The sequence below is a fragment of the Haemaphysalis longicornis genome, unplaced genomic scaffold (genome assembly GCF_048455015.1).
Source record: "Haemaphysalis longicornis isolate Haplotype H1 unplaced genomic scaffold, Haemaphysalis longicornis Haplotype H1 scaffold_4, whole genome shotgun sequence".
Taxonomy (NCBI): Eukaryota; Metazoa; Arthropoda; class Arachnida; order Ixodida; family Ixodidae; genus Haemaphysalis; species Haemaphysalis longicornis.
Window position 1 is genome coordinate 185799816 of NW_027526361.1, and position 122993 is coordinate 185922808.

A 122993-nucleotide genomic window follows, 5' to 3' on the forward strand; every position below is an offset into this window, starting at 1 on the left:
GCGGCGATGGAGAGTGTGGCCAGGCGCGTAAAGCCCTTGGACCCGGGCGTGGTTGTTGGGGACTTTAACGTGGACGTGCGAAAGGGCGGCGAGTGGTTGATGGAATACATGCTCGCCAACCACTCCATGACGTGCCTACCGCTAGAGGCTCCCACCACCATCAACGGCAGCTACATCGACCTGGCCTTTGCGAGGAACTGTCTGATACGCGCGGTCTTGCAACAACTCTTGACCGTACATTTCAGTGACCACAAGGCGGTCATAATGACCGTCAACTACAACGACAACACCAACAAGTGCTGAATAAAGAATACTGTTGTTTCACTTTACTTGCGTGTGTGTGTGATCTCCTCGAACATACACTTTAATTCACCAAGATTTCCAGAGAACGACTAACGGGGTGTGTGAATCCCCACTTGATCACGTGGGGGTGTTAAATGCAACTAACGGGCGAATGCCAACACAGTTCAACATAACTCCCCCTCATAGCATCACCCGTGCATTCGCACTTCCCCATGCTCCCCTTCGGGGAAATGCGGGTGAATTTTTTGTTCCTGCTACAGACTATCATTCATTATTCATGCGTAACGTGCCAGTTCACTGTTCTGCATGGTACTGATATTACAAGGAGGTAATTATTGCCGTTACTTGTCAGGCAATTTATTCCATGTTCACTCGTGCCTGCTTCAGCAAAAAACCACAACAGAAAAACAAATTTCGGCAGAATTGATGCAACCACGCGAAACTGCACGGTGGTTATCGAAAGAGTTTTAAGGATGTCGTTGCAAAAAAGCAGCCTTGATACATATATGTGTTAAAAGTGTGTAAATAAAGCAGTGTTACTCGCGCTTCGTCCTGCGTCGTTATCTTTCTGGTCTCTGTTTCAGCCGCTCGAAGTTTAATAAGCGCTTTCCACTCCAGCTCATGCAACCGTTTCCCCTGAGTCAGTTTACCATCGTGCGGATGTCAGGAGAGCGAACAAAAGCGTGAAAAAAAGGCTGTTATTCAGATACCCCAAAGGCCCCGACGGGCATTAAATTGGGGTGAATGGAGAATGGGGGAAACCATGCGTTGTAGAATTTCAATTCAAGAACAAACACAGCCGAGAAAGGGCACGCAGCAAGAAATGACAGAAAAAACACGACATAACTGGGGTCGGCGCACCATACTAACTCGATCACGGGAGCCTCTGTTGCTGCAAAGAAGAACCTTTGCAACAATCTATGTGTACTTGATTATCTTGCTAGGCTCCATGCTGACAGCTCCCTTCCACCCCGCACCACAGGTAACATACGTCTGCGCCCCATCGGATCAGCACGAAATGTCCCGCATCGTGATTACCGTGGGGAAGCCGATGGACGTTTATGAAAGGTCTTGTTACACCGCTTACATGCTGGCCACCCATAAGTGACCCCCGTTGCCCCGTGCGTCAGCGGACGCCACTCATAACTCGTGGGAGACCTCTGGTTACCTGTGCATCAGCAAATCCAACGTCAACAGACCTTGAAAATGTCTCGTGGCGCTTGAAGACGCCACTGTGGTTGGTGCGGTTTTCAACCGACCCCTAAATCCAAAGTAACTGTGTCATCAGCGTGGCTATACGGTACAGTGACTGCTGTCCGTTAAGTCGAGCGGTAGCATCACCCTCATGCCAATAAAAATACAAAACTAACGCAGTCTTTCTTTATATTTATTGAGAATAATCCAGTAAGGGCTGAAATAAAAGCTCTTAAGATTGGAGTGAAAAAACTAGGACCTGTTTTATGGCATGTTATGGATACTTTTTATTGCTTTTATTGGTCAACACCAGTGCGCCTTAGCTCTAGTCTAGAGCGTCGTTTCAGTTCATTAAAGGCGAATATATAAAGAACACAAGGCATGAAAATTTGTGTTATGAGAATGGATTGCTTGCTTTGGCGAGACGATTGTTAAATTTTCTAATTTTAGCTTCACTCTGCACCAATTGGTAATGCATGTATAACACGCCACTTTCAGTGCACTTTCGCCGAAGACACTCAGGCTCCCAGACTGACGCTTTGGCGGCGCGCCTCAAAACGACGAAATGAAGTGTCCTTGGCCTTGATGGCCAAGCTGACCATCACTGGACGATAGCTGGCGTGGATATTTCACTAAAACGAAATTGGATATCTGCAATCTACTTAAAATTTCCTGTTTTCACCACATGTAAAATTAATGAAAACGCCTAATTGCATTAATAAAGCATACGCACACATGTTATAGACGACAATAATGCACCTTACGTCGAGGTGAGTGCTTGGCAAGACCGAACGACCACAAACTTGACTGCACGGCGGGTACGTCGCAGCCAAATCAGCGAGTCCACCCACCAGTCGCGCATTCTCTCGTGCGGTCACATTGCTGGCGCGTATACCATCTTTGTCAAAATGGCCTAGAATGTTATTAAACACCCGCAGACAACTTGGACCTGTATTCTGCAAACTAGTTCGTCACAGCTGCCGTGGCCGAAAATTGACTAGCGGGATAAATCGTATGAGTATTTGTTGTAATCATAATAATCATCATCATGTGCCTATCTACGCCCACTGCAGGGCAAAGGCCTCTCCCATAGATCTCGAATTACCCCAGTCCCGTGCTAACTGCGACCAATTCATCCCAACAATCTTATCGATCTCATCTGCACATCTAATTTTCTGCCGCCCCTTGCCGCACTTGCATTCTCTAGGGATCCATTCTGTTACCCTTAATGACCAACGGTTATCTTGCCTGCGCATTACATGCCCTGCCCACGTTTATTTTTTCTAAATTTCTAATAATATGTCCTTAGCACGCGTTTCCTCCCTGACCCACTCCGCCTTCGTCTTTTCCCTTAATGTTACACCTACCATCTTCCCTTCCATTGCGCGCTGAGTATTCTTTAACTTGAACCATTTTAGTGAGTCTCCGAGTTTCTGCCCAGTAGGTGAGTACCAATAAGATGCAGCTGTCGTACACTTTCTTTATCAGGGACAATGGTAGGCTGCCATTCATTATCTGAGGATGCATGCCGAATGCACTCCAGCCAATTTCTAATCCTTTTAATTATCTCTGCCTCAAGGTTGGGATCCGGGGTCACAACTTGGCCTAAGTAGATATATTTGTTTGCCACTTGCACTGCCTCGTCACCTATCCCAAAATGCTGTGGTCTACCGATGTTATTCAGCACTGCTTAAGTTTTCTGCATGTTAATTTTCAGGCCCATGGTTCTACTCTGCTTTTTTAGTGCGGAAAGCATGCTTTGCTATTCTTCCCCTGAACTACTTATCAAGGCAACGTCATCATCAAATTTGAGGTTACGGACGTATTCTCCATTAGCACTTACGTCCACCTGTTCCCAATCCAATGCTCTGAATACCTCCTGTAAATATGCTGTGAATAGCCATGGAGATATCTAGCTGTGGACCCATTGTAGATATCCTCTACTATCCTTACGTAATGCTGGTCTACACCCTGATTTCGAAATGCCTGAACGACTGCTGAGGCTTCGACCGAGTCAAATGCTTTCTCATAATCTCTGAAGGCTATGTGTAGGGGTTGAGTACACTCTGCGCACTTCTCTATCAACTGATTGATCGTGTGAATATGGTCCATTGTTGAATACCCTTAACAAAACCCTGCTTGTTCATTAAGTTGACTAAAATTTAGGGCGCAAAAATTCTGTTGGCGATTACCTCCGTAAATACTTTGTAGACTACTGACAGTAAGCTTATCGGCCTGTAATTTTTCAAGCCCTTCATGTCACCTTTCGTGTGGATTAGGATGATGTCCGCGTTATTCCAAGATTCCGGCACACTCGCTGTTATTAGGCATTGCGTATACAGGCTTACTAGTTTTTCTAGTACAATTTGCCCAAAGCCTTCCTTACTTCTTCGGTCGTTACTGGTGGGATGTCTATCTCCTCTGTACTATTTCCTCTCTCGGTATAATCCTGCATGTCGCGGCTACTGTACAGATCTCTATAGACCTCCTCGACGACTATAAGTATTTTATCCCTATTTACAATGACATTGCCGTGTTTGTCTTTAAGTGCATACATCCGACTTTTTCCCCACACCTAGACACCTCTTCACTGCTTTCAGGCTACCTCCGTTTTTTACAGCATGCTCAATCCTCTCCATATTATACTTCCGTATGTGAGCTGTCTAATGCTTATTTATTAACATCGAAACTAGTTCTATTCTGTCAGCCGGAGTGGAGATTGTCATGCTTTGCCGTTTCCTAATGAACTTTTTCGTCTCCTGGGAAAGTTTACCAGTATGCTGTCTAGCCATCGTAGAACCGACGTCTATTCCACACTCCGTGATAATGCGTGTAACATTGCCGCTTGCTTCCTGTGTCGTAAACTCTGCTTCCTCAGTTGGAGCTGAATATCGGTTCTGCAGCACGATGCTTATTTCTTCAACTTTCCACTTACTGTTAGCTCATTGATAGGCTCTTTCGTAGTAGCTTGTTATGGTCCCTCCTCAAATCTAGCCTAATGCGAGATCTTACCACATGGTGGTCACTACACGTCACCCTTCCGAGTATTTCCACATCCCGCACGACGCCAGAGCTGTCGCATACTATGAAGTCTATTTTATTTCTATGCTCTCCATTCGGGCTCCTCCACGTCCACTTCCAGCTCTCCCGATTGCAGAAGTAGGTATTCATGATGCGCGGATCATTCCGTTCTACGAACTGGACTAATGCCTCCACTGCGTTATTTCTACAGCCCAGAACATAGTTCTCAAATGCCTTGTCGCCAGCCGGCTTCTGCCCAATACCATAATTACTTGCTGAAATACAAGCTGCTAACGTGAACAAATTGCCGTTCACGCAGACGGTTCCTGTCTTACCTGCTGCGTTTCGCAGCCTGCAGTGAGACGAGACATCCGACTGGTTTCGCGCACATTTTTGGCTTTGTGTTGCGCTAGCCCCCTCTCATGTTCGTTGCATAACAAGCCAACCAATGATATCAGCAGTGTTTTCGTTCGAGTTTCCTCGCTTCAACTAACCACCCACCTACACACTCGTTAAGAGTTGCCTAGCAATCGTGCGTTCATCACGACTTCCCACCCAGGTATGCCAAATAATATAGTATCCACACGAAAGCTACCTGTCAGTGGCTTTAGTAACGTGACTTGTCCTCGCTTATTTCGAACCCCTAGTGCTGGATAGACAGCCTGTTATGTCGCTCCTTTTCTGGGAAGGCACAACCTTTGCACCTTAGAGCCCCATAATGCGCTGCATTTTCGCCCGTGTTAAATATCTCTCACGTGGTTTATACTCACCTATGGTCTACCAGGAATAGTTGCACATACATATTTGTAAGTTTTGCAACACACCTTGCCACTTGCAATCATTTTTCATGCGGCGGAATGTTGGCCGCAATATTTCACATGGCTGCGTACTCACCGCACGCCCCAGAGCTGGCCGTAAGAACAAGGAAGAAAGCGAGGACCAGCATTGCACCTCCAGTGAGAATGGCCCAGATATGAAAACCCACAGGAAGTTTCTGCAGCTCGAGTTTTATGTCCCTACCGCCCGGGTCCATCGTTCCTTGAGATGAATAGCCTACGGGACAGAGACGGCTTGCGACCACATGCGGGCTTAGCCAGCTGGCGGGCTTTGCATCGTGCCCAGCCCATCGTGGGCTTCCATTCGTCTCCATACCGCATTTGTACAAGTGCGGGTGTCCTGCTTAATCTAATCGGCATATAAATCAATTTAAATTGAAGAGGCAAAACAGCAGTCTTGACTTCGACACACGCCAAAAAAGGAAAAGATGGAATAACGACTCTCTACCAGATGTAATTCTTTAAGAAATACAAAGAAATAAATACTGCAATTTTTGAAGAAACCCACGCACATACAATCTGCCTATCCCTCGCGTTCTCTATCCAGACGCACACAAATTGAAAGGCTCGGCCCATGTACTCACAAATATTCAGGTCAAACGTATGTTCTTCAATGAACTACTTTTAGAGTTTAATGCTCTCTGTCCCACTTATCCAGTGAACCTAGCTTTCCAAGTTTGGGAAGCTTTTATCCTACCAGCGAAAGCTTTCACTCTAGAACCTTGTACTCAAACTTCACGCCACACGCAAGTAAACCCAACTTCACCTAACGAACGTAGTACATACATGCAGCATCACTCTCTACTGGCTTACAGCATGACTACACGCTGATACATAGGTTAGGCAAATGCAAAGAGCCCTCTTCGAGCGAGCGAGTTTATTCCTATTGGCTGCAGAGACATGAGCAAACTCCCCACTTAAAGACGCCGGCTTAATTGCGCCTCAGTTCGTCAATCTTCTCCGCAATCCAGGGCGCGTAGGCTGAGACCCTGGTGTAGTAACCTGGGTGGACATCACATTCGAAGCCGAAGGACACGATTCCAACCAGCGTAAAGGCGCCGTCCTCCTTGTGCACAGCGGGGCAACCCGAATCTCCCTGGGCAGAAATAGAAAAGATGCTTTCACTCATGTCTGGTGACAGTGTGACAGCCACGAAGGTCGGTGACTCACTTCAATGTCCCCATTAAACCATCATCCGTTAGCAAAGGTCCCCAGCGTGTGATGAAACTACGTGGTACTGGGGTTTCAGGTGCATATATAGTTCTGTGACTCCACTATAAAAGATGGAACAGGGAAAACTCCAATCGCCCGTCTAAAAGGCACGCGTAAAATAGTAAGTTTGACAATTGAAAACGGCAGCAACAAACTTTCTCAACGCTTCCCGTGTGCTAAACTTCGCTAAGTATGAATACCAAAAGTGATCGTTTATGAAGATATTTTGCATCCATGTCTAGAAGTTTACACTGAGTGTCTTCTAAAATGAACGATGTGGGTATCGGCCTTAGGTAGGCCCCTGAAGACCCTAATTATGGCTACTAATTTCTACCGACGCCGACGGATAACCGCCGTGGAGGGCCACCTCCGCGATAGGTAAAATGCAGAGATGCGGGATCTTGTATTTTAAATTCTATATTGTAGCGTAAGCTACACTGGCCGAGGTTGAGCAGTTTCGCGTCTGCAGTGAAGGGCCGTTCTGCGCAAGCGCGAGGGGCATTGGATTGGATTGAATTGGCTTTTATTGGCTTGGCTTGGATTGGCTTGGATTAGATTGGATTGGATTAAAGTGGGTTGTGTTGGATTGTGTTGCGTCATAGCCGCGGCAGACGCACTGGCGCCGGCGCGTGCCCACGTGGGCGCCTCAATTGCGCAGTAGCCAAGTCTGACGCTGCACCGGAGCCGCTTGATAGCCGTTTGAGCATGCGCGAGGAGCAGTGACTGGACAGAACTGGACTGGGCTGGATTAAACTGGATTGGACTGGATTGCTGAACCTTAGCTCACGCTACGTATATCTTGGCATAGCAGAGCTAAGCCACTACTATATATATATTTTTTTGAAAATCTGCTGTGACCTATACCCATGTCGAGATTATCCAGGAACAGGGGGATTTCAGGGGTAATCTCACGCTTCACAAAATTCGCAAAGCTGTGAATTTAAATCGTAAAATGTGTAACATACTACGTGCCGCGTGACACCTCAACCTAATGGCGCGTGAGGGTAACAGTAGCGCACCAGCCACCAAACATCTCCTATCTAGTCAAGCTGTGGCGGGTGTCTGTTTGTTTACGGACGTAATTCCTGCCATAAAACAAAAAAACGAAAGCGCAGAAAGAGATGCAAGGACGTTGTAGAAGAAAGGAAGCCGGTCAAAATTTGCCGGTCGAAGCCAAGAAATATACGCGCATACGATTTAGCGGTAAGAGTTGTATCGTCAGGCCTTCGCGATCGAACTACGTAAGAAGACTGAAGCGCCTCGATAAATTAAGAAATAGCAGCAAAGGAGAGAAATACGATGTAGCCACATATAAGTCAGATATCGCCAGGGGGAAACATGCTTTTGCCTCCTATGCACATAGGGAAAAATAATTGCCCCCGAGCGATTCTTTACCAATATCTCCGTTATTCGAATAAGAGGTGCGACGCAAAATTCAGCACCCTTCCATTCTGCAAAGAAGGGTGACTAGCGAAGCTGGGTGCAGTATTGTGAGTGCACGAAACAAAACACGCTTGCTTGCAATTTTCGGCTAAGCATACTTCCCAGCCAATTAGCTGAATGTCGCTCCAAAAGCCCTTGAAGCTGAAAAAAAATTCGCTTACGTCGACCTTCCAAGCCTAAAAGTTCCTCGTCATCCGGGAGTTATTCGCAGCTAGTCAACGAGGTGTAACTTGAGGCGGCAACGGAGTCGGCCGTACGTTCTGCGCAGCGGCTTTTAGTTGCTTTTAACATAGTTCGCGCTTCTGTGCACGCCGATGCTCGTTCAATTCTCGCTGTTATTTCTCCAAGCGAAGGACGCGCGCCTGCCTCATAATGAGTTTAGAGTGTCTCTTCTGAAAACAGCGCCAGTTCTGTGAAATAGGCATCGGCGGGGGCGAGGGGCGCAAAGCTTGTGAAAGAGGCGTCAGCGGTGGCTACGAGGAGCGGAGAAGCGGTGCCGAGAAAACCGGCTTCACCGGAGTGGTAATTGAGGAAGGTAGAGTGGGGGAGGAGGGGAGGGTTGGTAGCCAAATTCAGCTTCGCTATAAAGAATTTGGTGGCTGAATCATTGCTAAGATGGTGATTGCATATATAATGAAGCTGTTTAGGCTTTAAGCTTTATGGGGTGCCCACATTAACGAAAAAATCCCTCCACCTCCCCGAAGAGGATCGTGTGTGGAAATGCGAATGCACGGAGAGAGGGTACGCGGAGAGGAGAGAGAGCCCGCCGAGCTCCGCGATGCGAGTGCCCTCACACGCCCGAGCACGCTCCTCCTCTCCACTCACTCTCCGCTACTCCGCCCGAGCTCCGCGATGCGAGCGCCCTCACACGCCCGAGCGCGCTCCTCCTCTCCCCTTGCCCTCCGCTACTCCCGCCCGAGCTACCACCTGCTCCGGTTGCTAGGCGCGCCACAGCTGTTGCTAGGGGCGAGGAGGAGCGCGGAGAGATAACACCTGCGGGCGCACGCCGACGGAGCACGACAATCCCCGACTAAGAAATGCATTCACATTTAAAAATTCACGCATCTCCGTGAAGTGAATCATGACGAGTGTGCGAAGCACCGGGGATCGTTCTTACCGTTAATCACCCGTGAGACTGCTTACTGGAGCTAGAACGATTTCCAATACAATACAATACAATTCAATTTAACCCAACCCAACCCAATCCAATGCTCCTCGCGCATTCTAAGCACGGCTCTACAGGAGCACTCTCTCTCTCCCTTTCTCTCTCCCTAACTTTTTGTGAACCTTTCATTCTGTTCTTGTTAACCTTTGTGAACCTTTTGTTCACAGATGTTTCGATTCACACGGTGCTGTGCGTCTGTCTCTCTCCCTCTCTCTCCCCCCCTCTCTCTGTCTAACCTTTTGTGAACCTATTATTTTGTTCTTGCTAACCTTTTGTGAACCTTTTGTTCGCAGATGTTTCGATTTATACGGTGCTGTGCCTTGAGCTCTGACGCCGGACGCCGGACGGACAAGCGTCGGCCATAAGGTGCTTCGCCCCTAAAAAGAAACAACTGACCATGGGCCCAGCCCAAAAAAGTGCACGGAATCACTCCGTCTCGCCGGCCAGCAGTGTCGAGTGATTGGCGGCGGAAGTGTCATTACAGATCGCATGTCCCCCGCACGTCCACCACGAACCCGCCCCTCAATCTGCAGCCGCGCAGCGCCATCAAACGCTCTCCGGGGCTCTAATGCCGCGCCCAGCGCTGTCACAGAACTTTTTCCAGCATATCCCGCGCCTCGCCGTCTCTTCCTAACCGGATTTCTGCGCCACGGCTTATTCAAGTAGTGGTAATTTCCAAAGTCGTGCACGCCCCTTGGAAAGCAGTTGGCAAGTGCATATGGAGCTACAGGTAAACAGCTTCGCTAAAAAAGTACGCAAAACAATGCTTCCACACCAGATGTGCGTGAACGAGCTTGTTCCAAACGACCAGAAAATGACCTAGGCCTCAGATGTTTTCGCCTTATGTGACGCAATGAAAACCTGAAGCATATTGCTGGTGAAGTATGAGGCCATAACAGCGAGGGTTAGAAATCCGACAATCAGAACACACGTCGGAATGCTTTTAAAGACGATAGTCTTTTGTGGGCTACTTGAGCAAGGAAATTTTGGTCTGTCTGTCTGTCGGTCTGTCTGTCTGTCTATCTATCTGTCTGTCTGTCTGTCTGTCTGTCTCTCTGTCTGTCACTCGATGCAGCCAGCCGACCAAGTGAAACGAAATCTGCGCAATAGTCTTTATACTCACCGCCAAATCTGAACATCTATGTCCGGTTTATATGTTCATACTTGCCAAAATTGTTGAACAAGAACCAGACATTAAGCAAATATCAGGCAGAAAATCAATGCATGAGTAACATTTGCAGTGTTCCTTTATTTAAAAAATACGAGTGCTTGCTTTTTGCGATAGCAAATAAAATACTACATCAACTGCAGAAAACTGTCGTCTGCTGTTGCCCGCGTTATCTGGCGGAATTCAAAAAATTTTCTTTCTGCTTCATGTCATTCGAATTGCTTAAGGGTGCTCATTAATGGGTAATTCGGGTTTTATTCATAACTAAGTGTCATGAAGTGCCCCGAGCGCGGGGAAAAATTTACACCATCTTCCCGTAGGGGAACTTTGAGTAGTATGCGAAGCAGCCATAGGGTCAACTGAAGTTCCCATTAGTTTTCAGTTCGTCGTTTCCGTTGACGTTCAGCTTCGCGTGCCTTCGTTGTATCAGTAGCTTTTTTACCTAGTTTGAATGAGTGAAGGACATAAGGCGCGTTCGTAGCACATGCTCCCGTCTGGGTTTGTAGCGCAGTGGCAAGAGCGCCACGTACCTCCCGTTGCGGGCAGAAAGTCGTGGGATCGAAACCGGGGGCCGCCTAACTATTTCTTTTTGTAGTGGACTGCGCTGACGTCAACCGAAACGCTGACGGGGCTGAAAAGACGCGCATGCGCAGTAGAGTGTGGACGGCGGACAACGACAACGAGGGAGAGAGGGACACAGCCCCGAGCATGAGATGCTTCGCATCTAAAAATCAAATGGAAACCGCAACGAAAGGTTCTATTAATAGGTTCCGTGTTCCTCATGGAACACTCGTGGAGTAAGGCAACGTGGTTCTGTAAACGTTGTAGTCGGGTGCCTCGATTCACGCTCTTCTCCGCCGTACGGCAGCGCTGTCATCGAGGCACCCGAATTGGAGCAGTGGAACGGGGTAAATTTAAATTAACTTGAGCAAACCTCTAGCGTGTTATCTTGGAAGGAAGGAACGAAACTGGAGAGAAACAGCATGAGAGGTGAGCGGCAAAGAGAAGGGATGCATTTACTTGCCAGGGCTCCAGGCGGCTATCGTCTTGCGTCGACATTTGCAACAAAAGGATCAGGTACGCGCCCAGTTTTTTAGGCATCAATTGAAAGAAACAATGCCTTAAAAATGGTATCGATGAGAGGCGAGATAAAAGCAAACTAAAACGGAACATGTAGCTCGAGCTGTTGCAAGAAGAGACTAGGGGCCGTATGCCTCGTTTGCTCCCTCCTCTCGGATGAGAGGATGATTACGCAATGCTTAAGCAGGGGGAAACCTTTTTGGAGGACATCTTCCACTGGAGGCTCGAGTAGAGGAAGGATTCAGAATAATAGGGTAAACGCCCCAGTTTACCGTGCGCGGGAAGTGCGAAAGTGGGGACATTTAATTGAATCGAACAAAACTCCGTTGTATTCATCCTCAACGACGACCTGTCATCGCCTTCTTTTCCCCCTTGTCTTTCTTTACTACGCTTCCGTTCAAGATACACAACCAGTACCAACCCGCCCAGATGACGTTCCTTTTATGGCTTAAGGCACCACACTTAGTTTTTGTTGAGCTGTGGAAAATTTCTTGTACCATGACTACGCAATTTTAACACGAAAGTGTTTTATGCCGGGCTGCACAAACCTCGCCGACGTCATATCCGTCGCGGAAATGACATCACCAATAAATGTTCCATTTGCGCTGCGGCGCTGGGATTCGAGCCCCCGATCAGTCTGGCCGCAGCGGGAGGTGTGAAACGCTCTGCCAACTGACCAATGAAGTCATGCCCGGATAGCTGTACGAACGCGCCTTATGTTCTTCCTTTTAAAACTTCTATTCAGCTGGAGCTGCCGTCTAGGAGAGGAGAAGCGAAGTAGTGCGTCATGACGCGAATGAGCGCCGATAGTTGGAGCCTCGATAGGGCAGCGTATAGCAGCGGAAGCTGCTGTGTTTATCCGTCCGCCCCCAATGTGGAACGTCGCCGCCGCATTCCACAGGTTGAGCTCGTCGCAACGCTAGCGTCTGTCGTTCACGCCACGGAGCAGAACCAATGTGGTCGCACCGTTGCCTAAGCGACCTGCCAGGAGGACGTCGCTCGCCATGCCCACTCACAAGACTGCTGCCGACCCGTCTATCATGCTGCTTCCGCTGTAGCGGACCGTGACTTCACCAAAGGATTCGCTGACAACCCGTTAGGTTTCGTTCGTGCGGTTTGCGAGTGCCTGGGGTTTCAATCGGGTTTACGGAATGCTCCGGCGCGCGTAATCCAGTGTCGACTGTTGATGCGTCTAACGGTGCCATACAAACTAAATATAAATATCGATGTGCAAGTTCATATCGATGCGCAATAAACATTTAAATGCTCCTGTGATGGCACATTTCACTTTCGTGCTTTACCGATTCCTACGAAAGAGGGAGCAATCATATTTTTTTTACCACAATGTGCACGCGAAATTCTACCATGGCCTTACAGCAATGCTTTTGATGCAGTCGCAGGTCAACTCCTTGGTAATTGAGAACTCTTAGTCTGCCGTTGCGATAGGAAAAACTACCTTTTGCTGATATTTAAAGCAAAAATTTTTGCACATGTGGGAAAACCGCGCTTAGGCGTCTCGAGGAACCCAAGAAAGGAGACGCAAACCCAGGCACCAATGTCAGTGAGTGTCTTGTTACACCAAGTTAACAAAACATGTATACTCCCTAATGCGAAACTTCTGCGAACTGCACTCTGCGCCGCACGAACACTGCTCGGTCACGGCCACGGCGTCCATGTGCAGCAGCTCAGGAAGCGATCGCGTGATCAGCGAACGCACGCGCGCTCGTGTGCTGTTTTCTCGCAGCGCGTCGCCACCGCCAGCGACCGTGTTGTTGCGAATCGTGTGTGATGGTCCGCGCATACAGGGTGTTGCGACGATAATTGGAACACTTTAAAAAAAAAACATTTCCTGAGCGAACCGCCCCTCTGTTCGCGCTCAAACTTCACACGAAGGTCGCATTTTGTGGTCTATTTTGTTTGACACCCGGGAACAACGACGGTACTTGCCTGTTTATCCTGTAAATAAATAAAAACGATTTTCGCCTATGCGAAAATGCGCGCTGATTTTGACGTGCGAGCCCGAAAACCGGGTTTTCTGATCGTCAGCTAGCTCATTCCTAGGTGCATTTTCTGATCGTCTGCTGCACCATTCGGCTCATTCCTACCGTGAATCCTAACGGTGCATTTCGCTCTGCATACCCCAAGTGTTTCCGTCGTACCAACATCAACTTGCGCTGGCTCGCACGTCCAAATCAGCCGCCATTTTCCCATACGCGAAAATCGTTTTTATTTATTTTCAGAATACACAGGTAAGTACCATCGTTGTTCCCAGTATCAAACACATTAGACCACAAAATGCGACCTTCGTGGCAAGTTTGAGCGCGAACAGAGCGGCGGTTCGCTCAGGAAATTTTTTTAAGTGTTCCAATTATCGTCGCAACACCCTCTATGTCACGTGGTTCGGATGCGCCACGCACGGAGTAGAGCGTCTGCCGAATGTGTGAGAGGGGGCAGTGAGAGAGATGGCGAAACTCCGACGAGCGTTTCGTGCGGGCTCAGCATACTGCCCTCCCTCGCACACTTTCGCCGTTCTCTTTGTGCCTTCGCTCGCTCGGTGACGAAGCCATCGCCGTGGCCATCGTCTTCGCCGCCGCCAAACCCCAGTAGCGGATGCGGAAGTGTGCGCACTAAAAGCACAAAATCCCTGCCCGCGCTGCGGGGGTCGGCTTCGCTGTCCTCTATGTTGCGTGCCTCATCCGAACAAGACGACATTAGCGCGAAGGGTTCAAACGATTTACAGCGCGCAGTGCATTTGTTTTAGGGCGCAGCCCTTTGTCGCCCGTCTCTGGGCCGAGCCGCGTCACCGTCGTCGTTACCGAGTGAACGATGGCACGACCGACGAGTGAAAGAAAAAGCGAACGATGGAAGAAAGCAAAGGAGGAGAGTGTCGCGAAATTGGGAGGTTTGCGATGGCGGCGCGAGCCAGCGCTCTCCGAAAGTGTGGGGTGGAAGAGAGGAGGGGCAGTATGGTGTGCCCGCACGAGGCACTCGACGGCACGACACTCGGGGAAAACGTGCAGGGGGGCTTGCACGTGACGACAACGCCGCCTGTATAAACATCGCCTAATCGCGCGCTTTTCAATGGGAAGGGTAGGGACGCTTATTTCAGGCACTCATCCGCTATGTGGCACGCTCCGGCGGACATCTCGCCTTACGTCACTGCTCGCGCGTCACGAACACTGCACCCACTTCTACGACGTGTGTCTGTCAGCTTGCCTGTTGGGTTTCAAGAGCCGTTTCGCTCACATTTTAGCCGCGACGGGGCGATAGCTCTGGGGCGCACTGGGGATATCATTCAACGGGTCACTCGCTGCATACTTGCTGCCTTTTCTCAAAACTAACTGACGGAGGAGGAACTGAAATAGTGTAAGAATATAATAATTGTCGGGTAGACAAATAGCGAAAGGAAAAACAATATTTTCTGATGGTGCAGCCATTTTACTGGTGCTCTCTGGATTTAGGGAATAAAAAATTGCGTGCACATTTTTTGTTCAGGCGCTTATTTCTACCATTACTTTCCAAAAATATCACGAACTTGTAAAGTTCAGAAGATTATAGAAAACAAAAGAATAGGCAGCTGAGGGGCCCGCCACGCTGTCCGGGTGCTTCTACAGTGCAGTTCTCAATTTTAAAAGTACGTACCGATGCGGAGTGCGAACAGCGGGGACAAAACAAGACCGAAATGCGGAGGCGACAAAGGGGGATGCCCCACTCAGAAAATTTCGGGGCCCGTTATCCAAGTAAATAAGCGCGCAAAGCCGGCATCAGCCAGCGCGGCAGCCCACGTCATTTTGCTCCGAGGCAAAGGTGGTTTTACCAGCGACAGACCAAGACAGACGGGCACGGTGAAAAAGAACAATTGGAGCGCCGCCTGGGGAACGCTAACCAAACTGTCAACTATTTTGCATAGTTTCCGAGAAGCGGCGCTGGCCGGCGGACATGAAAGCACGCAGGAATGCTACGGAGCCGGGAAAGGTAGGAGAGAGTAACAGGAGAGTGGCTGTTTGGTCATTTGTCGCTCACGCGTTAGGCAATGTTTATACACGCGGCGCTGGTGGCGATGATGGGTGACGATGATGGGAGGACCGAAGGGAGCAACCTTCGGTCCTCCCCTTCCTAATAAACGAAGTTATCATCATCATCATCCTGAGACGCAGTTCGCGCCGCCGACGCAGAGGCTCATCATCGCTTCCGTCGAGAGACAACACGAATGAGTGCTGCCTCAGCGCACTGCAGCTGCGCCCAAATATCGCATTAGGGGGTATCGTAATCGCCAATCAATTTTTTTTTTCATTTTATGTTTGCCCCGCGTTTATTTGCGCTGTCCTTAAAAAATCCCGAATACCAGCCACTCCCGATCCAGTAATTCAGGTGCGCGCTACAAATATTTTTCTAGGAAGACTCTAGGAATATGCCTAGCTAGCACCTGCCTTAATAAAAAACGGATTGCTAGCACAAATGGAAGGTATGTACTAACTGTACCTTTAATGTATACCAATGTCTCTTACCTTAAATATCCTTTAAATAGTTCAGCAGCGCAGTGCTTTTGGGCGAGTTGGTACATATCGACGAGTCGACGCGCAGCACAGGATGAGGGACAAAAACACAGAAGACACACAGTGTACTAACTTCAAACTTTAATGAGAGAAATTCAACCACCACATATCTACCACACTTGTCAGCCAACGTGCCTAATTTTACGCAGCCACGATGTAGTTAATCATCGCAACACAAACAAAACCGCGTATAAATTAAACATTGTCACAAATCGATAAAAGTTTCAGAATACAAACACACCGATAAAAACCTCCACAGACAAAAAGTTCCGGAGGCACGCGAGAACAAGCAGGAGCGCATGCGCGAAAGACAGACACTCCGGACGAACAACTCGCAGGTTTGACCTTAAAAAAAATTCCCCGCATTTCCCCGAGGGGAAGAATGTGAAAGTGCGAATGCACGAGTTGAATTTGCGCGGTTCGGTAATGTTCGCGAAAGAGAGATCACACACACACACACAACTACAAAGAAAGAAAGATGCATTTATTCACAGACACCTATTTGTGTTGTCGTTGTACTTGATTGCTAGAGCGGATCTCAGCTTTGAAATTTCGTGTCAGTACTCCTTTAAGCGGGTGCATTAGCCCTTCTCACGCCCGATTCCTGGCCAATCCCCCACGTGGGTATGTGCCATGTCAGCGGCCAGGCAGCGCGCGCCCATCTCCCCCCGTTGCCAAGGAAGACGAGGAGCGCGCGCACCCGCAGCTGTTGCTATGCGGACGGCGGCGGACGCTTCAGGCTCGCTTAAGAAGTGCATTCGCACTTAAAAATTATCTCTTGTGCCACGAGGGCTACCGTCGGTTTCGAAACGCAAAGATCACCCAAAGCAGCAATGGCTTTCGCTTCCAAAATCTGGCGTATCAGCGGATGTCGGTGCTTCGCCAAAACAACCCATTTCTCAAAGAGGGAAGGAGAGCAGCCACACGTTTTGCAGTGTAAAGCAAGAAATCCCCCATTCTGATTACGAACATTGTAGCTACGCTCCTTTAGGCGTTCGTTCAGGAATGTGCCTGATTGCACTGCCCCACGTAAAACTTGCCGAAACGTAGCGGAATTTGATAAACAGCACGCTCTGGGCACTCAACAAATTTGTTTCTGTGCTTTGTCTTGCATGAGGGCTTCTCAGAGCTATTGGGCTTTGTCAATCGGCTGAGCTTTCCTAGCTTCGCGGGGGAAGAAAAAAACTACTTTTCTAATGGAGCGAGAAGCCATTCTTTTGAGTCTATGGGACAAGTGAGGCAGGTTTGCGATCACCGCCACCTTGCTTTTTTTCCGTCGGCAGTTCCGCATAAGCAGGCTCTTTCATGCATGACTTCCTGAGAATGCACTCAGCCACCGATACCATGACATGAGTTGGGTAGTCTGCTTCTGCCAAGCGGACCGTCTGCTTTGAAAAGCTTGGGTCCATTTCGTGCTCGCACGACTTCTCCAGGGCATTGGTAAAGCCCTCGTTCATGATACCTGTTTTAACGAGTTTCGAATGTGCAGAGTGTTAGGGAAGCAACGGCTTATTTGCCCTAGGTTCGCAGCTCCAGCAAATGCGATTTATTAATTATTTATTATTTTTAATTTATTTATTATTTTTAATTTTTATTGATACTGCTAGCCTGAACTCTGGAGGTTGTTGCGGGATTTGAGGATACATGAATAATAAGCGTACTCTTTTTGAATATTTCACAAAAGCAGAAACAAGGGTCAAGGTGAAAACAACAAAATCAGCCAAATAGACTACACTCATAAACACGTGGCAATTCAACGGATAGCAGTGATTATGCATTACATATAGAAACACTCGAAAGTTTCAGCAATACGGAGTTCAGAACACATATCAAGAAGAATTATTTAGCAAAAAGTTAGACTATTTAGATGCAAAATTATCAAGGGATGAACTAGTAACAATTTCATTAGGAAGAGAATTCCATTCTCTTACTACACATGAAAAATAAGAGTATTTAAAGGTTTCATTGTGGAACCTGTACTCTATAAGATGTTTGCCGTGTTTTGCTCTTCTATACCTGGAAACAGATGGAGTAATGAATTTCATACAAGGTATTTTTAGGCCACCATGGATTAGTTGAAACAAAAAATTTTAGGCGTAAAATTTTGGCGCGTTGACCTATTGTAGGTAGTTCAGCTCGTCTGAGTAATTCCGTGAGGGAGTCGTAGCGTTTGTATTTATTGTTTGTATTTATCGGCGTGCGAACAAAACAAATGCCGAAGAAACGGATTCCATTCCGGACAGGTAGCTCAAACGTAATTTCCAGAGGTGCTAGTTTTCTCTTCACCATAGCCAGAATTTCATCAACATCTGGTAAGAGCTCAGAAGCCGGGGACTCTAGGAGAAACAAGTAATCATCCACGTACCGAAATACCTTCCTCATCTTTGTGCAAGCGAGGGAGTTTGCTATGCTGGTATCCAGGTTAGCTAGGAAACAAATAACTGAGTACGGGTGCTATGCACGAGTCGATGCAGATCCCGTTTCTTTGTAAGTACAGCCTGCCTTCCCATTCAATGAAGGAGGACCTAAGGTAAAAACGCAGTAGTTCCAAAAAGCCTTCACACGAGTAACAGGCATCATTCTGGAAGGACACAGCACCAAAACTGTCAATAGCGTCTATACTGTCAAACGAGAGGTTGTCCGGTGCGATATGTAAAGCTCCGAGATTTTTTGACGTCAGGGGGGTCGCTGCACCCCCAGAACTTGTACCACAATGAGAGATCACTGGCGTCCAGAAGATCGGGATTCACCTCCAGAGATGTCCACTCACAGGTTCCAAGGTTTATATCTGAAATGAGTGCATGAAGTTATAGAGACTGTACTCTGTAATATACCACTTCAAATGAACGCATGCCCATTGAAAGAAAGAGTTTACAGGTATAGAAAAAAATGACCGCGTATCTGCTTCGCTTTGCTGCTAATGTCGTCGAAAGGAGGTAGTCCTCTACCGCCCGGGCACGTAACCGCCTCCCAGCCCCACGCTGCTCCCCCTATTTTGCTCCAGCGATGACAAATTCAGTGGAGGTTAGTCCATTATACATCCATTTTCCCCTGTTCGCCCATTTCACAAAAAATCTGTGAGCATAGCGCGTCTGTTTGTTTTAAGGTCTTTTTTGGGTTACTCAAACTCGAAAATTTGGGTGTGTATGCATACCTGTTTGTCTGTGTGTCTGCCTTCCGGCCAAAATTTAACAGTGTACTTGACTTGAACGAGAGGTTTATATAGGAAAAACTTCTGAATACCTTTAAATTTGAAAACACAAGTCATACTCGTCAAAAATGGTCAGCAAAAAAGAAAACATTAGTCGTATCTGGGGCTAAACATCAAAAGATAAGTAGTATTTGCAGCGTTATTTTAAATTAAAATACATGGTTGCTTGGTGTTGCGCTGCATATTGAAAAAACAAATTAGCAGTGGCTTAGCTCGGCTATGCCAGGACATACGTAGCGTGAGCTAGGTTCAGCTGGTTATTCTTAAGTTTCCGGGTTGTCTAGGATTAGCTGATTATCATGCTTACTGCTGCTGAAACGATTTCCAATCTAATCCAATTTAATCTAATCCAATCCAATCCAGTCGCGGCGGCGGCCACTCCGGTTCGCCAGGTGTGCGCCGTGAGACGTCACTGCTCCTCGCGCATGCGCAGCACGGCTCTCCAGGAGCCACGCGAAACTGCTCAACCTCGGCCAGTGTAGCTCACGCTACTAAAGCGTGAAAGCAATATTTTGACCAAAAATACAAAAAGCGCTTGCGCCCGCGGATTGTACCTCATGGCGGCACTCCAAGAAGTTCCCCCGTAACGAATGGTTACAGTAGACGGTGCGCGGCCAGTGGAGCGCGCAAACACTGAATCGACTGGAGCAAACACCCACCGTGTTTTTTGTGGAATGAGCGATACGGGAGAGGAAAAGCTTGTGAGCTAGTCGAGGGAGAGAACAGAGGCATTTACCCATCTTTTTGGCTGCAGGAGAATCTTCTTTCGACGACATTTGCAGCGAAGTAAGCAGACACGGTCGATTTCTCCCTTGTTTACCTTCGGCTTGGAGCAGCATGAGCTGTAATCTTTTTTAGCACTTGCGTTTATCTTGCTCCTCTTAGGCACTTTTAATGGTTAGTTTTCAATTGCCAAACCAATTAACTTCTACTCTAAGTACAAGAACACGAGTGCACCCGCTTAGGCACCTACATTGTACCTCGAATATGCCTGAGGTTTAGTTGTCGCTCAATAATGGTCACTTGTATGAGTCATTCCAACAGTTTTATGGATTGGAACGGTCTGTCCATATGTGCTTTATGTCCAAGCATTCCTTCAGTATTTTTGCTGTTATTTTGTGTGTTTAGGTAACCGAAGAAAAGCTGTCTTCATAAATTCCTCTCAACTTCAGAATCCCATAATATTACAGGCTGTCCGGCTCTTTGCGCCCATTTACAATATAAGCGACCAGGTACTTGAGTTCTGAATATTTAGTGGTTTTAACTATGCCCGAGTCAGCCTATGACAGCTCCGATGCCTAACTTCAAAGGCTCGTTTTTTTTTTTTTAAGTGGATATCGCATAACACTGAAATTTTTTCTTCCTAGATGTTACATGACAGTTACCATTACCGGTTTGCCTCTACTGGAAATGTTTGTGATGGGTAATTCCGCCCCCAACAACAAACCGCTCAACCGTTGTTACTGTGTGACGCTTCCGATTGTGTATCTCGGTGTGGCGGTTATCCGGGCGCGCCACGGCTGCCATACTGCAACCATACCTGGGCACCTCTGTTGCCTGCGCGGAACAGACAAAAGAAACAAAGTGCATCTGTGTTGCGTGTGAGTTGCGATGCTAACGTTCTGCGCCCAAAACTACGGCGGTGTGATTTGTGAAGAGCTGTTCGATAACGAACCGCGGAATGATCTTTTCTCGTCGATGAGTACTGATCATTCATTCACCATTCACCGCATCGCTTCGTATAGAGCTCGCTTAAAGGAGGAGGCTGCTACACGTAATGGCGCCGACAGGCAACGTTCTGCTTTCGTAATCAGAAGCGGATAAGCAGCTACTAGCACAGATGCGCATGCAGTTGCACCCACCCGATGCCAGCCACCCCACCCAGCTAATCCACTGCACCTGAGGGACGAAATCCCTCAAACAGCTTCGACGGTGGTTACAGGCGCGCAAGAGGCGCGGCGAGCACCGGTTCCTAACAGGCCCGTGGAGGGGACCATGAGCCAACAGAGCATAGAGGTCATCTTCAAATAAACCCGGTGAGTGAGGAAACCGTCCAGCCTACGGCCCCCACGCCAGGCACCCGCCAAGACCAAGCCAGCCGACGCCCATATCATTCTGCGTAGGAGTTCATGACAACGGCAGCAAAGGAAGCGTTGCGAATCGGTGGACTTCCTCAAAGGGATTTTAGCCTGTGGCGCAAGAAATGGGCTTGCGCCAATCGGCGACGTTCTATTTTTTGTAATGAGCTGCCCATCCTATGTTCGTCAGCTAGCTTATCAGACCTTCATTCGCCCGCAACTTGAATTCGCCGCATCCATCTGGTCCCCATACCAAAATTACCTAATCAACATGCTTGAAGCGATTCAAAATAGGGCAGTCCGATTAATCTCGCGAAATTGCGACTACCATAGCAGGATAACGGAAATTAAGCTCTGCCTTTCTCTTCAACTGTTGAGTACTCGGCGGGATATTTCCCTTCTATGCCTCTTCCATAAGTATGCTGACAGTAATGAACCATTCCCATTTCAACTCGATACACCTTCCGTTACATCTCGTAGGCTGCATAATAACTTAGGTTTCAAGCGATTATATGGGTCAACCGACGCCTTTAACTCATCCGCTCTTCCTCACGTCATCCGCTTGTGGAATGATCACTCGAATGACATCGCATATCAATCAGACCCCAAAAAATTCAGACAATTTCTCCACTCTTTCTTTCAGTCATAGAAACTTCGACTGGTTCTTTTTTACAAGTATTTGTGCCACCTCCTGTATCGCTCCAGTGTAATTATATCCATTCGTTTTTACTCCGTTTTCTCCCGCTTACAGATTAAGGCCTTGTGTCCGTTCGGTAAAACGGCACGCGCTCTTTGTTTTCTTTCTTTTTTCTTACCGCTTCACACTTTGTGACCGCCTGCATTTTTGTACTTTATAATGTCCTTATACACACAAGTAAGACTCTGTTATCGCGCTTTTTTATCCTGTGTTTTCAAAACAAGAACAATTTGCTTTCTGCGCTCTGCTATAGAATATTTTTTGGCTACGTGTGTACAAGGTGTTATTTACTAAGTTGTATAGCGCATATTTGTATTCCTTCCCACCAGCAAAGTTCGCATGTGCAACTTCAAATGACTTTTTTTGTACATTCTCTTCTTTTTCTCTTTAGTGACATATAACGTGTTATTTGTTGTTCCGTTCATTCAAAGTTCATTCAAAGTTTGATGTTCTCTTACAGTTCTGTCGGGACACTCACCCTTTGTTACCCCCCTTACACAATGCCCTGCAACAAGGGCCTGTAAGGTATTTTTAAATAAGTAAATAAATAAGGAAGCACATAAGAAGAACGCGCTCTCCCAAGTAAATTATTATTTGTTCGCAAGCTGGCTGGTCTGGTTGCTCGGCCCGCTGCACTCCTCCGGTCGTCGCTCTTCGCCCTTACCCGAAAGAACTAGAAAGCTTACGGCCAAGCCCCTACATCTCACGGTGTATCGCGGATCCCGAGTTGGCGCAATCGCAGTTACGATATACATAGGAAACTCTTCCGCTAGTTTGTGGGACAGGGGCGCTACTGGGCCCGTGACATGATGCAATACTGGGAATTGTGCATGCATACTTGGCATGGCTGGCGAACAAGCTAAAAGCGACCTGTCGCTGCAAAAAGCAGATAATTGTGATCACAACAATTTAAAGTTGTCTCATCTTACGCAAAGTGTACGCAGTACAGGGCTTTTGACGTTGCTACAACTTTATCAACGAAAACAAAAAATGTAGCCTTTGTTATTAATTTTATAGTCTTCAACTACGCTTTAGCGTCTTAGGCCTCCAGCGTCGTAAATGTAGGCACCATAAAGTTTTATATAAATGCAAATAATTTCATGCGAAGGCATGCGTAGCCTGCATCTGCGACAGGAAAACCAAAAATATTATTTTTATGACAGCCCAAAGGCGCTAACAGCAGAACACAGCAGTCCAATTGTCCCATAAAAGTGCAGGACTAATGGCGATGCATTGCTTTACTTCAGCAAGCGCGCTGCTCACATTCATGTTCAACGACCACTGTCGCTTGCTCGAGCGTGGCATAAGTGAAACAGGCATAAAAAACAATACTTGACAGCTGTGAGCACTGATTAAGAGCTGCAACATAATGCCGGACGCAATTTATTTATGACATAACAAAAACGAACACAAGTAGTAACGCATGAGAGACTGCAATTTACCAAGAAATTAACGTGCTCTTACGCAAGGACCTTTAGATACAACTCAAACATTTTTCTCGCAACACTGCCAAATACACTTCCACGCAATTGAAGAGCATTTTTCAAAAGGTCTTTAGCAGCCGCACAGATTTCTGATGAAAAACGTGTTTTAGAGAATGTCGGCAGTGTGAAGTTTAAGACGTAAGGAAACGAAGCTGCACAGGAATGTTCCGCCGTTGGCTCCTCAACATAAGAGTGATCTGATAGCAAGTGCGTGTTCGATGCTCAATCGCTGGGTTGAAAATACAGTTGGATGCGAGTATGCGTCTAGAGACGAGGATGCGACTGCACATGCTCGAAGAAATCTTCTTGGAGAGCACGCAGGACGTAGTCTAAGAATTACTGCGAACATTCTGGATACCCACCCAGTCCAAATTTTTTTTATTTAAAATTGGGCCTGTTGTCACTGAAAATAAGCGCTCCATTCCACTGCTACCATGTTATCAGGGAGTTGGTCGCCCATTCTGAACACCATACAGTTCCGAACAGCCAATGGTGCGGGGTAACATCAATGGCGATCTGAAACTGCTCTCTAAAGCGAAACTGCAGGCTAAATAGTCTTCACATCTGCGCCAATTTCGAAAACATACATTCTTGGGCATTCATATGCCTTCAGGCCCGTCCGCCAAAATAGGCATTTATAAGCACTACAAAAACACTATAAAAGCCCTCTTTAACCACTCATTCATGCACATATATCAAATTGCTGCGATAGGAGCGCAAGGAAGAAAATGGCATTTGTCTAAAATCCTATTTCTAGTGATTACAATGCCTTGTCATTGTGCTTCCAGCTTTTACATCGAAGCTGTATATGACTAGGATGCAGCAGATCGTATCCGCGGACGGACACCACAGAGAAGATCTGCTGGATCGTCTCCCTTGACATAGACCAAGAACGTAGACCAACGGAGAGCAATTTCATGGCGCAGAACAATATGGCGCTGGTTGTGCGCACAATCAGCCAGGCGTGGGCCAACGACGATTCACTGGCGAGGCAAAATGAAACGCATGATGGGCTTACTCGTCTAACCACCTGAACTATTATGCCACTCTGCTTGACCAACGGAGGAAGCTAAGGCGAGAGAATTAGCGTGCGACGGCAAGCTGCAGCCGTGACAGCAGGGCAAGTTCCGTGCAGAAACGAGTTTAACAAGCTGCGGTTTCGCACTGTGCAGTGTTTCATTTCCCTGAAACTGGTAATTATATACAGAAGTAGCCTGGATCAATCAGGCGCTCACAAGCAAAAGCTAATCCATCCCATGCTGCAGAAAGACGCCCGAGGCAACGCCCTTAACCCGGGATAAAAGGACAAGCCGCCAGAAGCGAACTCGATCCGCTGAAAATTTTCGGGACGAATAGTCTTTTCTCTCTCTTCGCAGCGCGATAATTTCCTGTACGTTATCATCTTTGCTAAGAGAAGACAGATACGTGGTATTACGGCTTTTAAGAAATAGAGTAAATAGGTGTGACAATTTCCATCCCTAATATTTTAACAGCGACTACCACTGCTTTGCCATATTAACGGACAACTATACAGCAGGAAACTCCAGCAAATCATGGGCATGCAGACGACCCCGGACTTGCATGCGTTATAAGTAGCGGGAGCAAACAATATCAGCCACAAACCATAGTAGTCACATATATATGCCAGTTGCACGGCCAAGACAGATCCCTCTTCGGCCTCAAATTCCTCTCCCTGCGAACAAAACACACAGAATATTAGTTCGCTTTGCACAAGTATAATAAAAGACCATGGTTAAAAACTTCTGGCCACGTATCAATGGTTTATTAAAAGCGTAAAAAAGAGACGTTTCAAGACGGTTTGTCAAAAGCTTAAAAAAGAGACGTGAACAATGCTTCGTACGGAAGCCGAAACGCATTTTTTACGCTTTTAATAAACCATTGGTCGGTGACCAGAAGTTTTTAACTATGAGCCTTTTACCCGACTAGACGAGATTTCGTCAAACCCTCGATTTTACAATAAACGACGTCTTGGCTCTATTAAAAATAATTATAATAAGTAAAATTACAACACCAGAAAGCGGCCTTGAGATTCAGCAGAGCATCTGTACTCTCTTGCAGATAAAACTCCATTCACCGACAGTCACTCAAATGCCGGCAGCTGCAAAACGTACAGCTGGTATACTAAAGTTCTACGCGAGGTGATCTGTCGGTATTTATTGAAAGATTTACGAAGAATCTGTTTTTCTATAGCCGCTGTATGCATGCATGCCCCTCCTGCGTTCCAAGGTAGGGTACCCAAGGTACCCAAGGTAGGGTATCCAAGGTAGAGTACCCAAGGTAGGGTATCCAAGGTAGGGTACACACAAATCGTGGCAGAGTGGGTTTCATAGTACCCTTCGTCCCATACCGCCCTCTCAAACTCCGCAGTAGCGATAGGTGCTCGCCCACGCCAGTGGGCCGCTGATGAAGAGAGCACAGGAACGTATCCAAACGACCTAACAGACAAGCAGCAAAAATCGCCATCATCGTTTCATTTCCCTTGAAGCAGCGGCAGCAACGAGCAGCCGCTCACCGCATTGAAGACAGGTAAAAACGACAGCATCTCCACTCCGTGGATGTTGGCGAGGGTGCGGAGTACGGGGACTCAAAATGACATCCAAGTTGCGCCCCGAGTGACATTCGATTTGCGCCCCGACCGTCATTCGAATTGATCCGTGAGTTGCACCTTTATTATTCCCTAACTGAAACTGCAACTCACGGCTCAAATCAAATTTCCCTGGATTTTCGCTTTCGCTTGATGGTGGTGTGCGTACGGATGGACGCGGGCGGACATTGGGAGGTCCTAAGGTACTCCGCACCGTTACAGGCGATGGAGTAAGCTGTCTGACTCCCGGGTACCAACTCACAGTCGTAGCCGAATGAGTAAGACGCGTGACACTAACTCTGTCTGGTCTACCAGACACAGGCTCGAATCCTGCCGGTGCTTGTGTGATTTTTTTGCGATTGTAGATGCTGTGCGCACGGACGCGGACGGACATCGTGCGGTCCTAGGGTACTCCGCACCTAAAAACATTTCTCAATCGATTAGACGGATCGCAAAACTAAGCGCCTGAAGCGGCAACGTCACAAAGATCGTCGAGCACGGGATGCGGAAGCAAGCCGTCTTAGTTGCTCAACTGTACATTAATCCTTTGGTATTTCCTCCCATCTCTGCCTCAGAGAGGCAGAGATAATTAGAAGGATCAGAATGGGGCAGGGTGCATATGGCAGACATTCTCAGATAATGAATAGCAGCCTACCATTGTCGCTCAAGAAGAAAGTGTATGACAGCTCCATCTTACCGGTACTCACCAACGGGGCAGAATCTTGGAGGCTCACTAAGAGGGTTCAACTTAAATTGAGAACGACCCAGCGGGCAATGGAGCGGAAAATGATAGGTGTAACATTAAGGGACAAGAAGAGAGCGGAGTGGGTCAGGGAGCAAACGGGTGTTAAAGACATATTAGTAGAAATTAAGAAGAAGAAATGGACGTGGGCAGGGCATGTAATGCGAAGGCAAGATAACCGCTGGTCATTAAGAGTAACAGAGTGGATCCCTAGAGAAGGCAAGCGTTGCAGGGGGCGGCAGAAAGTTAGATGGGCAGATGAGATCAAGAAGTTTGCGGGGATAAATTGGTCACAGTTGGCACAGGAACGAGGCAATTGGAGAATAATGGGAGAGGCCTTTGCCCTGCAGTGGGCGTAGATAGGCTGGTGATGATGATGATGATGATTATTTCCCCCCATAAAAGTGCCTAGGTGTTCTTAGACTGTTTTCGTGAATTTCCGCACTCTGATATAGTATAGTATATATATATATAGTATAAAAAACAGCATCGCTGGGTAAATCACCACCCTAATAATAGTCCTACAATTCCATTTCAACCGCGAAGCTGTTGTACAAGCCGTAAATTCGCCGTTGAAGGAAAAACTACCAAGAAAATGCGGAGCGCTCGTAAACACGTGCCTCGCGGTAACCACCGAGTCGCCGCAGTGGTTTTAGCAAAGAAAAAGACACCGGGCCTACTCCACTAACGTGATAACTGGTGATGGACGAAGCATGCAGTGTATAAGTATATTCTTGGCGCCTTGGCGTTTTTGCCAACGGAGATGAAACCATTGGGGGTAGAGGTATGCAGCTTTCCTGTAAAAGTATCTTGTCTTTGAAGCACGAAGCTGTCTAGCGCGAGGCGCAAACAAGTGTCCCAGTGCTTTTTTAAGTAAACGTTACGAAGTGCTCCATCGCGAGACGTAAACGGGTGTCCCGTTGTTTTTTTTTTTTTAGCGAAAGTTAGACAGCGCTACCTCGGGCAGTCTTCGCGTGGTAACCAGTTTTGACCTTGAGAGCTAGAGGTCAAACCACATCCAATTCCGCAAGCGCCCGTCGCGGAGCAGCGGCCCAATGGCGCAAAGATAGGCGGCAGGGGAGGGATAGGCTTAATCTTGGATGAAACCAACGCGAACTTAAACAAAGACGAAGGAAGTGGAACACAAGTACAGCCGCGGGTTTAAAAATAAAGTTTAATATCAAAAAAGTAAATATGAACAATTAACACAAACAAATAAGAAACACTGCGCATGAATGAAACAACTCTACAAAAGCCACGGTGATAAGGCAACTAGATACACGCTGGCGACACTCAAGGCCCACGCAGATATGCAACCTCTTTGGGACTGGAGACATGCGCTTGCTTCTCTGTGGGATTGTAGACACACGCTTGCTTGGCTGACACACTTGTCTCCTTTTTCTGCTATTTGAAACGCTTCCATAATTTCGCGGGACGTTTGTTCACGGTGCAGAAATAAAATAGTAGTGGCAGGGAAATTGCGTTTACATCCGCTGCACTTAGTACAATGGGATGATGGGGGGCCCTTTAATGACAAATCATGCTCTCTCATTCGCACGTTGATACAACTTGTGTTCCACTTCCTTTGTCTTTTTTTAAGTTCGCGCTGGTTTCATCCAAGCACACGTCGTTCCAACTAGCCCAGCTTGCCACCCTTCCGACGAGAGATAGGCGAGGAGGGAACGGAGACGTGCGTGGAACCCATGTCGCCACCTGGCGGAGGAAGGCGAGGAGGCTGCCGCCGCAGCGATAAGCGCGCGCCACAAAGGAAGGCCAGGAGACCACGTGCGGCGCAGAGCCGTGTGCGATGGAGGAAGACGAACATCCAGCTGCGGTCGCTCGTACAACGGCGAGGCTTAAAAAACGCCATGAGGTGAAAAAAGATGATGAATAAGCAGTGTATTCATTGCAAACATGTCTGCATATCATTGTGAAACCACACCTCGACAATGGGCCTAGCCAGGGCAGTGCAGCTTTCGCTATTTTATATCCTTGCTCTGTGTGCCCGTGTTACTCCCGATTTACGGCCGACGGACAAGCAGGCTCGACCTCCGACCTAAAACAGCTCCGCTGTTGAAGCATTGCCTGTCAAAAGTTTCTTGCAAGTAATTGCATGCATTAGCACTGGTTTTCTTCACTGTAATTGTCAGTGGCACCGACGCGTGACGGGTAAGTTTATGATAGAAAACTAGCTGACCCCCTTGATTACAAATTAATTGTCTGGAAAGACTCAGAACCGCGGATGGCAATACTGGCCAAACAAAAGAAACATTGGAGGATACCTTATTCGATGTCGCAATGTCAGAAAACGAAAGGTCCGCTATGTCAGCTAGTTTTTACCGCAATTCGGAGGTACCTTGGTATCGTACTATCTTTTAATTGGGTTTTCTGCTGCATACACGGGTAAAATTCTAACCAGAAGGGCTTTTGTACAACTTTGCCAATTTTCATGATTATTCCCAAACAGGATACTTTCACTGGTTTTTACCGGAAGGTGCAGTTCGTAATCACTTGGCCCTCGATTTGGAGGGTCCGTCGGAGTGCTGTGCTTGGTTGGAGGTTGTAACGTCGGGAGGTAGGGGGGGAGGGGGAAGGGGGGGGGGTTTGACTAGCGTGTGCAGAAGTCGAAGCACTGACAGCTTGATACGTGTTAGTCAGCGACTGTTCCAAATAGGGCGGACTCGAAGAGGAATCGCCCGTCGTGGACTGCAGTACCGCGTGAGCTATTTCAGGGGATGGGGACTGGGCGGCTGGTTGGCTGATGTTTGAGAGGTGGGGCTGTTCCACGTTGAGGGTAAGTTCACTGGAACTGGAGCTGGCTGGAGTTCAACTTTATTTTTGTTAAAGTTGAAGTAGTCGGCGTAGGTGCATGTTGTTATCTTGGTCGTTGGCAAGTCGACGAGCCGCTTTCGGTCAAACATTTGGTGGATAGCTAACATTAAGGGCACCGCTAAGAACGCATACATCAACCATGGCTTTGCTCATACCTACATGCTTCTAGGGCATGTGTATAGCGCTACCAATTGTTGGTTCCCAGCTCATTGAACACCTGTTAGATTTATTTTGGTTAGCAGGTATACAAGGTCCAGAAATACTTTGCGTAGAGGAAAAGTTCAATGGGGGCCAGGTGCCCAAGTGTCGGCGTGAAGGAAGCAGGCCAACGGAGGCATAGTCTTTCAAGCAAGAATTTTCCTTCACCGGAGCAGCACGAGCACTGAGCCTGCGAGTGCGCCAAGATGAGGCTCTGTTGCCGAGTTTCGTGATAAAGAGCTGTCGGAGGTGAGCTTTAAAGATTTCCTTTTTCTCAAAACATATATGAATCCTGTGAGCAGCCAAGACGCAGTTTGAAACGAAATCATGAAAGCGCGCTCGAGGAAGTACATAAGCCAGGAGTGGTGACAATAATTCCGAACAAGGATTTTGAACTGGTGGGCCTTGAGATCGAGCTTCAAAATGAAGGATGCATTGACGTTGCGCCTACGGGAATTAGTGGATCTTGGCAGAACCAAACTAAATATTCCCAACTTGATTTCAGGGTGTTCTTCTGAGACGCCATCGAAAAGTCGCCAATCACAGGGGTTGTTGCTGTAGATAAACGAGATTTAGTAAATTTCCCATATCGCGGACGAGGGTGCTCGACTGTGAAACCAACACTGGTGTGCCTGTCACACTTGGAACAAAGTGCTGGAAGACATAATTGGTGTGTGAGTTTACCAGAACTGTTGTACCGTGGCATTTGAGTACTTCCAGGGAATTCATTTCAATGCGGTTGTCACGGAGGCTACTCTGGCCATAATTGCAAGAAAGAACTGATGGGACTGCTTCCTGCAGTTATGCTCACCATAAATTCCCGTAAGACACCTATCATTTTTCGGATAAGTTAGAACTTGAAGTGCGCCTTAATTCTTCTACACACTATTTTTAGGCCGAGTGGTAACTTTCTATTCGTTACTTCAGAGTGCTTCCTTATTGGCATTCGAAGCCCACAGCTTAGCTTTCTGAATTAATTTGCTGAACGCTGTCATCTCAAACTTCAAGAAACGGACTTCTTTAGCTTACGACGGCATAACCTATGAGGCGATTCCCCACCTCTCTCATCATTCCCCCTTGCCCCTTCTGGAGTATTATAACATAACATGTCTACGAAGTACTGCGCCTGCAGAATGGAAAACATCCTAAATTACAGCACTCCTAAAACCTGGAAAACAACCAACACGATACGACTGTTTTCGTCCCATAGACGTCCTTAGCTGCATCGGCAAAATTATGGAAAAACTGTTCTTTAAAAGAATGACCTGTTACATCGGAAAGCAAGAACTTTATAACCTGAAATGAATGGCTTTCTAGAAAACCGATATGCCACCGATAGCGTCCTTGCTCTTGTGACGTCACTAGAAGGAGAATTACACAGCGACACATACCAACTGTGGTCTTTTTAAACATAAGGGCGGCATTTGATTCGGTCTTTCACACGGACATTCTTGAGTCCCTTGCTGCTGTTGGTCTTGGTGGGAGGTTGTATACATGGATTTCGAACTACCTATACCAACGAGAACTTTTTATTATCACGCCAGAAGGCCCTACTTCGTGTCACAGTATAGAGAAAGGAGTACCTCAAGGAGCGGTTTTGAGTCCTCTGCTGTTCAATATTAATCTAATTAACCTAAAGCGTACCCTTCCCTGGCGTGAAAGTAACAATTTACGCCGATGACATTTGCATTTCGAGAGCAGCAAGGTAACGTCATGGCACCCAACAGAGACTAAAGTCCAGAAAGCATTGAAAATATATATGACTATACCATGCGCCCAAGAGTACCCGTCCCTCACCTGAAAAGAAAGTGTAGCCATGGCAATCACCCGCAAGCGGATGACTCAATAACCTTTAATCCTTGGGGGTCGCTGCCTGCATATGTGCGCACCCAAAGATACCTTGGCATAATTGTGGATCGGAACCTCTCGTGGTCCCTTGAGGCCCAGAGACTACGTACTCGAGTTTACGCGGTGGCGCACGTTATTGGGTACCTTACCGGCAGTCGATGGGGCAGTGACTGTCGATCGGTGGTGACGCTCTGCAAGGCTTATGTCAACGGCTTGCTACGTTACAGCCTACGAGTTTAAAGAAATGATTGTCTGGGCACCTTTCTTGACCTGCTTAAGGGCACTTCGTGCGTTGGTACAGTTGCGGATGCTCCAGCCGATCTTGCTTCTTCGCAGCGTGCCTTCTTAGTCCTATTCATCTCCTCTTCAGGCACGTTAAATTTCTCGACTGACGCGTACCTGTATGCAGGTAATTGACCTGCTTTTCGTTGCTTCTTTCTTCGACCCCTGTAGTTGATATTTCATGGCAGCTCGCCACACAGGGATAATATAGCTCATGTGTTTCATGCAAGGCCCTCCAAGGCTTCAATGTGTCCTCGGGAAATGCTACGGCGAATTAAAATGAATTAAACCCTTTTACATGATCTCTAAAGGATAAGTACAGAGGTTTATTGCAGTCCGTCAATTTCAATATTAACTGGTCGATTCTACAAATGGGATTGAATGTCAAGTAAGATTTCCTTAAGTCATCATTATTCTCTCGGTGTCAAGAATCTCAACGGAACTTGTCGGTTTAAAAAGTCATTTTTAAGGCCTGCAGCACTATCCGCATCGTGGATATTAATTGCGTCTTAATTTGTCTGGGCTAGTAAAGCTCGAAAGTGCTGAAGCATTCTTGCAAAATCTTTACGCCATTTTGGAGTGCGATGCCACTTTCATTGTAAAGCAGGGGAAAACGAATGCATCCCCCGCAGCTTTCCCTCCATTAATCTCCTTCAACACATTTTTCATCTCGTCTTTAATTACCATTCGAACGGCCTACCAGATTTTTCTTGTGGCCGTTGTGCTATAGCCTCGCGATGCTAGCATGCAAATCCGCGAAGGAAATTTACGCCAACTTAGTTGTTACGGCTGAGCTGCCCCCCATTTCTAACATTTCGTAAGAATGCTATGCCGCGGCCCGAATATCGATACTGTGGGATTTATTTTATTTCAAAAATACGGCCCATAAGTGATAGCATGATAATTCAAACTTCAATAATGATAACACCTGGATAATTCGAACTTCACACTGAATTAGCTGTACAAGAGAATTATCGAGCTTTAGTTGTGCTTGCTCTTTTACTCTTGATGAATTTATATTCTTGCGTTTGTAAATCAAGTTGTTCGAGACAGCTTGCCAATTTTCTCTTAAGATGTTCTCCCTTTTCCAGCTAGTACGCAGCTGTAATTTGGTGCACAGGCTTGTATTAAATTCAACTCGTTCTTCATATGTAGCTTCGTCACAACAACCCCTTCTTTGTTGCGAGCGCCTCACCAACATCTCTTACTGGTGTATCAAGCGTTCTACAGAAAGCGCCGCCCATGTTCTGTATTTATTTCGGTTACAGAATAGGCCGCAATACATTTAATCCCTCAAACGTTCTCTTGACGGTACCAGGCTTTCATACCTAACGTAATGCCAGAGCGCTCACGTAGTGACACAACTCGGTAACGTCCTACTGCATTGTTGAAGCTGCAGTGGCGGAGACAGAGCAAGTACTGCTGTGTCGATGTACCGACTACCGCCAAGGCGGGTAACGATCAGTTTTGCCGTCGCTTACGTGTAATTTGCGGCGGAATTCAACACCAGTCGGGCTATTCGGAGTGTTGGCCAGTTTGAGCTATTTTATGTCCGGAATTACGCTTATCACCCGCAGGTATGAACCAAAAAATTTGAACCCCATTGGGCAGTAGTCCAAACAACTACAATGACCATCGGCCTTCCGTGCCCCCGTAGGGGCCTCCCACCAAAGTATTTACAAGGTCAGCACATCTTAGCATCGACGATTGCGGGAGCGGCATTCCCCAGTCCATACAAGAGAGACCTATTCGTACCAGTTCATTCCAAAGCGTTAGTACCACAGCAGCTCCGCTGTCCACCAGGACGATGTCTCTGTTGCACGTGTGTGGGTTGAAATCATATACCCTCCAGATGACGCCGAGGACGTCTGCAAGAGAAAAAACGCCAAAACAAGTCTGTATAAGAGAACGAATACAAGTCGCAAACATTTCAGCTGTTTTTTAGAGCCGTCAGCGTTTTCATTACCCAAAGCGAAGTTCACTCACAAAGTCACCTGGGCAGCATTGAAAGCCATTGGAAAAAAAAAGACAATTACAAGGAAACAGCTATCAGCTTTTCCAAATGCACATGCACAAGAGTGATGTCACAATTTTCGAGGTACTTTGCAAGCGCACCTTGGCAGTGGCGCCAAGGACTTGTACTGTTACAGCTTGGCAGACATAACTGTACAGGTTCGTGCGGGTGAATTGGCCCTTTCAAACGGCTTTTCTGTTAAATAACGCATAAACTCTAGCCGATACGCCTTTCTCATAGGTCCATTTGCCCTCTCTAAACAAAAATATTGCCGAAAATATAATAGCTACCAGCATAGAAAAAGCGCGTGATTTTAGTGGCACAGTTATTTTACCTAAAAGCTCCTCAATCATTTCATTTATTTCATTCATTTCCACCTTAAGGGCCCTAGCCGCATTACATATTGGGGGGCGTGCAGAAACGTATGACACAGCGTAATGAAAAAAAAAAGATTAGAAGGCAACAAAGACGAAAAAAACAAGAACAAATTACAAAGGTACAGAAATTGGCGGTGAGCGCGAACACGGGAAGCGCTGTGGAGCGCGCCTCCGTGACGTCGGCTAAGGATTCTCGCATTTGTCGTCTGCTTCACTCACGCTCGCTCTCCCTGCTGTTTCTTTGCGCTCGGTCAACGTATGATGCTTTTCCGCACCAGAATTGGCGTGTGGGTAACTTTTTATCATAACAATAGGCTTAAAATCGCATACGCTAGCTCATGGTGTCAGTTAAAGTATAGTTTTGAATACCGCCACGGAAGAAACATCGCCGGCGTCACCCCAATCCTTGCGAAGCCTTTCCTGTGCGGAGCGCGAAGAGTCGGAGCTGGGCGTTAACTTCTCAATTAAGCAATCTTTCGAACAAAGGGAACAGGCAGCTGCTAATAACCGACAACAGCGAAAATGGAAGACCAAAACAACTTCTACGCCTTCAGGGCTGTTGGCTTTGGCAGAAGGCATCACGATTCCCGGTAATCATATGTAAGGTAAAACAGTTTTTGCAACCTTGCCGAATGCTCGAACGTGTTGTGTCACATCACTTTAAGTTGTCAAGGCATGAAAGTTTGCCGACATGCACTATGGGCTGCAAAAACGGTAAGTTGAGTTACAATTAACGCACTGTGTCTATAGGCGCGTGCGGATTTTGTACTAGGCATCTAACCAGTATGGAGGTTTGTTGAGCAAAACGAGCCACGTCTACGTTAAATATACCGTAACACTATGTTTGTTCAGACCTGGAGAGATATTTCGGTACATTTTCCGCAGTCATATCTTCCCGATATTGGGATATGCGTTATAGGAAAACTGCACTTAAGACGAGGAGGAGTAGGCGAAGGAGGAAAAAACGTTATTTAACAATTAAATCGAGCTGGTTAGTGGGCCAGGTCCTCTGTAAAGTAATTCTAAGAGTAAAAGTAATTCTCTTCAATTCATAGAACGTCATTCCGAGTAGAATAGGGTTTGTTCTTTGTGCCTAGAAAGGTTGGAAAGCAATAAAGAGCTACTTGGAATTATTCTTCGGTTTCGATTCTTGTAATATATGCAGGTATACTATTTATTGCATTATTTAGCGAGTATACCATGCCTTCAACACCGTAATCATGTCATCATTGTTTGGGTTGAGAGTCTGTTAGTTATGATAACGATACGATTACGATAGAAATTCGGAGCACCAAAGCCGCCTTCGACTACTGTGGACAACGTTATTTAGGGCGGGGTCGCTGTGGCGTAGCACAAACCTTCTCATTGTATTTGCATGTGAATAAACAAAGCACGCTGCGGATATGCACCTTCTGGCCCGCAGCCGTAATGAAAGCCAATTTGTGAGCAAGGGAATGTCATACAACATGAAGGAAATATCCACACGATTTTTGTGAGCCTCCCAAACATCCCAAAAACCTCCTAATAGGATGTTTGTGACGGCGCAGGAAAATGAATGCAAAAAAACATTAATCTGATACAATACAACAACAACAACCAAAGAAATAGGAGAAAGCCGCATTATTTCCTGCTGTACGATGCGCATGTAGGGGCCGCTGCTTGGAACGTAGCATTAGACTGTTGAGTCTTCATAAGAGCATCTAAAAATACTGCAGGGAAACCTACGCATTTTGAATACTTATCGAGAAGCTCTGATAGCTCATCCTCGCGAATAAGCTAGAAAGGACGAGTTACACACGATCTTCTGAGAGATGCTCTGAGGAAAGTTGTTCTCTACCTCCTCGTGTGTTGCAGACTTGTGGGGATACAGCTTCAATTTATTCAGATGCGTCAGAAGCTGGCAAAATAACTGAATCACTATAAATACGCTTTTTAACGCACTACAGCAACAAATCGGGTGATTTGTAGAACAGGCACTGCTGCCCCTCACAAGCGGAGTGTAGCAGACGACAGCGGTGCGAGTCCCTAAGCCGACTTCAGAGCCGTGGGGGCGCCACTCAAACATCTCAGTAATAGCAGCCAATACAAAATTACAGTACAAAAAAAATACAGTTCAAAAGTGCAAGAAGATACAGCATAAAAAGAAAGAAAACACATGAGGCACATTTGATACGCACGTATTATGCAACATGGCTGAGCAATTTTTCGCGGAATAATTTGCAGTCTGTGCATGTGGCTATTGTATCGGGATTATTGCTTGAGGGAAGAATGAGTTGCGCATTGATGAAGTACGGCTAATTAGTGGTGCAATGGCGTTGCTGTGGCTCATGCGGGACGAGGTTCGGTGCGGTGATTTTAAGAGAGGGCGTCTGGATTTCGGGTAATCATAAAAGGCATGAAGAAGGCAGAGGCGTCATGTGATCCGGCGTGACTCAATTTACTGCAGGTTCAAGTATTGCTGTAGTGCAGTGACGCTGGTGTTAGTGGAGTACTGTGAGCATATAAAGCGGGCGGCACGATTCTGTATAGCTTATAACTTGTGGGTGAGGTATGCCTGTGAGGGATGCCAAATTGATTATGCAAATGCCAGTTTTGGTCGTACGAACGTTAGGCAAGCTAGTTTTTTTATGTCCGGAGATGCAAGTTTTGGATTCCGGCGTAGTTAGCTGAGCGTGCGCGCCGAGTCTGAGCAGCTGGTGCACTTCCAAGGGAAGGATGTATTACAATAATTGAAAATTTTGAAATTATCATCATACATGTAGTAACACAGTGTGGGCGTGAGGGTTGTACGAACATTTTTGCCTACCGTGGAGGTCAGCATTGATTGTCCCGCCTTCGGCCTGATTACTTCAGCTTCTTTTCGCACCGCAAATACCCTTTCTGGTACTGCTACCAACGCGCTCGGTAATTCAAACTCAAAATGTGAATAGCAAAGATACAAAAACAGCGCAGTGTGCCCGCAATTTTAAAAGCCGCCAACGAACCAAGACACACAAAATGAGGTGCGTGAATGGTTCCGCAACTCGGAATATTCAGTCTGCGTCAAAAGCGGTTTTTGGCAGCGGTGATTGGACTATTGTTTTCAACAGACTAACAGCGGCCAACCAAAAAACGTTGCAGAATGTTCAATCTGTACCCAATCCTTTTTTCCCTCTACTTTTTTGTATTGAAGCCTTGGCGTTTCAAACACTTTTTTTTTTACTATTGTTGAAAACAATGCAAGCTTTAAACAAGTTCTGGTAAAGCACGCTGTGCTTTTTTCTACTGTTGTTCGTCAAACTGGGATGAGGAAAATGTACACTCTTTTCCACCCCCGTGGCCCACGGGCCTTCTTGGGAAGCTGTGTCTGCTCTGCCTGGCAGATATCGCTACCACTGGTGAAAGGCTGCAACAACAGCATAGCTGGGGATCGACCTAGATTCTGCCCAAACTGACAGCGGATCCCAGAAGAGACGGAGCTGAAAGAGCAAGCCTCTGCAAGTTCCTCATACGGCTAGCGGCCACTCAGGACTGTCACCCTCGGAATTAACGGCAGCCAAGACGTCGTCGTCGCAGACCGAGTCAAGCCCGTTTCCGTCGCCTCCCTACGACGCGCCCAAGGCTACCCCGTCTCAACGACCACACCCCGGAGTTTCCAAGCTCAACTGACTAAAAACATCACGTGTGCAATGCAACGGCCGCCGGCGCGCCACGGGTCCGCCGCACGGAAGACGACGACAAATGCGGGAGCTCCTCACGTGGCGCGAGCCCACGTGCAAGACTGGACGACGCCGGGCGGTCCTCACGAGCGTACCCCCACGTGCGCTGGGTTTGCTTTTTTTTTAAGAGCGAATGCACTTTATAAGCGACCCCAAACCATCCACCGCCGGCGTCGGCGGCGGCGGCGGCGTCGGCGTCCGCAGTGCTCCTCTATAAAGAAACAGCATCCGGCGCCAGGTTTCGATCCGCGGACTTTGCGGCCGCAGCGCGACGCTCTACCGACCAAGCCACGGACGCGACGTGATATCAGCGTTAGTGACGCGCCTTATATCTTTAACGCATTCAAACTACGTCGTCAGCGGCGTGCGTTGGCGACTCAGCGGCGTTATAGCGGCTTGATAACTGCGTGGTGTACACGTGATACTACAAACCCGATGGAAGAGATGGAAGAGAAGGCGGCGAGGCGGTGGGCTGCGGGGGCCGAGCGCAAGCGCCGCAAGCGGGCCGACAACCGTGCATTCGCACTTTCACATTCTCCCCCTCGGGGAAATGCGGGGGAATTTTTTGCTAAAGCCATTGCGCGAACGTCGTGCCGGGCACTTTGTGAAGGGGTAGTTTTTTTCTTGGTATTCTTTTATGGAACTTGACCCTGGCAACGTTTAACGCACGCACTTTGTGTAGCGAGGGAAGCTTAGCTGTACAACTAGGGGAGCTCTTGGACATCAAGTGGGATATTACAGGGTTAAGCGAAGTTATGACAGGAGAAGGCTTCATACGGCTCACAAGCGGGCATATTCTGTGCTACAGAAAACCACAAGAGAAGAAAGAACACGGTGCTGGATTTTTAACGCAGAGAGAAATAGCAGGAAACGTGGAGGAGTTTTTGATCATTAGCGAAAAAGTCGCGGCTGTCATGATCAAGCTAAACACGCGATACAGGTTAAAGATAATACAGGCCTACGCGCCAACAACCAGCTGTGATGATGAAGCTCTAGACAGCATCTACGAGGATGTCGAAGCAGCAATGAAGAAGGCAACAACAGGGTTCACGATTGGGATGGGAGACTTTACCGCAAAGGTCGGTAAGAAGCAAATGGGAGAAAGGTTAGTGGGAAACTTCGGAATCGACAATCGCAACAGTTGAGGAGATATACTGGTGGGATTTGCAGAAAGAATAACTTGAAATTGATGAACGCACTGTTTTGCAAAGGAAAGAGTAGGAAATGGACATGGAAAAGTCCCGATGTTACAACAGAAATCGAAATTGACGTGAGAGAGAGAGAATCAACTTTTATTGAGCCCAATGAGGTATTGGCTAGTGCACGCAGCCACCGGATGGAGTGGAACCCTCTTCTCGGGTCCCATATGCGTCTAGCAGCTCCTGGCCCCTGGCTGCCAGCGCGAGCTGGATCGTCAGGTCGGGGCTAGACAACAAGGTCTCCCATCGCTCTCGGGGATCGGGTGTGGGAATAGGGGTGGGGGGCGGGCGGATCTCAAGGGACTCACACTCGGCTAGGACGTGTGCCAGAGTGCCTTGTCTCTCCTTGCAGAACGGGCAAGTACTCTCGTACCTGTGCGGGTACATCTTGTTTAGAAGTGTGGGATGCGCTAGCGACCCCGCCTGATTCTTCGTATTACGGTCTGCTGTTTTCGGCTCAATTGCGGGTGAGGCCTGGGAAATCTGCATCTACGCTCTCTGTACATTTCAGTAATTTCTCTATAGCTCGTGATGGGGCGCAGCTGCGCCGGCTCGTCCTCGGCCCGGACGGATAACGCTCGGGCGTGGTGGTCGGCGAGTTCGTTTCCTTCCACCTTCGAGTGAGCCGGCACCCAAACAAGCTTAAGGCTCGCCTCGGGGGCCTTCGCTTGGACAATATTGCATGTGCCGCTGGGGACACCTTCCCTTTTCGGAAGCTGGCGTCCTTCTTGGAGTCCGTTACTATAGTGCCGGCCGTCGGATGTGTTAGCGCGAGGGCCACGGCAACTTCCTCTGCATCGATCGATTGGGTCGTGCGGACCGATCCGCAGGTCACCAGGGTGTCTATGATGGTGACCGCCGCCGTAGCCTTGGTTCCGTACTTGGTTCCGTGTAAAGGACGTCGGGGTCCTCTTCGAGCTGGCGGGACAGCACCCTGGCCCTTGCGGATCGCCTCCCTTCGTTTTTCCCGGGCTGCATGTTCCTGGGAAGGGGCTTGGTCTTTACGACGTCCCTCCACTCGGTAGGTAATGTCTCGTCATTTTAAGTGAAAACCGAGCTATATACTTTGCCAGACGTACAGGTGTTAAGTAAGATTCGGAACAGCGATCATAGGATGGTTAGGCGGAAGCTAGGGCTGAATCTTAAAAGAGGAGTAAACTCGTGAAAACTACGAAACCCAGCGTGGGGTCAGTCAGAGCCAGATCGCAGGAGTTAAAAATAACCCTTCAAAACAAATTCGCGCTTCTAGACGAGCACAAAGAGGTCAGTGTAGACAGGCTAAATCAGAACTTAACATCGGCAATCAGTGGATCAGCAGCAGCTGCGGGAGAAGCAATATGTAGAGAACAAACTGTAAAACTAGCTAACAAAACGAAGGAACTAATTGCCAAGCGTAAGAACCTGGAAGTGTCAAGTACGGCAAATCCGACTGAACTAGCCGAGCTGCCGCAAGAGGTTAGCAGATCTAAAACAAACTACATTCGTGCATATAACATGACAGTGATCGGGGAAACGCTGCGAACAGGGGGACGCTTCAGGGTAACCAAGAGAAAGCTAGCCACGGGCAAAGACAGGATGTACGCACTCAGAGACGAGGAGGGTTACATTACTTACAACTTGGACTTGATAATAAAGGTACCAGAACGTTTATACACCAGGCTGTATGCCAGCGAGCGACGTTATACCACGGGAAACTGCTGAGAGCACAAACGTAACTTGCGATGTCCCTCTAGTAACTAAAATAGATCTTTTGAAGGAGGGAGGAGATATTGTTCTAGAAGAACCCGCTGTACTATTTTCGGAATTCTTGAAGACTCAAAAAGTTCCCATAGCCTGGAAAAACACCAACATTATTTTCATTCATAAAAAGGGAGATCCCATGGACCTTAAGAATTACAGACCCATCAGCCTACTCTCTGTTGTGTACAAACTTTTTACCAAAGTTATAGTTAGCCGCATAGGTGACAGTCTGAATTTCCAACAACGCAGAGAGAAGGCTGGGTTTAGGAAAGGGTACTCAACCATTGATCACATTCATGTTGTCAATGAAATGGAAGAAAATCCGCAGAATACACTAAACCCCTTTGCATGGCATTTATAGACTATGAGAAAGCGTTTGATCCCGTACTCACCGCAGCCGTTGTAGAAGCATTAAAAGACCAGGGGATAGAAGAGATCTGCATAGGACTTCTAGAAGACATATATAAAGAACGCGCAGACACGATAACTGCCCGCATGCAAAGCGATAAATTCCCGATCCGGAAGCAAGTAAGACAAGGAGATACAGTCTCGCCAAAACTATTCGCGTTTAAACTATTCAAAACAGCATGCCTGGAGGGGGTGTTTAGAACGTTTGACCGGGAAAACATAGGATTAAGGATAAACTGGGAGTACTTCAGCCATTTGAGATTTGCGAAAGACATAGTATTGCTGAGTGAGTCTGCAGAACACCAGCAAACAATGTTTGAGGATCTACAATCAGAAAGCATGGTCGTGGGGCTAAAAATATGAATAAATCTAAAGAAATGAGGAATGCGCATGGGAAAATCATCGTCTTCACTTTAGGAAACGCAATGCTAGAAGAATTATAAGCACACAACTACCTCGGACAGACGGTTAGTGCTGACCCCAACCACGAAAGAGAAATCCGGCGCAGAATAGGTAAAGGTTGGGGAGCACTCGTCAAGCACTCCCAAATATTGAAAAGTAAGCTACCTCTGGCACTCAAAAGAAAAATCTACAACCAGTGCATACTGCCGGTGATGACGTATGGAGCTGAAACTTGGTGCCTAACTAAACAACTAGAAAGCAATCTTAGGTCGGCTCAACGTGCCATGGAAGGAATAATGTTAGGTGTAACACTCAGGAACAGGAAGCGAGTTACCGGGATCAGAGAGCAAACTAGCGTAGAAGATATCATAGTTGAATTAAAGAAAAATAAATGGACTTGGGCTGGCCATGTAGTGAGGCGAACAGACAACCAGTGGGCAGTTACGGTAACATAATGAATACCAACATATACATTTAGAAAGGGAAGGTCAATACCACGATGGAGGGATGATGCGGGTTTAAGTACCCCACGAAAGACTATCGTCTTTAAAACATGCTTTGCGCTGGAGCTCTTGAACCGTGGTCCCAGTTTGCGCCGGCAAAAAGAACATTTTGTGATTGACCGCAGGTCAAGCGCTCCAGTGATAGTTTTCTTCGCTAAAGAACCCCTAACCTCTGCTAAGCGTCACCGTAAAAGAGCGCCGCAACAATATTGTCGGGACAACTGTAAATGGCAGTAAAGAAGGCACACGTTCCCGAGAATACAATACCTTGGCAATCACGAGCACAATTTCAGGCAGGTGGCAATAATAAAATGCTTCTGAATCCGTGGTTAGGTACCGAAGAAAAATTAGGCTATAGTATACGGCACCTTAGCTGTGATGTAGGCTCACAATTTCTGCACTGTTATATAAAAAGAAAATTATACATTCGTAAAATAACTCATACATACCAACGAGATCTCTCCTCCTCGGAAGACTGGCAATACCCACGAAATTGTAGCTTCTCCGTACCCTCCTGATCGGCGTGAAGTTCGTATCCTCGGTTATCCTCAAACTGAATTGGCTGGCTGCAGGGAAATGCATCTCTTCCCTATCTACAAAAACATCTAGTCCGGACATTTCATATTCCTGCAAAAAGTTTTAGAAGGAATAATATCAATGTGGCACTGGACAGCGATACTCATACCAAAAGAAAGCATCAAACGCCTCATACATTCTTGCATGACCTTTAAGACTGCTTCAAATTAGTCGCAAAGGGAAATTCTGCACTTTTGTAGGCCATAATTAGGTTATCGTGACCGCAATTTCTGCAATATGTAGGAAACTCCTCCCTGCAAACAGGAAGGGTTGTTTCTCCTTCGGATCAAACCATGTCAAGGAATGGGAGCTCTATTATTACTGAACATTATAAACAAACTGTTACATAGAAACGTCTGCACTTTGTTCTTTTTAATATTCCGTGGTCACCTGTCGGTGCATGTAGCAGCGTATATTCGTTTCCTAGTCAGTACAGCCAGCCGTCACCTGAGCTTCCTAATGGGGTTATGTCACAGCATAAACGTACCTAAAGCATACAAAACCACCGGAACTGAAATAAATAACAGCCAAAACGGACCCGCAATGGTTAAAAACCACGGTGTTGAAAAATATTCAACAGATGTAGCCGAAACTGACCTAAAAGGGGGAAACCCGCAAAAACGTACAAGAAGCAGTAGCTGCAACCGGCCAAAAGGCAAAGTCAATCCCCGAAATACCCTTTATAATGCATAAAGATGTCATAAATAAATTATATGCGTCATAACAAATGTTAGCATTCCAATATGGCAAACCGTTGAAAATGAAAAAAAAAAGCGGTAACGGGATTTGAACCCTGGTTAGGATGTTTGCTTCGCAGGAGCGGAACTACTACACTACGTGAGCAAGCGATTCTGAGCGATTGAGGGCTACATGCACGTGGACATAGGTTCAAACATGCCCCTAGATGGCGCCATGCGTCACTTGGCTGTGCTGACTAGGAAACGCGTGTACACCATGTTAGCAAGTTTGCTATTGGGGTATGGTAAAAAATTGATGTTTTGATAGGGCTAACACCAACAAAATATACTCATGATACCTAAATATTGACCACTCTTACCAAATATGGTGATAACTGTACCGATGGTGACGATGATGGTGATAATTTTTTTTTCCAAGGTGACTCAAAGTCATGTCATGGTTTGGGAACACGGGTAAGCCTGCCGACACAACCAGCAGTTGAAGTTTTCCGCCCTTCCGTGGCGTTGGGATGACAGCCGTGAATGGTCGCTAAAAACCAGTTCTGCTTTTTCGTTCAGTTCTGAACACGTGCTCCTACGCCGGCGTCGAACCGGGAACTCGTGGCGTACGCCTATTGGTGGAGGTAAAAAACAGTAAAAACCATCTACCCACCACCGTGCGATCTGCCACCTCACGTGACTCAACTAGTGTACCTTGCCCAAGCTGCCATTGGAACATGGCCATCGCTTAGGATGGCCAACGCACATGCCTAGGTAACCGGCTTTCGGAACTGATCAACGCGTGAAAGAAAACAAACAAATCCTTAGTTCAGGCAGCCTGGAACACGTGCGCGCAATTTCCTCCCTTTCTCTCTTGACTGCGAGGCGCCAGACTTAAAAAAATTGTGGGTGATTCCTCTGTCGTAGGAATCAGTGAAACACAAAAGTGAAATGTTCGGCGAAATCTGCAGCTGAGAATGATTTACTTGTCGGCGGATGTCTTGTGGTTGTGCTTGGCGAGCGACGTCCTGCTGGCGGGTCACTTCGGCAAAGGTGTACTGGTGTTTTCCGTAGCGGATATGACGTCAGTGAAATCTTGGTGTATCCCAGGATAAAACCCTTTCGTGTTATAATATAAAAGCCGAAAACGAACAACCCTAAGTATAACGTGCTCTTTGGTTCAAACCGTTGCTTCCCCTCAAGAAGACAATATGTGCAGAGGTGCACCCGTTACAGGCCGGTTGCTTCATTGTACCGGAGTTACTTCCGTGACGCATATGACGTCACTCAAATGCTTGTGTACCCCGGAATAAAACACTTTCGTGTTACAAAGAAAAAATGAACTCTTTTCACGCGGTGCAGGATCAAGCGCATTTGTAAGGGATGATTACATCTACCGTGACGGAAGTGGAACTCTGCAATAACGACTGGATTACTCTGAAGAAGGGCGCTGCGAGCTAGACAACCAAAAATTTTAATCTGGTTGTTCTGATGAGGCAAGTGCTCAAGCAGAAGGTATATTTAGGAAAATGCTTCCGGCTCTTTCGAACTGAAACTGCCTGAGGAAGTGATTAGAGTGCACGCAAATTACGAGTTCTCGTAAACAATGGGTGCATACGACAATCAAATTTGCTTCCTTCAAAACTAAATAATTAAAATTTTCACAAAATCACGCGGCATTAACAATTCCGTTGCTGATGTTTTTACAGGCAATGCGCACAGTACAAATAAATTGCTGGAATTCCCTGTCCAACGGGCAGCCTTTTTTTTATTTGCAAGGTGATAACAGCCAAACATTTCAGCCATTTCACCATTGGGAGGCGGGACACCAGCAGAGCTTACAACTGCAGAGAAAACACTTTGGAGAAAACACACAAAATAAATACGTTTCCTTCCGTGGTTATTAAGGCCCGGCCACTGTAACAAAGATACGGCACTTCCTCACGCTAGTTAACATTACCTCCTGCAAAACCAAAAGCTGTAAGCAATGCCCTATTGTCAGGAGTCAAGGTGCGAAGACGGCGGAGACGACGACAAAGAAGGGATAAGAAGCGAGAAATTTCTGGAAGCTGGTGGAGGAAAAGGAGAGGAAAAAAGGAGAAGGAAGACGACGAGCGGGTGGACGAGGAGATCGTGGTTCGAGGCGACCGAAGGAGGCGGGACCCGAGGTCTGGGAACCCGCAAGGCACCAGCGGCACTGCCCCGTTGGCCTCCTGAAGCATTTGACGCGGGTGCTCCTGGGCAACGGCGGCTCCGCCCCGCTGGCTTCAGCACCGGCGTGCACGGGCACACACGCACCAGTGGCTTCGTCCCACTGGCCCCGTCACCATCTTCACGGCGCTGCGCTCAGGGAACCACCCCAGCGACAACGGACACCCGACTGCTTCAAGGTTCCAGGACGACGCAACAACAAAAAGTGCGGTAGGGAGATGGCCTTGAAGAACATGTAGATAGAGCGCGAGGACTCTGTTGTAGTTATGAACTGAAAGCTATTTAGGGTTTTTTCTGTATGAGGGGTATTTCCATCACTTTTATTGTCCTTTTGGTTTTACGTTCACAATACCTTTGCAAACCTTAAAGTATCGTCTCAGCTTGATCCATTTGTGTCCGGAGCCCATTCTTCTACCGAGGTGACGCGTGACACCTATCAAGAGTCTGGAAAACGACATATTCTTCGTCAAGTGCCACCTCGAGCATCAAAGTGTCAGCACATGCCTCGATGGAAGATTTGAGCCACGGACATCGAAAATTCCTCGGGAACTTCATTCTGCTAATTTACTTGACTTTGGAGGCAAAGGCTGATAGTTATCAAAGATTTCTTCTTTCTTTGCTCCCTTCCTGTATCTTCCCAGTACATCTTTTCGCATACCCGCTGACGCCAAAATGTGCCAATGCACGACATGATGTCCTAACCCAAAATAAACGCATTCTCCAAGCGCCACGTTACTGGTACATCGTGTCTGCGTCTCTATGACATCTTTCGTTTCTCCGTGTTTTGGAGCGAGGAACGTCGACACGTCCCCGCTTCAAGCGACAGCTTCTCTAGAATCAGAACTTCCTGGGGCTGGCGCGCACTTGTTTTTTCTCACGTGCCGTTCCGTTCACTTTTCACGCTGCAAGCAATAGGTCACCTCTCCTTGTGTCACTGGGAACGCGGAGCTGATTCAGACTCTGAGCTACGCGACGCACTGGCGCGGGGCACGCGAGCTCTCATTGAGTTCAAGTCAACAGAGCAGAGGAGATGGGACTCCATTTGAGGTCTAGTTCCGGGAAACACAGGAGCCCACGTCCACCCAGAAATGGCTTTACTCAAGAGGTCCATTTTCTTCCTTTCCTTTATCCCGTTCACTTCAAACTTTGTGCAATGGCACAGTAGCACTGCAGTCAATTTCTCTAGCATAAATTTCCCAAACGCTGTGTGGCTTCTTTGGCAATACTGCTCGACTGGCGCACACTTACTTGACAAGGCACGCTGGCCCTTTCCTCGCGTGTTACCCGAAAGATTTTTATGTTTAAGTGAAACATCTTGCTCAAGAATGCCACGCTGACGCATTACAAAGGATCCACCAAAGAATCTTGTACAATTTTCTTTGTTCTCTTGGTTCTGCTCCAGTCAATTAGTCTCCCACGCGGACGACAGAGAAAATACCGATCAACAACATGATATCATCTTCGCCATAAAACATGGACAAATGCAGCAGCGTTGTGCATGTGAACTGCGCACCATCTCTGCTAACCAACCGAATTGGGGCGCCGTGGATTCCCTAGAAATATGTTCTAAAGGATCGAGCTCACAAACTAGGAATTAGTACAGGGGCTCGTTTTTTTTTTTTTTTTTCAAGCTGGTCGGAGTATATGAGAAAAGGTTTCAGTTTAGATGGAAAGCTTTTCATCTAAAACACGAACTGATATTCGTCCGGCGGCCTCTATTATCGTGTCTGCTGAAATGTATAACAACTTTCACGAAGTTCTGATGTTTTTCATAACGCCTCCTTGTACTTTGGTCTGAAATGCTTCGAATAACATGAGCTTAGCAAACATAAACTCGACAAACGTGAAAAATCCTTTTAGACGGCAAAAAGCCGATATAGGCACTAATCTCGAAATTGGCATTTATAGGCACAGTGATGAACGATTCAAATAGTCCTCTCTTTTGGGCTTGGTATGGACGCAAGGAAGAAAATAGGCATTTGCCTCAAGTTCGTGTCTCTACTAATAATCTATATGGCGCCATCAGTTCTTCACCTAATTGCAGCGTATTTATCAATTTCGACAAAACCTTAGACACCGTTTGCCAGTAGTTACTGCGCTTTAAGTTAAAATCGCTCATTGTAGATTTAAACATTGTCAGGCGTTTGGAGTGTTTTCATCAACCATAATTAGTAAGTAGACCCTAGCGATTTTAATTCTACGCAATACACTGTTCCTTCTGCCGTCCAACACGCTTCTCTGTAAGGGCCGCTATTATTTTAGCGCCTATGTAGGACCTACCAAACACAATATGATATACTATCACGGTTTTCACAGGCGACTGTGCTTTATGTAGAAATATTTTTATTCTTTCCGATAATGCTTGTACAATATTGCCGAAGTAAAACTCACTTGCTGCGACACATATGGCTACTGCAGCTTAATACAAGTAAATGCAAAGTAGCGCAATGAACTTGGCAGACACGTATTAATACGGCGTGCATGCTCAACCACGTCCCCTACCCAAAACTCGAAATACCTCAGCGTCTATATATCGGACAAACTGTTTTGGCAAACGCATTCAGAAAATAAACGATGAAAATCGCATGCTTAGTTCTTACAGCAAAATTTTGCTTTTTCTTCAACAAGCATTAAAGTCACTTTGTGCGAAACGTTAGTTCGGCATAATGCAATGTTCGGACTACCGAGGCAAAAGCCATATCGTGATCTGTGGACGTAAAAAGAAACATCGTGTCAAGCAGTTTGGTTGGCTGAGACGTGAGATGACGTCATTATTTAAAGTTATTGCTACAGTTGCGGCAACAGTCTGAACCCGGCCTAAGCTTGACCATCTGCCGTCAATTTGTGACCGCCACGTCAATTTGCTATTTACTTTGCACTGGTCCGGAATTTCTCCGCACGCTTCATATCTATTTTCGCACTGATTGCGCCCCTTCTATGAAATCTCACCTGATCTAAGTGGATCTATGTGTGTGCCGGAAGGTATCACGTAGGTGTTTTTTCCAAGAAATACAACACGCCAATCAGAAGCTTAGGGAGGCGCTGTTTCTACGACCCACTTATCTTCCGACGCGAAAGGCCTATCAATTCTAGGTTGCATTGTGTGTTATTTTTGTGCTTGTCGGATTTTTCTTCTTTTCTTTCTCTCTTCGTTCCTTTTTTTCTCTTTTTTCTTTCTTGACTGCGAATTTTTATATCAATCCCGTGCGTTGTGTTATCTGTTGGCAAAGTGTGTTATGAACGTTGCAATTTGTTTTTGAGGTACTGTGTACATAGCTCACTTCGACAATTTTCGCAATGTAACCAGTTTCGTGCTGCATTGCCTGCGTCGCCCTTTTTGAGTGAATAAATATATGAAAAAGTCCACAGGGCCACGACAGTCTCCTTTCGGTGCACCTTGTTAACTATAGGTATGCGCCAGTGAATCACCATCATTGTGTGGACTGTGAGATCAAATCTCTCGGCCCCGTTTTGTGCAGCTATGGCTCCGGTCTCGCTTTCGTCGTTCTTTCGTTACGTTTTTGATGCCGATAAGCCCGGAAGAATAAACGCGTACTACGAAGGAGACCACCGACGTCTACTCTGGATTGAAGTTCGCAGAATCCCTTGATCTTGACCGCTCTTGACCGCCGTTGACTGCCTACCCTAACCCTCAGCCGGAGGTCGCCATGGCTGGCCCTGACCGCTCACCTACGACGGACCGGAACCTTCCACGGGACGCAGACACGCAACGTCACGCCCTTGGTACGACGCTTGGGGTGAACTGCACGTCTCCAGAGTACCAAGCTGGTGACAACCTGGGCGCTCTGCACTCGTTGCGTAAGGTTCTTTGCGCTGCCATTACGAGGCTGCTAAAGACAGCGACCGAGCTCCGGTAAGCTTCATCGCTGTCTGCGTTGGACTTGGTGGAGGCAATCAACGAGCTCAAATGGAAAGACGCCGAACTTAACAAGCTGAACGATGTAATAGGTGGGTTCCTCTAAGGATACGAGTTTGAACAGGATTTTTACGACGTCATGCAATATCAGGAAAGGATATGCGGGGCCCTCAGTCGGTTGCGATCGACCTTGGACGACCTGCGAGCACCCGGCATTAAATTTACCGGCAAGGGCACATCACCCCGTTCAGATGACCCTTGCCACGTCGACTCGCGCACGTTCACCTCGCGAGTAGTACTCCCGAAATTGATCGCGACGTTTCACAGCCACATGATCCTTCCTGACATCGTCTACTTGAGGAGCAAAACAAACCCTTCGGAGACCTCCTTGCTTTCAGCCCTACGAGAAGACAAAAGGACAATCGAGAGCCATTTGTCCGCTAACGTCTCCAATTTTTCCGTAAAGAAACAACCCGTCGTTGCAGCCCAGGCTTCATAATCCAAGGCCGAACGAACGGACTCGTTAGTGGGAGCCTGCTGCGAGGTAGCTTCGAGCGTCCCAACGGAAAACGGACGTGAAAAACATGAGAAAGACGGCTCAGCGGCTGCCGTCTAAGCAGGCGACGAAAACCCCAGCGATGTCAAGTACGTTAAAGGAAAGATAGCGCCGCCACCGTGCGAGTTTGAATCTGTCGGCCCCGTTTTGTGCAGCCATGGCTCCGGTCTCGCTTTCGTCGTTCTTCCGTTACACAATCGGCCCGGGAAATGCAAAGCCCACTCCCATGTGGTCTGCCGGCCGCAGATGGTATCTTATTTTTGGCGTAATCACGGACACATTACAATAAAACCCCGCAAAGGACGAGGACGTAGCTGAAGAGACAAACACCAGCTTGTTTTCTTTTCTCGTGCCTGGCGAATATTTTTCTTTTGTTGCTATGACCAACCTACTTGCCTAAGCTGCCTTCATAAATCACGTGGTACATTCTGCCAGGTAGTTCCATATTTCATTTAATTCCATTTAGTGAAGATTTAAGGGCCCGGAGGCATTACATCAGGCGGGGAAAAATGTATGACTAACTCTTCATCACGGAGAAAAGAATACAAGTGAAAAAAAGTATGGTCGAAAAAAATATTTCGCCTGTAGAAACAAAGCAAACAGCACAATGATCAAAATCATAAACTCTAGAAAGCAAGCAAGCAATGTTTATAACGAAATTACAATTTATCGATCACAGGATTCAAACAGCAAGTGTCTATTAACAAAACATTTTAGCTAAGTTTTTCTGGCGGAAAGTTGTGCGGCCGGTGCCCGAAGCAATACTGCTGGGTGGACTGGGTTTCACATCGGTATTGCATTAGGAAAAAAAATTAGCAGTGGCTTAGCTCGGCTATGCCAGGATATACATAGCGTGAGGTAAGGTTCAGTTGGTTATTCTTAGGTTTTCTGGTTGTCTAGGATTAGCTGATTATCAAGCTTACTGCTGCTAAAACGATTTCCGATCCAATCCAATCCAATCCAGTTTAGTCCAGTCCAGTCCAGTCACTGCTCCTCGCGAATGCGTAGCACGGCTCTCCAGGAGCCACGCGAAACGGCTATCAAGTGGCTCCGACGCAGCGTCTGACTTGGCTACTGCGCAACGGAGGCGCACAGCTGGGCACGCGCCGGCGCCAGTGCGTCTGCCGCGGCTATGACGTCACTCCTCTGGAATGCATAGACCGGCGAATGTGCAGACCCAATTCTCTACACGCCTCTCTACACGCCAATACAATACAATCCAACTTAATCCATTCCAAATCCAATCCAAGCCAAGCCCATACAATCCAACGCTCCTCGCGCTTGCGCTGCAGGGCCCTTCAAGTTCCGCGCGAAACTGCTCAACCTCGCCCAGTGTAGCTTACGCTACAAAAAAGACATATTTCATCGAACACATGCGGAACTGAATGTTTGCGATGGGATTGTTGTGGTCAAAGCATGACATTCTAGGCCGTGGTTGTAGTCGAGGCTGTCTCGCTAGCGGGTGATAGTATGAAGAGTGGAACATGCAGAGACTCGGCATGATACAACGTGATTGGAGACTGGAAATGTCGAGTAGAAGTAGCAAGAGTATTAGTAACTTCATTTTGCCCAATAGGTGTGGTGGTTGTAGCACTGAGTTATTCACTACGTCATCTAGACAGCGGGGCTCCCGATGCATTGGGAGCTCGGCGTCTTCGGCCAATTGGCCGAGCGCTTCTTGCACGAGGGGAGCTGGGCTAGAGATTGCAGCCTCCCACTCTGCGATCGACAAAGGATGGGATGAGTTCTTCTGCGTGATGCCGGTATAACTGGGCATGACCAAACGATGTGGTGAAGTGAGGCTCGTTCTACAGGACAGAAAGGGCAAGCGGCCTTATATTCCCCGGGATATATGATGGACTTGAGATGTGGAGTGGGAAGTGATGTTTGAAGCTGCCTGAGAATTTTAGCGATGGGTGCGGCGGCGGAGATATCGCTGAAATTATGGAGACCGTCCTCATACCCAAAAAGTTTCGGGCTATCTTCAGGGGTCCGTGAGGCTTTCGGCGAACCATATCTCGAGAAGCCTCGTTGGCTCTCTCATTTCCCTTTAGGTCAGAGCGTACCGATGACCAGATGACGCGGAAGGTCTGGCTATGGGGTTTAGGCCCTTGCAGCAGGGTGCGAATGTTCTAGGTGATACCCTGCTGTTTAAAAAAATTTATTAGGCCGATTTGGAATCGGTTATGATCTTTAGATGTGGTGACCGGCCGTGGGCTATGGCTAGACCAACTGCCATTCCCTTTGCCTTTGTGCTGGACGTGGTGTTTCCTTTAGTTCAGGTATCCTAGTTTTACGCGCGTACTTTGGCATTATGAAGGTTGCAAGACGATTCTGCATAAATTATCATTTACAGGTGAGATATGACTGCCACGGGTGCCGGATAGATGAGGCTTGCGCCAGTTCAGTACGAACTGGAGCAAGCTGATATGCAATTTTCTGATATGCAATTGCTGATATGCAATTTTATGATATGCAATTGCTGATATGCAATTTTCTAATAGCACGCGAAGCGGATATAAGTACAAATATCCAGATTTCGCCCAGAAACCTTACACGTTCAACTCAAATCACTTCAGTTGTAAGAAAATCAACACGATTTTTCTAAATTTGAGGAGTTATTGCACGTAGAACTGCTTAAAATGCTTCGAATGGTAAGGAGAGAACGTTTGATGAAGGCGAGGTTGTGTGCCATTACCAGCTGTACAAGTGTCTGGCCTTCATGCATAGGGCAAGACCCTTGTATACTACACAGTTTTTTGTACTTTTGTCGTTCTGCGACTTTGGACTAAGTCGATGTAGAAAGAAGTACAACTCGATTGTGAAGTTTCAGCTCACTACTTATGTCCCCAACGTTTTGTAGCGAATATGCGTCAACACATTTCTGACTGAAATAGTTGAAGTAGAAATCGCTGTCATAGAAAAGTGACTTGTGCACTGCTTGCAATCAACCCCTCACTGAAGAGCCTAGGAGTCGCCTGTCGTACAACTCGCTTCCTCTGGTTCTTACTAGTACCTGCAGAAGCTACCTTCCCTAAAACGAATTTACAAACGATAACTTTTTTGCCTCAATAACACTGCCCTTCTTCGGTACGCTGCTATTCTTACCGTCAATGGTTCTACTTCCTCGCAGAATCTTGCAACTCCTGCGCCGAAGCCAAGAGCCCGTATCTTCCCCGTGCCGTCGGCGAGGTACAGCGTTGTCCGAACTTGAGGGTTTAATACTTGCACTTTCTTCAAAACGTGAACTTGAATTCGGAACCTTAAAGAACAGAGAAAGAAGCCATTACTTTCCGACTTAGTTTTCCTACACCGTAAAACACTGCGACGGAAGTTATATGATAAAAACCTTAATAAAGCACTGAACAAACGTATGACACAGAACGTACTGTTGTTAGTGGCCATGAGGAAAGTTATACTCTACCGGCCATCTCAACCTGCATCAACTTACTAAACAAATAAAGAACCTGCTTGTGCGTGATCTTATATAAAGCAACATAAAAAGGGTGTGAACACACACACACGGCCTTGCTCAGAAGAGGAAGCAATAGATCACTGGGCGACAGGAGCTCGAATTGAGCAATACAGCTCGAAAGCCTTAAGATCGATGAACTGTAGTGAACAAATTATATGTAAGCTTCAGCTGCTTGCTAAAACCCAACACAGTAAACAAACTTAGGAACTATTATGTCGGGAAGGGGCAGTAACTCCTTATCTTGGAATTTTTGCGAGTAGAGGTCAGGCAAAGCTCCTCGATGCAGACTGGGGACAACATACCTTTTAGTGTCAATTTGCTCATCGCTTAATTACAATTGCTCATATTGTGTTTTTGCAATGTGTCGACAAAATTTCTGCAGTTTTTTAATGTAGAACGCTGCGTTGTGGTACAATCCATTACTGCTAAGTGTATTCCGAACTCCTTCGCGCCCCGTATATACCGAAAATTTTGCACACGTACACCGCACAAAATGCCGGTTTATCAGATGCAGCTTGTTTTTCTAATCCTGAGGTGCCGTTAATGATTATGAACGTGCGGGGAATGTATAGGACCTACATTACTATGGAATAGGTGCGCATATAGAGCGCTGACTACGCCGTGTCAACGCTCCGCCTTATGAACCGACCACCGAACGAAAATGTTTTAAAGTTTAGCGCAGTTCTTGAGAATAAGTTTCAAACGCGTCGGCAGTCCCCGGTACTTTTTAAGTTCACGAGATATATTTTATATACTTCAGGACCAATGTGCGAGGGTGGAAGAACTAGAGAAGATAATCACAGACATCCGCTATGCAGTTCCTGTATCCACGCATTTCGGTACATGCATGGTGTTTAGCCGCCGCGGTGGCTCATAGCTATGGCATTGTGCTGTTGAGCCCAAGGACGCGGGTTCGATTCCCGGCTGTGGCGGTCGCTTTTCTGGTGGAAGTGAAAAGTATAAAAAACGCCCGCGTGTTCGAGATTTCGGATGCACGTTAAAGATAGCAAGGTCGCCAAAACTAATCCGGAGCCCTCCACTACGGCGCGCCCCATCGCCTGCGTGGCGTCGGCGCGTTAAACTTCGTAACCAATCAAAAATCAACATGCACACGGTTTGGCCATAATAGAATGTGTATATTTTAGTGTGCAGCACTCAAGCGCCCGCTCGTGTGGTTTGAAGGCTTCGCCTGCCTCGAAACCGAGCGAACGACGGCGACGCGGAAAAAAGAATAAAATCGGAAAAGGAAAGTGTGGCGAAAGTGCGACGGGGAGGGCGGTATGCCGAGGCCGTGCCGGATACGTATGTGTGAAGCCCGTTCTACATGGGGCGAATTTCGCCTGCGAATTCGCAGCTGCGGCGCCGCCATTTATTTTCCTATTTTCGCTGCTGCGACATATTTCCAAATGCTAGCGACGTTTACAAGAGAAGTTCGACTCTTCCAAGCATTTGGAAATTCGCCACAGTAACGAGAATAGATCGTTTTGGTTCACGAGCGGCGCCGCCGCTGCGAATTCGCAAGCGAAATTCGCCCCATGTAGTACGGGCTTAAGCCGTGCCTCGGCATCTTGTGGTGTCCAAGGAAGCAGACGAAAAACCAGGCATTTAAGAAAGCAAGCGTCTTGTTCATTCAAGGTCAAAAGCCCGGCACGCGCCGCCTGCTGCACGTACTACCGTGATAAATTTAAATACGAACAACAGAGCGCGTGGCTTTCAGTACATGCCGTGCGTCCTGGCGACGGGACGCGTATGCCCAGTGCGAAAACGTTACGAGAGTTTGTGTCCAACGTTTATATGGAGACACCGTCGTTCGGCGCGTGAGCGTTTTGGTTTGCCTTCCCACCGCGTTCTGCGCCCGCTCACGCATGCGTTATCGAACGTTGTTGCTGCGATGAGTGAAAACGGCGTACGCAGCTACATTCCTTTATATTTTATTTCGTGCTGAGCAGACAACGGACGATGGAAAGACGATGGTCTTTCCAAACTACGGTCGGTAACGAACTATCGTAACTTTTTCGCACAGCGCATGCACGGCCCGTCGCCAGGATGCGCGGCATGTACAGAAAGCCACGTGCTCTGTTGTTCGTATTTCGATTTATCACGATTGTACATCGGTTCTTCGTCCACCTCCTCTTTTGGTTGCTCATCCGGGCCGCCTGACATTTGCGCGGGAGGTTCAAACACGGCTTACAACAACGTGCTCGGCGGCGGCGACGCCCTGCGAGATAACGGCAGAGTATCCCGCGCCGCCGTACGTTCGCTGCCGATGCGATCATTTGATGATACGCAGCAGCTATGCGGCGTGACCGAGGAGACTGCAGTTCGCGCAGCGCACAAATTTCGCATTAGGGAGTACCGTAATTATCGGCCATTTTCTAACAGCAGAGCTTTTTGTCTTCACTCATACCAGAACCAGCTCGCCTGAACAAGCGCGACATGTCTTCGGCGAACATACGATACTCTGGTTCGGTTTTTCAGCCCTGGATTGTAGAGCTTTTTTGTAGAGCCTGGATCGGCCTTTTCCTTCCTGCTCGCTACTGTTGAAGGTGTCGAGAAATTGCCGCCGAAACTGTAGCCAGCTTGTCAGTGGTCTCTCGAGGTTTTCTACCCATGTGCTTGAGGAACCTTCGAGGGCGAAGTAAACATTTCGTAGCTTGCATTCATCATTCCAGTCGATGAACACAGCTACACGGTCTAAATGACGTCTTCAGAAATATTGATTGTGGGGGTTTAACGCGCCGACGCAACGGAGGCGATGGTCTTCAGAAATCACCGTGGAACGACCGCGGTGTATATGTGGCGAATGGACGACCAGCTGCGCGAAGGCTCCACTGCACTGGTTGGTTTGGCTAGCCGTAGTGGCTGTCATGACGCGTGGAGGCGTCACCAGCAGGCCAAATTCTGGTTGTAGACCTCGAAGGCTGCGATTTAGCTTGTGCACTGGGGTTGTCTCCAGATAACACCCGCGTGGAAGTGCATGGGATACCCTGCACCTCCTCTACAAAAGTCACAAGTAAATGCAGAAAAGCAGTATTTCCTGGGCCAGCAAGGCTTGTAGACGATACACAAGCTGACGGTGGAACCTACGGAGCGCTAGGACGTGAACCTCCTCTTCTTCTCTGTCCACCCCGCATCTTTGTGCAATCGTAAATACCCCGGCAGGAAAAATGGCCGCGTGCCAGAGTTCAAAAGAGGGAATACCTGCGGTATTTCAACCGGAGTTCAACTGTAATCTGTAAACGTCTAAACGGGTGTTGTCGAGTTCTGAGAAAGCGGTTGACAGGTTCTGCTTGTGCTCGGGTATCTACGCCGTAACTTTTCCAAAGCTCCATCTTCATTGAAATTAACCCTGTACAAAACATTAGTACGACCTAAACTAGAATATGCTTCTTCGGTTTGGGATCCCAGCCACGTTAACTTAATTACATCGCTTGAGCTAGTTCAGAATAATTCCACACGTTTCATATTTTCGAACTACAATCGCACTGCTAGTATATCTGCAATGAAAAATAATCTGTCTCTGCCTACTCTGTCACTTCCAAGAAAAGTATCCCGCCTATCAACTTTTCATAAATTGTATCACCACCCCACCTTGCGCAACGAACTCATTTCGCAGCCCCAGTATTTTTCCCACCGCGTCGATCACCATCACAAGGTTGGAATTATCACCTATCGTACTAACACAGCTGCGCAGTCGTTCTTACCTCGTTCTTCTCGCGAATGGAACCACCTTCCCCCTGAAATTGTTGCTAGTCATGACAACCATCTTTTCCGTGAAACCGTAGCTAACATTGTATACGCAGGATCTATTTAATGTATTGTGTTTGCACGCTGACTTTTGCTTGTAATCGTACTAACTCTGTATTTTTTCCTCCCCACCATGTACCATGTGTTTATTCAATGTAATCCACTCCCCTCTGTAATGCCATTTGGCCCTGAGGGTATTATAAATAAATAAATAAATGTAAACCGGGTACTGTGACAGAAGAGGTGTTGTATTGTTGCTTCAGTAATATACGCAACACAAGCAGGGCTATTAGCCATGTCCACAGTGAAAACGTTAGCGAGCGATTCTGAAAGGCACCCCTAGTTACAGGCAATAAATTAGGGTGACGATCATACGAGGCGTGGCAGTAGGTAGGTGGCGCTAGACACCGAGGTCGAGCCAGTACAGGCGAGAGTAAAAACCTCTTGCGAGTTCTATGACTCAACGTGGTTTTGTGGGCTGTGGAACGCAGAGACCTTGCAGCGCCACGGAGCGATAAAGGGACGATAAAAATGAGATGGTATGGAAGGAAACAAGGATAGAGCATCTAAGGATGTGGTGCAAGTGAATGTGAATGATAACCACGGTTGTTGCCAACGTCTCAGCAAAGAGGCTTGCCTTCGTCAGGGCAAACCCTCGCCTGGCTGGCACGCTTTATATAGGGATCGGTCCCCAGGAAAGAAGAGAGGAGGCAGTGGAATGTAGGAACCGGTTTGGTTTGGGAATATGCGGGGGGAGATATTGAGGAGGAAGGAAGGTTGTATGTTTTCGCCACGAGGTCGGTAAGAGGGAAGTAAGATGTAGCGGACATTGCGTGACATTCTTGGAGGAGAAGGGTGAGATGGTGTTTGGTGCCACGCCACGTGGCCTACAGCAAGGTTCTCAGAAACGCCGGAAGCAGAACAGGTGGCGAGAGAAGTTCTTATCAGAAGGTATCTGCAAGCCTCAGGTCAAAAGAAAAGGAAGGTAAGGGGGAAAACAACTTGTTCCAGAAGAACAAACCATACACACACAAAAAAAGGCAAGCACCACACAACTGAAATGGCACGTGTCGCCCACAGCAACATTCCTGGAACAGGCCTTTTCTTAAACTCAAAAACGAAAAGATACAGTTAAAAAGACGTACGGGGCACAAGACAAAGCGGAGAAAAAAAGACAGGAAAGAGAGAGAAAAAAAGAAAAAAAAGAAAACGATGGAATTCCGGAGCAAAGGCTGGACGGCTGTCTGTGCATACTACGATGGAAACTAAGGAATGAAATCAAAAGGAATTACGTGACCCCATAAGGAGCAGAGGAAGGAGATAATATTGTTTGGGTAAGCTACAAGCAAAACATGGCCTAATGCTGTTTTCCCTGTGAATATCGCAAGGTTCCCAAGTTGCCCCTACACGCATTAATTCCACCAGGCTCCATAGAGTTGAATTTGTGAATTAAATAGGATTCTCTGTATTTTGTGCCCTTAGGAGACACATTTTGACTGAAGTATATACAACTTAACGTCACCAAAACTGTGGCCTCGTTGGTTGAAATGCAGCGCTACAGCTATGGAGGATTTCCTTGATTTGCTTTGTATCTGCCCGGTGACCGTTAAGTAGATAGGTTGACTCGTTTCACCTATATACTGCTTGTGTCACATTGAGCATTCAACATATACACAATATACACCGGTCAGATGCTCTTCGTCATCATCATCACCAGCCTATCAACGCCGGCTGCAGGGCAAAGGCCTCTCCCATTAATCTCCAATTACCCCGGTCCTGTGCTAAGTGCGACCAATGGTGTTAGTAAATCGCAAGTGCGTCATAGCTGCAGCCCAGCATTTCAACCAACCAGGCCACAATTTTGATGACCTTAAGTTGTATATACTTCAGTCAAACTTTGTCTCCTAGGGACAGAAAATACAGAGAATCCTATTTAATTCACAAATTCAACTCCATGGAACCTGGTGGAATTTAGAATCCTTGTGCTATTCCCAGGGAATACATAATTAGGCATTGTCTTGCTTGTACCTTATCCAAACAATATCACCCTCTCCCTCTGCTCCTTTTGGGTCACCTAATTCCTTTTGTTTTCATTCCTTAGCTTGCAGTTTAGTACACAGAGACATCACAGGCATACATACATACATACATACATACATACATACATACATACATACATACATACATACATACATACATGCATGCATGCATGCATACGTCATCATTATCATCGTCATCATCACCAGCAGCCTATCTACGCCCGCTTCAGGGCAAAGGCCTCTCCCATTAATCTCCAATTAACCCGGTCCTGTGTTAACTATGACCAATTAACATACATACATACATACATACATACATACATACATACATACATACATACATACAGAAGTAAGAATTGGCAGTCAAGACAACCTCGGAAAGCAAAGGGGAGGATGTAGTACGTCAATATAAAGAATTTGGAAAATAAGAAAGTGGAGAAAAAATGCCCGCCAGGTGGGATCCGAACCCACGACCTCCAGAATACCGGTCTGGTGCGATAACCACTACGCTACCGGCGGGGCTACTTTAGCCTCCAGTTTCTGGGGTATTTATGTTCACGTGTTTTTGTTTCCTGGGCTTGCGGGTGGTAGCCAGCGCCACTCGGACTACTCGGGGTGAAGGGGACCTTCTTTTTAACCCCCGGGCCGTGACTCGAGCGTCTACGACATGTCCAGAGTGGTCGACCAGCGTTGAACCCTCTTAAGCTAACCTTGGCACCAAGACTGCCAGAACAGAGGCCCTCGCTATGCATGTAGCGAATCAGAATAGGAAATGAGGGGCTCGTTGAAATAAGACAGAAGTAAGAATTGGCAGTCAAGACAACCTCGGAAAGCAAAGGGGAGGATGTAGTACGTCAAGATAAAGAATTTGGAAAATAAGAAACACGTGAACATAAATATCCCAGAAACTGGAATTTGGAAAATAAGAAACACGTGAACATAAATACCCCAGAAACTGGAGGCTAGAGTAGCCCCGCCGGTAGCGTAGTGGTTATCGCACCAGACCGGTATTCTGGAGGTCGTTGGTTCGGATCCCACCTGGCGGGCATTTTTTCTCCACTTTCTTATTTTCCAAATTCTTTATCTTGACGTACTACATCCTCCCCTTTGCTTTCCGAGGTTGTCTTGACTGCCAATTCTTACTTCTGTCTTATTTCAACGAGCCCCTCATTTCCTATTCTGATTCGCTACATGCATAGCGAGGGCCTCTTTTCTGGTACTCTTGGTGCCAAGGCTAGCTTAAGAGGGTTCAACGCTGGTCGACCACTCTGGACATGTCGTAGACGCTCGAGTCACGGCCCGGGGGTTAAAAAGAAGGTCCCCTTCACCCCGAGTAGTCCGAGTGGCGCTGGCTACCGCCCCCAAGCGCAGGAAACAAAAACACGTGAACATAAATACCCCAGAAACTGGAGGCTAAAGTAGCCCCGCCGGTAGCGTAGTGGTTATCGCACCAGACCGGTATTCTGGAGGTCGTGGGTTCGGATCCCACCTGGCGGGCATTTTTTCTCCACTTTCCTATTTTCCAAATTCTTTATCTTGACGTACTACATCCTCCCCTTTGCTTTCCGAGGTTGTCTTGACTGCCAATTCTTACTTCTGTCTTATTTCAACGAGCCCCTCATTTCCTATTCTGATTCGCTACATACATACATACATACATACATACATACATACATACATACATACATACATACATACATACATACATCGAATCAGAATAGGAAATGAGGGCTCTGAAAATAACACAGAAATAAGAGTTGGCAGTCAAGAAAAACCACGGAAAGCAAAGGGGAGGATGTGGTAGGTCACTGAAACAGATAAAGAATTTGGAAAGAAAGAAAGAAAGTGGAAAAAATTGCCCGCCAGGTGGGATCCGAGCCCACGACCTCCGGAATACCGGTCTGGTGCGACAACCGCTACGCTACCGGCAGGGCGATTTTCCCCTCCACTTTCTGGGGTATTTATGTTTATGTAACGCTTATGTAACGCTTTTGACAAGATATATCTTGATAGTAAACACAGCATGTTCCTCTGCCTCCAGAACGCTGTGTTTAATTTACTCTGTCGTATGGTTTCTTTAGAAGCTGCTGCAGAAATGCTACCTTAACAGTGCATTGCGCGGAAATGTTAGCACAGCCTATCTTCGGGAAACTAAAAGAAAAGGCAGCTTACCCAGAAGGTGTGACATCTGAAATTTCACTGATTGGTGTTGGGCCATCGCCTTGCATTTTGAACCTACAAAAAAAAACAAAATAAAATGCGGTTGATTCTCTTGCTGTCTACACAGGTCGTATGAGCGCACAAATAAATGCCAAGAAAAAAATGGAGGAAGTTCACAGTAACGAGTAAGAATTAAAGGTAGCAAAGCTGTACGCAACCTTCACGACCATCACGACGGTTCAAGTCCACCATTGCAGCCGATTTGGTTCTTCTTCGCTGCCGCAACAACCTTTACTCCATCTTTCTTGCTATAACGGCGAAGAAGAATCAAATCGAAGAAGCAGAACGGACGAACACAACGCCCACACTTAAACTAGGCGCCCGCTGGTGCAACGTGTGCCCTAACATGTGTTATCTGTGGAGCAGGTGGCGTGATTCCTCTCTCCGCAGTCACAGCCGAGTGAGTAAGCCGTTTGGCTCTCGCGTACTACCTAGCGGTCGTCGCCCAGTGGGTAAGACGACTGAACTCCGTTCATCTGTCAGGAACAGGTTCGAATCCTCCTGGTTCCGGTGATTTGTATTCTTTATACTGTTATACTGATTTTTGTCATGAATCATGACAAAATGGGTCATTAGTCATAGACGTATCATGAATACCTTCATCAGCAAACGGGAGAGTCGGAAGTGGACGCGGAGCAGCCCGAATGGGGAGCATAAAAATGAAATAAACTTCATACTGTGCGATAACCCTGGCGTCGTGCAGAATGTGGAGGTGCTCGGAAGGGTGAGGTGCAATGACCACCGTGTGGTAAGATCTCGAATTAGGCTAGATTTGTGGAGGTACCGCAACAAGCTAGTACGAAAGAAGCCAATTAATGAGCTAACAGTAAGACGTAAAGTAGAAGAATTCAGGATCACGCTGCAGAACCGATATTCAGCTCCAACCGAGGAAGCAGAGTTTACGACACACGAAGCCAGCGACAATCTTATACGCATTATAACGGAGTGTGCAGTAGAAGTCGGAGGTACAATAGCTAGAGAGGATACTGGCAAACCAGGAGACGGAAGATTTAATAAACGGCAAAGCATGACAATATCCACCCCAGCTGACAGAATAGAACTAGCGGAGCTTTCGAAGTTGATCAATAAGCGTGAGTCAGTTGACATACGCAAGTATAATATGGAGAGGACTGAGCATGCTGTAAAGAACGAAGGTAGCCTGAAAGCAGTGAAGAGGCGTCTAGGCATGGGGAAAAGTCAGATGTGTGCACTTAAAGGGAAGAGAAAATGCCTTTGCTTAAATTTTGCCTGCTGAAATTACATTTTGAGAACATAAATCCCAGATATTCTCACAATTCGTTGCTTCTAGAATTTAGGAAACGTCTTTGAAATTCTCGTTTTGAGGCGCATCACAAGCGACCATGCGCGCATCGTGGGGCGGGAGCGCAACTAGCAGTGACATCCCTGTACGAGCATTCGAGAGTTTGTGTATATTGCTTGTGTATATTGTGTATATTGCTTGTGTATATTGCTCTTGTGTATATTGCTCTTTGTGTATATTGTTCTGTACAGCTGCAAACCCCAATATTTTAAAAATAAAGCAGACTTCATTCGTTGCCATAAGCAGTTTGCTATCGACGTGACCGGTGTCGCGACCGATTCAGTTATCTGGCAACCATTGTAGAACTCATACCTACTGGCTGTTTGAACAGTTTCTAGCCAGTTTTTTTTTTTTTTTTTTTTGCTGAAGTTCACGCTGTATTGCCGAATTCTCTTCGAAATCTTAACTTTTATGTATAAAATGGCACAACACCACTCAAGCAAAAAAAAGAGTACCCCGTGTGCGGTTTGAACTTCCGGCCGCCGAGCCAGCCCAATGTTGCGGCCAGCATGCATTGAAGTCAAACACTTCCTCCACTATAATATCGACGAAAGGAGCGCGCGGAAGAATACTGCGTCATAAAAGCTGCTTCGCATTTCTAACCCAGCGTTCCTGTGTGTTTTCAGAAATTCTAATCAACCCAGAGCTTTAACTGCCAACTTAATGTTGAACGCTTCTGCAGTAAGCCAAAGCGGAGCATACCCAATCAACGAAACAACGTTAACAGCATTGTTTATGGGAGGAAACGGAAAAGCAATCGAAATGCGTGATGGTGGTAAGCGGCGACTCGGCACTATCACTGCTTCTCGCTAATAAATTCTCATTTTAAGCTTTCGGTCATGCATCTCGTCAGGTCACAAGTTTTACGTTCACGCAACTCACATTACAGGCTACGCGAGACAGACGTCGGCAAGCTTTTTCAGGAATACCGGCAAGTAGAACGACAGTTTAGACACGTGCGAAACAACGTAAACATTTACAAATAATGTGCTTACTGTAAACGCGGTTGTTTCTGCCTGTGCCACTCGCCCACGTTGTTGACTAAAAGTTAGACCATGTTGATTAGTCGTATCAGAGATCAGGCGCCTTTGGTTCAGTTGCAGGGCGAGTTTCATCATGGCGCCGATGTTGTAGCTTCATCTGAACCTTTGCGAGCCGGCTCTATGCCGACATGTTGTGCATACGAGGGGGAACTGTGATTGGCTGCTAACCAAAAGGTCACGACACATTTCACGAATTCAGGAGGAAAGCCCCGGCGAAACCGTAACTGCATTTTTTTCCTATTGACCGATATCGGGCAACGAAATGGGTATGCCTTGTTTGTTTATCAAGGTTTCATTGCGTGTCATTGCATTGCTTGTCATTAAAGGGGTTGTGGAGAGGTTTTCAAACAAACTGTGTTGTGTGGGTACTTATAACAGTACCCACACAACACAGTTTGTTTGAAAATTTCTCCACGACCTCTTTAATGACAAGCAATGCAATGTCATCACAAAAAGGGATAAAATAGTTATAGTAGCCGAACAGTTCTATAGAGATCTGTTCGGTAGCCACGACATCTTAAGAGAAAGTAGTTCAGAGGAGATAGACATCCCACCAGTAACGACAGAAGAAGTAAAGGCTTTGAAAGAAATGCAGGGGGGCAAAGCAACTGGTGAGGTTCAGATAACAGCAGACCTCTTGAAGGATGGCGGGCAAATTGCTCTAGAAAAACTGGCAAACCTCTATACGCAATGCTTAATGACCACGAGTGTACCGGAATCTTGGAACAACGCGAACATCATCCTGATCCTTGAGAAGGATGACATGACGGACTTGAGAAATTACAAGTCGATAAACTTACTGTCAGTGTCTACAAGGTACTTACCAAGGCAATCGCTAACAGAATTTCTGCCACCTTAGATTTCAGTCAACATAATGAACAAGCGGGGTTTCGTAAAGCGTATTCATCAATGGACCATGTTCATACAATCAATCAGGTGATAACGAAATCTGAGGAATATACTCAGCCCTTATATATATCCTTGATAGATTATGAAAAAGCATTTAACTCTGTCATTCGGCAGTCATTCAGGCATTGCGGAATCAGGACGAGAATTACGTAAGAATACCAGAGGATATCTACAATTGGCCCACAGCCATCGTCCTCCATAAGGAGAGCACTAAAATACTTATAAGGAAAGGCGTCAGACAAGAAGGCACAATCTCTCCAATGTTATTCACAGCATGTTTACAAGAGATATTCAGAACATTAGATTGGGAACAGGTGGGAGTAAGGGTTAATGGAGAATACCTCAGTAACCTCAGATTTGCTGATGACGTTGCCCTGCTAAGTAAATCGGGGGACGAATTATAAAGCATGCTTACCGCACTGGACAAACAGAGTAGAACCGTGGGCCTGAAAATTAATATTCAGAAAACTGAATGCTCAATAACCTCGGGAGAGCGCAGCGGTTTGAGATAGGTGGCGAGGCAGTGGAAGTGGATTGAGGCAAAGATAATTACAAGGATAAGAATAGGGTGGGGTGCATTCGACAGGCATTCTCAGATAATGAATTGCAGCCTACCATTGTCCCTGATGTAGAAAGTGTATTACAGCTGCATCTTACCCCGCACTCACCTACGGGGCAGCAACTTGGAGGCTCACAAAAAGAGTTCAACTTAAATTGAGGACGACACAGAGGGCAATGGAGTGGAAAATGATAGGTGTAATGTTAAGGGACAACAAGAGAGAGGAGTGGGTCATGGAACAAACGCGTTTTAAGAACATATTAGTAGAAATTAAGAAGAACAAATGGGCATGGGAAGGGCATGTAATGCGAAGGCAAGATAACCGTTGGTCATTAAGAGCAATGGAGTGATCCCTAGAGACGGCAAGCGCGGCAGGGGCCGACAGAAAGTTAGATGGGCAGATGATTTCAAGAAGTTTGCGGGGATAAATTGGTCGCAGTTAGCCCAGGACCGGGATAAGAGGAGATGCATGGGAGTGGCATTTGCCCTGCAGTGGGCGTATATAGGTTTATGTCTGAGTTTTGTGAAACCGCGGAATCAACGAATTGCTAATCAGCTTATCTGTTAAAATACCGAGCGCACGTCACCGTGCACATCGTGAAGAGCGCCCGGCGTCGGCCAGCTCGACTTTCGAGAGCACTCTGCCCAGCGTTTGTGGCACGATCTCTCGCGTGCTTTTCTCCTCGTCAGTTCACGTGCAGTTGCGCCTGGAGTAGGAAAAATGGAGAGACGAGAGACTAGCTGCGGACAACACGACCCGGGAGGCCCGAGTCGTGTTGTCCGCAGCCTTTTACATCTCTCTCAAAGTGGACCGCGTTGGCAATCGCTAGAGCCCGCGGCAACTGGCTTCTTGAACTCGGCGCCTGGGGCGCGAACTCGGCCTCTGTGCTGCCTACTTCATGAGTGACACTTAAGCGCAAACTGACGCAGGGACGAGAAAGGGAAGCGACACCGGCGCTTACTATCAACTGAAAGTTTTATTAAAATCGAAAGCACATTAATGTCATGCACGTGACATTAATGCCATGCACCCAACAGTCAGGCACGTGTGACCGTCGCACATGCGTACGGCCGTACAAGAGGACAACCGCCCCCCTTTCCTTTCTTCTCTTTTCCTTCTTTCTTTTTCTAACCCCTCTCCTTAAGAAGTAACACTTCTTTATCTAGAATGCTCGGTGACGGGTGACATATACAATCCGAATCCGTAATACGGATATGGAAGGCTTCGGCAAGTCCCCTGGTATCACGGTCTCTGTGTTTAAAAAGGACGCGTGTCTGTGAAGCATGGCTTACAGCCACAGTCTGCCAAGTGCAGAGCCATGTGTGTCTTTTCAAGGAATAATGATGCTCCCTTGAGCGTACATTAAGACAGGGGCCGGTCTCACCAACGTACACCTGGCCACAGGACATAGGAATGCAATACAAAACGTCCGTCCTACACTGAACAAACTGGAGTCCGTGTTTAATCAAACAACTACGCGAGGAAACACTGTCCCGGGAATCAAGCCTGTTGCTCACCATACTGCATAGTCTACCTAGCCTATGTACGTATGTATCTATGTACGTAACCCCAAATCTGTAAGCCGTCTTCTTATGGCGATGCGACAGCACATGTACAGTCGCGCTCACTATGGCCTACACCACTCATTAGTATTCAGACGATTATATCGACAAAACAATGACTATGGGCATATACGTTAGGATAAGGCCTGATTCATTAGGACGTTGTGCTCCTAATGCGTACTTGGTCTTTACCCCGGGTGCCAGACAAAGGTTCTGCAAAGCGGTGAATACTAATGAGCGGTGTAGGTCATAGTGAGCGCGACTGTACATACAGTATGACCGCCCCTTTTTTACTCTGGTCGGCATCCTGCATCCGATGCGCGAACCCTTTAAATTGCTTTACAAGACACTGACATTGCCTGGAGCACAGAGAGGGGGAAGCCAGAATTCTCCAGCCGAAGCATTTGCGCATTGAAGCTTTGTTGCGCCAAATGATAACAGGACTTGTTGACAGCGGATTGGAGGAACGTGTGGGCTATCCTATTCTTAACTAGCTTCGAATGAAAAGAAGCGAAGTGCAAGAGCGGATTAGGGGTTCGGACTGTATAAGTCCCCCGTTACTTAGCATTCGAGATAAAGAGATGCTTCTTCAGGAGAGGGGTTAGAAGAAGAAAAAATGTGGTTGATGCCTCTTTCATGGGAATCGGAAAAACCAGAAAGTGAAATGGGCCGTTCCAGGGTATTTATTGTGCATCCATATGAACTTGCACATCGCTATTTATATTACGTCGGTTTGGTACCGTTACACGCATCAACGTTACACACAGGATTGCACGCGCCAGAACGTTGCGTAAATCGTACTGAAACTGCAGCCTCTTGAAAACCGTGCGAATGAAACGGAACTAAAACCAAAACCAGTAGGCGGTGGAGTCGTACACGACGACGCTGGCATCGATCGAGGCGCCAACTGTCGGCGCTCATTAGTGTCATGACGAACTACTTCGCTTCACTTCTCCTAGACGGCAGCATCTCCTAAACGGCATCTGAATGAAGAAAGTAGTGGGGAAAATATAAGGCGCGTTCGTAGACCTACTTGCGCTTGAATTCGTATCGCAATGGGCAGAGCGCTGTGTACCTCCCGTTGTGACGAAAGAGTTCTTGGCTCGAATCCGGGCGCAGCCGCACCAATGGAACTTCTTTTTCTGGCGACGTCATTTCCGTGACGGATATGACGCCGGTCAGATCTTGGTGTACCCTGGCATAAAACACTTTCGTCTTAAAAAGGGAAAGAAAAGAAATGAAAGGGGGCGGTTGTTCTCATGTACGGCCGTAACCATGTGCGACGGTCACACGTGCCTGATTGTTGGGTCTTGGTATGGCATATATGTGCTTTCGATTTTAATAAAAATTCCAGTTGATGGTAAGGGCTGGTGTCGTTTCCCTCTCTCGCTCCTGTGTCAGTTTGCGCCTAAGTGTCACTCATGAAGTAGGCAGCACAGAGGCCGAGTTCGCGCCACAGACGCCGAGTGCAAGAAGCCGGTTAACACGGGCTCTAACGATTGCCAAAGCGGTCCACTTTGAGAGAGATGTGAAAGGCTGCGGACAACACGACCCGGGCGCGTATTCCCAAACCATATCCCGTAGGGGCCCAGGCCGGCCACACCCCCTAAGCAGGGGCGCAGCCAATGAGGTTAAAAAAATTGCTATTTTTTAACCTCCTTGGACGCAGCGCCGTGACGTCTCTACCTATATGTGCGCGACTTCATGCGATGTGGATTTTTTCTTTTTTCCCCTCCCCTCGTTTCGGCTGCTTTGCGAGCGGCCGATGGTTTCGCTCCCTGGGCGGGGCTGGCCTGCGGCGCTGGGGAAGCTGACGCACATGTGATAGAAGTTAACCTTTTGTACCTGAGCCCCTGATCTCTCCGCGCTCTTCTTGCGCGCCTGCAAGTTGACGCTGACCTCCGATCATGTTCCTAGATAAGCGCTCGGCTCGGTACTCGAAGTGAGCGCGCGCGGATGGACGCTTTCACGTACATGTGGCAATTATACAAGTCCCGGAAAGTAAACACTCTCATAAAAATGAAGACAAAAATTTGTTTTCATCTTTTGTGATCGCGCTGCTTCGCGGCGGCCGATGGTTTCGCTCCTAGCACAAGCCTGGCGTACGCGCTGGGAAGATGAAGCTCGCTCTCCGCGCTCTCTTGTTCGCCGTCAGTCGCTCGTCTCCCATGCTGTTCCTAGTTATGCTAGCGCTCGGCGCGTTGCTCAAAGTGCGCGCGCGGATGGATGGTTTTGCACGTACATATATAGTTATTGTTTACGTTCCGGAAGGCAAGCACTCCCAATAAAGTGAAGGCAAAAATGTTTTTTTTTGGTCTTGGGTGGTCCTTTTGACTCTCTACCGAAGCGCAGAACGTTTGCTCTCATTCGGTCGAAAGCACACGCGTACGTCGGTCGCTCGTCTGCTGCGAACATCAGCCAGCGTGTTATTCGCCATACTCGTCTGTGCCTCGCACTCGCGCAGAACTGCCCATCACAGGGTCCGTTCTCATAATTGTGTGCGCCACGCGCGTCCCCCGCGCATTTACGCGATGGTCGGGAAGCTTATAACTTCTGCTTCATGAATTAGCACGAGCAGCCACTCGAGGTCGTGAGAGATGACCTCGCGTCAACAAATGATGAGTCTGTGTTCCGCGGGAACCTGTCTGACGAAGTAGCAGTCAACGCCTTCATGGACACGTAGAGCGGGTGCACCAACACAACCTGGAATCTCCAAAAGGTCCAGAAACGGGGCGAAAGGTATGTTTTTCGATACGAAGCGTTGTAGTACGCGAGGCGGCGTTTCGCAACTTGTGTTGTACTATTTATATTTTTATTCCTGCTATTTCTTGTTTATACATTTGTATGAACAAGAACAGAACAAGAACAATTTGTATAAACAAGAACAAATATAACAAAAGGTTAACTTCTATCACATGTACGTCAGCTTCCCCAGCGCCGCAGTCCAGCCCCGCCCACGGAGCGAAACCGTCGGCCGCCTGCCAAGCAGCCGAAACGAGAAGAGGGGAAAAAAGAAAAAATCCACATCGCATGAAGTCGCGCACATATAGGTAGAGACGTCACGGTGCTGCGTCCCAGGAGGTTAAAAAAATTGCAATTTTTTAACCTCATTGGCTGCGCCCCTGCTTAGGGGGTGTGGTCGGCCTGGGCCCCTGGGTTTGGGAATACGCGACCCGGGCCTCCCGGGTCATTTTGTTCTCCGGGTCGTTTTATTTTGGTAGGAAGTTCTGCATGCCAGTAGAGAACTTTCAGCGGCAACTTCGGAAATTTATGTGAGGTGCAACAGCCGGATTTCCGACGAAGGGATAGGGGCCGCCAGCTCTGCTGTTCTCCAGCGTTGCACCACCAGAACAAGCCGCTCCAAATTTTTCGCTCGTTAATGTTGACAAGTATGAACATTGAACCAGATTTAGTAGTTACGAAATTGCCACCGTTTCCTTGAAGGGACCATGCAGACAAAATACAAGTTTGTTGTATTCGAAAGATTTCGAGTTTTATAATGCCCCCAGCGCTTGTCCGGAAGCAAATGATGCTTTTTTTACTTTCTTAGTTAACATTTTGATTCTCCCGCCAAATTGCGTTTTTGTGACGTCAAAATGACATTACAGGAACCGCTCTGCAGTCGATTGCGAAGCCTTGTTTACAGTTAGTCAACCTATATGGCGCCACTATACCGCGGCAGGCCGTTTTCTGCCTTTGCTTTATTTTTGACCGTATTTGTACCTGACGTGAAACCTGGTGTTCGCTCGACTGATATGGTCACGTAAGACACCGTCGCTCACGCCATTCGGCCAGTGTCGTCTGAGACAACCCCAAAGCGCCGCAGTGCTGTGCAGCTAAAACATAGTGCGCGCGGTACAAACAGCAGTGCGCGTCCTATATACTTCTATGTTTACGTGCACTTTCGTAACTCCAACTGTTTACCCCACCATTCGTACTGCTATAAAAAGAATGTTCCCTTAATTTAAGCACACATAGCTCGTTCTGCAATGTTGTAAGCCGTGCCTAATTTGCGATTCTTTTTGCTGGCCTCAGCGAATCGCACAGCTGGGCACATGTGACATCATAGGTTCTATTGCGGAAAATGAGCTAGTGGGTCGCATGGCCACTCCCTATTTTCTCCCAATTATGTACCTTATTTGTGCGAAGTGTGCGTTAAAAGTGGTGTCAGTGTGATTCTAACGAGGCACTCTTTTGAATGAATCAAACTTGTGTTTTGTCTGCATGGTCTCCCCTTTTTTTAAGAGTGTGCGCTGTTAAGAAGTTATGGGGAGTTGACTCGGGCGAGGAAAGAATCCCACAGATATACAGGGCATCGGTGACGAGGGGGTGGCCGTCTAATGCGGCGCTTTCACCGAACAGAGCGGGGGAAAAACTGTGACAGAGCCTTGAGCGAAACAACCACAAAGAGAGGCTTATATTTGAATAGGCGCGAATAGTGTACAGGCACGAGAGTATAAAACACTAACGAGAGGTAACTTGAACTCTAATACCATTGCGAGAGATAAACGTTACGGAGTGATTCAAACAAGGAGCGTTAACAACAACGGTTACAAAGACGACGAGTTAAAAAAGGAAAACAGTTCGATGCATATGTAAGACGAAGTCCCACGATATTCACCGGCCGGGCCGGATGATGCGCTGCTGTAGGAGGCGATTCGGCTACCTATGAAGCGTTGCTTAGATGTAGGCCAGAACGACCGATGACGATCACGGTAATTCAAGACCCGGAAGCACGTTGGAATCTTCGGAGGCACTAGCCACCGACGAGAATGCGCGAGCGGACAGAAATCGCCGTTACATCAAGACATTTCAACGCCATTGGACATGCCAGCGCAACTTGGACTTTCCAACGCAACTGATTTGTCTCGACGCGGGTGCTCTTTTATAAGCGCGCTAACGCGGAAAAACGAAAAACACCACACATACCGTCCTCCGCCATCGACCGTCCAAATTCCTTCCTTGGAGGTAGGGGAACCGCGCAAAGTTGGACACACGCAACAAGAAGGAAACGAGAACACGGCACCGTGTTTTCGTTTCCTCCTTCTCGCGTGTGTCCGGCTTTGCGCGGTTGCCCTCCTTCGAACGACGAGGCAACTTGCCCAAGCCCAGTCCTCCTTTCTTCCTTCTAGAATGATCGGCACGCCTTCGCACTCGTAACGCTACGCCAACATCGGCAAAAGATGAGCGGCGGGGGTTTTATTTTTGTTATTTACTACCGGAGACACACCGAGTGGACCGAGTCATCTACGCCTCGTACGAGAACGTTCCAGGCTTTCCCCGGGGCGATTAGAGGGGAAATTGATTGAATCGAACGACTTTGTAACAAGAATTCCGCGCTGTACAATTATATCAGAACCTGCGCAATATTTTCAAACTCCGTACGCTGGAGTTCGTGACAGAAATGCTTTGCCTACATAAACGTCTTGTTTGGCGGGGCGGCTGAACGGAGACACCCGCTCATTCATTGCTCAAGTTTAAAATAGGGGACGGCGGCTTCGCCAGTTCGCGCGCAGGATCTCCATTACTCAGTGGAATACACCGGACTTTGTGCATCCGCGCCTCCATAACCAGGACCCCCTACTCCAGCGCCGTCTTCCGTGTGGGCTGTCTCGATCACAGTCTACTTTACTTTGTAGACTGTGGTTAAGAGTGGCTTTCACAAAAGCCTACTCCATCCTCATCGGGATGGCCAGTAGTGCCCAGTGCGACGCCTGCAAGGTTGAAGAGACAATCGAACATGTGCTTTGTCATTGCCCGCAGTATTCATCAGAAAGACGTGTTTTGGCCGCCGAGCTCAACCGATTGGACAATCAGCCATTCACATTAAACTATTTTAGGACACCGACCCCTACAATCGACTTCGCAGAAGGCAACAAAAGCCCTTTTGCGTTTCATGAAGGAAACAGGCTTAGCCCAAAGACTATAGTACCCGCAAAGGGAATAAAGTGTGCGCGATTCTGCTCCTTTGCCCTGTTTTTTGCCTGCCCTCTATTTCATCTCCTGTACACCCCTTCCCCAGTATCGAGTAGCAATCCGGATAACCTGGATAACCTCTCGGGCTTTCCGTTTGCTGTTGTGTGTGTGTGTGTGTGTGTGTGTGTGTGTGTGTGTGTGTGTGTGTGTGTGTGTGTGTGTGTGTGTGTGTGTGTGTGTGTGTGTGTGTGTGTGTGTGTGTGTGTGTGTGTGTGTGTGTGTGTGTGTGTGTGTGTGTGTGTGTGTGTGTGTGTGTGTGTGTGTGTGTGTGTGTGTGTGTGTGTGTGTGTGTGTGTGTGTGTGTGTGTGTGTGTGTGTGTGTGTGTGTGTGTGTGTGTGTGTGTGTGTGTGTGTGTGTGTGTGTGTGTGTGTGTGTGTGTGTGTGTGTGTGTGTGTGTGTGTGTGTGTGTGTGTGTGTGTGTGTGTGTGTGTGTGTGTGTGTGTGTGTGTGTGTGTGTGTGTGTGTGTGTGTGTGTGTGTGTGTGTGTGTGTGTGTGTGTGTGTGTGTGTGTGTGTGTGTGTGTGTGTGTGTGTGTGTGTGTGTGTGTGTGTGTGTGTGTGTGTGTGTGTGTGTGTGTGTGTGTGTGTGTGTGTGTGTGTGTGTGTGTGTGTGTGTGTGTGTGTGTGTGTGTGTGTGTGTGTGTGTGTGTGTGTGTGTGTGTGTGTGTGTGTGTGTGTGTGTGTGTGTGTGTGTGTGTGTGTGTGTGTGTGTGTGTGTGTGTGTGTGTGTGTGTGTGTGTGTGTGTGTGTGTGTGTGTGTGTGTGTGTGTGTGTGTGTGTGTGTGTGTGTGTGTGTGTGTGTGTGTGTGTGTGTGTGTGTGTGTGTGTGTGTGTGTGTGTGTGTGTGTGTGTGTGTGTGTGTGTGTGTGTGTGTGTGTGTGTGTGTGTGTGTGTGTGTGTGTGTGTGTGTGTGTGTGTGTGTGTGTGTGTGTGTGTGTGTGTGTGTGTGTGTGTGTGTGTGTGTGTGTGTGTGTGTGTGTGTGTGTGTGTGTGTGTGTGTGTGTGTGTGTGTGTGTGTGTGTGTGTGTGTGTGTGTGTGTGTGTGTGTGTGTGTGTGTGTGTGTGTGTGTGTGTGTGTGTGTGTGTGTGTGTGTGTGTGTGTGTGTGTGTGTGTGTGTGTGTGTGTGTGTGTGTGTGTGTGTGTGTGTGTGTGTGTGTGTGTGTGTGTGTGTGTGTGTGTGTGTGTGTGTGTGTGTGTGTGTGTGTGTGTGTGTGTGTGTGTGTGTGTGTGTGTGTGTGTGTGTGTGTGTGTGTGTGTGTGTGTGTGTGTGTGTGTGTGTGTGTGTGTGTGTGTGTGTGTGTGTGTGTGTGTGTGTGTGTGTGTGTGTGTGTGTGTGTGTGTGTGTGTGTGTGTGTGTGTGTGTGTGTGTGTGTGTGTGTGTGTGTGTGTGTGTGTGTGTGTGTGTGTGTGTGTGTGTGTGTGTGTGTGTGTGTGTGTGTGTGTGTGTGTGTGTGTGTGTGTGTGTGTGTGTGTGTGTGTGTGTGTGTGTGTGTGTGTGTGTGTGTGTGTGTGTGTGTGTGTGTGTGTGTGTGTGTGTGTGTGTGTGTGTGTGTGTGTGTGTGTGTGTGTGTGTGTGTGTGTGTGTGTGTGTGTGTGTGTGTGTGTGTGTGTGTGTGTGTGTGTGTGTGTGTGTGTGTGTGTGTGTGTGTGTGTGTGTGTGTGTGTGTGTGTGTGTGTGTGTGTGTGTGTGTGTGTGTGTGTGTGTGTGTGTGTGTGTGTGTGTGTGTGTGTGTGTGTGTGTGTGTGTGTGTGTGTGTGTGTGTGTGTGTGTGTGTGTGTGTGTGTGTGTGTGTGTGTGTGTGTGTGTGTGTGTGTGTGTGTGTGTGTGTGTGTGTGTGTGTGTGTGTGTGTGTGTGTGATATTGGTGTACACAGTTTCTAGAGGTGTCGTACAAAAGGGTTCATGCCAGTTTTCCAGACTTGTGTACTTAGGGATATCGTTATTACAGTTGGTTATTTCGCCGTTAGAATTGGTTCTTATTGAGCCGTGCACAGTATTCGTTGTGACAATAACACCACCCGTATACCGCATATTGTTGCATTCTTGTAGCGTATACGGTTGTATCCTCGGTTCCGCGGAATGTCAACCTGTTTGTTGTAACCAACTCTATATTGTTTGTGTGTTAATCTTTTGTTTTGTAACCAACTTCAAACTGTTTGTTTCTGTAAGTGTGTGTGACTTCAAGCCGTCTGGCTCTGTTAGTTTGGTAGCAATGACTGCAGAGCCTGTTTCATTGTATTTGGTTGTTACTTTTTACCCCAGGTACCACTATTTTCTGATAATAAAGTTCTCTTTACAGACAGACAGACAGACAGACAGACAGACAGACAGACAGACAGACAGACGGACAGACAGACAGACAGACAGACAGACGGACGGACGGACGGACGGACGGACGGACGGAGACAGACAGACAGACAGACAGACAAACAAACAGACCACAATTTTCGCGTGAAGTAGCGCACACTCAGTGGAACCTTTGCCAGTTGGCCCGCAAGCGATGCAAAACCTGCATCATGAACCAGAGCTCTGACACAAAGAACAGATCACACACAGCCGCACGCGCGAATTCAGACAGCTGCTTGCCTCCCCACTTATCCGCTTGAACGCCCAATTGCCGTGCCAGAAACGAAGACACTTGCTCCAGTTGACGCTACTGCTTGCGTTTAAGCGGAACTTTAAAATTAAGAACTCTTACGCTTTCATGAATGCTGCTCGTGTCGTGGCAAAACAAAGCAACATCGTATGCGTAGGACAGGACAAGAATTCCAAACGTCTAAAGAAAAGCCGCCGGCATTACTATTTTAAGGCTGTTTGCACAAAACATCGCAATGAAGTTACAAAACAGCAAGGGGGACAGCTGTCTACCCTTGCGTATATAGAGAGGCTGACCTTAATTGGAGAGCCGAACGACCTGTTGGCAACCGGACTTGTCCTGCAGTCCCTCCCACTAAACTTTTTTACGCCCTTATGAAATAGCCAAAGGAGCAGTATACGTGGAATAAAAGTGTTGGGAAGTCATTGCGCCTTTTTTTTTTTTTTTTGGTTCGAATGCCCGAATTTGTAGCTTTACACGCTTTTTGCGTGGCGTTGACCGACTGCAACACCCTCTATTTTCTGTAGGGTGTTGAAAGGGTGTAAAATTGGTGTTCAGGTGCAAAAAAAAAGACAGCGGAAATGGGAGTCGAACTAGCTTTTTCGGGTGTTACTACGTTTTGCCAGGTTTTCTTTTTTTGTATTGTGATGTTCTTGCTAGGGCAGGATATGTGCTGAAGGGTGAGGCCAAGTTTAGACAAATTTCACAAGGCTGTTCCAGTGTATCCCCCTGACAGCGGATCCAAGGGGGAAACAAGCTAGTCGACCCCCAGCTCCGCTGTTTCTCCAGCCTTGCACCCCTAGTGCAAGCTGAGTTTAGTGACCCAAGAAAGACCATCACCTTTAAAATGGCATAGTGAGAGGTGCGCATACGCATGCGCCCCTTGTGCTCACACCCGAGCAGGTGTGAAAACCGGCTTCCCTGTTATAATACCCTATCTACGGTGGTGCACGCTTTACAGGCTGCGCAGTTTTTTCTGGTATTTTTTTGCTAACGTCACCGAACCAAGCTCAAGCTTAAACAGCTCCGCTGTTAAAAATTACACCAATTCATATTGTTTTAAACACCGTGAAGTATAAAACATCCCCACGCTCATAGAAGACGCTCGTCTACCCCTGTAAACGGGTATAAAATACCTCCAAAGTTAGAGGCCCTTTACACCCTTTTTTCTTCGTTGGAGGTCTCTTACACCTTTCTTTTTTATATGGAGGTCTTTTACACCCTTTTTCTTAGTTTCCAACACCCTGACTCGTAGCTTTCCACCCATGCCGCAAAAAGGGTGTTGAAATAATGAACACCCTTCTTGGTGAGTGTTGAAAGCGTGTGGAATAGGTGTTTGGTACTTAATAAAATTTCACACCTCATGAATAAAAAGTTGCGCCAAGGCGCACGCTGACTTGTGCATGCTGACATTTAATTCCTAATTGTAAAATTAGCTGTAAAATATTTGGTATTTGCGACAAGCCCGCCGACTCGATCAGATGCCTTTTTGCTGGCTATACGCCTCGAGATTCGCGATCGCTGCGCCGCCTGCCGCCGCTTCTCCGCGGCGTTTGCGGGATTAGCGCTGCGTGGCTGATATGTGGTCATGCAGTGTTTTGGTTTTCTTTCGCTTCTCTTTGCCTTTCCGCGCTCTACACAACTTGTTATGGTGACGTCTGTAAGTTAACTGCACGTTTAGGGCACTTAAAAAAACAGCTGCGTCTTGGTAGAGCGCTCTAACGCCAACAAGAGCTACCCGGGGAGGCGGTTCTGCGCGCTTCTTGGCCGCTCTTGCGGGCGTCGGCGATGGCAGCAGCATATCACCGCTGTCACCTTCGAGCACGTCAGCAGCGCAAGTGAATTCTATTTATTGTCGCCTCGTTTAGACCTGATATTGGCACTGTAAGAGGTTGGTTCGTTTTGCAGCGCAGACAACAAATGCGGCTTTGCTTCGAATATGTACGTCGTAGAAAAATATGTTTCGGGGACGTGATAACCCAATAGCTGACAAAAACTTGTGCCTTTTATGGGAATATAAGCCACGCAAAAATGTTAAGTACAGAAAAGAAAATGTTAAGTCAGATATGTGCCCACTCATGCCGTATAGTAAGAACCAAGGTATGTGTTAATAAAACCATGGGAAAATGAATGGTCTGCAAGTAAGGAATAAATAGAATAGTCGTGCGGGAATGAAAAAAAAAAACGAGTGCAGCTTCTGAAATGCTAAAGACGTTTGTTTGAGCAAGGTAGTATTCACCAGACCAACTAGATGCGAAATGTACTGATATTTCGCTAGACATGGGGGGGGGGGGGGGGGATGAGGAGGACGACGCTCAAGTATCGTTGTTTACAAATGCGGAGCGAAATCAGCGAATGAACGTTTTAGTAATCACACACACAAGCTGCGTGTTAGTCACTTTTCATTTGTTTTCCGCCTTGAAAAACGGCTGATCACTCGGCGGACTCATTTTTTGAAGAATACAGGGTAGGCAGTTCACAAGCGATACGAGGTGTCGTTGGAAGAGTTGATTGATTGATTGCAGGGTTTAACGCGCCGACGCAACGGGGACGATGAGGCACGCCGTACGTAGTGGAGGGCTCCGGATTAATTTTGACCACCTGGAGCCTTAACGCGCGCCGAAATCTCGTACACACGGGCTCGTTGGAAGAGTGTCGTATCTGATAAGGGTCTCTGATTTCGGTTTATGCTAGATTCTGCAGTCTCCCTGTGTCATGACTCGTATGACGGTGTTTCGAAGAAGAGTTTGGTCACGGACGCGGATTACTCTATAAGCCCACTTTCACGCTTCTCGTGGAGGATAAATGTAACAGATGAATCTTTGCGAGCGCTCACCTCGGGACAAGACGACCCAGCATTAAACTTGTCGTCGTGTGCTGACTCCGGAGTGTAATTTTGCATTATCCATCGCACTTCTTTGGTACAATGTTTGTGAAATTTATGCCGCATTGGCTTGTTCATGGTACTGATCAATATCTGATATGTGATATTGGCAGGCGTAACTTGCGTGCTGTCAGGTATGAGTGCTCCGCTAGATTTTCTAAGTGCACAAAGTCGATTTACATCATAGTGTGTATGGCCGCTACATGACCATCGGAGGAAACACTGCTTACGGAGACACAGTCACTAAATTTCAAGGCAGCGGAATTGCAATCAGCTGCATGCAAATTCTGGCTTCGGGACGCCGGCCTGTGACACACGCCCGGCGCTCATATAGATCTCACTAAGTTCGCGTCATAAACGTTTATACTCTCGTGAACGTACCACGCTTGCAAACAGAGTGCCTGCTCCACGTTATTCGGTATTTCGAACGCGGACAAACGGTAAATCGCTGTCTTGAACGAGCCCCAAAAGCAACGGCGACAGTGGGGAGCGGGCCGGGGACTCCCGCGCCTGCTTTCGAAGCGGGCCGCTAGGGGGATTTCAGTGGCGCCCCTACAGGCCGCGCTCGAGGCGTATATATAAAAGCAAGAAGAGCAGATGTATTTCTAAGGTCAGTAAATATGCACTCCCTCTCCTCGTGTATCCCGTTGGTTTGCTTGCTCACCTCATTTGTAGTCCAAGTGTGACTTGTGCGTGTTGAATGTGTCTGTTTGTCGTGTTTCGCGCTCAGCCGATCCGCATCGCCACGCGTAGCTGCGCTGCCCCCACCTTTATTTGAACCCGCCGTGGTGGCTCAGTGGCTAAGGCGTTGCGCTGCTGAGCACGAGGTCGCGGGTTCGACTGCCGGCCGCGGCGGCCGCTTTTCTGATGGAGGCGAAAAGCAAAAACGCCCGTGTGTACGAGATTTCGGCGCACGTTAAAGATCCCCAGGTGGTCAAAATTAATCCGGAGCCCTCCACTACGGCGCGCCTCATCGCCAGCGTTGCGTCGGCGCGTTAAACCCTACAATCAACAACAAACAACCTTTATTTGAGGGTGTTAAGCAACCTTACAACCCTATTTTAGGGTGTTCACAAGCACATCCTTTTTTCATCCTTGCACCCCTTTTTAGCCAAATCATCTTTTAAAGGTTTGTGATATGGGACAACTTTTCCACCCTTTTCGGCCAGAAAGGGTGTGAAAAAGCTTAGTGTGAGCTGTATGCCAAGCGTACACCATCCGTGATCATTTTCCCTACGTTTATGTGCACAAGACTTATGAACAGCAACTCATGGGAGACTGTCGAACGCGTTTCTCAGACCAATTTGTAGCATTCTTACGCCTTGTTCTATGCGGTCCGATCTTCGAGGATACTGCAGCAGGCTATGTGGGCATTGCTTCGCAATAGAACGACCCTTAATGCCACATGTATGGTGCAGCCCGACTGTTTCGTTCACTACCGACTGCGGGAGGTCCGCTAAAACATTCATTGATCCCCCAACGTACATTAAAGCCTGATTGCAGGGTACGCTCACACATTTCGGATTTTAATAGCATCTTCAGCCTTTGGAATGAGAATTGCATGGGATAAGTGAAAGATGGTGACAGACCATTGCTTACGTGCGCTTCGGCGTACATTTCACGTAGCACTAAGTACCTCATTAAATACCTTGTGAACACCCCCGCGTAAACCATCCGGGCTTGGCGCTTTCCCGGTAGTTAAATCGTTGATGGCACTCATATTTAATCTATACGCATTGGCATCTCAAGGTTAGCCTTGTTATCTATTATTGAGAGCCGTTGGCTTGGTTGAACTGAAATAACTCGTTTTTTATTTAACTGATTATATTTACACGGTGGCTCGCGCGGCCCATCGGGGAGCGCTCTTCTTGCTCTCTGCGGCGGCGGTGCGCGGGTGCGACTTCCGCTCGCCTGCTCATCGCACCTGGAGCAGCTCGGTTGGCTCGGTGGCGTCATCCCGCGGAGGCGCCGCGTACATTCGGCCATCCTGCATTAACGACCGTCCCGGTCGGAACTTTTGTCTTCGTCCGATTCTGAGCTTTCCGAGTCGATGTCCTTCGCCCAAAGCTTCAGCTTGTCGACGGGGGCTACGCTTGAATATGCCCTTCGTGTCCTCCGGGTGTGTTGGATGTCTCTGATGCGGTAGCGGTCATTGGGAAGCTTCTCAGCTATGACGTACGGTCCCTTGTATTTGACCTTAAGTTTTCGGGATTCTCCGCTCGCTGTGGGTTCTCGCTCAACTAGAACGATGTCTCCCGGTTGAAACTCAGACGGTTCAGCCCGCTTCTTGTTGTAACGTGTTTGCTGCTTATGTTGGGCCTCACGAATGTTTTCCGTTGCTGCGGCCCTCTTCTCCTCCAACTCTTTGTCGAAATGTTCTGTGAGGGCGTCCTCCACCCAGTCACCCGTAATGCTCCGTGATCTGAAGTTGAACAGAAGTCCAAACGGTGTAGTCTTCGTGGCCTGGTGCACGGTGTTATTAATACCCCACTGCACCTGAGGCAGTGTCGAGTCCCAGTCCCGACCGTCTTGAAACTTTTTGAACACCTTGCCGTTGTGCAACTGATATTCGCTTTGCACGCGCCGATCTTCTTTCGTGAGGCATTGTTTTTTTTCTAACCTCTCCTTCAGTGCCATTATTTTGGGATCGTTAACTTGCGCGATAGCAAGGCAGTCTTCTACTTCCACGCACGTAGCGAGGATCTGAATGCCGCCAACGACATCGGTCTCTTCGGGAGGGTCGTGTGGTGAGCGGCTGAGTGCGTCGACATGCGCCATGGTCGTGCCCTTTCGATACTCAACATCGAAGGTAAACTCTTGCAGTCGAAGCCACCACCTGCCGATCCGAGGTAGGAGTGTGCGTTTACTCATCGTTGCCCGCACGGCATTGCAGTCAGTCACCACTTTGAAGTTTAATCCTATTAGGTAGGACCGGAACTTCTCCAGCGCCCACACAACTGCCAATGTTTCCAGCTCGTAGGAGTGGTATCTCTCCTCACACTCGGTTGTCCGTCGGCTGGCGTACACGACGGGATGGAGCTGCCCGTTAGCTTGCTCTTGTAAGAGGATAGCTCCCAGCCCATCTCTGCTGGCATCTGTGTGAACTTCCGTTCTTGCGTCGAACGAGAAATGAGCCAAGATAGGCTTTTCGATTAACCTCTTTTTCAGCTCGGCGAACGCAAAGTCTTGTTCTGCAGTCCACTTCCAAGTTTCGTCCTTAGAAGTCAGTTTCGTCAAAGGCTTAGCAATAGTGGCGAACCCATTGACAAATCGTCGGAAATAGCTTGCGAGTCCCAGGAATCGGCGGACCTCGTGCACATTTGTCGGTTTCGGAAATTCAGCTACACACTAAAGTTTGAGAGTTCCTGGTTGCACCCCTTCAGCAGAAATGTCGTATCCAAGGTAGTCGACCCGGTCGCAGAAGAAGTAGCACTTACTCAACCGTAGCGTCAGTCCCGCTCTTCGTAGAGCCTCCAAAATCTTTTGCAGGTGCTCGAGTCCCTCGTCTACAGTTGTCGTTGGGAGCAAGATGTCATCCATGTAGGCGAGTGCCACAGAGTAACGCAGAGATCCCAGAACCGCGTTGATCATCCGCTGGAATACCGCTGGGGCGTTGGCCAACCCAAACGGCATCCGGACGAACTCGTAGTGCCCGTCAGGGGTGACGAACGCTGTCTTGTGTCTGGACTCCTTTTCCATGGGGATCTGGTAATAACCAGACGCCAAGTCGAGACTCGTGAAGAAGCACTTTCCGCGGAGGCGGTCCAGCTGATCATCAATTAGTGGCAACGGGTACCTGTCCTTTTTCGTCACACGGTTAAGTGCACGGTAGTCGACACAAATCCTCAGTTCTCCTGTCTTCTTTCGCACGAGGAGAATATGGCTGGCGTGGTCGGAAGTCGAGTCGACAACGATTCCCGCTTGCTTCAGTTCTTCGATCATCTATTTCGTGTGAGCCCTCTCTGCGATGGAAAGTCGGTAGGGACGGAATCTCACTGGCTCATCTGTCGTCAACTCGATCTTCATTTCCGCTGCACTGGTCTGCCCGATCTCCGAAATGTTGCGTGCGAAGCAATCACGATACTCGTCGATAAGGCATTCCAGCATTTTTCGCTGGTGCGGAGTGATGGCAGTTCCAGTTTTTATCTCTTCGCGTGGCATCGGCTGTCGCTGAGCGACGTGGACGTTTATTTCTCGCTCCGGCATGTCGTCTGGATAGCAGATTTCCGCTCGTGCTACCCGCTCGTGTTCCTTGATGTCCAAGTCATGGTTTGACATGTTCATGATGGGTAGGCGTGTCTCGTACGCCTCGTCGACAGTTACGACGCAGCGTGGTATGCAGTGCTCACGTCCTTCCTGACACCTGAATTGTGCGTCGACAAACACATCTGTGCTGGGCATGCCACCCGTGGCGTAGAGCTTGACGAATCCCACAAACTTCGGCGGAACAACGGTTGACTCCTTGGCCCACAGGCAGACTGAACGTTGGGGCAGATCGGGGATCTCAATGGAACGCAGCGTGTCGTCGGTTTCGTGGACGTTCTCGCGCTCCTCAAAAATCCTGACTGTCTGTCGCCGCCTTACAATCGTTACGTGAGGCTGTTCCGTGAACGGCTGCCCAACAAGTAGTGGTATGGACTGCGAGCGGCTTGGTACCACGTACAGATGAACGTCAGCTGTCGCTTGGTCGACCGTGATGGTAGCACTTGCTTCGCCGCAAGGCGTCACACATCCCGATCCATACCCTCCAATAGAGAGTGGTTCTTTAAGTTTCGTGTAGGAGATTTCCAGCCGTTCTGCATCTTCCTGACGTAGGGTTACGCACTGGCTCCCCAAGTCGACGTAGGCACGTATTTCATGTCCGTTCAGTTTCGCTGGCATGAAATATTTCTCGTTCACTGCTTCAGTAGCGCGGAAGTCGGATTTCACAACGTTTTGAGCGACGCGCGGCTCTCGTTCCTTCTTCGCTCTGCAGTCTCTCGTTTCGTGGCCCACTCGTCCGCAAGCGCCGCATCGCGCTTTTCGTTGGGGAGAGGGGCAATGGAGAGACAAATGGCCGTATTCGTTGCCGTTGAAGCACAGCGGTTCCCCTTTCTCGTTGGAGAGAGGCTTCTTCCTCTGTCTGCGTGAGAGGGAGTCTCGGCGATCGTCGGCCATGCTGGCTCCGGTTGCCTTGGTAAGGTGATCGGCCCCTTCGAAGAGCCCCTTTTGATAGTCAGTGAAATGCTTGGCGTTTTGGCGGGAAGCCGACGAAACTACATTTCCTAGACGATCTTCTAGACGCTTGAGACAGTGAAGCAATTCTTCGGGAGTATCGTACGTGCGAACGCTCACTGCTCGAATTGTGTCTGGATCATTCAGGCCGGTGATGATGTACTCGACACAGCCTTTGTCACTGATATTACACCGGCGAGCCTTGGCGAGCTTGTCGTAGTAGTAAGATTCGATGGGCTCACCTCGCTTGCGACAACGGGCTTCCATTTCACGGTGGAGGCGTTGCATTCCTGATGTCGACGGAAATGCACGCTTTAGTTCGTCTTTCCACTGCACCCACGTTTTGTCCACTGATGACAGGGAATCGTACCAGGTCTTGGCCGGGCCTTCCAATCTGCATAGTGCGTTGCAGGAGGTCAGCCTGTCCGACCAACCGTAAATGTCAGCCAAGTCGTCGACTCGCCGAATCCACGTGTCGACGGTCGAGCAGCCTGATGAAAGGGGATCGAACGATGGCACCAGACGCGAAGTCTCTGCCGCGGGCGTATACGGGCGTGGCAGGCATCTGTTGCGTTTGAAGGAGCGCCATACCGCTTATCGCCTCCCTCACGGCTGCCTGTACAGCTGCTTGGATGACGGCTGCCATGTCCATCGCCGGCTGTGGTGTCGTGGAGTCACTCGGGACTTCGTTTTCGGATCTCGTGTCGCTGCGCGCCCCGTCGTCACCGCTGGCCTGGTTCGCGCCATCTTCGTTCGTTGTCGCTGAAGATGCTGCGCTTCGCGTCACAGGCCCCATCATAACTGCTGGGCGGCTTCTCACGTTCGGGCGTTGTGATTTGATCCCGCTTCTGAACTGTTATCTATTATTGAGAGCCGTTGGCTTGGTTGAACTGAAATAACTCGTTCTTTATTTAACTGATTATATTTACACGGTGGCTCGCGCGGCCCATCGGGGAGCGCTCTTCTTGCTCTCTGCGGCGGCGGTGCGCGGGTGCGACTTCGGCTCGCCTGCTCATCGCACCTGGAGCAGCTCGGTTGGCTCGGTGGCGTCATCATCACCCGCCGCGGTGGCTCAGTGGCTAAGGCGTTGCGCTGCTGAGCACGAGGTCGCGGGTTCGATTCCCGGCCGCGGCGGCCGCTTTTCTGATGGAGGCGAAAAGCAAAAACACCCGTGAGTACGAGATTTCGGCGCACGATAAAGATCCCCAGGTGGTCAAAATTAATCCGGAGCCCTCCACTACGGCGCGCCTCATCGCCTGCGTTGCGTCGGCGCGTTAAACCCCACAATCAATCAATCATCGGTGGCGTCATCCCGCGGAGGCGCCGCGTACAGCCTTGATGTGGTGTTCTGCTATAGGCATTAGAATCAAGTATTCGTCTTTGAATTTATCGACGTCTACATCGCATGCAGAAAATAGTGCTTCATAAAACTCCCTAAGCGCGTTTCTTAACTGCGCCTGGTCACTCGTTAGCACGCCGCGGTTTTTAATTTCTACCATCCCATTTCCGCAAGCGTACCGCTTTTCTGATCGCAGTGCCCTCTGGGTGGGAGCTTCCAGAAAAAGAAACTTTTCCGCCCTTGCTTTCACCAGGGTATCGTCGTATTTATCTCGGTCTGTCACTTCCAGCTGTGACTTTAACCTCTAAATCCCATTCGTATTTAACCCTGGCGACTGACACGCTTCGTTAATAAGCGACACGAGGTTGTTAAGCAAAAGTAGTTCTCTGTGTCTTTCTCTCAAAATACAGCCATGCCCTTGACTTTCCTACCGCACTCACCTTCACTTCTTGGTCGAAAATTTCTCATCTAGATGCCCAGCTGGTTTGCTGCTCTTCTAATCGCTGTATGGTACCTTTACTGACCTTCTCAATTCTTTCTATTCGTTGATATTCACTTTCAAAAGGCCCTAATGAAACCCGTTCCCTTTTTTGGTATGCGCCAAAAAAAAAAAAAAAAACAGGCAGTGGTGGCTAAACGCCACAGATGCCTTCCGATAAGCACAGCACACAGATTAGAGCTGGAGCGAAACATATACTCGGTAAAAATGGGCGTTGCGTCTACCCTGAAAATGGGTGAACTACGCGCGTCGTACGCCTTAAAGCGCATGGCCCAGATCTTCCAAACAACAGGGTCTCGAGGCTGAAATTTGCGGAACAGCATAAGTGGCAGATTGTTGTCCTGGCGGCGTAAACTTGACATTCTGGACAAACTTTGCACCCATTGTTAGCAGAGCGTTTTTTTTTTTTTTTTTTTTTTTTTTTGGGGGGGGGGGGGGGGGGGGGGAGGCGTGCATGTGCGATGGGGCAGCTGGCGTGCGGCGTATCCCAGTGCGCCACGCAACGGATCGGCGCCGACCGCTCAACGGCAGCGCCGTTGAATCGACACTTGCTTGGTTTGCGCGCGGCGAGGAAAACTTGTGTACCGTATCTACTCGCGTAATGATCGCACTTTTTTTTCCCCAAAAATATGATGCAAATTTAGGGGTGCGTTCATTACGCGAGGTAAATTTTTTGCCAAAAAAGTTTCAAGCAAGTTGCAGCTCAGAATTTTTACGATAGGTCTTATGAACATAATAAACGTAACAAAAAACTCCGCAGACCAACGCCAGCCGCGTTGCAAAGTGACGCAAAATGCGGTGTTTTCATGGATTACGGAACGCGCCGGAACAAGTTTGCTGCGAGGTGAGAAAAGGTCGACCAACAGCGGCTGCTGCTGCCACAGTGCGGGGCATCAAAACAAGACACGGCTGCCGATGCAGCAAGCTGAGCGCGTTTTTTTTTCTTTGTCTTGTGAGTACATTATGTGCATTTAGTGAGAGTTTCTTCCTCACCAATAGTGAACTCATGCTTGCCCTTATATCGCTAATATCGGCAAGTCTGCGGCAATAACGAAGCCTTGTCCGCGTTCAAAGAGGAGGAAACATAGGTCAGCACGACCATCATCAGCTAGAATTGGCACACGTACGACATATGGCCGCGGCAAGTTCAAGGTGCGATCATTGCCCGGGAAATAAAACAAAAGTCGTATTTCGACGACGAACTTTAGGGGTGCGATCATTACGTAAGTGCGATCATTATGCGAGTAAATACGGTATTTTTATTTTTCCCAGCCGGCTTCGTCGCCGCGATAACCGGCTTCGGCGGAGCGCGGAAAATATTCCCACTGACGAAAGCAAACGGCGAAGACCGGATTACTCACCTTCTCGTACCTTGACTGCATCTGACGCGACCTAACCGATCTACTTTTGCATCTGTGAAAGCCTCCGTCTTCGCCTGCTTTCGGAGCCGGAGGGCGAGTCCATCTTTGCGTAGAGGGGGCGCGATACTCGGCCTGCCAGCACCACCAGTTAGACCTGCCCTTCAGGAGAGGAATTAACCAACCTTCTGGGCGGGTGAGGAGCATCGCTAGGCGGATGTGACGTCACGTTTGCTCGCAGCGTTCCCGCGCGGTATGTTTACATTTTTCCGAGTGCTGCCTACACGGCGTACGTGCCGTAGCGATTCAAGTAGTCGCGTTCGACTTATGCGGTCGACGCAAGAATTCATAAACTGGCGATGGTTGTCGCCCTGTCAGTCGTCGTTCAACAGCTCCAGCGTCTTCTGGCACTACAGCTTTGCAGTTATCTGTGGGCGTTCAACTGTCCACCATCGGCCGACCAGGTGAGTGTTTTTTGGCGGGTTTGCAATCAGTTCGCATATCTCCTACTGCAAAGCTTGCTTTCTGCTCGCGGCAGTTATATTAGCGACGTTTACGAAATTGTTAACGGCGCGTTCTACCCGTCTTGCATTATTGTCGCTGTTATGCTGCTCGTTCGCGTCTGTCGGCGATCGCGAGCTGTTGACGGTTTGTTGCACGGCGCGGAAACTCGCTCGCATTGCAAACCCGTCTCGCCCATGTCTCTTTAATGTGGCGTCATTAACATCACTTGTTTTCCTCGACGCTTTTTCTAGACAACGTGCCTTGTGCTAACCGATCTTAATATTGTAACGAAAATGAACTTGCTGTACGATCTGTTGGTGAAGTTAGGAGCGTGACAGGTCCCTGTTGGCAAGGTTTTCGTGTGTGCGTGTGGTTCGTGAGGGCGTTGTAACACGCTACTTTAGCCTCTAGCACTCGTTGCTGCATCCAGCACTTTTGCTGTCAGGAGTGCCTGCCAAGGAATGCTTACGTCGTTATGTGTTTTCATCTCATCAATCGGCGTTCAATAACCGATGGAAATTCAGCGGGAACGACCCGGATAACGCAGGGCGGGCAAGAGCACTGCTTGTGTGGTCTTCGCTTTCGTTTGCCCTTTTTTTAGTCATCCTAGATTGTTTATTTACTGCTGCCTCAACGGTGCTTCATTCCTCATGTTCCATTTATTTCTCTTGCAGCATCTCCTGACTGCAGTCACGGTGCCCCTAGCCTGCCTGCAGCACTCATCCTGCCATTCTAGTGGGAACTGCCATTCTAGTGCAGGCCACTTGTCACAACCAAACGGGGTCCCGACTTTTCCTGGATTCTATTTGATGGTATACTTTAGATCCACCAGTGCGTTCTCACTCCGTGTACATTTCAAGCGAGGGTTTACAGTAACACGGTAGTTGATAGCCATGAAGACAGCAGCGTGTGTACTAAAAATCAAGTTTAGTTATTTATGCCGATGTCAAAAAACCAACCTGGTCTATGCATCCATTCCAGCCTGACATTTTCAAATACAAGTCTTTCAGTAGCTAGTGAAACAATGAAGAGGTAGGGATAGCTCATGCACTGCTTAATTACTACCTTCATTTTTTTACTGTTGAAAATTTATGGATGATGCTATATGTACCACCTAGTGAAGTCCCACCAGAAATTGTTATATGCACTACCGATATAGCACAATCTATGAGGTGGGCTGGCGTGACCTTCGTGCAAACAGCACCGTACGTGGTTTCCGTCACGACAAAGTTTGCACTGTAGTCTTGGGCGTGTAATGGGTTATGGCTGACCGCAGGGCCGTTTACAGTGCTTTCCAGCTTCCAGTGGAGGCAGGAACATAAATTACGTCGTCGGCCAGGGCACAGTACATGGTGTTAGTCAACATCATAGATATACCGTGCCTCGGATGGCCGCGTCATATATATATATATTTTTAAATTTTACTTTTGAGTTTTGTGTAAGCAAGGATGTATCTAGTGCCCCTATGCTGTCTATCCTTGGTTTTTGTAAACACTAAGTAATATCGCACGGTAGCTTTATTCATCGTAATGAGATGAATAAAGGTGCCAGGTGCCAGATTGCTCAGATCTCACATGGTTTCCTATGGCTGCAGGGATGTACAATGTCTTGGGTTCTATTCTTGGCTGCCGGGGCTGCATTGAATTTATAAAGCCAAAAAAATAACCTTCTGTACACAATGTCTTGGTTTACGCTAAAGATCCTTGAGTGAGAGGTCTACCACACTGCCCTGTGCCTCATAGTGCGAAGTGACCTCAATTTACTCGATTATGATGCAATTACATAATGCCTTCTCATGTAAACTCTTGAGTGCAAACGGGAGAAGATGCACCTACCTCGCCTTGAGCTGTTAGACTAAGTTGCCTTTTTCGCACGACATCTAAGCTGTGTGAGAAAGCCATACAGGGCTAAGAATGTTGTAAGAAATGCCTCTTACGTGAGGCAGCTCATACATAATGTTTAAAAAAAGCGTGTCACATTATTTTGCCGTAAGCTCTTTAAACGTTTTACACCCCTCCTACCGCCCTGCTTTTATTGTTAATAAAGGCACTTTGCATATGTAGACACAGGAAAATGAAGCAGAAAGACAAAGATATTTTTTTCAGCTGCACAGTGTCGCAGGCTATGCACCTGACGCAACGCTGCTTGTTCATCACAGTTTGCACTGTGCTTTGAAACAGTTTGTTACCAAGGTCCAAAGATTCACTTGGCTATTTCATGTCAGGAATGATACAAAGGGATCATCTGTGGAAGCAATGCCCATCTTATTCTTGTCCTTTTGTAATTTATGAGAGCTGCTGCAGCCAAGCATTCTATGGTATATTTATGAACTAGAAAATACATGGAAAAGGCAGTCTCTAAGCTGGAGGGAAACTATCGAGTAGCATATGCATTTAGTTTAAATAGTGGCGTGTTGCCCAACTGCTGGGCAACCGCATTAAGTTTATGCCGTGCTTGTGATTTGCTCAAGTATGTGAACTAGTCTTAGGCATTTATGTGTTGATAAAAGAATTCCGTGCTATCTTCATTCATTCACTGCAACTCGTTTGTGCTCATGGGGAGCATTCGGAATATGACCCTTAGCATGATAAAAATCAGAATACGCTTTACTCAGTTGGACTCAAGATATACCTGATCAGGACACGTCTACTCCTGAATGCTTAGATACCTGATCACATAAAAATTGGCCAACTTAACAAGCTGCAGGAAAAGAAGCAGCCCCATTCCTTCACCATAAAATAAAAAGAAGACAAGAAGAAACTATTTCACATTTGCAAAAGGTCCAGGCGAGGCTGTTGTTTCTTACGCTTTCAAGAATACATTAATACTGTTGTTGTTTTACAATATAAAGTGAATTTTCCTTACACTACTTAATCGACTTCAGTTGTTTTCCTTTCTGGGTGACCTATGAGACCAAAGGTGCAATGTAATTAACAGTATGGTCATGTTGGTTGTAAACATGATAGAAAAGGGGCACAAAAATATGCATGGCAAAACTCAGGACTTTTGTTGTGTTGTTTTTCATTTATAGTTAATTTTGTTTTGTCCTATGGCACAATGCAATTCTCGAAACCAGCTTTCCTCAGAAACCTATTGAGCACAATTTTTCATACTAGGCAACATTACATGCAATGGCTGCACAGCACTTTCTGCCTGAATATAAATGTGGCTAAAAAATGTCTTAGTTATTTTGAAGCAGGCAGTTTTCATTGCCAGTCAGACAAAATGGGGCCAGATGCCATCTGTGCAAAACCGCATGTGACCGCACCATGGGAGGAGGAGGACAAACATTTTATTGAGCCTTTAAAGGCCCCTTAGGGGACGTGGTGACCGGCGTACCGGTGTCTGCAGCAGCCCTCGCCGTCACCACCCGCTGGGTAGACAGGTCGAAGCTGCCCAGTGCCTCAGCCCAGTGCCCACCGTCTGCTAAGAGAGGATAGGGGTTGTGGGGACAGTTCCAAAGAAGATGGTCCAGTGTTTTCACTGCTCCACAGGCCGTGCAGTTGGTGGAGGGGTAGACGGAAGGATAAATACGGTGCAGGTGGTAGCGACATGGGAGGGTATGGGTTTGCACCAGTCGCCATAGCCGTTCTTCCCTGTTGGATAAATCCGGGTGTGCGGGGGGGAGCTGGCGGCGTGAGAGGCGGTAATGTGCCGTAATGTCTTGGAAGGTCAAGAGACTGTCCCAAGCTGATAGGGCTCCGTGAAAGGGTTCGAGGCTAGGGCCTGCTTGGACGGTATGCTCTCGAGCGGCCCTATGTGCTGCCTCATTTCCCCCCACGCCCATGTGGTCTGGAGTCCAGATCAGCTTTATTTGTATGGTAGGAGGATTTTTGAGGAGAATTTTGAGCGCCAGGGGCGAGATCATGCCTCTGGCGTAATTTCGAATGGCCGTTTTCGAATCCGAGATGATAGTGATAGGGGGCGGCCTATGTGTAAGGGCTAGCGCGATAGGTGACCGGTAAAAAGTGCAAAGGCTCATGGGTACGTTGTCTGCTCCAGCCACTTTCGGTTCGAGATCTCGCCTGGCCTCCCGTACGCCGGCGGCTTTCACGCGCGTGTGTGCGTGTTGTTTATTTGTCACAGAGTGCTAACCTTTCAGAGAAGCCCCTAGTAGAATTCATTGTTGTTACACATTGAATGTGCGATGCATGAGCGGTTTTTTTTTTCAGTGGAAACAGATAAACAACAAGCACAAGCGCGCGTGAAAGCCGTCGGCATATGGGAGGCCAGGAGAGCTCTCGAACCGGAAGTAACGGAACTCCGCGGGAGCTGACAATGCACCCATGAGCATTTGCACTTTTTACCGATCATCTATTGCCGCCTCTTCCGCCTCAGCGGTCAGTTGGTGCGGTCTGTTAGGGATTTAAGAGGAGGAGTGTTGGGATGGTTGATTACTACTGCGACAGCGTATGCATCCTGCCATCGATAGCAAGCTGCGTCCACGTAAACCGTAGTGGGGTGGACGGGGTATTTCTCTGTAAGTGCTTGTGCTCGTAGTTCCCTAGGCTGCTTGTTGAAAACAGGGTGATATTGCGCGGTAAAGGGTGGATAGTGAGGGAGCCATGAATGTCGGCTGGTACCGGGAGCCTGTCATCACAGAGGATAGGGGCTTTAAGGTTAAGAGTAACAAGGAGAGTGTGACCGGTGGGGGTGGATGAGAGCCTATTTAGCTGACCGATAAGGTGGGCTTCAATGAGTTTCTCCGCAGTATTGTAAATGCCGAGTTTCTCGAGTCTGGCAGTGGTAGTGCTCTGAGGGATTTGTAGCGCCGTTTTTTAGGTCTTTCGAATGAGGCAGTTGACTTTAGAGAGTTCGGTACGCGAGGGCAAGAGATACGGGAGGGAGTAAGTGAGAAGGCTGAGCCCAAATGCCTGTATCAGCCGGATACGCTCCATTTCTTTGAGCCCCTTGTTGCGGGCAGCAATCCTGCGGATGAGGGCGATCGTCTGATTCACCTGAGAATTCAGCTGTGCTAGGTACTTAATGTTTGCGAAATTGCGCTGTATGCAGAGCCCAAGTATTTTCAGGACTTCCACTTGGCGAACATCCCTACCATCAATGCGGACCATAATGGTGGGTGTCTGGGCTGGGTTGCCGGTTGATTTGGCGGGGAGGATTAAAAGCTCAGATTTTTCAGGTGAGCATCCAAGCCCAACTTGCGCGGCGGCGGTAACTAAGTCAGCTCCCTGTTAGAGAACCTCCTCGATTTGAAAGTCGCTGCCTCTGGTGGTCCACAGCGTAATATTATCGGCGTATATGCTGTGGAGTAAGCGAGGGATCGCGGCGAGCTTACTGGGAAGGTGGATTAGGGCAATGTTAAATAGGAGTGGGGATAATACTGCACCTTGAGGCGTGCCAATGGTTGGGAAATGGATAGTGTCGGATTGTAGGTCACCGAGCTGAATAACAGCCGTGCGGTTCGAAAGGAAGTTACGGATATAGTTGTACGTGCGGCGACCCGGAGTGAAAGTGGCAACGTTACACAAAATAGCCTGGTGTGATACGCGATCAAAGCTTTCTAAAGATCAAGTGCCAAAATGGCTCAATTATCTACCTTTGAAGGGGCAGCGATAATTCTGTGTTTTAATTGCAAGAGTACATCTTCGGTTTCCGCACCATGGGAAGTGTTGTCCAGTTTTTTGCAAATCGCTTGTTAGCCCTACGGGAACCGCAGCACGTGTAGTGACTGCCATAATCTTTGTCTCAGCCCTATAAATTGACGTGAACCTTTTTCCTCCTTACTTAAAACAGATTTCCTTTTTTGTTGTTTGATCCTGTTTACAGCAAGCCCTTTTTTGTAGAGAAAAGGAACTGCCACCTGAAGAAAACCACCCCTGCTTCAAAAATGCACTGATCAAGATTAGTATCATACTACAATGAGAACATATAAATGTTAAAATGTAAAAAATTAGCCATATACACAAATAACTAATGAAGTGTGCCACTGCACAAATTGGTTTTCAATACATAAACAAAGGAGTGCTTCAAAGAGAAAGGTCAAGAAAAAGGGCAGGGGTGTTTTCTGGTCTGTTTCACTACAACCTAAAATGATGCTTTGGCTCTCGGTAAGATTAAGTACACTATTTATATGGTACTAGGAAGTGTCCAAGCAGCATTTCTGACTCGCCCCGTCTTTCTACGAGCATTACTGACAGTTTCTCTCTTGTTGATCGAAGAAAGGAGTGAAATGCGCTGAAAGCATCAAATCTGCATTCGCACCGTTCAGTTGCATGGTCTGGCTCATTAACAAGGAACCACACGACAAACAGACGTGCTCACACGTCAGCTCAGAGTTGCGTATCGAGAAATTCTGGGCGAGCTAGAGAAGCTTGCCAGGTCTTGCACTTAAACATCAGTAAAGCATGCATTATGCGACAAACCAACGACGACAGAAATAGCTACCTTCATACTGGGCAAGTGTTCGAACCACTGTGGCGTGTTAACGCCGCGATCAGAAAGTTGCCACGCCAGTTTGACAGCCCTGGCGCGAATCGTGTGTGTCAGTCCGGCCCACAATTGAAGACTTCCGCGTTATTACTGTGATTTGTGGCAGCCAGATTGGTGGGATCGACCCATGGATGATCGGTCAGAAGCAGTGACAAGCAGCCATTTTGACCCTCCGAACGCTTGAAAGTACGTGTAAACATAAAAAAAGTGTTGCTGACTGCAGCTAGATAATGCTATATCGGTGGTGGGTATAGCACTTCATAGGTTGTATTCACTGGTGTGGCCCACAAGTGGGCGACCCTGTGTGTGCGCCGCCATGTATGTGCCGCAGCGTCTGTGATACGTCGGACTCCATGAGATTGCGGTAATGGACCTTTTTCTATTAGCAATCTGCACATGCGCGGGCTGGTAATCCGCCATTCTGGACACTCGTCTCGGGCAAAACAAACAAAAGGGTGCCCCCTCCACTTGTTGCTGGGGTAGCAGCTATGCTTTCTAGTGATGCACGTTTTTATTCCTTCTTTTTCGACAGCATGTGGTGAGTTGTGCGTGCACACAAAGGATTTCAAAGGAAAGGGGTGAAGACTTGAGGTTGACCACGGTACGAGCACATGGCTACCAGCAAGGGGGTGAGCGGTGCAAGCATGGCACAACTCGGGAGATGGCATCACGTGCACTGGCTTCATTTAATATAAATATAGAATATAACTATAAATTGGCGTGTCACTGTTGGCGTATCAGCTGAATCACTGTTCCAGAGGAGGCTGGAACAACTGCGCTATTGGCTCCGATTGTTCCCAGGCTTGGGTTGCGACATCAGTGTCCTGACCATAGGCGTGCGCAGGGTTCTCGATTAGGGGGGGGGGCGAAGTCTTACCTGAGCGCCCCCCCCCCCCCCCCCCCCCCCTGGGAACTCCCGACCTCCTCCCACTGAAGCCTTAGCGGTCGAAACGCAGTGGAAAGACGAGGAATTGTTATAAAATTTTTATTTCAATGAAATGGAATTGCAACACCTACAAAATATTTCTGGGCAGAAGTTTTTACTTTCATGTGTACCATCGGCAAAGGGGGCAGGTCCCAGGGCGGATGCGGCATCAATTTCACAACACGCTGCTGAAAAAACTTCCATTCTCCCTAAAGCACAGAAACATATGACACATCTGTCTTTTGTAAACTGCAACGTGGTACCCGTGCGTACCGCTCGAACGCTAGCTTTTGAAGTTCGTAAGAATTTAAGAAGGTAATATTGTATGTTCTTAAATTCTTTTTACGCGGCTATTTTGCTCAGTACTAGGCACATTATTTGCGAGGAAACGTAGCTGCAAATATGAAAATTAAGTGAGAACGTGTTTCTCACAGCGACCTGCTTTTGGTCCCCGCCTTTCCGGGGCTGAAAGTAAACAGCTTTTGGAGGGTAACATGAGGGTTCTTCGGCTGCCATGGTCGTGAAAGCACACGCGTGGTCGACTCATAACCCTACGTGACAGGTTCAATTGAGTTAAGGCATGGGGCAAATTTGGCGCCCCCCTCCAGATTATTAGGGGGGGCGGCCGCCCCCCCCTGCCCCCCCTGTGCGCACGCCTATGGTCCTGACAGCACCACACCTAGCTTGCTCATCCCAGAGCTTGCAGTCTCCTCCTGATGCATTTTTCTTGCTCTTTGCTCCGCCTCCTTTCCATCTTGAGGTTCGTGCCTAAAATACTCTCATCATGTCTTTGCAGCACCTGCTGACTGGGCTCTAGCCTGTGCCTGCTGGTGAAGAGAAGTTTGCTGTGAGACGAGGGTCTTGACGAGCACGTAACTCCTGTTGTTAAAGTGAAGCTTTCAGGACCTCACTGATTGCATTCAATGTGGCTACATAATGCACTGCAGGAAAGCTAACTTTACACAGTGATTTTCACAAAGCGATGAGGATGATAAGCAAAAGCACATGCACCTCAAGAAAAAACGCTTTCCATGGTCATAATGGAACCAGTGTCCCTTGCATTATGAAACCATTGTCTGTCAGACTGCGCCCTTCTGATACGGTCGAAGCAGTTTAGATTTTGGACTTTGACTCAAGCCGCAAGAGAGAGAGCGAGAATAAACTTTAATTAAATGCGCAAAATGCTTCAGAGAGGTGTCCTCATTCCAGGATGCCTTGAGCTCAAGCCGCATTGACAGTCCTTTTGATCAGGCGCAGCTGACCTTCGAGGCCGGAGCTGGCCAGAAAGCTTCGAGTTAGAAAGGAACATCAGTTTTTGATCAAAAACTTTATTTTTACAGTTATGATGATAAGAATCGGGGGATGCATGTGGTTTTTCATTGAAACTGTAGATATGAAATTTGTTTCTGTGTAATACGACTCTATTCACATTTATTTGGATTTTTATGTTTGATTTTACGACAGCCTTTATAAAAAAACTGCTGGGGGGGGGGGCGCAGCTGAATAAAGTACCAGTTAACTGTGCGCAAGTCAAGGAGTGCAATAATACTAGCATTATCATTCTATCTGGTCTGTAGCAGAAGTTACAGCCATGTGAAGTTTGGGCCTAGAAAATGGGAACCAGGAAAACTGGTGTTGCCGTCCAGGCCCAAACTTCAAACAGCTGTCACTTCTGCTACAGACCATATATAATGATAATGTTAGTCTTATGGCAGTCAGTCCTTGATTTGTGCACAGTTCACCGGTACCTTGTTCAGCTGCATCCCTCAAGCAGTTTTTTTTACAAAGGCTGTCAAAAAATCAAACATAAAAGCCAAATAAAGTTTAATGTAGTTGTTTTACACAGAAACAAACTTCATATCTACAATTTCAATGAAAAACCACATGCATCACCCAATTTTTATCGTCCTAACTGTAAAAACCATGTTTTTTTTTTTTTTTTTAAGACCAGGTGCCCACTTAGAAAAAACGAATTTGAGTTTTTTGGTAGACAGCCCGGTAAAAGACCTCCCAAAAGCAAAGATTGTGGTGTGTTTATACCATACTACTCTAGGGTGCTGGTGGCAACTGCCCTGGATGAACTGCTTTTAAACTTTATTTCAGGAAATGAGTGAAGATCAATCCCCTTTTACGGTGGGGTGCTACATGAATGGTTCATTTTTAGCCACTAGATTCAAATGTCATGTCTTCATCCTCTCTCTAAGGGGTTTTGGCACCTCCCCTTAAGGGTGATTGACCTTGACTTGTGACAGCCACGCAGCACTTATTTCATTTGTAACGTCATGGCAATTCGCAGTCCCACTTCCAGTTTGTTTCCTCCTACTGTGTACTGTGGAGTACAGACTACTGGGTGGTAGTAGTGTCGCCAGCAAGCAGTCCTCTAGCTCCCACATTGCTGTTCATCTATACCATCCAGCCACACGCCTGGTTGATAAGAAAGTACAGTGGCTACTAAGACTCCCAACCCTTAATTTTGTCCATTTGCCGTATTCTTCGTCTCTGTTCAGCTGCGTGGGAAGGTTCAGCCGCAGCTGCTGTGCTCTTCTATTGCTCAGTCTCCTATCCAGAGAGTTCCTCTCCACAGTTATGTGCAAATCTGTGGTTGTCAGTTTCATCATTGCTCTCTGTTACTTGTTCTGTCATGTGTTCATTAGTTGCTGTAATTAATTGCAAGGAAAAAAAACGTGCACGCTTTTGTCTTACGACAATAATGGCTTTTTTTTTAACGTTTCTTGAACTGTTAAAAAAAAAACACCCGGGGGCCTCTTGCTAGTGCATCAGACCCCCTTAGAAGTAGCGATTAGTTAAAGTTCACGACGGGTATGGGTGGGAAATAGCAAGGGAAAAATAGTGGGTCGGTATATGAAATGCAGGAGTGTGTCCCACACTGCCTCCGCTAAATTAGGTGGGTAGGAGGGACGCAAGAGATCATTTAAGGAATTTGGTTGTAAGTTAGTGGGAAGGGTGTCTAGGAGAAATTGTCTTTCAGTTTAACTCAGTTTTCTCGCGAGGGATTTCTTGCTAGATTGTCATCTGAGCTTGGACGTTGCCTGTTTCAGCTATCACTTACTTGCATGCTGTTTGGACTTTTGATTGCAGTGGCTTTGAAACTTCGCCGCTTGATTTTGCTCGACGAAAGCTTCGCGTTCAAACTGTCGTCGTCATTAGAATGTGAGGTGCACCATTTTTGTCTAATTTTGCATCTCGATGCACCGCTATCCAGATTCAAACTAATGGTGTCACGGAATAGATGTTGGTTTCACACCGCGAGGGTCCTGATTTGTTTCTGACTGCAGGAAGCGTTTTTTTTTTCTGCACTTCTTTACCCACGATCATTATCATTGTCAGAGAAAGTTGGCTTTTCTGTAATGCCTTTTTGGCATGGCATATTCCACTGGTGAGACATAGAAAGTTTTGCTTTAAAATCAGAGTCTTCAAGCACTTTTGGTCCAGTGAGTAGCAATCTGCACGTATTTGTAACCATACAATACTGAGTTAGCACCCTTCGATCCTTCCTGTCTTGTGCCAGCAGTCTCGTCATCCAACACATGAAAGTGCCCTCGACTTTTGCCCGCAATTTTCACTTATGCCTGACCCAATAACTTTTGTTGATTTCCAGTGTTGCGCATGTCACATTTTCATTCAGGGTCACCTTGGGGCAGATAAGCGCCTGCTTGTATTTTTATCAAGTGGTTTTAGCCACGGCGCATACTTCGCACTCTTGTGTGAGCAGCATTATGGTGCCTTGTTGCTTGTCCAGCAAGTGATGTGATGCCATGTCAACAAACATTCTTCAGTGTTTGTGATGACTTTGGTGTTTTCTTGGCTTCACTTTCATATAGTGAGAGTTGCTATCCATCAAGAAGCATACACTTACATATGCTAGGTATTCTTATTGTTTTCTTAGGAAGACATTTACAAAGTTTCGTTGGCAACACAGCATAACATCAAAACAAATAAAACCAACTAAAATGGCAAATGTGGCATATTTTTAAAATTAATAAACTGGAAAAACAACACAGCACGAGAGAGAGAGCACGAAAAGTGACAGCACTGCCTGTTGGTACCATTCTGTTGTTTTCGTGCTAAATATTTTCAAATAAATAAATATGCAAGGAATGCAGTTGAAGTAGGGTAACTTTTTATTTGAGCTTGTCTCTTGGACATACAAGTACATTTCTTGAATCGATTGCTGGATGCAATTTTCGATATTAGGCAAGCACTGGATTCTCGAATGGACACAACAGACATTTGTTCAATTCTTATTTGCAATTGCATTGTGCAGTTTAACCCGTACAAAACATTTTGCCAAAGTCCAAAGCATTGGTTTAGGTAGAACCAAAAAAATGCCTGTGTGCCAAGATTTCGAAGCATGTCAAAGATTTATAGGTGGCCTGACTTAACCTATAGCCCTACACTGCAGTTACCCTTCATAGCTGGCCCAAGTTATGCTGAGCTTTTCCTCGTGAAACCTAAAAAGTTGAATTTTGATGTTTACAGCTACGCTGTGCAATGTATAAGCCTAGCATAATTTACTCTTCAGTATTTTTACTCTATCCAGGTTTTATGTTAATTACACCACAATAAAAGTTTGCAGCCAGTGTTCAATTGACGAGCGTCAACCAATTCAGGTTGAAAGCACAAAATGCTCTAACAGAAATCGCAGTCTTCACATGTGATCAAATACGTAGTTCTTTAACACTAAACAAGGCTACTGCAGAATGCTAGGAGCGTAAAATATACTCGAGGTGCAGTTGGCCAGTGTGTAATTTAAGCAGCATTGTTTTAAGACAAACGGGAATTGGTGAAACAGCCATGAGCTTCTGACAGCAGCTATCATCGTGACTGGCCAATTCACCTGAGTGGGGATGTTACGGCTATGTGCTGGCCTAATGAATTGCCAAGAAATTTAAAACGCATTGTATGTCGGGTTGCTTGTACCTGTGGACTTTTTTTCAGTTTAAGGTCATAATGCGCTCCCTGGGTCCACCTTTAGTCAGCTAGACCCACTGAGCTATAGTGGTGTCAAGGATGTGGTGCTGGACTAGCACTAGGGATGTCCTGGGTTTGATTCCCATGTGGTTTGAACTCTTCCCAAAGTTTTGAACTCAATCCACTATTTGCACTGCCGGCCGGTTTAGGAGCTGTTGTGCTAGTACAGACAGCGGATAGTGGCTTCTTAGTCAATGGGCCACTTATTGCTTTCGCGTTGATAAGGTAGAGTTTTCAAGATTGTGTGTAACGGTCGGTTACACTTGCCACATTTAGGGTGCTTAAATCCGACCATGTGCAAATTGCAGGCCTGTGATAAATGGGTACAGGTGATTATCTAGATGCATAAAACTGCGCCTACTGTCAAGGCATGCCGTGAATTTGTTGGTGGAATGGACATTTACAAACATGTATTCGCATGATTTCCACTGCAGCATAAAAAATTGAGGTAAAAAAGGTGCATTGTAATAAAAGGTGCATTGTAATTTTGCAGCTCCAAAGTAGTACACTACATAAGACCAGCACTGCTTCCCCTTGTGGTGCTTTGGACGGCTCACAGCAAAGTTCACTAAGCATCAGAATCAGCTAGTGCTTGATGTAGTTGCTACATCTATTCCCTTTGAAACGCAAGCTGCTGGACACCAGATTTCCCTACACTAATAACATTAGAATTGGGTTAGAAAAGTGAAATGAACTGGAAAGCTGTGGGTGAAAAGTATGATCAACATGACAATTCCAACAGGGACAAGACCACCCTGTTTTGGGAGCTTTACCCCAAAAGACCAAGGCACTTGGCAACGAAAGGAGCCCCAGCTGAAAACGGAGCAAGGCCTCATGGCTTGTGGAGGGTGCTTCTCGTGGTAGAATATAACTGCCTGTCATCATGCGATTTCGACTGCCCAGGAGTCTTCACCACCACTGTGGTGACATTGAAGGAAGGTGACAGGAAAGTGTCCGCAAAGTCGCACATCAAGGCTACTATTCCTGTTGACACTGGACAGATAAGAGCCAAAATTACAACTAAACTAGTTTTCTGCACAAGAAAGAGGTCACTTTCTTGTTTTGCCAAAGCTAAGAACATGCCCTTAAATAATCCATGCATGACATATGTTCATCACAGATGGGTTTGGGTGCACCAAATTATTTGTTATACGGAACCTTTTTTCCCCGCACTGAGCAGTGCGAACTCGCAGGAAGCAGTTTTATTTCGTGTAAGGCATTTCTAAGAGCAACGCAATCACTTTGTTCTCTGTCTACTTTACTCATACTATCAATTCGTAAATTTATACCAGCAAATAGAAAACAAACAGAAAGAAGAACACAATTTAGCGCACGAGATATCCCCAGCTGTCCATTGCTTTGACACTCGCTGAAAGATTTGTAATGTTCAAGCTGGCGTAGATCTGTAGATCGTTTGGTTTTGTTTTCACTGGCATTTCCAGTACACACGCTGCTGTCTTCATGGCTATCCACAGCTGTGTTAGTGTAAACACTCGCTTTAAATGTATGCAGAGAGAGAACGCAGCAGTGTATCTGAAGTATACCATCAATTATAAGCCAGGCAAGGGCGGGAACCCGTTAGGTCGTGACAAGTGGCCTGCGAACATCAGTTCCCACTAGAATGGCAGGATGAGTGCTGCACGCAGGCTAGGGGCACCGTGACTGCAGTCAGGAGATGCTGCAAGAGAAAAATGAAACGTGAAGAATCAAACAACGTTCACGCAACAGTAAATAATCTACGACGACTGAAAAGAAGGGCAAACGACAGAGAAGACCACACAAGCACTGCCCCTGCCCTGCGTTGTTATCGGGGTCGTTCCGCCTGCATTTGCATCAGTTATAGAACGCTGAGTGGTTCACTATTAAATATGAAAACACATAACGAAGCAACCATCCCTTGGCAGGCACTCCTGGCAAGCAAGAGTACTAGATGCAGGAAAGAGGTGCAAGAGGCCAAAGCAGCGTGTTACAACGCCCTCACGAACCACACGCGCACACGAAAACCTTGCCAACAGCGTTCTGTCACGCTCAGTTCGCACAGCAAGTTCATTTTCGTTACAACATTAAGATAGGTTAGCAGCAAGGATAACAAGCGATGTTAATGACGCCACATTGAAGAAGAGACAAAGAAGCGCCACGGGCGAGACGGGTTCCCGCGCCGTGCAACAAACCGCCAACAGCTTGCGATCGCCGACAGACGCGAACAGAGCAGCATAAACAGCAACAATAATGCAAGACGGTGAGAACGCGCCGTTAACAATTTCGTAAACGTCGCTAATATAACTGCTGCAAGCAGAAAGCACGCTTTGCAGTAGGAGATATGCGAACTGATTGCAAACCCGCCAAAAAACACTCACCTGGTCGGCCGATGGTAACAGATAACTGCAAAGCTGTTGTGCCAGAAGACGCTGGAGCTGTTGAACGACGACTGACAGGGCGACAACCATCGCCAGTTTATGAATTCTTGCGTTGACCAGTCGAACGCGACTACTTGAATCGCTACGGCACGTACGCCGTGTAGGCAGCACTCGGAAAAATGTAAACATACCGCGCGGGAACGCTGCGAGCAAACGTGACGTCACATCCGCCTAGCGATGCTCCTCACCCGCCCAAGAGGTTGGTTAATTCCTCTCCTGAAGGGCAGGTCCAGTTAGCAGATGGAGCTGCATGGGGCCGACCTTCAGAGCCGTGAGGCACGTCGCACGAGAGAGGAAAGTTTTTTGTGCTTTTACGCTTGGCAGCCACTTTGCCTCTTCTGTTAAGGTGTTACGTGTTACGCTGGTTCTTCAGCGTTTGCATTTTGCTCGCATTTAGAGCGAGTTCTTTGGAGAGTCATTGTGGCAAACGTTTACCTCCTAGCGCAGGTCCGTCTATCTAAAACAACCGTAAGCCGAGGAAGAATTCAGTGCCGAATTTCTCCTCGACCAGTGTTCGGGTGCAGTGCTGTGGGTGGCGGTGGTTTATGTGAAAATAGCCTTCTCATGACAGCATATTCTGAGCTCGTCACTGCTTGGATTTTTGGATACTTACGCGAGCATTCAGATTGGTGAACGGTAAAATCGGTGGCATTTGCGCTGTTTTAAAATGTTGTCTATGAATGCGAGCTTTACCTCTTTAATAATGTTTAATGTGTTTTTTTTTGTAGGTGATGCAACAATTACTTTATATAGGAGATTTCGCTGCGTTTTTCTCTTTACATGAGCATTTTGTGTATGGAACGTCGTGCAGCGTGCGGGCAGGATTTAGTGGTATTCCCAAGTGGAACAAATTCGTCATAATAACGGGGAAAACTTGTTCAGACTTCTTCGTCCCTTGGGCCGTTATGACGTTCGATTGTTTTTGTGTGCATTGCTGATGACCCAACAACAGCAATAAAAAGTGTTCGTCCCATAGCCTTAGGGGTGTTTTTCGCACTAAGGCTGTCATGAGCCACGGCCCCTCGATCATCGAACGGCCGCGCATAAGCTTAGCCTGTACGAGCTTTCCCCCGTTAACTATAAAGAAAGCATTGCGTTTGTCTTCCACTTTTTCACTGGTGGGGCCATTCTGTCGTACTCTAGCGGCACAGACGGCCCATTCCTTTGAAGAACTGCTAGTTGGGTGTGTTGCTGTACGTTCATGATTGTAACAGCGTTGTTCAAAAACGAGGACGAATCGCTTCGTCTTGTGTTTCTTGTTTTGTTCTCGTTTTTGAATAGCGCTTTGAATCATGAACATTCCTTTGAATTCACCGGTTCGCTGAATAGCGCAGAAACGGCAGTACCTTCGCCCATGCCACGGGACATCGTGCACGATATCTGGTTTGAGAGGTTGGATGGTCGTGTGCGCGCCAAAAAATAAAAATGAACGTACTGATGCGGACAGAGCTTGTTGCGTCGATGCTGCTTCATCACTTGCAGAAGCGCATCGGCCTTGAAGTTTGTTTTGATCATGGTTAGGGACCAGTCACTAGATTATTTAGTAACCCTAGTAATGGTTTCCTTAGCGCGTCGAGACGTGCACACATATCGCTGTTTGAAGATTGAGAAAGAGAGAAGAACAAACTTTATTTCAAGTCAGAACCTGGCGCTTATTACGAGTCTTCGGGTGTTCCGTGGTCCTCCGACGGTGGCGGGCTCGAGGTTCATTGACATATTCACGGAGCACGTCATGCGAGTTGCGGTGCCGACGTTCGCTTAAAAACTGGCCGAGCTAGCCAGAGCTCTTCGATGTAGGCAGTTGCAAACTCCGCCCCGAAAAACAGCCCGCACCTGGACACCCCCCCTGCTTTGGATCGTGCGTACAGTGGCACAACCGCGGTTTACCGCACGCACTATCTAAAAAACGAACTAATTATTCAAACTGGAAATTTAACATTCAATTTTATTTTAAAGGTGCATAATTCTTTATTTTTGCACTCTCGTAAGTTATTCATGGCCTTTCCTGGAGAGCCCTGCTGCGCATACGCGAGGAGCAGTGACGTCACACGGCGCACAGCTGGCGCGCCGGAGCCGCGCGCCTCGCCGGTCTGCGCATTCCAGAGGAGTGACGTCATAGTCGCGGCAGACGCACTGGCGCCAGCGCGTGCCCAGCTGTGCGCCTCCGTTGCGAGTAGCCAAGTCAGACGCTGCGCCGGAGCCGCTTGATAGCGCGGCTCATTTTGTGCGCGTGCGCAGAGGTATCAGTGGGGGGTATACATATAGCGGAGCGTTTCCTAGACAACCAGGAAAGCTAAGAATAACCAGCTGAACATTTATACCCCTGTCACACGGGCACTTTCAATCGCGATTGAAGTGAATCGCGATCGAGTTTTCGAGCGCGCTCGACGTACTACCGCTGCTACACGGCACGTTTCAATCGCGATTGAGAAGTTGCACGGGTTGCGCTCGTGTTCGCCAGATGGCGCTAACCATGTACTTGCGGTTGGCGTCTGGTAACTTCGCGCGGTCGTAGGTATACGTAACTATGTAAATATTACCTCACGCTTATTTGAGTCAAGTTATTTGACACAATTTGTGGCGTTAGTTGAAGTTGTCACATTCTGTGCCATTACTGAGCGGGGACGAGAGTATCGCCGCTTTCGTTCGATCGCGCTTGGAAGCCTCGATCGCGCTTGAGAAACCAGGATTGAGTTCGAGCGGGATCGAGCTCGATCGCGATTGAAACTGCCGTGTAGCAGGCGCCCGATCCGGATTGAGCTCGATCCGGATCGACTCAATCGCGATTGAAAGTGCCCGTGTGACAGGGGTAGCTACGCTACGTATATGCTGGAATAGCCGAGCAAAGTCACTGCTAATTTTTCTCCTTAAAGGTGGGAGCGCTCGCACAACAGGGACAAAAGGTAGACAACAGAGACGACACGGCGCCTCGTCTGAGTCATACGACCCAGAGACCCAGACGAGGCGCAGCCGGCGACAATGCGCAGGCCACAACGCATCTCGGTGACTCCACGATCGCGTTTTTTTTACTACTTTTGCTTGGAATGCATAGAACACACATGGTTTAACACGTTGGGCTCCTTCCGCACAACAAATTTAGGCAAGCACCCAAACACCATTTCTCGCCCAGGTCGTCGAGCGGAGAAGCACGATGTATGTTTTCTTGGTCACCAACAGATGGCGCCACTGTACGGGAAATCCAAAAGAGTTAACGAATCGATGGCCCGCTTTTAAATGCAGAGCATTTCAGTAACTCACGATGTCACCCGCGTTGACGTCCGTAGCCCGCGCGCTCACTGCGCTTGCGCGTCGAGTCGAGGCGATAGCGAACACTCTCTCGCATATAGTTAATAATACTCTCTCTCGCGAGGGGCATTGGATTGGATTCGAACACTCTCTCGCGAGGGGCATTGGATTGGATTCGATTGGATTGGATTAAAGTGGATTGTGTTGGATTGTGTTGCGTCATAGCCGCGGCACGTTGCGTCATAGCCGCGGCAGACCCGCTGGGGCCGGCGCATGTGCAGTACTCTTGGTACTCTCTCTTCCGCGGTTTCCTCTCCTTCGGGCACGCTGCGCATATAACCGGTGTGCCGTTCTCCGGCGAAGCAACATCCGCGCTTGGCTCAAACACCTACCCAGTAGAGTCCACGCCGCTTTACAAGTACGCCAACGTCGTCGACTGGGACCGGCTTACGTAGTTCCCTCAACGTATAGAAGCGGCGGAGCGCGCGTTCGGAATTCAGTCAAGGGCGTCTTTGCTTGGCTTTCGCTTGACGTGACGCTTTGCTTGACTCGAGTAGATGCGACGCATTTACTCGAGTTCCCCCCGTGGGAAGATGCGGGCGGCTTTTTTGATGCATGGGGCCTATGGGGAAGTAACTCTGGAGCTATCCAGCCCCGTTGTACTAAGTGAGTGAGTGAGTGCTTTATTGATATAGAAAGTGGAACAGGGGCGGTATTCTCGAGTTTTGGCCCTTTTGCGTCCCTTTTGGCGAGCCCTGATTGGCTAAAAGCGAACAACCGGAAGTGACGTAACACAAGCGCAACAAACCTACTGCCAACGCCCACTGCTTAACCGGAAGTACGTCACGATGAAAGGGACTCAAAAGGGGCGTTTTCAAAAGGGACAGTTACGAGAATACCGCCCCAGAAGTGGACTGGGGTATTTTGAACTCATTTGGGAGTTCAGCAGACAGGAAAGGGGGGGCGCTTTTTTCTTGTCTGTTTTCCTTCCTCCAGTTGTGCCTGATGCTCAACCTGCTCCCATGATGAAGTACCAACTAGCTCGCATCGGCACATTAAACCAGAATGCCCGCGTCACGGAACGGAGTGTCGTTATACTTGTCAATATGACGTCCAAAAAAAAAAACTATTCTTTCGTCCGCTCTTCTCGGCGCATGAACAACTACAACGCGCCAATCGCGAGACAGTCATTTAAAATCACAAACAATGCCCCCCAGGCAAGACAAGACGGGACGGATTCAAACACGAAGGCCAAACTGTGTTAAATTGAAGCATGCACCACCCGAAAAAGCCCACTGCGTGACTTCCGCAAACATGGTGGTGCGCATTGAAAGTTCAGGTCATACAGCTCTGCGTTTGGCGCTCACCCTCAACTTTCATTTCCTGTATAGCCACTGCATTGAATTCTATTTGGCAAGCAGACGATACACTTGATTTGCCGACTCCTATCAATCAGACCACGAATGTTTATCAAGGTGATACGCACGGGTGTTTTAATTGTTTCATTTCAATGCACGAAAGAACTCCGCAAGCAGTCGTTTATGGCACATTGACAAATTAAATGCGGGAAGAAAAACTCCGCGATGAGAAAAATGGCGGGAAAATTTGTGGGTACGCCAGCCGAAATGCTACCCATGCAACTCCGGGAAATCGCACCACATGCGTTTTTAAACTAGCCTTTTAGGGCGAGAACAGCAAGGGTGGAAAGCTATACCTGAAACTGCAGGCCCCTTCAAGGCGCTTGGCAGTGGCCGGCGTTCACTCCTACGGTATAGTGAACTAGAATACGAGCAGTGAAAAGAGCGGCGCGGGTCGTGCAATGAGGGCATAAGGGCAGGAACAGCCGGAGGGAACCCGTAACGGCGGCGCTCCTGTCGCCCTCTCCTCGCGCAAGCGGCCGCATCTGTGCGGCGGTATTTGAAATGGTGATTTGTGGCTCTGCTGGCACGTGGGCTGGATTCGAAAGTGCTCCTAGATAATTTTAGGGGCGAAGCACCTCAAGGCCGAGGGCTTGTCCGCGCGGAGTCCGTGCTCACGGCCCAGCACCATGTAAATAGAAACATCTGTGAACAAAGGGTTCACAAAAGGTTAACAAGAACAAAATGAAAGGTTCACAAAAGGTTAGAGAGACAGAGAGAGAGAGAGAGAGAGAGAGAGACGCACAGCACCGTGTAAATCGAAACATCTGTGAACAAAAGGTTCACGAAAGGTTAACAAGAACAAAATGAAAGGTTCACAAAAGGTTAGAGAGACAGAGAGAGAGAGAGAGACGCACAGCACCGTGTAAATCGAAACATCTGTGAACAAAAGGTTCACGAAAGGTTAACAAGAACAAAATGAAAGGTTCACAAAAGGTTAGAGAGACAGACAGAGAGAGAGAGAGAGAGAGAGAGAGAGAGAGAGAGAGAGAGAGAGAGAGAGAGAGAGAGAGAGAGAGAGAGAGAGAGAGAGAGAGAGAGAGACGCACAGCACCGTGTAAATCGAAACATCTGTGAACAAAGGGTTCACAAAAGGTTAACAAGAACAAAATGAAAGGTTCACAAAAGGTTAGAGAGAGAGAGAGACGCACAGCACCGTGTAAATCGAAACATCTGTGAACAAAAGGTTCACGAAAGGTTAACAAGAACAAAATGAAAGGTTCACAAAAGGTTAGAGAGAGAGAGAGAGAGAGAGAGAGAGAGAGAGAGAGAGAGAGAGAGAGAGAGAGAGAGAGAGCTGCGGTGCAAATGCGTATTGGCGGTGAGATGTTTGAGTGGCGCCCCCTGGCTCTTACGTCGGCTTAGGGACTCGCGAGTCGCGCCGATGTCGTCTGCTACACTCCGCTTGTGAGGGGCAGCAGTGTCTGTGCTAGAAATCATCCGCTTTGTTGCTTTAGTGCATTAAAATGCGTATTTCCGGTAATCCACTTATTTTTGCCAGCTTCTGACACATCTAAATAATTTCAAGCGGTATCCCCCCTAAGTTTGCAACACACGAGGAGAGAGAGAACAGAGCATCGGTCAGAAGATCGTGTTTAACTCGTCCTTACTATTTTATTTGCCAGGTTCAGCGCTCACAGCTCCTCGATAAGCATTCGAAATGTGGGGGCTTCCCTGCAGTATTTTTGACATGCTCTTATGAAGACTCAAGAGTCTAATGCTACGTACAAAGCAGCGGACCCCTACACGCGCATCGCACAGCAGGAAATAAAGCGGCTGCCTTCTATTTCTTTCGTTGTTGTGGACTTGTATAATATTAATGATTTTTTTGTGCCCAACACATTAATTTTTCTGCAACATCACAAACGTCTTATTAGTACGTTTATGGATGTTTGGGACGATCACAAAGGTGGTGTGGATATTTTCTTCGGGCTGTATACGTGGCATACATTCCCTTCTTCACAAATCGGCTTTCGTTATGGGTGCGTGCCAGAAGGTGCATATCCGCAAAGTTCGTGTTTTATTCACATGCAGATACAAGGAGAATATTTGTGCTGCGCCACCGCAATGGCACCCCAGACAACGTGTCCAGATACTCGAAGGGGGCTTTTGTCCTCCGAATTTGTATCGTAACCATCGCTATCATAACAAACTGACTCTCAACCCGAACAATTATGACATGATTACAGTGTTAAAGGCTTGATGTACTAACGCAATAAATAGTATATACGTACATATATTACAAGAATCGAAAACTATGAATATTTCCAAGCAGCTCATTATATTTTTTAACCCTTCAAGGCGAAAATAACAAATCCTGGTCTTCTCAAGTTGGCGTTCTATGAATTGAAGAAAATTACTCTTACTCTCTTGTCCCGGACTGAGGGCACAGCCCACTAATCAGCTCGATTTTACTGTTAAAGTTTTCTGTTCCTCCGCTTACTGCTCCCCCCCCCCCTCTTGAGTGCAGTTTTTCTTTAGGTTAAGTCTCCTGCCACGCGCGTGGCACGAGCTGCGCCCCCCTGGCAACAGCTGCTGCCACGCAGAAGTGACGTCAAGCTAAAGTAATCACGTGACTTCCTGTGACGTCACAAAACAAACGTCATATTTACGTCATTTGATCATGCCACTTTTTTGTGTTGACGACGGCAGCCGGGTGTTCGCGTCTTGTGTCCCGATGTTCTCCGCCCGTGGTTCGAATGGCAGGCCTGACGCATCGTTACGTCCTTATCTCCCTGTACAGCGGCTGCCTCGCGGCGCTTTTTTCTTGTTGGGAGGTGTGCTTGTAATTATTTAGATTGGGTATTTTTTGTGAACTTGCTGTTGCACGTCTTGGTAAGCCTAACGCATTGTTTTCTGCACGCTGCTTCGCCCCGCTTTTTACATGCTCCTAGAACTGTACTGTTGTCGTTTAATATTTTGTAAGCTTCACGTTGTTTTGCAGTTCGCGTGCAATTTGCTTTACGCGCCTGCATTTGTTGTCTACTTGTGCCTCGCTTCTTCCATGCCAAGCCTTGTGTTCTGATTCTGGAGTGGTGGCTCAATTATAAAACGTAGGGATCAGTATTTTCCATCGCGTCGCGCCGTAGCGAGCGACGTAGTGTCAGCGTGTGCACGAATCGAGTGTCGTCAGGTAGCGCACGGCATCATCGAACGCAATCCGATCTCGCATGTAGCTTCTGCAATTTTTCCCCCGGGGCAGTAGTACTGTCGCCTTGAAATGTATCCTGACTATTCCACAGAAACGATCTGTGCACGTAGCGCTGCAGAATCCGTGCAGGGAGCGCAGTTGCACTTCCGTGGGTGGAGCCCAACTGCCCGTCCAAAGATATATCTATTCAAGATACCACTGAAACCATTCGCTGACTGGCTGGCTTCTTGTGCAAGGAGGCTCAAGCTCCAACTGTGCAAGCATGGAAGAAGTGCAGCCGATAAGATCGCCGCGTGAGCCAAGTTTGGAACTTCTGCTAATAGTCCTTTAAAAGTCTGGTGTGCATAAGGTTAACAAGTGACAATTCAGTTATTGTTCATTTATGCTCAGATTTGTTGCTTAGTTCCATTGTGCTTTCAACTTAGGAAGTCTTAATGAAATGATAGGCAAGACTTAAAATTACTGCTTGGCTCTTATTTCCCTTTCCTTCGCTCCAGTACCTTTCGCCTCCTCTAACCTGGTTAGGCAACAGAACTTCCTCCTGCATCTGCTTTGAGTATGTATTTTGATAGGCTCGTTCCTTCTTTACTCTTGTGTTTGGCTTGGTTGGAATTGAACATAACCAGGCACAATACTTTCATTCACTCTCAGCAGGATGGGCTAATGATGATGAGAGCTTATCTCGGAGGCTTGCAGTCTTTGCACAAATTCCAAGTGGCTGTGACATCTATATGCCCATCCCAAGCACTCTGCGGAGTTCAACTTGACACTAATGCTTGTATTCGCAACTGGTGAAGCGTGCTTAAGCGTCTACTGTCAAAGCCTTTGGGGTAGTGAACAGGAAGAGTTTCCAATTGTGAGGGGACGTTTCACATTCTATTGCTTTTTAACTCCGCACTGTGTAAACTGTTTTGGAAAATTGCTCAAGTGAATTTACTTAGTGGTAAGGGGCTTTATAAAATGTCCCAACAATGATGCAAGTCTCGTCAGAAGCCAGCTGCTAGAAAACACATTCACGGGTTGTGTGTTGTGTGCCCATTAGCTGTTTCTTTTTCTTCCACAAAACGGGCACTTAAACAATCCTTTAAGCCAACAGGCGTAAAAAATAGTTCATCAAGTACAACTTCGGGGTAATGGTTGGTGTCGAGCGTGACATTGCCCACTCCCAAGAGTACTTCTTAATTCCTTGTGCAAGAACTGGAGCCAAGGCCACGTGAGTAGATGTGAATGTCTGTCGGTGTTTGTGAAAGTTGCAGTACAGCTGGAAGGTGTATGGATCATGGGTGGCTTTAACAATAAAATGACTGCTGAACGTACTTTTGCTCTGGTATCAATGAGCAGCATGTGAGCATTGATAAGTGCTTCACTGTTGACATTTTTGTTACACAAAAGCAGGCCATGTTAAGGCCCCCTGGCAAATATTCATGAAAAACACTGGACCAAAAAGCTGCCAACACATGGAAACCATGTTGATCACGGCACCTTTCCTAGTACTTCAGTACCGTTTATCAGTGCTGTGTTTTTTCCCCCCAGCTAGTAAACTATCCCAGCGTTGCACCTTAAGCCAGAAATCAAACACTTGCTTGTCAATGACAAGTGATCTGCCAAACTTCCGTGTCTATGCAAAAAGTGAGTAGCTCTACTTTCTCTGCACTGTTTGTGCTGTGAAGTTCCATTTCTAAACAAAATGCCAGGGTTCTTCTGGAAGATGCACAGCATTAAAACCTCAACAAAAAAGGAATAAGCACGCGATACTTTCTTGCACTACACTAGAGCCCTGCGGGAAAGCCAAACCAGCAAGTGATCTTTTTCTACAAAGCGCTGCAGAGGAGCCAAGAAAAAGATTCCTTTTTGCGGACACCAAAGCTATGCTGGAAAGCCAAAATGTGTGGTGTCTGTTAATGCAGATTAGCTGCAAGACGGGCATGTTCACGCAAAGATTTATGAACCAGGCTGGCGGGGTAACAAAATCATTGAATGAAGTTACAACAAAATGTGTTATGAAAAATGATATAATACTGTTTGCTATAAATAGCAATTAAAGGTATAAAATGGTTCTGACACCAATTAAATGGCCTGTTGGAAATCATTGGCAAAACCTAAAGAGCAGCATTTCATACAGCTGCAATTGAGAAATAGTAAAGCGTGGTTGGGGCCTGAATTCAGCAGGCATGCTCCAGCTGAGAATGTATAATTGCAGACCAAACAATTATAAAGGCCTAGGGAAAAGGTCAGCTTAGTTGAGTTTACCACCAAGGTATTTGGTAGAGAGAATAGTTACAAAAATAAAGAAGCAACATGGGAAGCTTTATTTTCCCTGATTTAAGTTTATCAGCACTGAGCTTCATGTTCTGCATGTCCCATTGGAGATTGTTACACCTGCATGCACTCGGCACATCACATTTTACGGTATAACACAGTTTACTTCGAACATAGGTAAATAAGAGAATATTGCATAAGCAGTTCATTTATACGTGAAATAGAAACAGCAGGGTTTTTAAAACGAAGCCCGTAAGTGTGCTGAATGAAAGGGACCAATGATGAGTTCATGTTGTCACTAATAACAAATTTCAACGACCTTGTCAGAAACAAACCCTTCCATGGAGGGACTGTGTGTAATCAAGATTTTTTTTATAAAAGGTTGTAAATGCCCTGTAAATGTATGTCGAAAGGTATTTTAACGCCCTAGTCGTGGCCTGTGAGTCATCGGCGCTTTTTTCTGGTGTTTAGATGATCAAGGGCTGTTGTACGGGATCCACCTTCTCTTCTCACTTTGGTCACCATCTTTCTTAGTCACTGCATTCATGTGCTTGGTCAGGGAGCTAGCAAGCGAGGACGACAGTCGGCACCAACTATCAGCTGAGTTCCTTCAGGCTGGGACAATTGCTGGAGAGGCTAAACAATGTTTTTAAAATCCCTGAGAGCTTTCACTTTTTGTTTTGTTAAAGAACATTTAGGCAACCCTTCAACTGTCCGAAATAACAAAAATGACTATTGTGCCCGTTAAATAGTTAATCTACGCACAGTGAACGATGGCACAAAATCTATCAATGCGAACCTACCCTTTGAACCTGCTTAATATTTAGCAGAGACTCACTCCACTCATTAGCTGTTTTATGGCACTGTGGGTGGGCTACTGGTTTCCACCTATGGAGCCTATGGGCCGCACTAGTTTCCAGTCGTCCTGGCAAATGTTTTTGGAGACTAGCACTACCCTGCAGTGTACGAGCCATGGATTCCTTGGGTTGGCCATGTGAAATTCTAGTGAATCGTTACAAGCCACCAAAGAAAGTGAGCATTTGTTTATCGACCACTGTTTTGTGGCCATGAAAAGTTTCGTTCATTAATTAAAAAGACTAACAAATGAGATCAATTTTATTGCAAACTTCAAACAAATAACTGGTATTACAGAAAATGTGTAAAGCAGCTGGAGCTCCATAGCCACTTTCCAGATATTTCTCCATGCCATCAGAGAATCTTGTTTGTGCGACTAACAGATACCGACCTATTCCACTGCAAAGAAACATAACTGGGCGATTGCAGTGGGGCCTCTAGTTCCGTTTGATCATATCACTTGAGTGTTTACGTACAGTTAACATACTGATGACGGTGTTTATAGTGCATGCACATATAACATCAATGTAGTTTGAAATTGGGATCTTTTTCACCATTTCTTTTTGTTAAATTCGCCCCATGATAGCCTTGACGTTTGCCTATCAATTACATTTGCAGCATGCTCGCTGCTTATACCTGTTTACACAAACAATCCGTAGATGCTTTCACGTTCCAGGCACATCTTAAGATTCTCTTTGACCTTGCTTATTGAGCCTGTGCAGAACCCATAGGTTTTCATATGCTGGAGTGCATGTAGGTGTATTAGACATGATGGCCGGCCAAGCGTATGCCCTTCCTATTGCCGTCTCTACAGCCTCTTCTCTGACCCTATCGTCTGGGTGTGTGTCCTGAATTAACTTCCTTTGCATGAGGGACTCAGTCAAGTCTGGCCAACATAGCGTACACCACGGTACAGTGAGACGTGAAAGTTATACCAGTGCAGTGGCTATGAGATGAAGCGTCTAGCTAGTCTACCTTTTGAAGGTCGCAGGTCCTAAACTGTTGTAGAATCATGTATCCTACTACGAAATATTTGGTTTCTACTAGGAAATCTTTTTAATCGCTGAATATCACGCAATTATGATCCTTGTGGCGCATGCTCACAAGACTTTTCTGCTCATAAAACGTATCGTGGGTGTAAAACAAATTTTAAGCTACAATTTCGCCCACTAGAAAATAAGAACTTCCCGATTTTCGAGTTTTTCTTGCTAATATTTCAGAAGAGGAGATCTACTGTAGTGGTACGTGCGTGGTACATGTGTGGGGACACCAAAGATTACCTTTCCTATTCTCGGCGCAATTGTCTGTAATTGTAATGCGCACATGTGCCTAGTAAAAAACGGTTGCCGCCACTACCCTTCGTCCTCGGCACTGTACATTCTGATTATCTTTTGGCGCTGCTAAGTTGTCTTCATTTCGAGAACACACACCGCAATACAGGTCGCCCATTTAAGCATTCTGGACTTGCCGTGGTGCAAACTGTTGATAGCAGATGCCGCCGCGCCGACATGCGTCGGAAGGTTCACAGAATTACGCTCGGACGGTGTCTTTTCTTGTGTGGAACGTAGCTTGTTCGAACGAGGCCAGTCGGCTGTGCGATGTCGTCTCACGTACGCTGAAACTGTACGCAGGTACCATCGGCGTACACCAAGCATAACCAAGCGGTCACAGGTCAACATTACTCGAGAGCGGCTATTTTGCTGCGGTCTGGAAAGGCTGGCTGGGTCCCCACGCAATACATAATCACAAGCAACTTTCTCACGTTTTCAGATAGTGCTTCTAACAATGGGCATCCTCGATTTACCGGTCCTGGACGATCCGCGGACAGTCCGACTGTGTTCCGACCGGAAGTCCCATAGGAATACATGGGAAAATCGAGCGCCGGATCGTGTCTCGGGCAGTCCGCGGACGATCCGGGACTGATAATCGAGGAGGCCCATTATGAACTCCGGTTTATCTACGTTGTCGGCCCGAAAAAATCGGAGCTTCGTCACGCTTTCGGATACGCGACTCCATGTGCGCGATACGGCAGCTGGCAGCAGCAGCAGCATCGCCGGCTGCTCCCGCAAGAACAAAAATTGTTTGTTTAGAAAAGTTTTAGCAGTTCAATGGTGCGTTATTTTGTACTGCAAATAAAAAAAAATGTGTATTTCGGACTACACTACACAAAATAATGACAATTATTAATGTTATGACGTCATTATGACGTCACGCGTGGCAGCAGCCGTTGCCAGGGGGGCGTAGCTGCTGCCACGCGCGTGGCAGAAGACGCTGCCTTTTCTTTATCGCATATCAGAATATTTGGAAGATATGGCTGTGGGAAATATACCGAAACATCCCTCCAGGTCTCAACAAACATAGTGTTACTCTATCTTTACCGTAGACGTAACTCGTTTTGCTCAATAGGCCTTATGCAAAATCTGCTGCCCTCTCGCGGCCACCGCGAGCGCGACCGCCATGTTCAAGGGCTCAACTGGAAAGCGGAGCATCGAACTGCAGCGAGTTCCCGGCGATCTATCGTTTCCTGTCGTCCAGGATGCCTACATACTGTTGTGTGCCATGTTGCACACAACGTGGGAACAAGGATGCTCAAGGGGCAAAGGTAAGAATGCGAGAAGTCAAAGTATTAATGTTTATTGCGTGTCGCGCGCGCGTGTGTGCGTGCCGCGCGTGCGTGTCGCGCGCGCAGTGAATCGTATTCGTGTAAAATTCGTTCATGTAACAATGACAACAACAAATTATGTCCGTGTGATATGAAAGGGGTTACCAAAGAACTGCCTGCTTGTCTCAGTATGCCAGAATTACCTCGCGCTAACGCAGCGGCGATTGCGGACTACTACTTCGGTGATCGGCGCGAACGCGATCGAAGCTATAAAAAGAATTACAACGAATGCTGAATGGAACGGCCAGCGCTCGTGCGTGTAATACTGATAAATTAGCGTTCGTGCTTGCTGGTCCGGTGTTTGAATGCTTGCTGGTCCGGTGTTTGAAATTATTTGATCCCTCGGAAGGCAGGAGTGTCAACTGGCTTGAACATAGAGGGTGCAACCGCTGTGTTTACATGCTTTGCGAGTTCAAGGCGAACGTCGCTGCTACAGTTCATGTCCGGACGTACTTTATGTACTGTTTGAAAGATTCCGTTTTTTACATTCTCACAACGAAGAGAAGTTTGCACGCGATGTAAGCATTCTGCGTTCACACCAAATGCAAGGCAAAATGAGTTCGAGTGGTCGCGTGAACGAACTCCGTGCCGAACACGAACCATCGCTTGATCCGCGGTTTTTCTTGCCATGAATGACGATTATCTGGCCAAAAGCACACGCAAAAAAAAAAAAAAAAAAAAACGCTGCGCAAAAGAAGATGCCCTTCTAACGAAAGAAGATACATGGAAAAAGACGCAGTTTAGGTACATTTATTGTATGCTTAGTTCTGCAATTAGCGCAATAAATGATTATTGAGCATTTTCAGTGCATAATTGAGGAGGTAGAACGAAGGGGAGGAGGGGGTAGCTGTTTCGTAGACATTAATGTTCTCTGGGGTGTACCACCGTTGTACCCTCTCATTTTATCAAGTATTTCTTTGCTACCTTCCTTAAGTGAACCTATCGTATCGTACTTGCGATTACAAGCTAGCACACACTTTCAGTACGGAAAACAAGCTAAAGAGGTTGTTTTTTCCCTTCATGGCAATCATCACATCATCTCATTTTTGCAGGTGTCATTCCACTGCATTCCTGATGGTGAAGAAGCTCGGAAGGCATGGCTGATTGCCATGAAAAGGGACCCCCCATTCAATGTCAGGACTGCCAGAGTTTGTTCGCAGCACTTTACTCAAGATGATTTTGTTTACTCAACAAAAACAAGCGCAAAGTTGAATCGCGGAAGAGCGAGCATTCGTCAATGTTTTTTCGCTTTCATAAGGACGATTTACCGCACTGTTTGTTGCAAAACACGATACCCCAGCGCTACTTGAACAAACAAGAGCCGTGAGCCAAATATTTATTGCATAAAATAAGAAACGCACAAGAAGTGAAACGGAACACGCGTGTTGCGGCTGCCCGAGCGACTGATTTTTCAAAACTTCGATTTGCGTGCGGCACCATTGAAGGCTCGGTAAGCTTTAGAATGTAATTCATTCTAGGCACCATTAAAGAACTTCTGCGCAAACTTTAATGCACATACAAATAACAACATACCAGGAGTACTTCCCCGGCGCACCGTTTCGTCTTCATCGTCGGCAGGCAAACGTACGATTCGGTGGCGAACTTGTAACTGCGCTCCTGGTGCCGTTGCGATTGCGTTTTGGACGCGTAATACGTCTCCGCGAAGCCGGACGGGAACCGGGGCAACGCAGACACGTCCACACACCATTCATCAGTCATTACGTGCGACAACACAGCACGAGACGTGCAGCGAGTCACCAAGAAGCGATAACACGCACGCGCAGCACCTTGTAGCACACGTATTCCTGACCGGCGCTATCCTTAAACATGGCGTCGAAGCGAGGGTTCGATTCGGCTGCGACAGAGGGCAGCACTTTTGCATAAGGCCTATAAACCTCCATACTGGTTAGAAGCCTGGTATAAAACCAGCACGCGCCTATACACACAGTGGCCAATTTGGAACTCAATCTACAGTTCTTGCAGCCTATAGTGCATGTCGGCATACTTTCATGCCATGACAATGTAAACTGATGTGATATAATGCTCCAGAGCGTTCGGCAAAGTTGCAAAAACTGTTTTACCTTACATATGATTACCGGGAATTCGTAATGCCTTCTGCAACAGCCAACCGCTCCGAAGGTCTGGAATTTGTTTTGATTTTTTTTTATTTTCGCTGTTGTCAGTTACTAGCAGCTGGCTGTTCCCTTTGTTCGAAAGATTGCTAATACAGAAGCTGACACCAACTCCGACTCTTCGCGTTCCGCACAGGACCGGCTTCGCCAGGAATGGGACGACGCCGGCAATAATTCTTCCGTAGCGGTATCCAAAACTGTATTTTAAATCACGCCTTTAGCTAGTGTATGCACATTTAAGTTTATTCTTATGATAAAAAGTTACCCACACGCAAAATGTGGTGCGGACAAGCATCAGACGTCAACCGAGCGCAAAGAAACAGCAGGGAGAGCGAGCCCGAGTGAAGCAGACGACAAATGCGAGAATCCATAATCCGACGTCACGCAGGCGCGCTTCGCAGCGCCGCCCGTGGTCGCGCTCAGCGCGTTCCAGACCACAAATTATTTTTCTGCCATGGATGAAAACGAACGTAAGGCGCGGCATGCGGCGGCTCAACGTCTAGGCAGACAACAAGCTTCCCCGGAGGCGAGAGCTCGGGAAGCGGCGGCAAAACGGCAAAAACGCCAAGCGGACCCAGAGTTGAGTGCTCGGGAAGCAGCGGCTCAACGGCAACGCCGACAACAAGCTGCACCGGAATATATACTGTACACACGCGTTGTCACTCGTTTACATGCGCGAGTGTTTTGCCCAGTGCTTCGTCCACCCGTCATGATTAACTTCGTGGAGATGCGTGAAATATTTTTTAATTCGTAATTTGTGGCTCTGATGGCGCGCGGGCGGGATTCGAATGTGCTCCTAGACAATTTTGAAACCAGGCTGAAGTTCACAAAAAGGGAATTAGGTTTGCTACTGCTTACGAGCTCCGCCGCTTACAGGTTGGCGAACCGCCGTAACGCCTGCGGGCACCCAGCGTTTTCAAGACGTTTCTCTTGCGCGCGCGCTCTCGCACTGAACCTGTTTCCTGCGTAACGGTTCTTGCCGTATGACTCTTCTTGTTCCGTGTTTTTTGGCGAAAAATCAGTTTTGAAGCAAACGCCGTTAAGAAACGGTGTCTTTTTGACCTTGCTTCCATACCCGGCTCCAGTGGCGTACGCAGGATATCGGTAGAGGGGAGGGGGGGCTGAAGTGGACTCACAAAAACAATAAAAAAAGAACACAAAAACACTTGGAAACGTCAAATTTAAAAAGTATATCATGATTAGAACCATTTCTCAGGGCATAGTAGCCGCCCTCTACATAATTCTCCCTTTCTTTCTTTTTGTGTTTAGGCCTTGGGATTGAAACTGCCTTATCATGATGGAAGCAGACGTCGAAGTCGCGTAGCCTCAACACATTGCTTGTGACGGGAGATGGGTGACAGGCAATCTTTAGTTGATGAAACACAGAGTCAATATCATCAATTCAACTTGTTAACATAAAGCGAAACCAATTCGATACTTTGCAAAGGATAGCTTTGAAGGCAAGTTTGTACCGGGTCATAAGTGGAAAAATGTCTACCGTAAAAACCCGCGTATAATACGGACCCGCGTATAATACGAGGTGTAGTTCGGGGACATCAAAATAAAAAAAAAAATTAATCCGCATATAATGCGAGGTAAACAGCACAGAAAACATTTATTTGCACTGCAGTTACCTTTAGGTCATTGCCAGTTTTCACTGGCACTGTCTCCCGGCGTCTGTTCAGTCATCGTTAGGTTCGCTGCCGCTGTCTCCTGAAGTCGCCTTGTCGGAAATGTCTTCCCACAAAAAAGTGGTCCTCAGTGCCATCAAGGGCGTTCGAGATGCCGCATTTCTTAAAAGAGCGACTGACGAGCTCCTCTGGGATGCTGGCCCACGCATCCGCGATCCAGCCACAAAGCACCGCTGGAGAAGCCAGCGTCAGCCATCCGGTAGCTGTCACTTACGGGTCTCCTGACCTTATCCACTCTTGGTACCAGGACCTGATGCAGTCTTTGAAAGGCTTGTTGATGCAAACGTCCAGCGGTTGCAGCTGGGATGACATTCCTCCTGGAATGACAATGAGTTCGGTGAGGGGTTCGCGCAACAACTTCTTCACGGAATCGGCGAGGTGGCAGCGAAAGGCGTACAACACGAGCACTAACGGGAACCCCAACAGTGCTCCAGGCCGCCGACACCATACAGATTTTGGCTGTGGCCTCGTAGGTGTTGTGAAATCCCCCCCCCCCCCCTACCGGATAATAACCGCCGCGAGAGCAGTCTGTCTAGATTTTACCTAACCGGCCAAACCGCTTCCGCTCACTGACTACCCAGCGTCACTATCAATAATTAACAGTGACTCTGGCTAGTCAGTGAGGGGAAGCGGTTCGGCCGGTTAGGTAAAATCAAGACAGACTGCTCTCGCGGCGGCCGTCTCGGGGTGGGGGGGGATTTCACAACACCTACGAGGCCACAGCCCAGATTTTATCCCGTAAGCAACAGTTTCTTTCTCCACCCGCGAATGCTGCCTTCGGTGACGCCGTACTGCCGTCCTGTGGCGCAACTCCTGATGGTCTCGGCACATAAAATAACTTTTCTTTTAATTGGAGCCGAATACTGCCTTCGTGCACCCGACATCGTGATAGACTTGCGGTAAACGTGCCGATCCTTCGCGTGGTCAAAACAATCAAAATGGCGCCGGCCTAGAGAAGCAGCAGCCAGCTAACGCCACCACAAGATGGTGCACCCTCCACTGAAACCGAAAGTGCAAATTTTCGGCTGAAAACTTTTGGATCCACATATAATACGAGGCACAAATTTTACATAGTAAAATTTGGAAAAAAATCTCGTATTATACGTGGGTTTTTACGGTAATTGCTGCAGTAGTGAACAATCGCGGTACTGGACTGCTCCGAAACATCACTAGTGTTGCATTGCACATGAACGACGTCAATACACGGAGTCAAAAGCAGCAATAGTTAGCGCGAACAAAATAACAGCTTCGCTGAAACCTCAGTTCCCCCCGGCACGATATCTGCACAATTCTTTATTTTAGGGGCGAAGCCCCTTAGGGGCTGGGGCTGTTCGCATCTCCTGTCGTAGTTGTCGTAATCATCGTTCGTCTCATGTAGTCACGGTATAAAACACCGGGAAACCTGCTTGCTCTTCGCGCTAGAACGTAATGCGTACTAAAAAAAGTAGTTAGATGAGCGTTATGTACACGCATGCTGCAGCCCCATTCCTGCATACTGACACTCCGCTCGCGTTAGTTGGACAATCGCACCGATGCAGCGACCCCATGTCTAGAGTTAGAGCTTGTCTACGCCGCTGGCAGGTTTGGGTCTTTGCCGGATTTTTAAGTACTCCCTTCACTCCCTCCTCTTGAGACCCACTCGCTTACAAGCTATTTTGCAGTCTTCGCTCCAACAACATTTTGCCTTGGACTCCTACTCGCAAACACCTAAATGAGCTGGGAATATTTCTGAGCATTTTTCACTGGAGCGACTTTACTCAACCTCTGATGCAATTGTGTGTAATGCTTGCTTTATTTTATATCGAGCACATCGGTTCATGGACAAGAAAAGATGCCATAATGAAAAAACTCCCAAGCCATCTCCATTAACGTGAAACCTAGTGAGGGGCGAAGCATGCAGTATGCAAGTGTATTCTTGGCGCGTTGGTGTTTTTGCCAACGGAGATGAAACCGCTGGAGGGTACAGGTATACAGCTTTACTGCACAAGTCTGTGGTATTTGAAGCACGAAGCACAGCCTCGTCACCTCCTCAATAACGGTGTTCTCGACTCTGCCGACAGCATTGCAGGCAGCTTAGAAACCAGCAGAGGCCTGAAAACTGGAAACTGGAAAATGAAAACTGGAACTCTGTCACTGATGCATGTGGACACAGCATAGCCCACATGCCAACAAGTGCAAAGCACAGTTTCACAAAGAACAAACTACATTATTACAATCAATATTAGGCAACCAAAAAAGTACCCAAAAGCAACGCAGGGGTTGAAGCGGGCTTGAGCCTTGTGGAGCAGCTCAGGGAGCAGAAATAATGCAGCTTTGGAGCAGTAAAAGGTTACTTTTGCATCAGCTCTGGAGAACCAAAAGGTGAATTTTGGAGCACTTTAACTCTGTTTGGGAGCAGATTTCTAGAGCCAAACGTCGTTTATTTGCAGTTTTTCATTCTGGTAAGCACACACAAAAAAAAAATTCAAATGGCTTTTACTCAACATTCGATCAATACCGAGCAGACCGCTTTTTTGGCAAGTTAGAGAAATATACGTACACAGAATAAAAGCATCCTATCTAACAGAGCAATCACCAAGAAAAAAACGGAGATAAGCAATGCTTTAAACAGCTGCACCGAACTAAACTTCAAACAAGTAAAAAATTACAATTACAGCCACGAGAAACAACCAAGAGAAGACCAGAGCTAGGCGAAACGGTCTGTCTCGCACCTAAGATACAAAGTTTACCTTCATTCTACAGCTAACAGGACTACAGAAAAATAAAAAGCCTGAGAAAGGAAGAAGTTAGGAAGAAAAGAAAGAGGAAACTATAGGTAATCTGAACTGCACCTGACGAGATTCCAGAGTAAGTAAAAATAAATGTTCATGCTCACAAAACAAAGGAAAAAAAAACACCCTAGCATATTATTCACATTATTGACCGAGTCATATACGTGCTTTCAAGCAAAAATACTGTGCAAGTGCATCGTGTTTATCTAAATAAAGAATGTACAAATGTTTGTCAACTTGTTTTTTCGAGCGTGAACAGCGGGCTTCCAGGAGCGATAATGGGGGGAGGACATCAAACTTCCCCCCCACTTCCCCCGCAAGAAACAGGCGGCATTGGGCATGACCCCTATGGAGCTGATTATTTGCAGATAGTTGCTAGCTTAACAGAATCTCCCCTCTCGCTTTTGCCAGGGCATCGATGTTACCTCACACTGGTGGACAGGGCACAGTAGCATCTAAACTTTTGAATGGTAAGCACACTCTTTATAAGATAAAATGACGAGGGTATGACTGAACAAAAAAAAAAAACGACTGTTATCTTTTTACAATAAGAAGCAGAAAGATAGCAATGATGGCTCGTGCCG

The 122993-nt window shown here is 47.4% G+C and overlaps 1 protein-coding gene across 4 annotated transcripts; it reads right to left on the reverse strand.

Annotated features, from left to right (window-relative positions):
* Positions 1-16041: 16041 nt before the first annotated feature.
* On the reverse strand, positions 16042-107269 carry LOC144179568 (replication protein A 70 kDa DNA-binding subunit-like). 4 transcript variants are annotated; one of them, XM_077707972.1, is made up of 7 exons: positions 107185-107269; positions 61627-61689; positions 53302-53455; positions 42746-42923; positions 33711-33823; positions 25072-25141; positions 16042-18766 (listed from the first exon to the last, which is right to left on the reverse strand). In XM_077707972.1, exons 2-7 carry the CDS (start codon positions 61680-61682, stop codon positions 18603-18605), a joined length of 735 nt encoding a protein of 244 aa, XP_077564098.1. In that variant the 5' UTR covers positions 61683-61689; positions 107185-107269; the 3' UTR covers positions 16042-18602. The 4 variants fall into 4 exon arrangements, with proteins under 4 accessions (XP_077564098.1, XP_077564097.1, XP_077564099.1 ...); XM_077707971.1 differs by lacking the exon at positions 107185-107269 and adding an exon at positions 86940-87070; XM_077707973.1 differs by lacking the exon at positions 107185-107269 and adding an exon at positions 71999-72129.
* Positions 107270-122993: the final 15724 nt, after the last annotated feature.

What these genes read in the sequence shown, in the direction of transcription:
- LOC144179568 (XM_077707972.1), bottom strand. Translation starts at nt 61,682, where the DNA reads ATGCAAGGCGATGGCCCAACACCAATCAGTGAAATTTCAGATGTCACA. An exon ending in TCAGATGTCACACCTTCTGG is followed by an intron (nt 53,456 to 61,626) that starts GTAAGCTGCCTT and finishes CTGTTCTTTAAG; the next exon opens with GTTCCGAATTCAAGTTCACG. An exon ending in TAACGCTTTGGAATGAACTG is followed by an intron (nt 25,142 to 33,710) that starts GTACGAATAGGT and finishes TTTTGTTCGCAG; the next exon opens with GGAGAGGAATTTGAGGCCGA.